The following is a 106288-nucleotide window of genomic DNA, read 5'->3' as shown; positions in this document are numbered from 1 at the left end:
GAATCCTCGCTCTTTGCCAGGTTAGGCACAGTGAGCTAATTGGCTAGCGATAAAAACTTGATTCAGAGAGTTTTTTTCAGATGTCTTCACGTACGTTTTCTGCTTTATTGGGCTTTATTATTTGGTTTAAAACTGTATTTTCTATTCATTGAAGTAAATGACAGTAAAACGAAATGACGTTACGGCACTTTTTATGTGGTAAAGTAAAATGACCTCATCTGGTCGCACTGAGGACGCAATTTAAGGAGAAGTGAAAAATGACATCCAGACATGAAACACATCTTAATGCAAGTTGTAAACAGCCTTAAGCCGGCAGCATTTCAGAGGGAAACCTTTTGTATCTAAACGACGTCTTTTTGACCAAACCAGCAAGTTGTCCAGCAAACTGGCTGCTGAACACCTAAACTCGGTGTCTTTGTTCAGAGACCTCCCTTTGAATGTGATTGGCCCACTGCACAAATTGGGCTTCTAGTGGTGCTGAGACATTCACCCAGTTGATTTAGGTCATACACAGTATATACAAAGGATACTGCCGGCTCTATTGTTTGTACTTCAGTGCTCTGAGCCTGGTGCATATTACAGACACTGGTGAACAAAATATGGAAACACTATTTTTTACCTTATATATTTTTATCTATCTCGTAAAATGTGTGTGATGTTGTTGCTGTATGTTTTAAGCACCTTAAATCAATGAGAAATCTTTAGATTACTCAATGCTGTGTATGAGCCATTTCCTCCAGGCTATTACATCACCATTAGGAGCATTCAAGGAAACATCCCCTTGTACTGAGATGGTGTGTGGTGCTTTTTTTTTGTTTGGTCTTGAGGCATTACCATTGTGTGTATCTTAACTGCTTTCATTTCTAATGTTGTGTGGTGAGATTTTTAAACCATGTATCAAAGCTAACCTATGCAACTCATAAAGCTGTCTGAATGAGCTTGACGATGGTTTCAGGGAACAACTTAATATATTACTGTTGATTTCATATGCTATGGTTATACATTATAGAACGTGATGGGTCCAGTGCACCAGTCAGTGGTTTTGTCTAGACTGAACTGCATGTACTCTGTGTTCTCATGTGTAAATCTCCTTTTATTTTTCTGTATACAGTTATTCATATAATGTATTCAAATAAAGTATTCAAGCAACATCAGAACGTAACGTTTGTGCCTTTATTTCAATTTAAAGCCTCCTAAAAATAATGTAGATGTTGGAACAGAACCTGACAATTTGAAAATGGCAGCTGCTGTTTACATTGTGTCAGAATTTGACAGCAAACTGAAAATCTTGTTGCATTAACATACATTAAAAATGAATAACATTTTTTAATTCTCTTGGAAGATACTTTTTTTTTCACATTTAATTGTGAAAAGCCATCACCACTGTGAACAATTCTGGCCTGTAAGTTTCTCTAGGATGGAGCATTTCACACCAAAAAACACTCTGTGACTTTGCATGTAAAGCAAAAAATTGGAAAAAATGCTGGAGTTCCCCTTTAGTAGTGGCGTCATACGCTGTCCAAGTGTTATATTTCAGCCACATTCGTGGATAACCCTAAACCCAGAGGATAGAAATATTCTACATGAGATGTCCTCTTAATCGCATGTACTTCTCCTGGACATGCAGAAAAACATCAGATCATGTACATTTACTGGCCACTTTATTAGAAACACTTACCTTGTTGGTTCACTGGGTGTCCAGTTAGAAACTGTAGCTCAGTTTGTGTTAGCTCCTTCTAGCCCTTCATTAGTGGTCAGTTCTGACCACATTACCAATTTCACCTCAGCATTGCTGTAGCCCTCCCCTGCATTGGAAAATGCTAATGCTGTAGCTGTTAGCAGTAGCTAGTTAGCTGGTTAGCATGTCCAGCAGACTGAATTACTTTATTAAACCTAGAATAAAGCTTTTATATCTAAATGTGTGTCTGTGTGACTCGAGATGTCTGTTTAACACTATACACCAATCAGGCATAACATCATGACCACCTCCTTGTTTCTACACTCATTGTCCATTTTGTCAGCTCCACTTACTATCTAGGTGCACTTTGTAGTTCTACAGTTACAGATTGTAGTCCATCTGTTTCTTCAGTGGTCAGGACCCCCATGGACCCTCACAGAGCAGGTACTATTTGGGTGGTGGATCATTCTCAGCACTGCAGTAACACTGACGTCGTGGTGGTGTGTTATTGTGTGTTGCGCTGGACTGAGTGGATCAGACACAGCAGTGCTGCTGGAGTTTTTAAACACCTCAGTGTCAATGCTGGACTGAGAATAGTCCACCAACCAAAAATATCCAGCCAACAGCGTCCTGTGGGCAGCATCCTGTGACCACTGATGAAGGACTAGAGGATGACCGACACAAAATGTACAGCAGCAGATGAGCTATCGTCTCTGACTTTACATCTACAAGGTGGATTGACAAGATAGGAGTGTCTAATAGAGTGGACAGTGAGTGGACACAGTGTTTAAAACTCCAGCAGCACTGCTGTGTCTGATCCACTCAGACCAGCACAACACACACTAACACACCACCACGACGTCAGTGTTACTGCAGTGCTGAGAATGATCCACCACCCAAATAGTACCTGCTATATAGTAAGTGGAGCTGATAAAATGGACAATGAGCGTAGAAACAAGGAGGTGGTCAGAATGTTATGCCTGATCGGTGTACATTAACCTGTTGTAAACAGTGTTAGAGCAGGAATCTCTGTTTGCAAAAGACAGCAAAGAAAAAGAGGTCTGACGTGAGTCTAAGAGTGTGCTTTAACTTGCAGAATATCAGTCAGATGCTTCATTGTTCTTTGTTAAGTAACACTAGAACCTAAATAGACTTGAATGGACTACTTATACAGTCTAGCTTGACGTATATCCCCTTTTTGACTTCAGAACAGTTCTCTTTCACAGAAACTCTAAGAATCCACACTCATCTCACTCCAAAGATTCAAACTAATGGGTGGCTTGCCATCTTGGCTGTCTCATGTAGTGGTGCGATAGCTGTGTTCCAAAGCCTTGGCTGCTGCCGAGGTAGCGCGGGTCCTCAGTAGGACTGTCCTATGAAGACTTCTCCTTAGCAGCCTATTGGTCACACAAATGGATCAGTCCTAACGAGGCTGCATGGTGACATCACCAAAGCTCATTCGGTTCATGGTTGCTTGGCAATGACGTCATACTTAAATTATTCATTAAAAAAAGTGTGTGTTTTATGATGTGTTGGTTGCCATTTTGCATCATGCCTAAGAACACCCTTCCCGTGCTTAAATCGCAGTAATGCACGGCCTCTCATGGCTTATTGCTTTATTACATAATTATATGAATGCTTCCTATTGCCAAAGCCTTTTTTACCACCACATTTGACAAAGTTTGCTGGCTTGTATGGGGTACTTTGGTGAGCTTATCAGTGTTTTGATGTCAATTCAGTGGGCAGCAGTGCTAACATGGGTGTAGTAATACTTGCACTTTGACTCCTAATGACCTAGCAATCCAGACGATCCAGCGATTCGGAAGAAAAAGATCTGTATCAGCTTTGGAGTGGTGAACAAGCAGCATTTTTCTAAATCTACATTTTAGTTATTCTCATCAAGAGATCTGCTTCTGATACAGGTATGACAGTGATTTCAAAATCACGACGCAAATTCGGGCGTCTATAAACTGGTAACTGTACGTATTCTGATTAAATGACTGTATAAACAGACCATTTAGTGGTTTTAAATGTTCTGCATCCTGTCAATCCTGCCAAACGCACACTAGCTGCTTATCAGTTTGGTGCGTATGACTGTAGCCTAAGCAAACACATCAATTACACAATAGCCCAGACTTGCACCTGCAAGATGACAGTAAAGGTTATGTGTAGGAGTGTATCTTGATCATGCTGTCACCTGTCCTTAAAGAGCTATTAAAGAAGCTCTTTCACTTCAGTAAAAACAAAGAAAGGCTTGTTTAAGGATGAGCTTCATTCTTATCAACACACCCCCTCAGGCAACAGGGCATTACGGTAGCACAGACTTTGGCGAGGGCAGCTGCTGAGGTGAATCAAAGGGGCATATTGCGGAGGCACTTCCGGAAGAGTTCATATCAGGATATTTTTCAGTATTTGAATATAGGATTATAGATAAAGTTATTCTAATAGGACAAATCAGTTTTACCTCAAAACAACAAATAACTTCCAGGTGGATAATGCAGGTAACGCTCAAGAACAACAAGATTGTACCGCTACTGGCATTTTTTTGTCTGTCATTTGTATTTATTGTAAATCATGCTGTAAATTGAGCTGTTTCCAAGCTTACAGGATGTGAGTCATCAGCCAGCTCAGAGACCTTCACTGATATCGTGTTTCACTCATAAATATGTCACATACAGTAGGAAAGTGCATTATTTCCTGGTCATGTTGACCTTAAGTGATGAGCCTTTCCTGAGTTGACTGGGTGTTTTAGCGTAAAGGAAACAGGTGCAGAACCAGGACTGAGAACCGCTAGAACAGAGCACAACTGTGGCCTGGCAGGCAGACGTGCATTTTAACTGGCCCCTTTTTAAACTATCCGGAAGTTCAGCAGTTTTTCAGAGGTGTTCTAATATTCATATGGCTCTAGGGAAATTTACTATCACCCCTTATGTATTCTATAACTTAGGTTTTATGGTTATATGCTGGCAACATCTTGGAAAAGAGGTAGGCCACTTATAGAGATTTTGGGATAATAGTGTGGTCAAGTTATGTACAGTTTTGGGCGCCCTTGTTCAAATTTCATATGAACTAAAAGCATGTCAAGTCATCCTCTATAGACAACACACTCTGCACATTTTAATAAACGATTACTGTTTATTTACTATATTTAGCAAATTGGGGAACACACTTATATGTATGTATATATGTATGTAAATGTTTTAGATTTTACATTTTTTTTTATAATCGTTATCATCAATAGAAAATCAACAGAAATTGTGCACTAAAATTAGCAGAAAATGCCATATTTAGGGTTGTTCCCTGTAGAGGATAAAATGTGTCATTTGACGGGGGTGTTCAAACTTTTGCATACAACTGCTGATCAAGGGCGAATTGATGAAATACAGAAATTGCTTATTTTCTCAAAATTGTCTTACTATGTCAAAATATAAGCACTTATTCTCTCAAAATATTGAAATTTGTTATCCCAAATTAAATACCCATGTTTTCATTATTTTGACACCTTCACTTAAAATCTTAAAAATTTAAGAAAATGGAGGAGGAGGGGGCGTGGCTGAGCGTCACATGCAGGACGAGAGCCAGTTGGGCTGAACCAGTGGGCTAAGTAGCTGATGATATTCACCTGTGCTTTGTTTCTGTCCCTACTTATAGCCATCTCTTTCCTCAGTAGGTGGCAGAGCCCAGAGAGAAGAAGGCCATCGGAGATGTGAGAGCTGAGCTGAGCTGAGCTGAGCTGAGCTGAGCTGAGCTTTGTGTTACGTGTAAATAAAAGAAAAGCTCTCTCGTCTCCACACCTGCCCCCAGTGTTCTGACTCCTCCTACAACTCAAAAGGGAATTGTTACAACCTGATACACCAAACCTTGGAGAAAATAAATCACTACTTTGAGATGAAAGTGAACTCACAGTGGTTGGGCACCTTCTTTTTTTCTCTTGCTCAGGCTCCCGTGTGTCTGACTGAAGATCTATTCCTTGCACAATATTCTGCCTGCAGACTTGCTATTGTAATACTGACGCCAAGCATTTTATATGTTTACATTTGATACTAAACGTTTTCCATAAGGGTGGAGTGTGTCTAGACCTCTAGACTTTTTAATGATCTAATCAAGCCACTTTCGGTACGTACTAATTCACCAGGAGCGTGACTAGAGGTTCCTGGATGGGGATGGGGATGGGGATGAGGGTGGGGGTGGAAGTGTGTTCTGGGCACATGGTCCTCCAAGTGAATTTTAAAGGTCCTAAAATGTCTGTTCATCAGTGTCTTTTAGAGGAACAACAGCCAGAATATTGATTAAAAAAAAGCTATTTGGACAAATATCTGTCTAATATGACTTTAATACTGTAGCCATCCACTTACAGCAAGCACAGATCAAGCACAGGTACTGTAGTCAAGCAATGCTCCCCTCTTTCTTAGTCAAGCTGCAAGACCCTAAACATATTATTGAAATACACAGATTATGCAGTTCGGTCTCAGTTGGTGCAATCAGAAAACATCTAGCAGCTAGGTGACAGAACTTCATGGTCATTGTGACAAATATTTACTCAGTTAAGTTTCATTAAATTCTGTATTAATTTTAACTGAAAGCTTAACTGAACCCAAAGCCTGCAATTTTGGGGCAAAGTGCATAGATGTCTTCTAGCCTTCGTCACTTTGGATGGTTTATCCTATCACATATCACAGCAATCAGCAGACCCCCCCACTGTCTAGAGTGAGATCATCGAGATGATGATCCGCTCAATAACCTGATACGATCTCTCTGTTTTGACTCTCCATAAATGATGTAGCTCATCTACCTGGAATTCAGAGCATAAGATGTGATTACCTGGCTCTGTTGCTATGGATACCGAGAGGGAAGGGGCTGATCACACCAGAGAGAGCTGTAAAACTCTGATCAGCATCAGTTCAATCAAATCAAAGTGCACTAGACTCATTCTAACAACAATACAACACTTTTAAGTTCAATTGATTGGAAGTGTTATAAAGAGTTGATAGGATTTATTACAACTGATATGTCTGTCGATCTGAATAATAAAAATGTGTGTATATATATATATATATATATATATATATATATATATATATATATATATATATATATATACATACATACATATATATATAAAGTATGTATCATGCCCTGAACAAAATATTGCCTGCCATCAAAGGCCATCAAAAGTTTTAACACTTGATTTAGAAAATCAAGCCTAATTAGCCTAATGCTAATCATTTATTTTTACTCAAAAATAAATAACATTATAAACCATAATCACAAATATTGCAATTTTACTTCACAAACACTCCAGTCTAGCATTTTTCAAAAGAGTTTTAGCTATTTTCAAAGTCTGTATAGGCAAAAATGAAAAACTAGCAGCAGTAAAGAAATTTTTTGTCAAAAAAAAAAATAATTATTAGCACTGATATGTCAAATAATGACATATCTGAGTAGCCAACAACATATGGCATGTGGTATGTGTGACTGTCTCATGTCAATACTTCATAATTGGAATTGTAATTGACTAAAATACCAAAACATTCATACAAAATTAGCCCAGATAAAACTCTGGTAAAACCTCTCCTGATTGGCCTTCGATGGAGCAGCTGCCTGATCATTTCCATCTACGGGTTGAAGATTTGAGGGATATGAAATGAAGCTCTGATCAGATCTACACAAGACCTTTTCACTGACATTAACTTACTGTAAACAACAATATATGACAAATACTGGTGTCATTGCAAATACTGAAGAGAAATATAGAAACAAATAATGTTACAATAACGTTGCTTTTCTCTCTGTTGCTCATTCACATTCTCATGTAAACTCAAAGTTAGCTAGCTGAAAAAACAACCTAATTACAATCCGCAGCCAGATATACTGACCATGATTTGCCACAAATCCATATCATAGTTGGGTTTCTTCACTCTGTAACTACTGACTGTTTCACTATATATATTACAGGTTTTGAACATTGTTTTATGTTTGTTTTACTGAGCCTTTAGCTTAAATTCCTGTCTTCAGCTTCACGTTTGCCATTTCACATTAGACCCCTTGTCTGAAACGATTGGCTTACATATTACAAGATCTGATATGATTGGCCGGTTCTACTTTTCATATTATATTAGTAAATCTCTGGTAGCACAGCAGGGGCAGCGCTGCATTAGTGCAGCGGCAGTGCTTTCAGAATGTCACACCCTGCCATCACAGTGTCTTGTGAATTTGGAGATGCAATGGCACAGTTGAATAACAATGAATGAATGATAAAAAAAACTCTAGTTGACTTGAACTAGTGCATTTTTTGGGTCCCCCTAAAACTGGCCTAGTGACACCCATGTAATTCACTATATGCAGCATTAGTGACTGACTGGTGATATAATTAATGTCATAATTAGTGCTGAACCTCATCTAAAAAGCTAGCTGAATTTCAGGGACCTTCAAAATGGGTTTTTCCAACAAAAAGCCAAAAGTCCAAAAAATGATTTCATAGTTCACCAAAGCAATAAAGAGCTAATGAAGTCTTCCTGCTATGTGGGCCTGTTGAATTTCTGGCAATTGACTGAAAATCTGGCCAAACTATGCAGGGCAGACTACTGCTAGATCACGGGGCCCCTGGATAGAGAACAGTGTCTCAGTGTTAGAAAGACAAGGGCCTCAAACATCCAAGGAAACGGAACTAGAACTACAATGCATTTCTCAACATCATAAATACTCCAACAACAATGTGAAACTGAAATAAAACAAGGCACCAAGAGACAAAACGTCTTTGTAAGCAAGAATGGGGAGCATTGTAACACGGGGTAAGCTGGGACATTCCCAGTTCCACCAACCAGAAATAAACTACAGGGGCCATATCACTATTTTAATGCCCCTCTTGCCCGGACATCACTATCGGAAAATGTATTCATGCTACAAAAAAAGACAATTCGAGGTTAGATAGTAACATTCCAGTTGAACACACAGCACCGTATGACAACATCTCCTATACAGGTTAATGGAACGTTAAAACTACCACACAAGACTTTGTCCAAAAAAAACTCCACTATTTTAACAAAAACACTAAACTATCTCTCTCACATATGATGTGATACCACGTACTCTGCCTTTAAGAAATACCAAAATCTGAGCCAGAATGCCAAAATCTGAGCTAGAATTCCATTCCGTCCTGGCTTTTACTCCTGGAACAGCGTTCTAGTGTGTTCTGTCCAGTTTCCAACCCAATCTGTAATGCAGGCTAGTTTCAGATGTACTTGCTGTAAAAACTTGGCAGTGTCATGAAGCACGGTGCAGGGGTGATGCCACACCACCAAAAGTGGTGTGGAAATATATTGTTTCAAAAATAAAAAAAAAAAAGTGTCTGGCTAAGTTACAAAATGTAATTAGGCCACTGACTGAAATTCCCTTTCATGTCATGCTAATAACCTGTCTTTATAAACCTATTTAGAGGTGGGTAGTAACTAGTTACATTTACTCGAGTACATGTACTTCAGTAAAATACTGATAGATTTTTACTCTCCTTAGTATTTATTACTTTTACTTCTCCTAAAGCGAGTAAAGCAATCTCTGTTACATTTGAGCCATTCATAATTAGATACTAATTCCATTTTTTTGTGTTTAATTTCAATCTTAATTGAAATTTTAATCTTCAGTTCCTGTGCTGATTAATGCTGGATGTACTAAGAAGTTCCACTGCAGGACTCAGTACTTAAGCAGAATTCTGCTGCTTTTGTATTTCTACTCATTGTTTGGGGAAGGTGCTTTACTTGTGTAATTATTTTATGTATCAATACTTTTACCTGAGTTGATTTAGGCTCCTCTACCCACCTCTGATCCTGATCAGGAACCGGTCAGTGTTTGTTTTGATGCTGCTACAGTAGGTGCAGCCTCAGGTGGCAATATGTGTTTGCTGTTTTCATAGCCAGTTCATTTTCTAAAGACCGCACCACAGTATGATTTTGTGATATTTTATCTCTTTCCTTTGGTTCAGATGGTGGACTACAAGAGCAAAAGTGGACTAAATTACACACATGGGTGTTTGTTTATTGATCAGACGGTTTGCAGGGATGCCAGCGCTCTGTTATTCTCATATTCACCACCATGAAAACATGAAAAACAGAAAACAGAGACGCTTTTCATCTTTGTGAATACCAATTTAATTTAACCGATCAGGTCGCTGATGCTTGGCCAAAAACATGCTCCATGATGCATAATCAAACGCATATCATTGTTTTATTGCTTGTCTCTCGTTATTTATTGCAGCTTGCAATACTGGAAGGAAATGAGCGCTTGTAAGGAGTAAAATGTTAAAGTTGTGCAGACAGTACAGAGAAACGGTGCACTGGAAAAAAAGTGCTCCGATGCCGAATTCCCACGTGAATTAGTGCAGTTCAGTTGTTTGGTGCGGACCTGAATACGGGTGGGTTGACCGAACTAAAGCGCTCCAACCATGGCAGGTCTGAAAGCGCCTCCCAGCTGAAACGAAGATTCTGATTGGCTCTGCCCCTCAGTTTTACTCTGCCTGTTCGTGCTGGTCTGCACTTCAAGCAGTTTAGGGAAAGTGTTTTTTTATGTTGTGTTCATGGACTGGAGGTTAGGGAACCAGCCCTGTAACCAGCAGGTCGCCGGTTTGATCCCCTGAGCCAACAGTTTGTGACTAAAGTGCCCTTGAGCAAGGCACCTAACCCCCAACTACTCCCCTGATGCTGTGGATAGGGCTGCCCACCGCTCCGGGCAAGTGTGCTCGCTGCCCCCTAGTGTGTGTGTTCAGTAGTGTGTATGTGGTGTTTCACTGCATGGATGGCTTAAAATGAGGTTGTGAAATTTCTCCATTGTGGGACTAATAATGGTCACTTAACTTTGTATTTAAGAAAAATAAAAACATAAATAGGGAATAAAAAAGTCAGTAAATTATTATTATTTATTAAACATTACTCTGTGGGAATGTTTCTACCCCACCTACATCACCCTAATAATGAGGTGAGTTATAAAAACAAAACTGTGTTTGGCATCAACGCTCTCATTTCTTGAGTAAGTGGTAAATTACAACACTGCTGTTGTTTTTGATAAGTGAGTGTCTTACATCATCTATTGAAAGAGTTATAGGGGCTCAGTCAGAAAGTGTTATGAACCTGAGATGACAGCAGTTAAGTGAGGTGAAACCAAAGCTTTAATCTTTTGGATCATTACATTTCAAAAGCAAAACATCAACACAAACCCTACCAGGATAGTCACTGTTCCCATAGGCTTTCCCTGGACGTGGGTTTTTTAATCAATAGAAGACAGTGTTCTTCCTTTCTGCACTCTCAGAAAAAAAGGTTTGAAACTGTCTCTGGGTCAGTGCCCCTCTTGTCACTGGGGTGGAACCCACAAGGGTACATCTCAGTACCTTTAGTCAGGGAACATAACTGAACCATAATCCACTGAAATGATATGTTCTAAGCTGTACTGACTCCACACACCCCGTCTCGTCTCCAGGCTTTTATTTTACTGTTCTGTTTTGAAAACATTCGGTTATGAAAAAGGTACAAATACAAACTTTTCACCTGGAAAAACTTATTTAAGGTGCACAATCAGACCTTAAACCACTGTTGTACCTTTGAGGGAACATTTACACTGTTTGTACCTTGATGAACGAGAAATGTACCTGAACAGAACCTTTATTTCTAACAGTGTGGTGACTTTTCTTTTTTTCCCATTGAGACTCCCTTTTCTGAGTCACAGGTTTTATGTGCCAAATTTAATTTAGTAGTCATATTATTGATTTTTCTAACCTCTTTTTATCTCTTAGAGTTAAACAGGCTGTTTCTGTTGCTATATCATTTAAGAATGATATATGTTCATGACATATTTTCTGATTGGCTGCCCTGTATTGTGCCTCATTCAGAAAGCAGCCCAGCTGCTACATACACTGACTGGCTACTTCATTAAGTACATCTCTGTGTAACTACATTCATTTTCTATTTTATCAGCTCCACTTACTATATAGGTGCACTTTGTAGTTCTACAATTACAGACTGTAGTCCATCTGTTTCTCTGCATACTTTGTTAGCCCCCTTTTACCCTGTTCTTCAGTAGTCAGGACCCCCATGGTACCACCATAGAGCAGGCATTATTTGGGTGGTGTATCATTCTCAGCACTGCAGTAACACTGACGTGGTGGTGGTGTGTTAGTGTGTGTTGGCATCAATTTTATCATTTCCTGAGTAGGTGGTAGATTTCAACACTACTGTTTGTCTCTTATCTTACATCATCTATTGCTGAATTTACAGACCCTGAGACGAGAAGTGCTACAACCCTCCCTGGCCTGAAACCAAAACTTTGATTGTATGGATCATAACATTTCAAAAGCAAAACATTAACACAGATTCTAGAGTTCCTGGAGGTTTTTACACACCTCAGTGTCACTGTCATCCTGTGGGCAGCGTCCTGTGACCACTGATGAAGGGCTAGAGAATGACCAAGACAAACTGTGCAGCAGCAGATGAGCTATTGTCTCTGACTTTACATCTACAAGGTGGACTGACAAGGTAGGAGTGTCTACTAGAGTGGACAGTGAGTGGACACAGTGTTTAAATCTCCAGCAGCACTGCTGTGTCTGATCCACTCGGACCAGTGCAACACATATTAAAAGGCCACCAAAACATTATTTAAATGTGGGTTGATTCTTTAACCCTTAGGACCCTTAGGTGTGTTTTTTTCCCCTGTTTTTGTCAGTTCCTCTTTCAGTTGTCATAACTCTAGTAATTATATGAGACAGCCACATGTTATATGTTGTTTTATTTTCAGAAGACATGTGGCTTCTCAAATATGTAATCACCTGAGTTGTAAATGCCCACAGAAGTTTGATATTTTTATGAAACTGGACATGTTTTGATAAAAAATTTACCAAGCGCCTGTTTTTTTAACTTATTTTTGACTGTATCTATTCAAAACATCACTGCACTGCTTAGATGTCAATTAGAAAGTTTTAGGATAAAGTGTCTATGAGTTGAAAATATAAGATTTTTGATGATTGTTTATTACATGGCTTATTACTGTGACACAATATATGAGTAGCATCAGGCGGACTTATTTTTCTTGATATTCTCACCTAAAGGAGATTGCTAAAACTGCATGTGACAGGCTGACACAGCAGGTCAAGCCAAGTTTTTTGTTCAGGGCCAATATGGCTAATATTCCAGCTAATACAACACTGTTTTAGTACACTGGGTGTTTATTGTCAGCTGCTTATAACAACAATGACTCCTATAATAAAGAATCCTTCCAGAAATGATCAGATAAATACTGGTTTATTTAGAAAACACACAATAAAGAACTATGTACCATACTACAAACTTGAAATCTATATCAGTGGGCGGTGTTGGACGGACGCCAACAGACTCTGAAGGTGCGCCCGGCTGGATGCGCGTGAAAAATCATAAACACTGGGAAACTTCAGCTTTTGTAAGAACCTCATTTCTCAGTCAAAACACTTCTTGGTGTGATGTGTTTGAATGAATCTTTGTTTATGTATATGTATGTGTATGTATATACACTATATGGACAAAAGTATTGGGACACCTACACATTACACCTACAGGAGCTTTCATGACATCCCAACTAAATCAATAGGCATTAATTGAGTTGGTCCCCCTTTCCAGCTCTAACAGTTTCCTCTCTTCTGGAAGCTTCCTACAAGATTTTGGAGTATGTCTGTGTGTGTGTGTGTGTGTGTGTGGGGGGGGGGTTGCCAATTCTTCCAGACACTGAGGTCAGACACTTGAATGAGAAGGCCTGGCTCACAAAGCAAGGTCCATAAAGGCATGGTTTGTGTGGTGTGGAAGAGCTTGACTGGCTGGAGATCGCGAGCCAGGCCATCCGTTACAGGCTCATCCAGTACAGTATTTGTGAGGTCCGACACTGATTTTGGACGGAGTGTCTGGCTCACAATCTCCGTTCTAGTTCATCCCAAAGGTGTTGTTTGGGAGGTCAGGGCTCTGTGAGGGCCAGTCAAGTTATTCCACACCAAACTCACCCAGTCAGGCCTTTATGGAGCTGCTTTGTGCTCTGGGGCTCAGTCATGCTGGAACAGAAAAGGTTCTCCCCCAAACTGTTCCCACGAAGTGGGAAGCGTAGAATTGTCCAAAATGTGCTGAAGCATTAAGATTTCCCTTCACTGGAACTAAAGGTTCTAGACCAACCCCTGAAAAACAGCCCCATATCATCATCCCTCCTCCACCAAACTTTACAGCTGGCACAGTGCAGTCAGGCAGATAACGTTCTCCTGGCATTCGCCAAACCCAGACTCGTTCATCAGACTGACAGATAGAGAAGCTGATTCATCCACAGAATACGTTCCCACTGATCCAGAGTCCAGTGGTGACAAGCTTATATAAAAAAGCTTAATTAAAAGAAAGAAAGAAAGCAGTACAGGCCTGAAACACTCCTTACAATTTGAGTGGGTGTGGCTAATCTGCTGTAGGTCAATAAATGTAAATGAATTGTGTTTCTGGACATCCTTTCCCTGAATGAGGGGTCATATTAAGAGCCTCTCACTATTGAAAAACCTCTCCCTGCTCAGTGGCTTTTCTTGAATTCTGGTTTTTCCCCATGTTTTTCCCCACTCATGATATTTCTGTGGTTTTATGTACCAAAACCAGTCATTATGTTACTTTTCCCTGACTGTTTCCCAAACTCCATTCTTTCTTTTTTTGTTATTGTGCCTTTAAGACCAGCATATCTAACTGATGACCATTCTGATTGGCTGCCATGTTTTGTGCCTCATTCAGAAAGCAGTACAGGCCTGAATCAGTAAACTGCTGTAGGATTATTAAGTAGTTAAATGCAATTTGTTGGTTTTCATGACATCTGTTTATCTGACTGAGACCGCTTTGGTGGTCTAGCAGGTCTTGCACAGTTGTTATGTCTAATCTTCTCAATTGTATTTCCCAAAAATTTGTGCTGAAGGACAGTTTTGAATAGAATAAAGGTGGTCTCCGTTATTGTAAAGCACAATGCTGCATAAATTTAGATTTCTGGTTAAAGAAAATACTTAGTTTTAATATTTTCATGTGAAGATCGGTTCTCAGAAAGAGATGTCATGATAGAAAGTGGATAGAAAGGGGCTGATACTTCCGTATTGATTTAACCACCCCTATTATCTGGTTTTGGGGGCTTTTTTAGGACAGCATTGCAAGAGGAAACAACTGACCTGGTCATCTAAACACTCTATTGTGTGGAGTGGAGGACTAATGTGTGTTAGTGTTTTTTTTTTTCACCTACTGCTCATGTTTTAATATTTTTTCCAGGTGGGAACATATCCTGTAGGGAAGGAAATGTCTACAGTCTTATGGGTTTGTGGTGGAGAAGAGAAACATTGGCTCTATTAATAAATTCCAATGTGGAGAGAATAAGCAACATCTTTTTACTGAGCCATAAAGTGACTGAGCGACAGTGTTGAGCTTTGGAAACAGTTTCATCGCTCTAAAAAACAAGCTCTCACATTTATTCTACTGTCTTCATTTTTCCCTCCTTATGTAATATTTCTGTGGTTTCATGAACTAAAAATGGTCATAATTAATTGAACATGACTATTTTCCAACCTTAATTTATAGACAGGCTGTTTTTGTCACGTAGTGTTTTTTAAGACTCATGTATGCCAGTGACTTCTGTTTTGATTGGCTGTCCTGTAATTAGCCGTCAGAGCTAAAACAGTACTTGAAACTTCAGTGTGAGTGAGCTGGGCTAAACTGCTGTAAACTCAGTATGCAGATATATGCAAATGATTTGGTTCTAGTGACATTCCATATATGGACTGTATGGACTGGGGAGTGAATAGTATGTGTTGGAACTTTAACAGTGTCCATATATTAATTCACATATTACTCCTTTGTTTCAAAAAAGCAAGGAAAATTTGGTTTTCCACGATTCTGGCTCTTAAATTACAACTCACCCTGTTAATGAGGTAAGTTTTATCCAAACTCTTCTTCTGGATATCAAAAACAGATTTGAAAAAAAATGTAACAGTTTTAAAAGATTCATATCTTGCAGGTTTGTTGCATTTTATATTTTATGTATGTTTTGTGTGGTTTTATGAACCAAAAATCTTTCTTTATCTTTCAGAATGAAGACCTTTAAGACCTGTATATCGCTGTTGTCGGAGAAAAAAAAAATCAATACAACCGATCATCTAATCCAGAGGTGTCCAAAGTCCGGCCCCAGGGCCAAATGCAGATTTTAATTGGCCCCTGGCTTCTGTTTCACAGGCTATTATAAGTGGCCCACCAGCCAGTACGTTGCAGTTCTTCCTTTTACCTGATGGTGGCAGCAGACCAGACCCGCAGCTTCATTTAGTGAATGACATTTAGTCAAGACTACAGACATTAAGCTCAAACTAAACACAGAGAACTGCCGATTTTGGCGAGATGGAAAACTTATCAGAGCAAATTCAGTAGTTCAGTGAATATTAACCCTTTAAGGTCAAACATAAATGCTGCGTTTATTTAATATGTAAAGAATATTACCTAACGAAACCAAACATTTATAGATTTTTGTTTAGTTTGTTTAGTGGTTATCGATCCAAACTGCTCTGAATGAACAATCCAACAACAGAAGAAGCCTCGTGCATCTTTCATACAGTGTTAGGAAACACGGTAGCTCACAGAAAGCTCAGATTCTATGCACTGATATTTTGAAATCTTAATATTTTGAATCATTTGTGAATAATATGTCAGCCCTCAGGTATTTGAACACAGTACAATCTGGCCCTCTTTGAAAAAAGTTTGGACACACCTGATCTAATCCAATGCTGGAGGCTCGATTCCCGCCCCCACCTGCACAAGCATTATGGAATTCAGTTGATTATTGGCACTAATAGGGTATATTACATTGTGATTGGCTCTATATACATTGTGACATGCATTCTGTTATGCTTGGGGTTGGGGGGGGGGGTCATGGAGGGGCGATGATGCATCTTTCTCCTCACTCTCTGGCTTAGCTTAGCTGGGTTAGCTTAGCTCTTTTCCTGAATCTCTTCCCTTTCGCTAACAGCCTTTCGGTCACTACTATACTGCATCCTGAGCTTATCTACACACTTTATGGCCGACCAAAATAACACGACTAGCGCTAATGGCATATTTTTCTTTGGCTGCAGCAACATGTTGGTAGTTCTCTCACTCATTTTCCACTACGAACCCGCTAAGTTAGACTGAGTCACATCATTTGAGTGGTGGGTCATTCTCAGCACTGCAGTGTCACTGATCTGGTAGTGATGTGTGAGTGTGTGTTGCACTGGTACGAGTGGACCAGACACAGACGTGCTGCTGTGTCCACTCACTATAGTATATTAGACACTTCTATCTTGTTGGTCCACCTTGTAGAAGTAAAATTGGAGACAATAGCTCCTCTTTTGCTGCACAATTAGCCTGGTGGTAGGATAGGTGGGTAGGCAACTGGAAGTCTGTGGGTTCAAATATACTTGCTTGTGCCTTTGGGCGAAGCACCTAACACCCCGCTTCCCCAGGTGGCACTGCTCAGCTGGTGGTGGTGTGCTGGAGTGCCATGCCACTAGGGACATTATGGGAGAGAGCACATCCTCTTTTCACGTACATGAGAGGATAGTGAGTAAAAGAGAATGACGCTGTACCTGCTGCATTGCTTGTCGACTGTTTTATACCTCAATACAGCACATTGGTGACTGAGGATGGCTTTACTGGGCATTACGCCACCTCCTCCATTTTTGCATAGTCCAGGTGTGCCTGTCTTGCCTTTCAAAAACATGGATTTGCATGTTTGACAGTCATGTACTGGTGCTGACAGCAGAAGATATCCCAGACAAAAGGAAATGTGCCCTGCTGGTTCACTCCATTGGCGCTGAGACACAGCATTTTCTACAGGCTCCCTGTTGATGCTGAGGATCATGCAAACTGCTGATCGAATAGCACAAAAAAGGTTTTTTTTTTGGTGCCAAAACTCAACGCTGTGGCAGAAAGGAACAGATTTCACCAGCGTGGTCAACGAGCTGGTGAGTTGGTGGGACAATATATAGCTGCACTGCGTGAGCTCAGCATTTCATATGGGTTTGGTGCACTGGTGGACGAAATGCTCAGACATTGCCACACAAATTGAAAATGCTGTAGCAGAAACCAAAGCAATTGCAAAGACTTCTGAGAACATTGCTGGGGCAATTCATGGAACTACTTTGTCCGTTGGATATTGACACTTTAAGAGAAGGAATATATCCTGCGTTCCTCCCAAACCAAGTGATGTGGAGAACACTTCAGCCTGTGGTAAGTAAGCATGCTGTCATTGTGGTTAAGATGGTCACCTTGCTTACTATCCGAAGTGCCCAGCTAAGTCTGCTACAGGGCAAAAGTGGAGTAAGCAGGGACATTTTGTGAAGGTTTGCAGGAATGTTGTACATGTGGCCAGGGGATGCATTTGCCTCTGAAGTACCCACAATGCGAGGGATAAATTAAGAAGTGGAACAGAGTCTTCAAAGACTGTCCCCAAACTGCTGACATAGTAGGACATCCATGGAAGTCCTATGTCATTGACTTTCTTATGACATATAATGCTACTTCACATGCAGCGACAAACGCCTAACCTGCAGAACTGAGGAATATCCAGAGTTTTCCTACAGCATCCAAATGCTATGATGACCTCAGAGAAGAATCAAGAGAAGACAAAGCTCCATACAGTCAAACGCCATGGTGCAGAGTATCCAGCCTGTCCTTTGTCTGCATAAAGAAATCTGGGATTGTACAGAAAGGTAAATCAAAGTTAAGCTGTGCACACCAAGTCACCAAACAAAGAGGACCTGTGTTAGCAATCTAGGGCACAATGGGGTCAATAACATATGATTTGAAACATGAAGTATTGAGAATGAAACAGGAAGGAACAAGGCACAAAAACGGCTTTGCCATTTAATGCACTTTAGGGTGAAGTTACAATAGTGCTAGCGCCTCCATGAGACCACCAAGAATATGATTTTTTTACAGTATTATGTCACGCCTGCCTCTGGCTTGGCTGGAACTACAGCCGACCTCGCTCCTTCGGACTGCAATTCCCAGAGCCCCTCGCTCCCTCACGTCACTCAGGACTCTACCAATGGCACCTATCCCCGTTCTGCCTCTCCTGACTTCTGATCAGTTGCACCTGTTCCTTGTTATTTGGTTTGTTAGCTCAGTATATGAGCCCGGGCTTTAGCACGGGATCTTTGTGACGTATCGCCACCGGTTGTTGTGCATACTGAGTCTTTTCTCTTGTTTGTTATTGCCTTTCGTGATTGACCCGTGCTTCATTTTTTTCACTGTGATTCTTTGCCTTGCCCTTTTGCTGGTTTTTGGACGTTATCTTGTGGTTTTTGACATTGATTTTGGATTGCTCCATTTGTAAATAAAACCTACCAAACTAGCCTCGACTGCACGCTGGTTCCTCAGCGCCTCATGGTTGTAAAAATATGGAGCTTTGAAATCGGATGAATCTTTTTGACTCACCCTCTACTTGCTGCTTAACTGAAAGGGATTGTGGACCTGGACAGCAATCCTCACCTAACAGCAAAACAAAAGCTATCTACTCTGTTATTTTCTATACCAAAAAAATAAAGGCAAAGATTAGTAACCCCCTTGCTTAATGTGTGTATACACTGGGTTATTACCTGTTAAGAAATGTATTAGCGCACCATTCTTGCCCGTCCAGAAACTAGAAAGCATCAGAGAGAGAGAAATAGAGAGTTGCCAAGCAGCGGGCCAGTAAATCTTGTTTGACTTAACAACAGGAGGCATAAAGGCACAAAGCTGACATGGTTAAGACGAATTACAAAACTGACATGACTACAGACCTAGTGCAGATACTAGAATCAGCAATATTCAAAAGCTAGCATGGATAAAAGAATACAAAGTTTATCCATCTGTGTCTATAAACAACACGGCATAGTACAGGGAGATTCGCTCGAAAGAGGCCCCGAATATTCTGTAATAATTCTTGCCAGGACGAAGCAACATGCAATGAGCTCCTCAGTATATGGAGCTTCGAACAAGCCGGGATGCCCCTGCGTCAGAGTGATGAGGTAGGCGCCGGACAGCCGTTGAAGTTTAACCTCCGTTTGCAACTTCCGGGTGCAGACCCCCATACGCGTGTAATGTAATCGATTACTCATACATCAAGGTATGTAGCGTATTTTTTTGGTTCAGATTGCTTCAACCTAACTGGAGTTACAACTGAATATTCGGGGCCTCTTTCGAGTGAATCTCCCTCTAGCACGCTACACAACTATGAGCATAGGGAACTCTGGCCTCCTCAATGAGCTTTGCCAGGTTGCTTTTTAACCTCAGGTCTCTCCTCTCGTGCTAAAACTGAACAATGTTTGGTCAAAGGTAGACATTGAGCCTCTAATGACGATTGACACCTCCACCAACCTATGAAGCAGAAAGGAACCAAAGAGGAGGAGACATACAAGACAAACAGGAGATGAGAGAAAGAGAGCAGGTATAAGACAGAGAGACAGAGAGAGAGAGAGAGAGGGGCAAACACTGGACCAGATACCCCCTATCCTGGACATGTAACAACCTGCAACGTCAGCTGTCTGACGGCAAAATCTGCAGTGCGATGCATTCGGCCCCTGACAAGTCAAACAACACGAGTGAGTCTGATCTGATCTGGCATTAGCAGAAGATATCTGTGAGCCAGACTCCTGTTCCATCTATACCTGCTCCTACTGTAAATTCACTTAAGCGTGAACGCATTCAGGCACCAGTATGGACTGAGGACTGTGTGACATGAAGTGCTAGTGACTAGTAGGTAACACTAGTAGAAAAATAAGGGGCTATAAATTATTCATACATGAACATGTTTGTATTTAAGATGCATTTACAAAGAGTTGTTCAGTATGTTTTATGTTGCTTTTCCAATCAGTTAAGCTTAGAGTTTTGCATCCATAAAATGTCATATTGCACAACTGTTACATTGGTTATCGTTTACAGTACATAGTCACTTGTTCATTCACTGGAGGGGACGTGCACCACTGCACTGTCAACTGCATAGTATTTATGTAATTTACTTCTTATTTTTGTACCACACATAATTTTATTGTTTTTAGTATTATATTATCTATCTATCTATCTATCTATCTATCTATGTTTTGATAAGGGTGTGGCAGGGGGTGGGGGGGTATGTGGTGTATTGGAGTGCCATGCCACTAAGGATTCCTGTGTTCATGTATGTAAGATGAGACTGAGTAAAAGAGAAGGGAGCTATACTTGCTGGATTGCCTGTCCATTGTTTTATACCTCTGTACAACACTGGTGAAGCTGTGCTGCTCCCACACTGAGCACAGTTAAGTAGCAAAATATCAAATCTCCCTAGCAGTACCAATAAGCTACATCATCAATGACATTATTGCCACTTTTGCACGGTGCTGTACTGTATGTAAAAAAAAAAAAGTTTTTTTTGTGACATCACAACAACAGTTATTTCAAAATGGGCTGTTTGTGCAGCTTAGTTTCCATGTGTGGACTGGGGAAAGAACAATTATTAACTGAAAATGTTAAAATATAATAAGTCAAACTGTTTTATTCAAATAGTTTTGTTTTGCTGTGATATGGGCCCTTTAAACTTCCACAGACCTGCTCAGTTGAGTGAAATAGATAATAATAGCTATAGCAGGGCATTAGAGTTGTAGAGAATGAGGCAAAAAGCAGTACAGCTCTCCCTGATCTCCCTATGTTCGAGGTGACAAGAGACAAATAAGGTAACCAGCCTGAATGTACCAGAAAAGTTTGTTTCATTAATTTCCATAAGCTCTTCCAGTGTGGTCACCGTCTTTCTTTGACTGAGAGGGTTTTAAAATATTATTCCCTCTTTCCTTTCACATCTTATCACATATTATTAATCCCACATAACTCTTAAAGCGCACAGCCTGACTTTAAAGGGGAACTTTGTCATTCACCTAACAGCAACCATTCGTCAATGGTTTAAATGTGAACAAAATTATTGATTGATCAATCAGTCGTGGTTTGGTGTTAAGTGCGCCTTTCTAGAGAAATTTATCAGGTCAAAATTGTTCACCATTGTAGCACTAGGAACCATAAGTTATTACACAAAACGGTTACAAATGCGTTGCTTGATACCTGATGCGTTGTTTGTGTTAGTTTTGGTATAAAGTTTTGGCCTAAAACATATATTTTTAGTAAAAAATATTACTCCAGGATTACTTCAGTGTTTCCTGTCAAAACCACTTTCTCAACTGAGATCAATGCGCGCCAGCTAACGTGCTTTTGTAGTTACTTCGACCGGGACGGCAGGGAGAAAGCAGCGAGTGGGGAGGGGGCGCAGCGCAAAGCCCGGGTCGAACGTGAGGTGATAGTGGAGCGGCCTCGCTGCGTAACAGGGGGCGGTAGGCCCAGGCGGCGGAGCTCGGGACTCGCTCCTTGCCCTGGTGCCTCTCGTTGCCGGCACCGTCGTCGTCTTCCTCCTCCTCCCGCCGTCACTCGCGACACTCGGGTTACTCGGAGGAGCTCGGGCTTTGCGCTCCTCCCCACTCGCGGCTCTCTCCCTGCCGTCCTGGCCGAGGTTCGTCGCCGCTGGGTGTTCGGGCCCGCCTTCCTGCCGGCTCTCGCGGCCGTCATCGTCGGGGCCCGGGGGGCGGGCGTATGCCACACTAGCCCATAGATATACATATAATAATAATAATAAATATAATATTACATATATATATATATATATATATATATATATATATATATATATATATATATATATATATATACACACATACATACATACATACATATACACACACATGTATGTATGTGTGTGTGTGTTACAGGCGTTCAACACGGCTAATTCCGGTGTTGTACCTGAATCAGTTCCTCCTCAAATTCACGTTCCCTTTGACTAATCAGGTCCTCGGGCGCTGCATTCATTGAACATGCCAAGCTTAGATATACATTCCTAGATGCCGCGTTGTCTTTTGTTCTCTATTGTAAGCTATACGTCTGCGCATCCGCCATGTTGGAGAGATCAAAATCCGCTTGTGAACAGATTCACTTGTACTGAGAGACGATGAGTCTTGGGATTAAATCAGCCACAACTTCCTTATTACTCAACCGATTTTCACCAAATTTGTTTTGTTATAATCCTCAGACACAGATTAATCCAGGCTGCACGGATCTGCTCTCGGTAGCTTTTATTAATTTAATAACTGATCGTGATAATTAGCCATACAGACCAGCAGGAAAATATTCAGTCTTCGAGTTTAGCGTGAGAAACACAGACACATCAGCAGATCCATCAATGTGGGAATCACTTCTAATCTTAATACATATAAAAATAAAATAAACCCCCAAAACACAGTAAGAAGGACGAGGCTGAAGTTAGTGATCTATTCGCCAGCTTCTTGTTTAAGTTTTCCCGTCCCACCTAAAATGGTTCAGCAGTCACTTTCTGGTGCCTGAAGCTGCACCATTTAAGTTGGAACAGGAAAATCCAAACAAGAAGCTGGCAATTAAGACGCTAACTTCAGGTTCGTGTAAGAAGGTGCTAGCGTTAATCTATTATGAATATCTACACAGATTAAGGAATGCTATAATTTACCTAACTACAAAGCTTTAACTATCATTGTAAATAAATAACTACTAGATATAGTTAAGATCCCCTCAATAGGCTATTAAATAAACCACATCAGGTTCTCTGTGCCTCATTAACCACACGACCATATCTACACATAAACATCACACAAACAATCCGCATCACACAAACATGAGCGTGGATCACTGCGTTCCCTCTGTTATATAATCCTATCCCACTTTCTGAGTGTAATATTCCTGAAACAGTGTAATTTTGGACAGTATCTTTCTTAAACTGCCGCTCTGTAATGGTACTGAATGCAGTCCAGCAGCGGTTTTTACCGCCCTAAAATGGCAGCGCCGTTGACGTGCCTGACTGGACCCAAAGCGGCATCTAGGTATGCATATCTATGATGCCAAGCAACACCCAAACTACGAAAAGCGAAAAGGTTCAAAAAAAGGTGTGTATGGCAGCTGTATTGACCCAATCTTCGATGGGTGAGTTTTTGCGAATTTAAAATAATATTTACCACAGAATCTCAGTTATGCCGTGTTATCTTGGGTGAATCTATAATGGAGATTGGGTAAAAACACAGGGCCGTTTAATGTCCTTTGAACCTTTTCGCTTTCCGTACTTCCACTGTCGCTCGGCGTTGTTCAGTGAATGCGTGCGCCTGAGGTCCCTTGCCAAAGGGAACATGAATTTGAGGGGGAACTGAATCGGATACAACACCGGCATCGAAGCAGAAGAACCCAGAGTGACTAGAAATTGACTGTCAACAACAAACTACTTGCTATTCTGCTCACCAGTTTACGGGGCAGGACAGCGAGGTGTGACTGTGGTCTATCGCAGCTCCTCTAATGAGTAACGTTACTCACATAAGCTCTGAGCGCAGCACTGCCAACCCAAACAACACAAACATGTAGAGCAAGAGGTACATGCAGGGCGTTGTAAGGAAAAAATAGTACTCAAAAATATATATTTTTTTCGAATTTAGCACTATTTTACTATTAAATCATGACTTATAAGACACATAGTTCACTGGTCGTTTTTTAATAGCAGATAAAATGGTGATATTTGTAGTGTAGACACACAGACGTCAGGTTCCTATTACTATAATGGTGAACCATTTTGACTCAAAGGCGCTGTTCACACCAAACCACTCTGAATGATTTTGTTTACATCTAAACGGTTGAATGATTAAGCAATTTCGCGAAATCGGTGGAGTTCCCCTTTAGTTCATTCAAGTCTGCCCTACGTAGCGCTCCGCGACCATAGCAACAGCTTCGGCCAGGGACGCCTTCACTGTTGCTATAGTAACATAACAACAAAGCGCCGTTAGCTCTGAGAGTGTAAAACCTGCCGACTCTTAGAACTTTTATCCTTAAAGTTAGAAGAATTGACTCATCAGGTCGTGTAAACAGGGACTCTCCCACGGTTTGTCACGGTGGGCACTCAGCCTTAAATGGTCACTCACTGAAAGCGTCCAGAAACATGGTAAGTTAAGCCGTTGGAGTTATGTTTATGTTTCGGTCACAAACAGGCTCGAGCCAGTGTTGTAAAAAGGCTCTTTATCTGCTCCGCAACACGCTGCGTGGGCACGAGCCAATAAGATAAGAGAGGAGAATTCACGATAAGGATTTATGGGGTTTTTTTTGTTTGTTTCGGTTTGTTTTATAGCCATGCATTTGTACATATAACAACACTAGAGACATTAGTGAACATACTGAGTTCGGATCCAATCATGTGTCATATAATTCTAAATAAATAAAGAGAGAAACAGGAGAAATAAATACATAAATAAACAAATAGAAGAAAAAAAATAAACTGTTTCAAAATTATTTTTTTATTTTTGGAGAAACTAAGGAGAGGCTACAGATATACAAATAATCAATCAATCAGAAAATAAGAAAATAAAATCATTTACCATAATAAAACAAACTAGTACAGAGAAATATCAGTTAATTCAAAGAGACAAAAATACAGTACAAAATTATAAGAAGGACTATTTGCATAAAATGCCAAAATCAGAGACCAAGTTCCAGGTTTTCACAGCTTTCTCATCACAGGAAGAAGATAAGGTTTTCAGTGTTCAGCATCTTTGATAGTGTGGAAAAAGGGGTGTACTTATTTTCACCTTACATTTGTGAATATAAAACTTTGCCAGCTAAATGAGTAGATTACATTAAAAAAAATCTTTTTTTAAATCATTTTGGTAATTTGTAAACCCAAATAAAACATTTTCGAAATAAATTCATTGATGAATTCAATCGATTCATCAACACATTCAGTATAAATAAACTCACAGTATAGATAAAGCTACGAATGTTTCCCCACAGTCTTCGAGTTTGATCACGAAGCCAAAACAGATGAAAAAAGAGTTTCTTATATCAATGGATACCTTAAATCTCGACCCCAAAAGGGGTTTTGCTGGATGAATTTGGTGAAAAAGGGATTTGTTTGTGTTTGTTGTTCGTAGCCTCGCAGCGCGACGTCATCATCCGCGCGACTCTCCTGTGGCGGGAGCAACAGTAGCAGCGGGGCTCGCTCTCGCCGCTATCGGACGCGCGCGCTGACGTCTCAGGTGGACGAGAGCCTTTTTGGAGCACCCAAACAGGTGGGCACGAGTGTTATAAACATCTGTTATAACTGTACTCAAGCTGTAACCCACTTCTAGGGTTCCTTTATCATGTTTTACGGTCAGAAAAACGTCACTGACCTGACCGGCAGAAGCGCTTCAGTACGAGGACCGTTAAACCCCTCCTGCTGCGGGAGCTCCTCTTAGGCCGCGGTCGGTTTGTCAACATTAGATCCCAAAAAAAGAGACAAATGTCACCTAACAAACTGGTGGGGAAGCTCCTTTTAGGCCGTGTTAAGTTTGTTGGGTGGTGTCAGTCTCTGTTTGGGGTCTAAAGTGAAGTGAGGGGGTGGGAGTGGAAGTTTCACCAAAACAGGCCAGGAGCTGAACCAGCAGAAGTGAGTGAAAAATAAAACTCCAAAAACTGGAATAAAAGAGCTCAAATGACACTGAAGACAAGGCACGTTTCTTTCCTCGCTAGTATATTCGAGTACGAGTGAAATTAGTATCATTTGGAAATACAGGAATGTGCAGATAGCTACGACGGTTGCCAGGTACTTTTGATGCAGAGGAGTTCTTGCCAAGTTGAAAAGCAGCCACAGCAGTGGAAAAACGTGAAATGCAACGCGCACATGACCTTACTTTTTCGTGGTGACCTGCAGAGTACATGCCAAAATGGAAAAACAAGCCCTCTATTACAACTTCATTTCCAAAAAAAGTTGGGACGCTGTGCAAAATGTAAATAAAAGCAAAACGCAATGATGTGCAAATCATTTGAAGCCTATATTTCATTGAAAATGCTTCAGAGACAACAAATCAGATGCTGAAGCTGAGAAATTGTATTGTTCTTTGAAAAATATTTGCCCATTTTGAATTTGATGCCAACAACATGTTCCAAAAAAGTTGGGACGGGGGCAACAAAAGGCTGGTAAAGTTGTGTAATGCTAAAAAAACACCTGGTGGTTAATTGGCAACAGGTCAGTAACATGATTGAGTATAAAAGAGCATCTCAGAGAGTCTTTCAGAAGTAAAGATGAGGAGGGGTTCACCACTCTGTGAAAGACTGCACAATTAAATAGTGCAACAATTCAAGAATAAAGTTTCTCAACATAAAACAGCAAAGAATGTTTGCTTTTCATCATCTACAGTACATAATATCATTAAAAGATTCAGAGAATCTGGAGAAATCTCTGTATGTAAGGGACAAGACCAAAAACCAGTATTTGCTGGCCGTGATCTTTGGGCCCTCAGGCGGCACTGCTTTAAAAACAGACATGATTCTGTAGTGGAAATCACTGCAGGGTCTCAGAAACACTTCTGAAAAACACTGTCTATGAACACAGTTCATCACTGCATCCACAAATACTAATTAAAACTCTAAAACGCAAAGAAGAAATCATATATAAACAGGATCCAGAAATGCTGCCACCTTCTCTGGGCCTGAGCTCATTTAAAATGGACTGAGAGGAAGTGGGAAAGTGTCCTGTGGTCCGACGAATCAACATTTGAAATTCCTTTTGGAAATCGTGGACACTGTGTCCTCTGGGCTAAAGACCACTCAGCTTGTTATCAGAGCACAGTTCAAAATCCAGTATTCATGATGGTGTAGGGGGGTATTAGCGCACATGGTATGGGTGACTTGCACATCTGTGAGGGCACCATTAATGCTGAATGATATATACATGTTTTGGCAACAAATGCTGCCATCCAGACAACGTCTTTTTCAGGGAAGGCCTTGATTATTTCAGCAAGACAATGTAAAACCACATTCTGCATGTATTACAACAGCATTGCTCTGTATTAAAAGAGTCCGGGTGCTAAACTGCCCTGCCTGCGGTCCAGACCTGTCACCACTGAGAATATTTGGAGCATTATGAAGTGAAAAATACAACAAAGGAGACCCCAAACTGATGAGTAGCTGAAATCCTATGTTAATCAAAAATGGAGAAACATTTCACGTTCAAAACTACAGCAGTGTCTCCTCAGTTCCCAAACACTTACAGAGTGTTGTTAAAAGAAGATGTGATGAAACACAGTGGTAACCATGACCCCGTCCCAACTTTTTTGGAACAATAAATAAAAACAATAGAATTTCTCAGTTTTAACATTTTGATATGTTGTCTTTGTAGTATTTTCAATGAAATATAGGCTTTAAAAGATCTGCACATCATTGAATTTTGTTTTTATTTACATACTGCACAGTGCCCCAACTTTTTTGGAAATGGGGTTGTACATTGTTTTTACTTTGCGTGACCTCTTTAGTCAAAAACAGTGTGTGAGGATTTGCATGTAAAACAAATAAACAGTGAATTTGTGTCAGAATTGAATACAATCCACCTTGAAATGTAATGAGACATGACTATTGCTTTCCACTGTGCAGTACTTTAAATAGCTTTGCCTCACTGAAATGCAGTCATAACAGTGAAATACAATAATACTGCAAGGTGGAAAGCAATAGCTATGCCTTTCAAGTTGGCAGTAACTGTCCCATTACATTTTAAGGTGGATTGTGTTCAGTTCTGGCAGGAATTTATCATTTCATTTTTAAAATGCAAATTCTCACATATTGTTTTTCAGTAAACAGGTCAAGCGAGGTGAGAATAATTGAGGTTTTGTTTTTCATGTTGGCAGTAGTGTCATGTATCCATTGCATTTCATTTTTCACTGTAGTGATTGCTTTTTTCGGTTTGGCATGAATTTCTCTCCATACTTTGTGTGTGTTCTTATTTTCATTAACAGTCTGCATTAGAGCTTAAACATGAGGCTAAAGGATCCAGAACTCTGTCCCGCTCTGCTCCGGCTTCCAAAGGGCAGAAAACAGAGACTGTCCGCATCATCACCAAGGACCTTATCAGGGACCTCAGGCAAGTTGACAGGTTTGACTACAATCATAGGTCAATGATACACATCAGTAGGGCTGTTAATTACTGAGTTGGACTCGATTTCAAAATGCCACTGCTAGAGAGGTAACGGTACGCCAAAGTCATCACTTATGGACCGTGGGAGAGACAGCAGGTCCAGCCAAGCAGTTTTTCTGTCGTAGTTTACTGGGAACCCAAAATTTTCCCACACAGCTGATTTGAAACAAGCAGGTTGGGTTTTCTCCTGTGCGTCATTTGCATCTGCCATAGTGTGAGTGATTCAGACAGTTTATTGTTCTTCACATGTATTCTCTGTACGACTGCATGCACTGAACCACAACATGCGTACCATTGACGGTTCAGGACGGATACGTGTACCAGTACACTCTTAGTCATTGCTTAGGAGTTGACTTTGTCTGTGAGAATCACTAATGATTCTATGGTAGTTTGCATGATAACCGTGCATATTTAAATGTGCATATTAAAGATGAAACGATATTAAAATTTCATATCACGATTATCATGACCAAAATTATCACGATTATCGGTATTATTGCGATATTGTTCAAATGTGTTGAAAAGTAAAATTAAAAAAATAAATACTGATACACAAACTGAAACTCGTTTCACCAACTTTTATATTAACACAAATAGAACTGGCACTTTTTGTTTGCATAAACATTAAAAAATAAGGTCAATACATTTTTAGTATTACTTTTGTATTACTTACAATACTTGTAATACTCTGTAAACAAAAGAATTGCAAATGTATTATTACTGTTATTATCACTACTGTTATTATACTTATTCTTCTTATTATTATTACTATTGTAATTATTATTATTATTATTATTATGATGATGATGATTATTATTATTATTATTATTGTTGTTATTATTAATTACAATAACTAGGGATTTCCCTGCATAGAGAATTAAATCTCGACCAACTCTGAGGTGCGTCTTAATGGAAAATTACTACTTCTAAGAAGTGCTGCACTCGGGGGATTTCTTTCCTAACTGCAATTGCAGCATTATTGTGCCGTTGTGGCGCTTTACCCCTAATCAATACAGCGCACCAGGAAAAACAGCCAAAATCACAGAGGAATTGCGTGACCGCGCTGTGAGCTGCAGACAGTGTAGAACTCACACAGTGTGTCTTCACCTGTGGAGCTGCTTCTCTAAAAGCATTTTAAACCTAAAACATAACTAAAAATTAACATGCATCTGAGCTGCGGCAGAAACACTCCTAAAGTTTAATCTCTGAAACTGCTTTTCCTAAAAGCAGCACACAGCGTTTACTCGCGCGAGGTCCCGTCTCAAAGCACACTATCTTCCCTATGTAGTGCACTTCGTGGATCATGAAATAGCAAATCCTTCACCCAAAGAGTGCATGAAATGCTCGACTAAGTCATCTATAATCAACATTAACAACAGGCTACAAAGTCCCTATTTAAAACTCAACTGCTTGGTACTGATGATCGTGTTTGTTAGCGCACTATGTAGGGGACACAGTGATTTGAGACAGCGTTATTCTCTTCTCAGACAGTAAACACTGCAAGCGAGACGAGAAAGGTGAGCTGCGCAGATTGAACTTTTGCAGCGTCTCGTTCCTTGTGTGACTGTTAACTCAGAGCTCATTTTGGAGACTCTACTCCACAGAAATATTTGTTAAAAGCTTTAGTTTCGATTCACAGTTGATTCACCGATTGTTTTCTTTTTTTTGACGCTAAAAGCTTCATTCTATATGATCAACGAACCATAAGCATTGGTTAAACCACACAAACCATGACATTTCTTCTATTTCAAAGTCCCCACAGACTTTTACAGTAAACTTAACCTTGCGTTCTCCAAAAAGTAGCAGGTGGTGGTCGCGAAAATGACTCGTAAGGTTTGATGTGTTGCCCCCTTTCGCCGCTATTTTCTTTCGGCCTGTTCTGCAGACAGCGTGGTCATCTTCAATTAGCTTTCCTTCTGCATTCTTATAAAACCCAAAATATGACCAAACGTCAGACTTGGTCTTCTTACAAGGCTGAAATATCTCTGAATCTCCGAGTTTTTCACACCGTGGTAATCGACCTCGGTTTTAACGTTACTTTAAAGTTCAAACGGTACTACTAACCGTCATTAAATTTTACCGTGGTTTACCGTGAAACCGGTAACCGTTTCATCTCTAGTGCATATGTTCTGGCATTAATTGCCATGGGGGGATGGGGCGTCTTCAGTGACAGCAGAGGAGGGTAAAGTTCAGCTCCTCACTGCTGGGCTTTAGTTACATTTAGGGCATCATATGCCTTCAAAGAGGGGGGCAATTATTTATTATCACCCACCCCTAATTGTTTGGTGATATGAAGCCGAAGTCAGATATTCTCCAGTTTCTTGTTCGAATTTTCCCATTCCGCCTTAAATGGTGCAGCAGTAATTCTGGCGCTTCAGGTGTCAGAACTGCTAGACTATTAAGGGGGAATGGGAAAGTAAGCTAGCTAGATACCGAGATATTAGCATGCTATTAGTGATTTTTTTAATGCTTGTTATGAAGAAAACGACCAAAATACACCGAAATGACATTAAACTAAGATAAAACAATGGTTATCATAATTTTTTAACGGAGAAAATTCTCACATTTGTTTCTTTGGTCTCTTGTTCTCCATCTTGCCGGTTTTTCTCTTTTTTTCCTCATAACTCTCCGTTTGGAGTCTCTGAAAAACCTCTGTTTGGAGGGTCATGTAGCCCGAACACTTCATCCTACCCCTCAATCTCTACAAGAATCGGGACACCCTACCCCTAGACGTGAACGCACAAAACAGAGGGCCCAGGGCTGAGTTGTAGGGGCGAGGGGTGAAATGGTACTGGGCCTAAGTTTGTTGTTTCGAAGGGAGATTTTAAATGTGCCAAAAAATACTAAAATGTATGACTCACCTTGAACTAGAATTCGGAACAGAGACCCATCTGGCCAGTCCATCATCATCTGCACAGAAGAAATTGGACGCATCACAGCTGAGTCTCGTGTTGCCGCTAAAGAAGAAAAAGAAGCAGTGCTGGAGAGTCAGCGCAGAATTCGGGAGGAGGCCATGGTGAGCAGACCTCAAAGTTAAAAAAAAATTCTTGCCCTCTTGATTTGAAAAGGTCGGTATGCTAAAGCCGTACTAATTTATAGTAGAGTCAAAATACCAGACGTAACAGTCCTTTACTGCTTACGCAAGATGCAGCAGCACAGATCCTAACAAAAACAAAAGCTCATATCACCCCCGTTTAGAAAGAACAGCATTGACTAAATGTATCTTCTAGGATAGATTTTAAGGCTCTGTTATTATTGTTTAAGGCTTTGTTCACACGGCAGGTAAAAGTGGCCCAAATCTGATTTTTTTCCCCTCATATGTGACACAGATGTGTGTGTCAGTTTGAACAGATAAACACACTGAATCTGACATTTTCAATTTCGCTTTGAGACATTTTCGTATGTGGTACTGAAATCTGATACGTGTCCGATCCACAGCAATCCGACTCAGTCTGAACAGCCGGATCGAAATTCATGCGACTTTCATGTCAATCCACCTCGACACTCTGCATCATTTCGAGACCTCAAACATTTAGGCTGATGTTTCTGCACCAAAAAATTAGAAGAAACTCATCAGAACCACTCTGTGTTGGAAGAGTTTAGAAAGAAATGGCCGAACGTGGCTGGAGGAGAACAAGGCTGCAACGTCAGAGAACAGTTAAAATTCTGAAAGCAAAGCTTAAAGAATCCGAGGACGCGAACCAAAGAAGTGACTGTGGCCGAATAACCTCCAGCTTTTATAAGACATTATACAACCCTTAGTTCCGGCCACGCAAGCTGATTGGTTGAGAAGTGTTCTAACCGTGCTGTTATTTCACCATAACAGCACATTTTTTTCACAAACACTGTATCACTCTGCTGAGACACCATTGCTAAGCAACGACTTTGACAGCTGTAGGAGACGCTCAAGACAATTGAACGTTTTACTTCTTACTTTGCCACAAACAGAAAATCACATTTGACCGACAGCCAATTTGGTCAGACTCTGAAGATGAGATGACACTAAATTCCCAAACTGTCATCACCACTGAGCAGCTTTTCAGGCAGCTGTGACAGGAGAACAGCTAAACAACCTGGAATCAGCCAGAAATGAACCCAACACCATTCGCCAAACTAAATGGGCTGGAAGATGCTTTACAGACTGGCTGGAACAGAACAACATTAATACTGATCTGGCAAAAATTGACAAAACTGAGCTAAACTTGATATTGCGGCAGTTTTATGGCTCAGTCTGTACTTCAAAAGGCGAGGCTTACAGCAGACTGTGCAGCGAGTGGGCGGAGCTCATTACTCTGACGTAGCAACAAGCTGCTTGTTAAGGAACTATAATTTGGTGAAGGAACTGCGAACATTAAAACATATTAAACGCCGCGTTCACGGCCCAGTTTATTAATTTATTACTTTATTTATTTAACTGTTGTATTAAAGCAATAGAACACTCGAGGAGTGTGTTATCGCCAATAACATCACGGCTGCGATGATCTACGGCGACCAAATCACAGCTGTGATGTTATTTCGCAATAACATACTTCCTCTACTGTTCTACTGCTTAAGTGAAGCACAGTGTATAATAATATTATAATAGTATAAAAAAAGTATAATAATATAATTATAATATAGTATAATATTATTATTATTGTTGTTATTATTATATAAATGTGGTCTTACTAGCCATAGCCCAGTTAGTCACCAAAAATACATGCATCTCCTTTTTTCCCCTATTTTTATATTTCTACATCACATCTACAACACTGAAGCTCTGCTTGACATTGTGTGAAACTTCAAAATGAATGGACTAACAGATTATTGTCCAAAATCACTTAAAATAGAATCTCTTTACATTAGCTTCCATTACAAGTTGATCACTTACAAGTCATATTATTATTTGTGCCACATCTAGTCTCTAAGGTGAATAAACTCTCTTCTTAAATCACCTCAAATTTCACTCAAATAAGACAAATGAATATCCTTTGTAACTGCAGTACCAAACGGGGAATTTCACTGATTTTTCAAAATTTCTACATAATTCAGTCTGTAAGATGTAAGTAAAGCCTTGATAATGGGTTGTTTTGAAACTTGGCATTCTACTGAAACTTAGAGTCAGAATGGTTTACAGTCATGGTGATGAGAATGAAGCGAAGACGTGAGACATGAAGCGTTTAATGCTTCTAAAGCCTACAGCATGCAAAGTTATGACATGGAATGGTTATGGATATGCTGCAAGATACATTGTTTTCAGATAGTTTTGAGATGTTAGGTTTACAGGTCGCTCTGAAAAGTAAATAAAATAGAAATGTGTACACCGATCAGACATAACGTTATGACCACCTCCTTGTTTCTACACTCTTTGTCCATTTTATCAGCTCCACTTACTATATAGGTGCACTTTGTAGTTCTACAGTTACAGACTGTAGTCCATCTGTTTCTCTGCATACTTTGTTAGCCCCCTTTTACCCTGTTCTTCGGTGGTCAGGACCCCCATGGACCCTCACAGAGCAGGTACTATTTGGGTGGTGGATCATTCTCAGCACTGCAGTAACACTGATGTGGTGGTGGTGTGTTAGTGTGTGTTGCGCTGGTGCGAGTGGATCAGACACAGCAGTGCTGCTGGAGTTTTTAAACACTGTGTCCGCTCACTGTCCACTCTATTAAAAGCACATGCATTGTTGGTCCACCTTGTGGATGTACAGTCAGAGACGACAGCTCATCTGCTGCTGCACAGTTTGTGTTGGTCATCCTCTAGTCCTTCATCAGTGGTCACAGGACGCTGCCCACAGGACGCTGTTGGCTGGATATTTTTGGTTGGTGGACTATTCTCAGTCCAGCAGTGACACTGAGCTGTTTAATGTTATGCCTGATCAGTGTATATCTGCGTGACCCCTGGTTCCTATCACCACCATTGTAAAGAAATCTATCCGTTTCTCTGCAGTGCGTCAGTTCATATCAAATCACTCTCCATGACTTTCTTAGCTATTAATTTATGCAGACGTTTTGAAAAATCAGTACAGTTCCCCTTTAAATAACTTTACCTCAAATGTATTTCAGTCGCAGAGCAATTGTTGGGGTTCAAAGTTTGCTTCTTTAGTTTTTCATTGGAATTACCTGGCTAATGTGTATTTTTGCATAGTCTTACAGTTAACATCATGTAATATACTGTCAGAGATCACATGCGCAAGTCTGTTTTAGATTCCTTAGTATAGTTTGTGGGAAGTGGGTGTCTTGCTGTTTACACAGTACTGAGTGGTGTTTATGGTACATTTTCCTCAGAGCTCTAGTGCTGAACTAAAGAAGCAAACATAAGAAATGTGTAAATTTGATTCATTGTCAAAGTATACCTTAAGACTGATAATGGCTTTGTCTTTCTTAACAATGAAAAGACCCATATGTTTAGGGCTTAGCAGAGCTGAGGTGAAGCACATGCAGCATCAGTACTGTTTGTGTTTTTGTGTGTGTGTGTGTGTGTGTGTGTGTGTGTGTGTGTGTGTCAGAATGCCGCAGAGGAAAGGAAATCGCTCATGCACCAGGCAGATTTGTCCCGTCAAAAGAACCAAGGCCTTAGCGACCTGGAGGCTGAAGCTAGAGAGCGCGCTCAGTACCTGCTTGAAAGGGCTAATGCTCTAAGGATGGAGCAAGAAGATGAGGTCAAGAAGCTCAACGAGGTTTGGCTTCATCTCTCTCATTCGTTCTGTTCCAGAGAGGCCAGTTGTGTGTGTGTGTGTGTGGGGGGGGGGTTACAAGCACATACAAACTTTTTTTTCCGGTTACTGACATGCTGCTGGTTTTGCTGGTTACTGATCTTCCTTTTTCTTCATCAATCAGCATTCAACCTGTCAGCTTCATCAGTTATTTACAACCCTATTTCCAAAAAACCTGGGATGCTGTGCAAATGTAAATAAAAATATAATGCAATGATATGCAAATCATATAAACTTATCTTTAAATGAAAATACTACAAAGACAACAAATCAAATGTTGAAACTGAGAAAATGTATTGTTTTTTTGTTTTTTTTTAAATATATACCCATTTTGAATTTGATGTCAACAACATGTTCCAAAAAAGTTGGGACAGGGCCATGTTTACCACTGTGTTTCATCACCTCTTCTTTGAACAACACTGTCATTTGTCGTATTTTTCATTTCAAAACCCTCCAAATGTTGTCAGTGGGTGACAAATCTGGACTGCAGGCAGGACAGTTCAGCACCTCTTACTACAGAGCAATGCTGTTGTAATACATGCAGAATGTGGTTTGACATTGTCTTGCTGAAATAATCAAGGCCTTCCCTGAAAAAGGACGTCGTCTGGATGGCAGCATTTGTTGCCAAAACATGTATATATCGTTCAGCATTAATGGTGCCTTCACAGATGTGCCCTGTCACCCATACCATGTGCGCTAATACCCCCCTACACCATCATGAATACTAGATTTTGAACTGTGCTCTGATTACAAGCTGAGTGGTCTTTAGCCCAGAGAACACAGCGTCCATGATTCCCAAAAAGGAATTTCAAATGTTGATTCGTCGGACCACAGGACACTTTCCCACTTCCTCTCAGTCCATTTTAAATGAGCTCAGGCCCAGAGAAGGTGGCAGTGTTCTTGGATCCTGTTTATATATGATTTCTTCTTTGTGTTGTAGAGTTTTAACTTCCATTTGTGGATGCAGTGACGAACTGTTTACACAGACAGTGGTTTTCAGAAGTGTTCCTGAGCCCATGCAGTGATTTCCACTACAGAATCATGTCTGTTTTTAATGCATTGCCGCCTGAGGGCCCAAAGATCACAGCTAGCCAATACTGGTTTTTGGTCTTGTGCTTTACGTACAGAGATTTCTCCAGATTCTCTGAATCTTTTAATGTTATTATGTACTGTAGATGATGAAAAGCAAAAGTTCTTTGCTGTTTTACGTTGAGAAACTTTATTCTTGAATTGTTGCACTATTTGATCGTGCAGTCTTTCACAGAGTGGTGAACCCCTCCTCATCTTGACTTCTGTAAGACTCAGCCTCTCTGATATGCTTTTTTGGAACGTGTAGTTAACATCAAATTCAAAATGGGCAAATATTTTTCAAAAAACAATAAATTTCTCAGTTTCAACATTTGATATGTTGTCGTTGTACTATTGACAATGAAATATAGGGTTTAAATGATTTGCACATCATTGCATTTTGTTTTTATTTAAACTTTACTCGCGTCCCAACTTTTTTGGAAATGGGGTTGTATGTTTACCTGATATAACAGCTCACTTTTGCCCTTTTATTAAAGTGTCATAACTGTTCATTAATGATTTTAAGGTGATTTATCTAATACATAACATTAATAAACTAATTTTAAACCATTTATTAACCTGTCCACAGTTGATCCTGGGGGCTCAATGCCATGCAGTACGTGAAGCTCAGATCCTGGAGAGGAAACAAATTCTAAAAGAGCTACAGGAGGAGGAGAGGAGGCTGGATGCCATGATGGAAGTGGACCGTCGCCGGGCCCTTGAGGTTCAAGAACAGATTGACCAGCTGCGTAAACAACAGAGGATTCAGTGAGGGCATTTAATGTTTTACATAAACTTTTCAAGTGTCTGCTGGTTGTTTGTGGATGTTTGTCATTCCTGAGCTTGTTCTGTGCATGTTATGTTATGCATTAGAGGAAAGATGTGCATCCTAAAACAGATTGAGGACCGGCTGGAGGAGCGCATGCTAGATGACGAAGTGAAAGAACAGGAGGGGCAGCAGATGCTGGAGAGCCTGGAGAGGATGCAGATGGAGGAGCTGGAGGTAAACACACAGTATCAGAACCCACTTGAACACACAGCTTACCACATAGCTCTGATAGCTAAAGAGGGGATGTGGAGTCTGTGTTTTGTGGAGAAAAGTGAGGTGCACTTTTTTTCCCCTCAATAGTTCACCCCAGAGAATCTAAATCTGTGTTTTCTTTAAGTAGATAAATCTTCCTCGTACGAGAATGCAATATACACTGGAGTCCCAAAGTCCCAAAAGAGATTTTAAATGAAAAAATTCCAGATTTTCAATAAGCTCGGAAATAAACAACAAAATTTTAGAAACTTAAACATTTGACAGTTAAAACAAGGACAAAATATTTAAAATTCTGTGCTAATCCTAGGTCACTGTTTAATTTGAAGCAAAATTTTAAAATTGACCATGTTAAGACCTTCATACAAAAAGGTAAGATTTTTTTTGTCTTATTCCTTCCATTGAGAAACATTTTCAGACGACTCTTAAGTGGATTTAATCTAGTGATCAGAGGCTTTTGCACAAACCTGCAGCGTCAGTGCCAACTTGAGTGCACACTGTCACTGAAACCTAAGGGCTGCCATTCTGTACCAAATACTAAGAAATTCAAATTCTAGAAATTCTTGTAAACGTTCAAAGGTTCTACTTTTAATTCAAATTGGTAGACTGATAATGTCATGTGTAGTGATACTTTGTATTAATTTTTTTGCGGGGTCTTCTAGAATAGATATGCATGCTTCAATCATACTGTGCATCTCTATTCAACCTCTGTTTGAAACGCTCTGCTGGGGCTCCTCTGTCTAAGCCTCGCCTCCCAGTGAGCCCAGCTTGCTCTGATTGGTCAGCCTGGCCACTCTGTTCTGATTGCTCAACCACCAGAGCAGCATCCTGCTACAAGTTCTGTCCCCATGCTGCTGTTTCTATTCTTACAAAGGCGTCAGTTTTGCCATATGCTGTTGTAATACATGCAAAATGTGGTTTGACATGGTCTTGCTGTAATAATCAAGGTCTTCCCTGAAAAAGACGTCATCTGGATGGCAGCATATCTTGCCAAAACATGTATATATTGTTCAGCATTAATCGTGCCATCACGGCCAGCAAATACTGTTTTTTGGTCTTGTCCCTTACGTACAGAGATTTCTCCGGATTCTCTGAATCTTTTAATGTTATTATATACTGTAGATGATGAAAAGCAAACATTCTTTGCTATTTTATGTTGAGAAACTTTATTCTTGAATTGTTGCACTATTTAATTGTGCAGTCTCACACAGAGTGGTGAACCCCTCCTCATCTTTACTTCTGAAAGACTCAGCCTCTCTGAGATGCTCTTTTATACCCAATCATGTTACTGACCTGTTGCCAATTAACCACCAGGTGTTTTTTTAGCATTACACAACTTTACCAGCCTTTTGTTGCCCCCGTCCCAACTTTTTTGGAACGTGTTGTTGGCATCACATTCAAAATGGGCAAATATTTTTCAAAGAACAATACAATTTCTCAGTTTCAACATTTATGTTGTTTTTGTAGTATTTTCCTTAAAAGTATGGTTTACATGATTTGCATATCATTGCATCCTATTTTTATTTACATTCTGCACAGCGTCCCAACTTTTTTGGAAATGGGGTTGTAGTTCTCAAATAGGACTGATAAGCTAAATACTCAATTTTGGTATCGTACAGATATATTTATTTTATATGTTCTCTAAGACTGTAATAAGTTTATTCTATGGAACAGTGTAGGAAAGTTGGCCAATTATGTTGCAGATTCTTTTATGACATTATGCTAAAATGTCACTAAGCAGATTCATAAGTTTTAAATAATTTTCAAGTAGCTGTAATTGTAAAGTTGTCAAAAAAGTAAGATTTTTAGAGGATTTTAGACTGACAGATGTGTAGCAGATGAGAAAGATGTTCTAATAAAATTAAATATTGAATTTGGCAAGAAAGTACTACATGTACATAATTACAGTATACTATTTATCTAATAACTTTTTGTTACCGGAACACTTCTAAACTACTTAACTGCTTCTACATACACCACTTACACATGCACCATGCATGTGTAAGTGGTGTATGTAGAAGCAGTGAATCTGATGGCTGTGCTCTGCTGGAAAGCTTTTTCTTGGACAGGATGCTAGGACAGGAATGAGTCAGCAGTGAGGGTGTAACTTTAGTGGATCAGATCTAAAATTGTGTGTGTGTGACTGTGCACGTACTGCACTGTGCGAAAGTCTCATGATCTTATGAGAGCGCCCTTTATTTATTTAATTTCAAGTCAAGTAGGAGATACTCATTTCTTGGGACCCTCCTTTTGTGTACTGGGTCAAAATCGACCCTTTTCAGGTCTCTAAAAGTGCATTACACTTATTTATATATTTTTTCATGAAACTTGATAACTTCCTTAACAGTGATGATACAAATATGTCATCTTCATTTTTACTAGTTTGATGATTTTATAAAATCTCTACACTATTTGGATACAAAGACACTGCTCAGGGTCAAATTCGACCCTGTAGTTCAGAGTGGCAAACGGGAAAGCTATCGGAGTGGGAAACAGAGTGCAGATCAAGTTTATGACCTTGTTGAAAGCAACTAAATATTTATTGCTGGAAAGTTGAATCCAAAGCTGCCAGAGTAGGAAACAGAATGCAGATTTTACAAGTTTATGACCTGTGAGAAGACACACACAGCAACTAAAGATTTCTTGTGGGAAAGTATAATCCAGACCTATTGGGGGGTGCAGATGAGAGTGCAGAGAAGGTTGTGACAGTAACTTCACACTCATTCAACCTCTCTCTCTCTTGCACAGATGGAGGTTCTCACTCTAGGAAAGCCATTAAACCTTTGATCAAGTAAATGGCCAATGCTTACAATGTTGAAATCAGTTTAGAGCATGACAAATGTACACACACACACACACACACACACACACACACACACACACAAAAAAAAAGGCAACTAAATAATTTATAGCGGGAATGTCCAATCCAAAGCTACCAGAGTGGGAAACAGAATGCAGATCAAGTTTATGACTTGTAAGAAGACACACACAGCAACTAAATATTTCTTGTGGGAAAGTATAATCCAGACCAATGGTGGGACGGTGGGGCAGGGGGGCGATATAGAGTGCAGATGTTAAATCAATCAGTTCAGAGCATGACAAATGTACACATGCGCACACAAAAAAAAAAACAGACACATACAAACAAACATATATACATTATATATATAATATACACACACCTATTTTTATATATATATATATATATATATATATATATATATATATATATATATATATAAATAAAAATAAATAAATTATGTATGTAGACCCCAGGGCCCACAAGATCTTCAGTGAAATTTTGTAACATAAGGGTTAGTTTTGACACTCATCATAAAAGAGTTTTCATAATTTGATGTCAACACAAATCAAATATCTGTGAAGTAATTTCATACTATAAATGTACAATATCCAGCAGAATAAATAGCACCTACGTCCAAAATAGTACATTATTGTTGCAATACACAGTGAGTAAAAATGGTACCCAAGGGCCGAAAAAAAAAAAAAGTTAACACTATTTTTCAAAGAATGTTGAGAAAAGAGGAAAAAATTGAAGGCAAGGCACCTTTATTTATGTAGCACCTTTTAAACACTGCATTCATTCAAATTGCTTTACCAATGGGGATAATAATGCATGTAAAAGGTGTACAATAATTTAAAAGATGTAGCAGAGAAGAAATATAAAAAAATTATTAAAACAATAAAAAAACAATAGTTTTAAAAGTGCTTTTATAAGAGAGAAGTGCCGTAGAGGTAACAGTGTTTCAGACTGAGGTGTGAGCTGGTCAAATAGGAACGTTTTCAGCCCAGATATTTAAGTGTCTAGTGTTGGGTCTATCTAATGCTGTTCTGAAGGTGATAAAATGTTGATTTAGTAACTGCTTTAACGTGACAGCCAAAACTGAGGTTAGAGTTCAGTAGTACACAAAGGTTATGTGCTTGTTCTTAAGATTTTAATGCTCTTGGATCCAGATATGCAGCTAATTTGTGCCTCTCAATGCAATTCCCGAATAAAATAATATCTGTTTTATATTTATTCAACTGCAGAAAGTTTTGCCCTGTCCAGTTAGCGATGTGCTAAAGGCACAAGTGCCAAGTGAATCTGAAGCTGGCTTCTTATTCAGATTTTCCATTCCGGTCTTTTACCCTGTTCTTCAGTGGTGAGGACCCCCAAAGGACCACCACAGAGCAGGTGTCATTTGGGTGGTGGAGGCTTATTAGTGTGTTGCGCTGGTGCGAGTGGATCAGACAGCAGTGCTGCTGGAGTTTTTAAACACTCACTCTCCACTCTAGACACTCCTACCTTGTCAGTCCACCTTGTAGATGTAAAGTCAGAGACGATAGCTCATCTGCTGCTGCACAGTTTGTGTTGGTCATCCTCTAGTCCTTCATCAGTGGTCACAGGACGCTGCCCACAGGACACTGTTGGCTGGATATTTTTGGTTGGTGGACTATTCTCAGTCCAGCAGTGACACTGAGGTGTTTAAAAACTCCAGCAGCACTGCTGTGTCTGATCCACTCAGACCAGCGCAACACAAAACCACCACCACATCAGTGTTAATGTAGTGCTGAGAATGATCCACCACCCAAATAGTACCTACTCTGTGAGGGTCCATGGGGGTCCTGACCACTGAAGAACAGGGTAAAAGGGGGCTAACAAAGTATGCAGAGAAACAGATGGACTACAGTCTGTAACTGTAGAGCTACAAAGTGCACCAATATAGTAAGTGGAACTGATAAAACGGACAATGAGTGTAGAAACAAAGAGGTGCTCGTAAATGTTATCCCTCTTGTCACTCACTGTCCACTCTATTAGACACTCCTACCTTGTTGGTCCACCTTGTAGATGTAAAGTCAGAGACGATAGCTCATCTGGCTTAAACATTCAGTTTAATTCTAAAGTTGGAAAATACTCATGTGAAAATGAATGACTGTTTTTGATACATAAAACCACACAAACTTTTAAGTGGACCCCAGGAGACAAATAAACTGCAATAAACAGTAGGACATGGGCCCTTTAATTGTTCAGCCATAGCCTGTCTGTCTGTCTGTGCAGTTTCTCACTGAGTTGGATCTCATTGTATTAGTAATGATTTATGTTTCCATCAAATTGCAGTGCTGTAATTTGCATTGTTATGTTTGTGGGATTGTGGTCCTAGGCCATGGAGAGAAAGAAAGCCGAGCAGAGAAGGCTCCTGCTAGAGATTCAGAAGATCAATGAGGAGAATCTACTTGCAAAGGAACACAAGAAAGAAGAGGAGAGACTAGCGGACCTTCGTGCTCTGGAGTATACACACAAGAAACTGGTGAGTAAAGGTTGTTTTCCAGTAGCTGCTCTGTGCCATAGGGAAGTTACGTACATCAGCAATGCTCAAAGGTAGTATTTGGACACTTCAACACCATTTATGTGATGTTTATCTCTTACTTTCCAAGCTAAAGTTTCCATTTATTCAACTAGGTTTACTAGAACTCAAAATGAGCCTAGTAATTGACTGAAACATACATGCCTCTGATTTTTCAAACATTTCAAAATTTCTGCATAATTCATTCATTTAGATGTACAGAGTCATTCAGAGTGGTCAGAGAGAGTCCATCTGTGTTAAGCAAAGTTTGAAAACATTCATCCTCACATTGACAGTAGCTGTAATCAGTAGAGAAGAGACTGATCCGATCCTGTCGGTATCGGGTCTGATATTGAAGCCACTCACTCATTGGATATCGGACGGACAGGGTCGATCCACTTACCGATCCAGTCCGCAATTTGCGCTGGACCATGAACACCCCCCGCCCCCCCGTAATGTAACAGACACGTCACCAATCCATATTCCATTCCACATCTTACCGTAAACCTGCGGCAACTTCATTCTGTAACTGAATGAGCAAATAACAGCTAGTAATCTAAATATCTACTATTAGAAATATTAATATTAATATAATATTTAAAATATGATAAAATAATGGCTGTTATATAAGATGAAACACCTTAAACACAATACCAACAATAACATTAATAATATTAACCTTTTCAACTCCTTGAGACCACCAGTGGTTCCAAAACGCACTTCGTCATATTCTTCATAACTTTCATATTTCATAAGCTACATTCTAAAGGTGGGGGTCATAAGAGCTGTAACTGTCTTCTTTCCAGTCAAATAGATGGGTGATGTAATTTTAAACCCTTATAATTAAAGAAGCTGAACTCACAATTTTTTTTCTACTGAAAGTCGACCCATTTTTCCACAAATCTGGGCTATAAACTATAAACAGATGGCGTCTCTTCAGTGATCTGCTCTGTAAAAATTATTTTTATAAAAAAACAAAGAGCGTGTAAGATTTTTGGCTTTCAGCAGTAAATTGTGAGCATATAGCAATATGTGTATCATAAAACACATTTCTTTTAATGTGAGGGGAGCGTTTTAAAAGAATATATATCCTGGTCAATAAGAGGTTAAAGTAAAAAGAGCTTTTGTATCGGAATCTGTATCGGTGTGTTCTCGCATAATGAATACATATAATGAAGTGGTAGCCTACTGGGTCAAAATCTGTACTTTTTTGGTTGCATTTGGCTGCATCTGTTCCTTAAAAATTTGGTTGCATTTTGCTCACATCGTAGATCCCAGTTTTATTTAGGTTAGTATTTTGTTTCATATCCCTTCTTTTGAATGACCGCTCAAAGTGTTCTAGGCATGCAGTGCATGAGTTAGCACAGCTGATACCCAGCCAGGATTGTTGGATGTTCTCTTTTGGCGGTCAGCATGACAATTCATGCCTCTTTCCATTATTTCAGTACATTTTTGACTCTTGATTTTAGTACTTTCAGCATATCTGCAGTCTCTCACATTTGGCCAGCTGCCAGGTAGCTTCCCTAAGGTTCCACCCTGTTGAGATTTGGTTTTATTTAGAGAGAATTACAGGAAACCTCTGAATGTTTATTTTTGTTTTTCCCATTTGACCTTCAGTACGTCTTTTATGGCAATAAACACACTAATTTATTGGTATGTGTGTAATGGAAATTTCACTAAACAAGCTAAGTGTTTTGTTTGAACAATAAAAAGTAAGTTTAAGTTAAAATGGAATCGGAAAAGCGGCTTTCAGGAGACCTTAAACAGATAATAAACTTTTTCAGAGCAGATCAAGGGTATAAAAAGATATCAAAGCAAAAAAGAAATAAATAAGAAAAACTGCCAGAGAAATAGCTGGGCACATTTGTAGGAAACAACAGAAGCAGCAGAAGAGCATGCTGAACAGGTGTGGACTGTTTGGGAGATTAAATTACTGTTGCTAACTTGTATATACAACATGTACAACATAGAGATTTCTCCAGGTTCTCTAAATCTTTTAATGATATTATGTACCGTTGATGATGAAAAGCAAAAGTTCTTTGCTATTTTACGTTGAGAAACTTTATTCTTGAATTGTTGCACTCTTTGATCGTGCAGTCTTTCACAGAGTGGTGAACCCCTCCTCATCTTTACTTCTGAAAGACTCAGACTCTCTGAGATGCTCTTTTATACCCAATTATGTTACTGACCTGTTTTTAGCATAACACAACTTTACCAGCCTTTTGTTGCCCCCGTCCCAAGTCAGTGGAACCAGAATTCTTTCCAAGTCATTTTGGGTCATTTCTTTTAGTCCATTCTTCATGAAATTTACCCACAATGTAAAGGGCAACAGACCTTTTCAAATTATGTCAAAGACTGAAAAATGACAAAAATGAAGATACAATATTTTCTTCCGACAGCAGCGATATCGTAAAATGTTTTGGTGGTTAAAATAATAATAAAATTAAAATAATTCCCAAAATAAGAGGATGCAAATCTTTCCCCTATACTACTGTTATCTTAGATAATAGGTTTTGCACAAACTACATCTTAACCATAATATACGTTCATTTATACAACAGTTACGGCCACACAAGCTGATTGGTTGATAAGCATTCTAACTGTGTTATTTTGCCATAACATCATGGGTTTTTCCACAAACACTGTATCACTCTGCTGAGATGTCGTTGCTAAGCGACAGCTGTAGGAGACGCTGAAGCCATTTGAACATTTTACACCTTTCTTTGCCACAAACAGAAAATGGACACTTTTAAGATCACATTTGACTGACAGCCGATTTGGTCAGACTCTGAAGATGAGACTACACTAAATTTCCAAACTGTCAGTTGGTCTGTGTGGAGCTGGAGAACGAACTGCCGGCTGTGCAGCGAGTGGGCGGAGTTCATTACTCTGACGTAGCAACAAGCTGCTTGTTAAGGAACTATAATTTGGTGAAGGAACTGCGAACATTAAAACATATTAAACGCCGCGTTCACGGCCCAGTTTATTAATTTATTACTTTATTTATTTAACTGTTGTATAAAAGCAATAGAGCACTCGAGGAGTGTGTTATTGCCAATAACATCACAGCTGTGATGTTATTTCACGATAACACATGACCGAGTGTTCTATTGCTTAAATGAAGACTTTTCATTCAACAAAGCTCTGTTCTTATGTTATCTTGCAGTGCAAAGAGAATAGAAAGTGGCCCTATTCCAGTATCTCAAGCAGGCATTTGAAACTGCTGATCTTTTGACTCTGATAAGATACGTATCTTTGTTACAGGAGCGAGAAGCGGAGTACGAGGCTGAGCAGAAACTAATAAAAAGAGAGAAGGAGAAAGAGGTAGCACGACTGAGGGCTCTGCAGGAAAGAGACAGAGACCATAAAGCTGAACAGGTAAAGTATCATCCACTACCCTTCTGTTAGAAATTCATGCTTTGCCACTGCTCATTTCAGTTATGACTATTAAAGAGGCATTCTGACCTAAAACGTGCATGTAATAAGTCATTTTGTCATGATATGTAATATTCTGTAGTGCTACTGTTATGGGATGGCAGGGAGGCGGATCCAAATGCAGAGAGGAAAACCTGTGAGAAAGGGTCTTAAATGAATTAACGAGGTGATCGAGTGTGAATGGAGTGATTCTGCACATTGGGGTTGAGGAGGCTCAGAGCCAGGCTCAAACCACTGATGTATTGAAAAACACCTCAATGAATGGGAATGAAAAAAATGTCGGGAAAGGGCAGACAAAGGGGACGCTGAAAACAGCGTGCTCAAACAAAGGCTGAGATAGAAAAGTAAAATAAAAGATAATCAGAAAACAAAAGACACTTCCTCTGTGATGAGAGGAAGGCCAGTTTCATGTTTCACCTGTTTGCTCTTTGTGGAACAAATATTTTTGTTTGGCTTGGAGCCGTTTATTGCTTAAGCCTTCTTTTTGTCTTTTAAGCAGTTTTGGGACAATTTATTCTTTTTTAGCCCTCTTTTTGTTCTTTCTGTAGCTTTGGGGCCATTTTTTTTTTCCAGCCTTCTTTTCTTTTTCCTTTTTGTTTAAATACCCACCTGGGCTAAGTACCCTACCGGTCACTCCTCTACAAAGGTGTGACAAAGGGCTGCTGTTCGCCACGGCCTTAAGTAGAGGAGTCCACAGGTGTGCCAGGTTGGGCCTAATCAGCCCGAGGGCTTCTGGGAATTGGAGTTCCCTGGATTTGTGGCGCCTCGCCGCCATCGCCCTCTGCTGGCGGCCGGCTGCGCAGGCTGGGCCCTTACAGCTACATTGTATCCCTCAACCTCATTGGTTTGAAAGAATTCAAAGACATTGAAAAAGATAACAAAAAAGCCATAGCCACTGATATGGAGGCTACTAAACGTATTTCGGAATCCTAGTGATACCGGTCGTCCTTCTGCCTTGGACGGCTGGTGGAAGAAATGTTTCAGACAGCCTCTAGTTTCCGCCCCAAAGTGCCTGTAGTTTTTCCAGAGGTCCTCCGTCTTTAAACTAGAAAATCTTGCTATAGAGACTGTTGCAGCACCTCTGTAGGTGGTGAGTAGGCATGCTAACAACAGATATAGTAAAAGTTAAACCTTTTATTTTGGCCGGAGTGTTCCTTTAAACTTTAATCCTTAAGATGAACACTGTTAAACGTGTATATCTTAGAACGAATAATGGAATGACTTCCTGCTTCGATACACAGATGAGAATAATGGTGATAATTAAGATTGATAGTAATTTAGGATGGAATGGTGTGTAAAGTGGCAATGATTTCTCAGTCCTAATCCTAGAACGCCACATCCTTGCGAAGTTTAATATTTCCCCAATATAACAAAACCAGTTTAACTCGGTACGAGTTTGTTCATTTTAACTAATAGATCTTTTTCTCAGTCACCACATCGTCACATCTGGCTGTAAAAGTTTCATTATTGAACTTCCGCCTGCACAGTTTAACAGGCAGGGTCACCAGTTTTTAGCCTCAGAAATCTTCCTTCGGCCTCAGTGCGGTTAATAGGAGAGCAGTTGGCACATCTGGTACTTCCTCCAGTATGGACGGAGAGGCTGGTTTGACTTGACTTGTATGACCCTGTGTGTCTGCCGCTGTGCGGAGCTCAGGGGTGAGCTCGGTAAATGGAGTTTGTTGTGGCATAAACGTTTGTGCCCCGCATCTTTGTGTCAAAGCAGCTGCGTTCAGACATATTCCGGAATGTATTCCCCAAAAAATCTGCGTCTGAAACGTGAGGATGTTTTGCAGAGCAGAGAAGGAGCGAGGCAGATCTTTATATTTAACACCACATCTCTAAACTGATTTGCTGTTATTGTGCTTCATTTTGGAGAAAAGGTCCACCAGGTTTAACTCTTCCTACTCAGCCCATGTAAACATTAGCAACATTAGCAAGTGCCCTGAACACAACCAGCTCAGAGACACAGCATCGTATTTCTACATTACAGTAAACTAATCACCAAGCTGCTGTGGTGTGGAGTCTATTTCTCAGGGTTTTTAAGCAAACTTTTGTGCTGACAATCTCCAGGGGCTGTATTACAGAAACTTCCTCTCTTTTTGTCTTAAGATCTGACAGGTCAAGAAAAGATTTATGCTGGGCATAGTGAACTGTGCTGCCTGACACAGCATAAAACAATGGAAACAGACGATTAAAACTGAAGTTAAGATGCTCTGGCGTTTATCTTAAAGTTAAGACAGTATTTAAGAGGTTTAGTCTAGTTAGGATGTTTGTATAATACTGTTTTTTATCTGGAGTTAATGATGAGATTATGAACTGAAGAACTGTTGCTCTGTAATAGCTTCCGTCCTAAATTCAATCCTAACTAAAGTTGTCATGTGACTAAGCAGATGAGATAAGATTTCAGACTTAAGAAGTTTCTGTAATACAGCCCCAGGACTGTAAATACGCCAGTGAATGAATATTTGTCTTGGAGCTGAGCATGTTTAATTACAAATGTGAGTAAATCTGTCCTACTTACAGCCCACATTCACTCTCAAGTTCAGTTTTAGTTAAGTTGTTCCTTTTTTGATGAGTTACCTCGTTAAAAGAGAGACATGGCACACTGAGCTTTTCAGCTGAACATTTTTAAACTGGCAACTCAGATAAGGCTGTTTAGTTCATTTATTGGTAGCCGTTTAGTGCTACTAGTATTTACTCTCTCACATTAACGGACAGAAAAGTATGAGAAGGTGTATTATATCTAATTAGCAATACATTCAGAGACTTTGCCTTTGTCCCCTTCAGCTTGTTAAAATCTGCCCCAGAGTAGTAAACATTTTATTCTGATATACACCGATCAGGCATAACATTATGACCACCTCCTTGTTTCTATGCTCATTGTCCATTTTATCAGCTCCACTTACTATATAGGTGCACTTTGTAGTTCTACAGTTACAGACTGTAGTCCATCTGTTTCTCTGCATACTTTGTTAGCCCCCTTTTACCCTGTTCTTCAGTGGTCAGGACCCTCTGCTGTGTCTGATCCTCTCAGACCAGCGCAACACACACCAACACACCACCACCACGTCAGTGTTACTGCAGGGCTGAGAATGATCCACCACCCAAATAGTACCTGCTCTGTGAGGGTCCATGGGGGTCCTGACCACTGAAGAACAGGGTAAAAGGGGGCTAACAAAGTATGCAGAGAAACAGATGGACTACAGTCTGTAACTGTAGAACTACGAAGTGCACCTATATAGTAAGTGGAGCTGATAAAATGGACAATGAGCATAGAAACAAGGAGGTGGTCATAATGTTATGCCTGATCAGTGTATAAGTTAGATTAACAAATGACCACTTGACTTACTACTTTAAAATGCTTAACATTTTAAAATCTTAACATTCGATTTGCATCAGGTTACAAACTACTCTATCTCTCACACATGACATCACTGTAACATGACAACAGAACAGTAAATTAAATGCCAAAAATAGTTGTTTTTTGCTTCACGTTAAAGGTTTAATTAGCTGATCAGTTAAATCAGTTAAAATACTAAAACACATTTTAGTAAACACGCAGACAGGACCAGAATTAAGACACACAATACAAGGAACAACAGAATAAAACATCAGTATATTTAATACCTAGGCAAATTTTGTGCATTCCAGGATGAGCTCAGGGCCCGTAGGAACCAGGAGGCTGCAGAGAGGGAATGGAGACGGAAAGAGAAAGAGCAGGCCAGGAAGAAGCTGGAGGAGGACGAGAGGCTGAAGGCTGCTCGTCTAGAGCAGGTCACCCACAAGGAACACATGCTGTCCATTGAAGCGGGCCGAGAGAGGGCAGAGTTTGAGAGGGTCCTGAGGTACACAGCACACACTATGTTGATGTGCCTTTATATTCTTTTTGTTGTTGTACTTCATTTCTCGTAATTTTTAATAATATTATTTAGGCCTGTCATGATCATGAGATTTTAGCTAATAATTAATTGCCATATACACACACACACACACACACACACATTTTCTAAACCGCTTATCCTTCTGAGTCATGGGGGGTGCTGAAGCCTATCCCAGCGGTCATTGGCGGTGGAAGGCAGGATAATTGCCAGTAACCATTTCAATTCATTCTGTTTGATTATTGTATGCAGCTCTTAAAGTGCAAGCCTGAAGTGGCCAAACTGGTTGATTAGCTATTTTGATTCCTACCCATCAAAATTTTGTAGCTCTTGAGCTCAAATAAATAACCATTACTCACCACTGCCATCTAACAAGGTTACAACACAACACATTTTGCTGTTTTTGTAAACCACATGACATCTCAATTAATGTTTTCTCTGCTTTATTTTATTTGCATGAATTTGCCTCAACCCAGCTCATCAAAATGTGTGACTGTGAGCGCTAACAGCTGTGGAAAATACTTGTAATTAGAGCTGGGCAATTTGGCACGAATGTAATGTCACTGTGCTTCAAGAAGTTTTTAAGATACGCAGTATATCACAGTATTTATTGTTTCTGACATTTGGTACTTTGGAACATAACAAGTACCACAATAAAAATACTAGCAAAAATTGAGAATACAGTGATTTGTATTCAACATTTCACATACTAAGCCGCACTAAATCCAGTTAAACAGGAGTAATCATGCTCTGAAACATGCAGTTGCAAAGTGTTCTTTAAGTACTGACAACATCTACACTCAGAAGAGAATATTGTGACATATTGTGACTAGAGCTGGGCGATATTACCAAAAATGTTATCACAATCAAAAAAATTCATAGCAGTTGAAACTATCTATCTCGTTTTAAACTATCTATTTTGGTTAGAACATGACAAACACTCGCCAACCAGTGGAACATTTCACAAATCAGTCATGGGAGAGTGGGAGAAAGTTAGCAGTTTTTACCAGCTGGAAAAGCACATCTGTGATTTTTATATTCATATAATATTCATAATTTAAAAAGAAAACATTGTTTTTAGCTGTCTGGTTACAAGTGCTAAACTGTTTAGTTTCTCAACAACGCCAGCTTAATACGAACAGCCAACATTAGCTGGCTCGGTAGGTCAGTGATGGATCACAGTATTCAACACCAGCTAGCAGACGACTGGGTTTCTCTATTCTATCGTCGTAGTTTGAGGGGTGAACCGCAATATATCTCACGCTCACTGTGTAAAAACATCAACTGCAGTGTGAATCTCCCACCAGACAAACAGAGTCCTCCTTTTAGGTACGTTTAAACTGAAATTGGTGCTTTTGTGTCGTGTTTGATCTACAGTAATATTAATTCTCCATGTTGTGCGAGTGACAGAGCTACTTCAAGTTAGCCAGCTGCTAAAATCAGCTAGCCTGGGAAGCTAACGTTCTACTCAGTTTACCTTTGTTTAAATCAGGGCTGTAACTCACATGAGCCACTTCTTTCTTTCACTTTTGTTGTTTTTGAATGCACTAATACTAAAATATGACTGAGAGCTGTAACAGTGCTGTAGCTGTGAGGAGCAGACGTGATTTATTGCTGCTAAAGCTGGTTAGGATGTTAGGAAAGAGGTGAGTTCGCTGTAGGACAGTACAGTTACACCACTGATCTTGTTACTCACACTTGGTCACAGGAGAACAGATCGCTGATCGCTCCACTCAGACAGGAGCGTCTAACTCCACGTTTCAGGCGTTGCTAATGATCTCAGATCATATTGAAAAACTCAGAAGTGCGCCCTCTCATAGTAGTGTCGCTTTCCTTGCAGTAGAAAACGGCACCAGGGCTGTCGCTAGAACACAGAAGTGTGAGAATGCTCTATTCTATCGAACTTTTTTAATACTACCGAGGAAAGTTATATCGTGATAATTAGCGTTATCGTTTTATCGCCCAGCCCTAATTGTGACATAATTTATCATGATAGCAAAAAATATTGTCATATTTCCCAGCCCTACTTGCCATCAGCTCAAGAAGTATTGTAATAATTGTGACAGGCCTATCATGATTCGTCAGCTGTGGAATTAGAGCTTTCTGTGGGCTCCCCTGTTTTCTATCACTACATAATAGAAGTTCCATGCAGCCTTAATTGTTGGATGCCCTGTGATCATTTTAAGCCAGCGTGCGCACACATTCCGAATGGAATTTCTGATGGATAATTTGGATCGGCTTATTGATTTGTCTCATCAGAGTAAGAGTGAAGTCCTTATCAAGTCTTTAGATGGATATTGAATGGCTAAAATTAACTTGATCCAGTTCAGATCCTTCATTTTGTTTTTGTGTTACTTCAGTGTATTTGATGCACCAACTACGCTAAATGGGAACTATGGGAACAAAAGTTGAACTGTTTTAAAAGGAAGCTTGAACCGTTTAATATCTGTGGCTCCAGTGTTTAAACACTAGTCTCATTTCGTCTAAACATGGACGTATAAAATGCAAGTGCATGGCCAAAGACTGCTTTCTGTGCCAAAACCATGTGATAAATACACTTCCATAGTAAATATCGAAGCCAAATCTTCAGATCAGTCAGTAAATCAAGCTTATTAAACACTGTAAAATGGTCAATATGAAGGAGTAGGTTAAAAAAACAAAACATTGCTCTAGAATGTCACATTGTGCGCATACTAAATGAGCTGATTTTACTGTATTAATTTGCAGAGTAGCGTGATCTAAATTATTCAGCTATATTATTTCTGAAAATACAGATAGCAGATTGGACTCTGTATCAGCTGATGCTCAATATAAAAGGACTTGAAACTGTAAGATGATGCCTAAAGACCGTGTTGAAAACTGACTCACTTTTAATAGTAAACCAGTCCAGAATAGTCCACCAACCAAAGCAAAGCGGTCCTGTGGTCTAAATTGACGGCTGATGACAAACACGCTGAAAGACTGTGGAAGAGTTGGGTAATTTAAAAACATAGAAATGTTGTTTTTCCAACCAATTGATTTGAGTAAAATAGATAATTAATACATTTTATAGTTGAGTGTGTGTGTGTGTGTTGCTATGTGAAGTATTAAAAGGGTATTAAAAAGCATTGAGAATCTGCAGCAACCCTGTAAAAGGTGGCTGAAGTAATGTTTGTTTAATCACTGTATTGAAAATGATCATGTTTGTTGAAAAAATGTGTGTTGTTAAAGTAGAAAAGTAGATTTAAAGGCAGAATAACAGCTTTTAATTGCCTCAGCATTAAAGGATTAACACGTTATTGCCGTACATGCTGATGAACAGCCCTTTTGCTGAAAACAGCCTACACCCTACTTTTCTCATAATGAAAGAATTTGAGGAACGTCTGGGAACTTAAAAACATGCATTCCATAGCCTTGAACATCATAGGACACAGAGGGCGTTTATACAGATGGTCTGGAATGTAGGTGATGTCCAGGAGCTATATAGGTTATTGCTGGGAAAATACAGGGCCAACTTGCAGGCTTTGTGTGCCACATTCCAATAGTAGCAGGTTAGCAAAGGAGTGGTGTGGTACAGTCTGGAAATAAGGGAGGGAGGAATGTTCTAAAACTGTTCCTAGAAAATGTCTGCAAGTGGCAACATGGATTACTCACTAAATTCCAATAATTAGATGTCAATATGTGAAGTATAAACAAGCATGTTTTCAACAGGGGAGGAAAATTCCTACACATTTATTGAGTAACTGAGTTACTTTTCTGTAGATCCTCAGTCATAATCTGCAGTAACACAACATGGTGGTAGTGTGTTAGTGTGTGTGTACCTGCTTTGTGAGGGTCCATGGGGGTCCTGACCACTGAAGAACAGGGTAAAAGGGGGCTAACAAAGTATGCAGAGAAACAGATGGACTACAGTCTGTAACTGTAGAACTACAAAGTGCACCTATATAGTAAGTGGAGCTGATAAAATGGACAATGAGCGTAGAAACAAGGACATAATGTCATAATGTTATGCCTGATCGGGGTATGTATTTGTAGTAATCATACTAATTACTTAATGAATCTGAAATGTATTTTTACTGTATTTGACAGTTAATGTTAACCAGCTAAACAGCCTATCACACAGTTAAAGAAACAAAAACAAAGCCAGAGAGAGGCTGAGAGCAGAGCCCAAAGTCTCTGATGATGTAATATCATCTGTAAGATATGGTAATTTCACTGTTTTTTTCCAGTCAGACAGAACAATGACCTCAGTATTACAGCACAATGCTTTTTAAACTCTGAGTGATGCCCTAGTTTCTCTAATGGTTCCTTGTTCATGTGAGGTAATCTCTGTTTTGTCTGTGTATAGTGTGCGTGTAACAAATGAACTTCCTCCTCCATCGCGGTCTGAGCAGATTACTATTTTTGCCCGTAGGATTGAAAAACAACTGAAAGTGAAAAGCAAGTCTGAGATGTACTGTGCAGTGAGTTTACAGGGAAGTTATATTAGACAAAGTTCCCTGAGTCACAGCCTTATACGGCCGTTTATCTCCAAGATCGCGACCAATCCACGTGGGTGACACCCCTGTTAAGTGAAGTAGGTAGTTGACAGGCACTTGTAATAAAACAGTTTTTAATTTTAGAAAAAGCAACGCCTAAAAAAATAAATATTACATATATAATAAATTTAATAAATAGTTATCTTTTTTTTTAATAAATAGTTATCTTTCCAAAGTTTTATAATTTTATCATGTCGTATAACTTTAACTGGACATTTGTCTAATTGGTTTATGAGCTGATATGCTCATAATTTATAACACATTACAAAAAAAATTAAGTAATAAAGCAAAAGTACTTTATTAAAAATGTACTCAGGTAAAAGTATTATGATTTAATTATGCTCTAAAAAGTACCAGAGAAAAATGTACTCAATTACAGTAATGAGAGTAAATGTAATTCATAACTGTCCACCTCTACAGTAATTGTTCTTTGCCTACAGTAAAATGACAAATTCTAAGGTAACGAATTCCAAATATACTGGCTCTATTTCACTGGATGAGTCATATGGGAAATATGAGGCAGGGTTAAATTAACTTCATACTGGTGCTGAACACAACTGGTAAAATTCAATATCACCACAGTATCAGATGACATTTACATTTGCATTAATAAACAGGATCTGTTTGTTTTTGTGTGGACTGTTCTTTCAAAGCAGTTGGAAGCATGCAGCAAATAACATTTTTTATACTTCAATAAGTTTCTGTCATCTTTTAAAACAGCTAAAACAAACAATATCATTATGTGGCATCAATCCTAGAATAGATTACTTATTGCTCGGGTCATGTAACTATTTCATTTTCTGAGTTTGGGGATTCCCTCTCTCTCACTGCACTGCAGGACACAGAAGGAGCTGACTGCACGAGAGAAGGAGAAGGAGGAGCAACACCGGCAGCAGGTCCTCCGTCACGCTGAGGGCGTACGGCAGCAGATCCGCGAGCGTGAGATGCTGGCCATCGCCCGCCGCAGGGAGCTGTTCCGCGAGGGGGAGAAACTGGACGAGGAGGCACGGAGCTGCAGAGTTCGACTGGACGAGATCAAGGACAAGAAACTGAAGGAGCTAAGGTGAGTCCCAAATGGGTCAATACACTTAAAATAAGTAGAAGTAGAATTACTGTCAGAAATGAGATCCTGAACAAGGGTGATAAACTGAAATTTAATGGGATGTTTTTGGGTGTAACTCCGAGTGGTGGCGCTACATTTCAGGTCTTGCACTCTATTAAGGGTGTTCAAACTCCTCCTTTCTTGTCTCGGTCTAGAATCTGTGCTCAGTATTTTGGATGTGCCATGCTTTATACAGGGAGATTCACTCGAAAGAGGCCCCGAATATTCTGTAAAAACTCTCTCTAGGACGAAGCAATCTAAATGAAACAACGTGCAATGTGCTCCTCAGTTTATGGAGCTTCGTACAAGCCGGGATGCCCCTGCGTCGGAGCGATGAGGTAGGCGCCGGACAGCCGTTGCGAAGTTTAACCTCTGTTTGCAACTCCCGGGTGCAGACCCCCGTACCCCTTCATGTGTCTGGCAGAAAACGGAGATCACTTATAGCATCGCATGTAACGCAATCGTTTACTCATACATCACGGTATGTAGCGTGTTTTTTGGTTCAGATTGCTTCAACCTAACGGGAGTTGCAGCAGAATATTGAGGGCCTCTTTCGAGTGAATCTCCCTGTATATCTGGAGAAAAACGTTATGCCGCTTAAGCAGTTACGTATAATTATTTAAGTTTTATTGAGTCGCTTTAAGTCGCTTGTCTCTATGGAAATATCCCTGAATGAGGACTTGGGTAGTCCAGTAAAAGGCCACCGTAAATGGTGGCTTGCGTTTCAAAAGATGTGAAAATTTTGTAGCTGATACTAATTTTAAAGGACTAAAAATTTCACTAGCTGATAATATCAGCCAATATTTGTTTTAGATTGTAATATTATTCTCTAGTAGTATTATTTAGCAGTGCTTTACTAAAAAATAGGATTGTCCCCATAACCACATAAAATCACAACAACTGCTGTTTGAGATACAGGCAGTGTTTCTGCTCAGGACTCGGAGGCGCAGCATGTTGTTTTGAATGAAGCAGCTCTTTTGTAGACAGAGCCTGTAGGGACTGCGTTTCATGTGCAGCATGAGCACCCATTTCGCGGCATGTCAGTCGGAGTGTTTTTGTACGGTTTGAGTTATGTACATTGCAGATTTTGTTCGTACACGATGACCGATTCAAACACATGGTGTGAGTCACCAAAGAACAAGATTTCTGAAATCGCACAGTATCTGCCTGGCTTTAGAGGGCCTCGGTCCACTTATGTGGTGCGCACCAGAGTTTAGATGGCAGCATTCTGTAATGAACCAACTAACAGAGCAATCGCACTGGAGTTCATTTTAAATTTACAGTTGCATTATGAAATTTGGTTACTGGTTAATGTGTATTGTCCTTAAATAAACAAATAAAGTTAGTCAGAAATATGCTTAAATTATGTGTCCAAGCATTTATTTGTAGAAACAGACAAGTATAGTCTTAACTATAATTCACATGCAGAAAGAAATTGATTGTTAGCTAATATCTTAGAGAGACAGCCCTAGTATCTGTAAACTTAAATATAGCAGGCATGTAAAACCACGTGAGACATTTAAAAAAAAATGACATCAGATGTACTTGCCGACACTTTTGCCACAAAGTATAAATGTATAAACAGAAACATCCTACTATGAAACCTATCTGAATCTGAACTTTTTAGTCACCATAACTTCTTTTAGGACTGTATTTAGAACAGTAGCCATCACAGAATACCAGTTCCTAACTTCAAAAAATATCCTAACGTCAGATAAAACATCCCAACTAGACAACATTTCCTAATTACTGCTCCAGCTTTAGGACAAGGGGCGTACCAACTTCTGTTTTGACCTTTCGTTTCTATTGTTTGACATTCTGTTGAAAATACAATAATATTTTTTTAGGCAGATGTAACGGGCAGCATAACAAGTTCACTATACCTGGCACAATAGCTTTCTATTCATTCTTAGGAAAACAGTGGTTTCACTTCACTATTACCTTGTTGGTCCACCCTGTAGATGTAAAGTCAGAGACAGTAGCTCATATGTCAGCGTAGTTTGTATTGGTCATCCTCTAGTCCTGCATCAGTGGTCACAGGATGCTGCCCACAGGACGCTGTTGGCTGGATATTTTTGGTTGTTGGACTATTCTCAGTCCAGCAGTGACACTGAGGTGTTTAAAAACTCCAGCAGCACTGCTGTGTCTGATCCACTCATACCAGCACAACACACACTAACACACCACCACCACATGCAGTGCTGAGAATGATCCACCACCCAAATAGTACCTGCTCTGTGAGGGTCCATGGGGGTCCTGACCACTGAAGAACAGGGTAAAAGGGGGCTAACAAAGTATGCAGAGAAACAGATGGACTACAGTCTGTAATTGTAGAACTACAAAGTGCACCTATATAGTAAGTGGAGCTGATAAAATGGACAATTAGTGTAGAAACAAGGAGGTGGTCATAATGTTATGCCTGATCGGTGTCTAATACAAGTAGTCATACATAATGAAATCCTTACAGGGCAACCGGTACTATGAAAGAGCCTCAGGGAAAAAATTCTGTGATGCTATTTAGGAGAAAAACATTTACTCCTTCAAAGTGTTGCTCCCATCCTGCCAGTGCCTGCCAGAGTCATGCACTTGTACACGTACCTTTAATAACTCACCTGCCTAAACATGCATTCTATCACTGTCATATGTCTGCAGGCATGATGAAACCACCCCATCAATAATTCCATCCTTAGTATGATGAAAAACAAAAGACGCTGAGTTGAACCTTCTGACCTCCTGACTGCCGAAAGCACTTAACCAGTTCTTTCAGTGATTTCAAAATTCCTATTTGACCGTTTTCAGTGGAAAACAGTACAAAGACAGGAAGTTTAAAGTAATTAACCAAATTCTTTGTATATAAAAGATTAAAACGTTTAATTTGTCAGCTAAAGTATTAGAGAGGACAGCCCTAGTATCTGCAAACTTAATCAATTTAGCAGACATGTGACACCACATGGGACATTTAATGTCTAGGGGTCAACCGATATGTTTTTTTCAGGGCTCGATACCAATTATTAGTAATCAAAGATGCTGATAACTGATATTAGGCAGTTTGCCTTTTCAGGATATGGATGCAAACAGTGGAAACAGCTCGTTTAGCCTAAGCAGATTAGAGGTATCTTTGGAAGAAGTGAGCTTCAGTCATCTGTACTTTTAACGAGTGAAAATAGAAATAAAAATGACTAGAAATTATGTATATAATTTAATATTATTAAATGTAAAACGACACGTTATGATTTTATGATATGTCTGTATAGTTGGCCGTTAAGATCCACTGTAGGCTTACACATCCCTGAAAGCTTTCAAACTCCTACAGCAGCAGTCTGGGTCTGCACAGCGTGTCTTTTCCCACACACAGAAACTACACTCTTACCAGACGGGATGTTTCAGGCAGGGCTTGAGCTGCATGTACGAATCACGTCTGTCTGGCTAGAGGGAGTGAAATTCTATGACTGAGCTTTGCCAGCTAAGTTGTTCACCTCTAAAATGTTTTTACCTTTTTCTCACGCTGTGGGAGCAAAGCAGGCACTGCTTCATTCCCTCCTGCGTCTCTCACAAAACTGGAAAGCACGTTTGATTGGAGTTTCTCGACATGGAGCAGGACATAGAGACAGACTACAGGAGTGCTGGTTGGTTGTACTCCAGGCGTCATCCATATTTCAAGCAATCCAGCAGCCCTGTAGGCGGGACATTGGGCCAGACTACAGAAGTGTGTTTTGCTGATGAGTAGGGGTGGGAATCTCTAGGCATCTCACGATTCGATTACGATTCAGAGGCTGCGATGCGATTATAAAATGATTATCGGTGCATCTTTTTTTCTATACAGGATTTCTATTTTCTCACTGTGTGAGGACTTGGTACTTTTAAAGCAAAGTATTTGTAATGATTTGTATTAATTTTATTAATAAAACAAATGGAAGTGATGTGGCAACTGGAAGGCTCTCATTCACTGCAGTTGGTTTCCTGGTATGTTAAATCTGCAACGAGTGACTGTCAAACACTAAAAAGTTGCAAGATGAAGTCAGCTTCTCTTCCAAATTCTCCTGTTCCACCTTAAAGGATGCCGTATTTACATTCTAGCACCTCAGACAGAATTTAAGATGGAACGGGAAAATTCGAACAAGAAGCTGGTGAATGAGAAGTGACTTCAGCCTCGTAAAACAGCCGAAAGCTGAGAGACATTTTACAATAAACTATTCAACTTTTGAGGAAAGGTTTTCTGGCGGAGATGGAAGAAAAGCGGCTGTAGGCGAAGCTTAAAGCAGAGCAAAGTAAGTCAGCGTTTTCGTGTATATTGTTTAGCCTATACTAGGACATTATCACATACTGAGACAAACTGGACATTAAATGTTGTGGCTCCCAAAGTGGTTTGATTTTTGTTGAAAGGACAAAATGGCTCTTCTTAACATTTGTGTTGTGACTCCTGACCTAACCTAGCTTTTAATGCAGAGGGAGCCGGTCGGATTTCTCGCTCATCCAGCTGTGTTTTTGCTGTGTGCGACCGCAGACTGTCTGGGCGCTGCACTTACCCACTTCCAAGTTCCGTCTTTTGCGTTCCGTCAACATCACGTTAGAAATTAAATATTTAGAAAATCGATTTTTGACATTTGTGAATTGATTCAGAATCGTCCAGGTCTGCATCGCGATGCATCTAAGAATCGATTTTTTCCCGCACCCCTAGAAGATGGTGTTAAATGCAGGTGTATTTATGTACCCTCGACCGTTTTCTAGCTTGTGATTGAGCCGTTTTTCGTTTATTAATGGCCGTAAATTCTATAATTCATGAAATAAAGTATGTAGTGTCTTGTCCATGCATTCAATAAATATCGTAAGAATGAATCATATTAGCCACGTTTACATGCAGCCTAATAATCCGTCAATAATCCGACTAATAGCTCAATCGGAATAGAATACGTCCATCTATACACTTCAATCAGAATAGCTTAGTCCGATTGAGGCCATTTGGAATACAGTTTCTATCCGATTGATCGAGGTGGGTAATCCTGTAAATAATCTGTTAAATAGAAGAATAATATCCGTGTAAACGCCTGAATCTGATTACATTCCCTATCGGAAAGTTTAAGTCCGTTCTGATCATGTGTGTCACGTCATAGTGAAAGTTTATACCGTTCAACATGGCGGAGCAGAAACTGGTCTGCAGAGGAGACGAAGTTTATGCTCTGATCTTTAAAAGACGGCGGTGGGACGGACGTCCAGCTTATGTGTCTCAGAACACGACGTCTTCCTCTCGGCCTTCTTTAATAAGGACATGTGAAGGACGTTTTCCTGAGTCTGACATCATTTTAAAGCAGTTAAAAAAACAAGCGCGTCAACTGAAAACTCATCTAACTCTGACTGGACCTCACGTGATGCTGGTTGTCATGGTAATGTTTACTCCAAGTGGTTCTCCATGCATGCACGTCATTTTGGATCAGATTACTTGTAGTGAGCATGTAAACGAAGATGTTCATCAGATTGTTGAGTAGAGTGAGCGTATCAACACCTCAGTCTTAATCTGTAATCGGAATATATATATATATCGGATTAGCAAAAATCTTTGCATGTAAACACAGTCATTGATGGGGTGGGGTTTCGCTGACGTGTGAGCGAGGAGCAAGTGAGCAGTGGAAAACAGAAACCCCAGAGCAGAGCTGGACCAGAGAGATTCACAGATTGCTTTGAATGAGGTGCGGAAATGTCTGCTGCTCCGCTCACATGCTCTGGTTTAGACTGTTGATGATGCATCATGTCTTTTGGGATGTAAAGATTGACAGCCTGCATCATGCCAGTACTTTGTGAAATGAGGTGTAAAACCATTTATGTTTACAGTTTTGAACCTGCAGCACAGACGATAAAAAGTCAGGGCTCATTAGTCAGGCCTCACCCCCGGTTTTAGTAGCTTGTCATTTTGTAAGTGTACCTTTGTTGGTGGGAAATGGCTAAGTGACTAAAAATAAAAGAAAAGCCATTAAAACTGCTGTAAAAGGCACATAACTCACACCCCCATAATGCTGAAACACAATCTGCAATTAGAGCTTTGGCCATCTGCAATAGCCCCTTTCATGTGGCAGCTGTAATTCTGAAACTTCTTCTACGTCAAACATGTGGAAAAGTGCAGAAGTTTGTCTCTAGTGAAGTGCAGAGCTGCCACTTCAAAGAGCAGTGATTCATAGACCACTGCTGTTCAATTTACACAGCCGAGTCACATCATTATGACCACCTCTTGTCCACAATTCGGCAGCTTTATGGTCTGGGGAATGGTTTTTGTGGCATTTTCTGGGTCCACTTATCCGTGTGGAAGGCATTCTCAACCGTTTTGGCTACAAATCCATCCTTGCAGATCACGAACACCCTTACATGCTGTTTGTCTTCCCTGGGGCAGATGGGCTCTTCCAGCAAGACAATGTGTCCAACATTGGTTGGAAAAGCATGACCAAGACCTTCGAGTACTACCCTGGCCCCCAACATGCTTTGCTGCCCTTGCTGGATCGGTTATGGCTTTATCTCATTACGAACCGCCACAGCACAGCTGAATGCACTTGATGTTGCCTACCAATGTGGTGGCAGTATGACTGTGACATCATCAGAATACTATCGATACATAACAAGCATTTCTGTTTGTGTTTGTTGGGTTGGTGTGGGCATGTTTTGCAGCCATGTGTAATAGACATAACAAACAAGCAAGCACAAAAGCACACAGTATGAGCAGACACAATACACGGGCTAAGAAGTTGAGAAACACCATAGAAACACCAACATGTAAACTGGACAAACATTCATATCACCAGTATCAACTGGCATCAGATTCATTCTTTAGTAAATGAATACTTTAGTACACACAGAAATGTGTACAGTTAACAAAATGAGCAGCACATGTTAATTTGGTTGCACTGTCTTATTCTGGGCTGTCAAACTGAACCTGGTGTTCAGGTGACCCTTCCAGACAATGCATCAATGCATTATGTGGTTAAATGTCCAAACCAACACAATGGATATGTTTTCTAACTGTATTTCTATTGAGAGCATCAAGGAATTTAGATTGTAATGCTGTAAAATTAAGAACAGTTGTGAAATAACTGATTCCTTTCGGATTCTGGTCCATGTTGATGTGATTGCAACATGTAATGCCTGCAGATTTTTCAGGTGCACTTTCATGCTGCGATTCTCCCATTTTAGCACATCCCAAAGGTGCTTTATTGGATTCAGATTCAGTGACTGTGAAGGCCACTAAAGAACATTAAACTTGTTTTCATGTTTGTGAAGTTTGAGACGACTTTCGTTTTGCGTAAGGATGCTTCGATAGAACTTCTTTCAGATCGAGTACATATTTTTAGTACTCGCCGATACAGAGTCCGATACCATACTGAATAACATATTTAGAATTAAGTAGTTGCTAGTGTAAATGTGTAACCTTAACAGTTAAATCATTAAATTTTGCTGATTTTAAATGAACTGCATTAGCTAGCTATGCTATATTATTTAATGCTACCTTGGATTGAGTAGTGCTGCAGTGGAAAAGAGCAGGATTCGTTTCACATCAGAAAAGCACTTCTGTAGCTCGTCTGTATCTTTCAACAACAGTCTCTGTTGCTCAATGACAGCAGAAATCACATCCGAGGTGCTCACGTGTGGAGTGCTGTGTCTTCTCAGAGTCTTGGCTGGTTGGGCTGCAGTTGAATGTCCTGTAAAACTAGACATTACACAGTGTTTTTAGAAATCTTCTTCTTTGGTGAGTCTGTACCACTGAACAGACCATCATGTACGGACACAGCCTACAATTTACACCGATCAGACATAACATTATGACCACCTCCTTGTTTCTAGGCTCATTTTCCATTTTATCAGCTCCACTTACTATATAGGTGCACTTTGTAGTTCTACAGTTACAGACTGTAGTCCATCTGTTTCTCTGCATACTTTGTTAGCCCCCTTTTTACCCTGTTCTTCAGTGGTCAGGACCTCCATGGGCCCATTCAGACGGTTTTGAATGTGTTTAAAACGGGCTAAAATCACCCATTATAGATCTTTTGGTAATCTGCCAAGGCGGAATATTTGAAGTGACCGAAAGCTTTGTGTCCTACTTCCACGGAGTCACTAACACTTCTCTGTGTGAGCAGAGCCTCCTTCACTGTGCTTGTTCATTAGCGTGGCAGTGCTAACATCACACAGCTTATGTCACACAGTGTCATGTGGTATCGGTACGTTGGTATCGGTGCACTTCTAAGAGTAGAAAGAAAATGAGTGCGGTATCTGCCTGATACCCAATACTCGGTTTGTGATATGGTGCATTATCTGTAATAGAAGACGGATAAATTGTGGCCATTAAGAGAAGAACAATACTCAAATAGGCCATGACATTCAAGTAATGATTCATTGGTATTATTTGTGTCAAAGTGTGCCAAGAAATCATTTCCCACACCAGTGCACCACCTCCACCAGCCTGGATTCATGATGTTGGCACCAAATTTTCTTATTTTTCCATTTTGCATGCAGCTGTTATTTTTTTAAAAAAGCGCTGTATTTAAACTTGTTTCAAATGGACATACAGCAGTTTGGGATGAAACCCTTCAAATATTCTACGGTTGTACTTCTGAGGGCAAAAGGACAGGGGCTCAGGCCCCCATAGGGACTGTCTTAATGGAATAAAAAGGGCAGGCATATTAAAAACTGATCCCTGAATTGTCTTTCTTTTTGTGCTTTTTTCTAATCTAATAAAGAACAAAATATATCTAATGCAGGATTAGTAGGAGGGTTATGCCTTTTTAGTTTATGCTTCAATTAAATATGGGATGGGCTGATGTACAAGTGCGGAACATATGAGGTCCAGTTAGGATGATGATGTTTTAGTTTGTGCCTTGAGCAGCAGTGCCCAAACCTGGGCCTGGAGATCTTCTACCCTGCAGTGTTTAGCACCAACACTAATCTAGGTATGTGATCCAGGTAATGAAGGTTTTCAGGATTGTCTAAATATCAGAACCAGGAGTGTTGAATCTGAACTTCTGCTAGATCTCCTTGGACCTTGTACAGTGATTTCTAGATTTGCAAAAATGAACAGACCTTGCAAAGGCACCCTATTCCCCTGCCTCACACTTCGAAAAATCCCCAGGCTCTCATAGGGCCAGTTTCCTGTTTCTCTGCGGAGACAGGCTTGACAAAATGCTGAGAGTAGGCACTGTTGCACAGAAACAAGAAACTGACCCTATAAGACCCTGGAAATTTTTCAAAAGGAGAAAAAAGCTGGAACACATTAAAACCTGGCAGAAGTCACACGAGTTAGGAAAAGGAGGAAACTGATGAAACTTACTGTAAGAACTTATGCACAGTTCAAATAGGGCCTTATTATTTAATCAAAAGCAGAGGGTTGTTACAAATGATGGTGTTTATATGCAGAAATATGAAATTGAGTCTGTTTTCTGACAGTTCTTCCAACATAAATGAGTGTCTGGGACAACATGAGTGGATGGATTATAGGGCACAAGAGGAGGATTCTATGAGTCACTAAGCTGGAGTAGGGAGGGCAAAGCTTATTATTCAGATTTGAATCTCAAAACTTATTATTCAGGGTTATTGTAGTTTTGAAATCTTTAGTAGTTTTTTAGTTCTTTTTTGTTTCGGTTCTTAATTTCTGATTTCATTTAGTTTTGAAAAATTGCATTAAAGATTTTAGCTTTGTTTTTATTAGGGATGTTCATATCAGATTGTATGTGAAGTATGTGGATACCTAACCAACAGATGTTGTCACAAAGCAGCTTCACAGAAAAATTCAAGCCCCCATGAGCGTCAGCAGTGGCAACAGTGGCAAGGAAAAACTCCCTAAGAGCAAGAGGAAGAAACCTTGAGAGGAACCAAGACTCAAAAGGGGAACCCATCCTCCTCTGGTCGACACCAGATAGCAAACAGCATTAGTATAATATATTAGACTACAAAATGGGAAAAACAGGTGAAGCATTGGTTAATTAGATAGTTTGAGTCTGTGCAGCAGCAGCATCAGGAGGGTCAGTTCATGCAGGTGAGGTTTGCACAGTGTTGTACAGCGAGAAGCTCCATGGTGGTCAAACCAGTCCAGAAGGCTGGCGAGCATTGGGCACTTGATCACGGCAGAGGAAGCAACAGTGTCAGACCACACAGGATGGGCAGGTTCAACTCGGCTAAGAGAAAGAAACACACAGAGACTCAATGTGTGGACATTCTATCCCATTCATACTTTTATAACAGCCCCCACTCTTCTGGGGACTTCCCAATAAAAAGAGCATTTGTGACGTCTGGTACTGAAGTTGCATGTGAAGGCCTTCCAAATCATCCCAGAGGTGATCAGTGGCGTTACGGTCACGCCACTGCATTTCCTCTACACCCAACTCAGCAAACCTCATTCTCAATAGTTATGAGAGTGAGGAATTTTACTGTGGTTCCAATTAGAGTAGAATTAGTGATGTCCAGCTTAGTGGAGCAAGGTTTTGAAATAAAAGAAACACAGCTGAAACGTAAACACGTAATCAAGTTAGTTAGTCAGCTAACGTCAGCTACCGTTACTGATGTAAAAAAAGGTCAAATAAAACTAATAAGCGTCGCCACTTGTGATGATGTAAGGTTCCCCCCCTATACACGTCACAATTTAAAGACTGGTTGTAAACACTTACCAGTACTTACCTGAGGGCTGATTATCCTTGCTTTGGGGAGCAAAAAGAGAACTGAATGGATTCACCTGTGATTTACTTACGCGAGTGAGTCCATCCCCTGTAGAAGAGGAGGGAAGGACAAAACTTGCAAGAAGAGTAAATTGGTTAAGAAGTGTACACTGTAGTGTAAATATATATTAATGACGTCTTGAATGTAAAGGTGATCAGTAAGGAAGCACATGAATTATTTACTGTCGCATGTAAATATATATTTAGATATATGAAGCACTTGTTTTTAACCCAGGCCAGTAATGGTATATCCTAGGGCAGGAGCACCCCAAATATAAGCAGCATTACTGGGGGGTACAAAAAGATCCCTTCTTTCAGCTTGGTGGAAGATCGAAGGTAATGTGTGAAGACCTATATGACTTTGCAGTCATTGGTCAGTCTCATAGCTGTAGAGACCATTTTTCATTTTGTCTTCGTATTGTTTTCGTTTATTATGTGTGCACATGTAAATATGTAAATAATCCTGAGTGTTGGTGTGTAAATCAAGGTGACAGGGAGAAGAGCTCTTAAACCAGCTGTATTCATTCCAGTTACTTGGATCACTTGCCCAACGCTACCCATAAGGTGTGTCCCCTGCCACAGCATACTGCCGGGTCGAGGGACGCACTTTATCACACTGCTCTTCAGTTTCAGTCTCCATTTCCAAAACGCCTTAGCCGAGCACGTTTTCAGTGTAGATAAATGTAGCGTTATTGTGCTGGTTATAGTGAGCAGTGCTTCCTCTCACTGCATAAAACAATAAAAAAACACGATTTAAACAGAAGTTAAGACTCTTTGGGTTTATCTTAAAGTTAAGAAAATATTTAGGATATTTTGCCAACTTAGGATGTTTCTGTAAGACTATTTTCTTATCTAGAAATAAGATAAGATTACAGACTTAAGAACTCTTGTTCTGTAATGGCTTCTGTGCGAACTTCAGTCTTAACTGAAGTTCTCGTGACAACAAAGCAGATATGATCTCAGACTTCAGAATCTTCTGTAAAATGGCTCCTGAGCTAAATCATGGCAAAAAGTTGGCTACTTCAAAGAATCTACAATATAAGAATTATAGAACACTTTGAAATAGGAAAGAGAAGGAAAACTCTTCTTGGCGTATCCAGACTTTTGACTGGTATTGTCCGTATCACTTGATTGTAAATATATACGTGATGTACTGTTTAACCCTCTCAGTACTCCAACCTCATGCTTTATAGCAATCCAGGGTCGCATGTAATAAAGACACAAAATAGGTGTTTTCTTTCTTTAGTTTTTTTAATGATTGCTCACGTTTGATTTTGGTTACTAATCTCTGGTTGACAGCGTGTTTCCAATTAATGCACCCCTGTTTAATCTAGTAGAAATTGAGCAGCACAATACATATTTTATGATTTGTGCAGTTTTATTTTGTGGAAAGAAAAAAAATCATTTGTGCAATGTTTGTCATGTGGTGATTGAAATAAACAGATGAAAGATGGAAGCACAGACTTAAATGTGTTGTTGCTTAACACTTTCCCACAAACCTTTTCTTTCTGAGGGCTTGGACCTGGCTCCAAACCAAGCAAAATAGACAAATGCCTATGCAGGCATTCCAGATGTGAGATCTCTCCCTTTTTTAATCTTTTTCCTTTTCAGATTCAATAAACATCTTGAAACGCAGATGGGCTTTTGCATAGCTTGTTGAGGTAATTGCTGACAGTAAAACATTTCTACTGTGTTTCAGGGCGGCTGGACTTCCAGAAAAGTACTGCAATGAAGTGGAGCGGAAAATTCAAGCCCTGCCCACTCTGGTGCGTTGAACAAGACAGTGAAATGAAGATTTTATCCACATTATTCTTCCCATGTCTAAACCAAAGAAGTAACCAAACTCTAAAATGTCTTCTATCACTTCAATATGATTCAATATGAGTAAATAAAACTTTGGAAACAAACTACTCTCTGAATATTTTATTCCTTGACTTTGCCATTAGGTGCAAACAGTGACTGTGAGAGTTACGGCAAAACACTTCTGTGGTAATGCTGATTTCTGCTAGCATCCCTCTGCAGTTCTAGTTGTATGTTAGCACTAAGCTAACTGCGATTCATACGTACATTTTTTTTTTTTGGTCGTTCTTATGGACTTTCGAAGTAAAATACATTCCATGTTTTATTTGAAGCTTGTATTAAACATTATACAACAGTTAGTTCCGGTCACGCAAGCTGATTGGTTGAGAAGCGTTCTAACCGTGATGATATTTCGCCATAACATCGTTTTTTTTCCCACAAACACTGTATCACTCCGCTGAGACGGCGTTGCTAAGCAACGACTTTGACAGCTGTAGGAGACGCTCAAGCCATTTGAACGTTTTTACTTCTTACTTTGCCACAAACAGAAAATGGATATTTTTAAGATCACATTTGACCGACAGCCGATTTGGTCAGACTCTAAAGATGAGACGACACTAAATTCCCAAACTGTCATCACCACTGAGCAGCTTTTCAGTCGGCAGCTGAAACAGAAGAACAGCTGAACAACCTGGAATCAGCCAGAAATGAACCCAACACCATTCGCCAAACTAAATGGGCTGGAAGATGCTTTACATACTGGCTGGAACAAAACAACATTAATATTGATCTGGCAAAAACTGACAACACTGAGCTAAACTTGATATCACGGCAGTTTTATGGCTCAGTCTGATTTGGTCAGACTCTGAAGATCAGACTACACGTTTGGCGAATGGTCTTTGGTTCATTTCTGGCTGATTCCAGGTTGTTTAGCTGTTCTTCTGTCACAGCTGCTGACTGAAAAGCTGCTCAGTGGTGATGACAGTTTGGGAATTTAGTGTAAGGAGCTGGAGAATGAACTGCCGGCTGAGCAGTGAGTGGGCGGAGCTCGTTACTCTGACGTAGCAACAAGCTGCTTGTTAAGGAACTATAATTTGGTGAAGAAACTGCGAACATTAAAACATATTAAACGCCGCGTTCACGGCCCAGATTATTAATTTCTTACTTTATTTATTTAACTGTTGTATAAAAGCAATAGAACACTCGAGGAGTGTGTTATCGCCAATAACATCACAGCTGTATTGATCTACTGTGACGTTATTTCATGGTAACACGCTCCCTCTCGGGTTCTGTTGCTGAATTAACTCATGTTTTACCTTCTAGCAGTTCAGTAAAGAGCACTGGCGTAGAGCTGGCACTGTTTTCTGTTCTAACAACTGACCGAGACGCATTGGTACAGTGCCACTTGGACTCACTGTCAGCGATGTACAGAACTTCCAGACCTTAAGTGGCCTTTTTCTCTCAAATTGGTCACATCCATTGGGAATGCATCAGTCAAAATGTGAGTGACTGATTGCACTGAGTTTCTAAGTATGTTAGTGTTTATACCGACAGTTGTAGCTCCTAATGATTGGCTGGATCTACCTAAATACCATGGATAAAAATCCTGACTGGATAACTTTTGTGGGGCTTTTTTAAGAATGTAACTGCTGTTTCCATCCAAAACCTAAAAATTTTAATTCTAATAGTTTAAAGAGTTTTAATATAATAAACAGATTATTCAGGGCTCTATTTTTGTGCAGATGCAAGTTGTATAGTGTATAGTTGTATAGTGTCAGCCTCTTTGCCATAAACCAGTTGTTCCCCCAGTCGTGCCTAGTTGCTGTTTTGGCGGCAAGAAATAAAAACGCTTGTGCCGAATGGTGCGGCAGGAGGAAATGATATTCAAAGTCTGCCGAGTTTAACCCGACGTGGTGCAAAGTTGCACTTTCTCTGCTGCTTCCTGAGGCCCTTTGTTAGTGCAGGTGAAAGGCCAGAACTCTCATTTTTTACAGGCTAGTTTTGTGGATGGACCAACTATGTTATGGCTATTAAATGTGAACCAGACAGTTGGCACCATTATGCAGGAACATCATAGAGTTAATAGAATTAAAATGAATGTTTAACAACCTAAATACTTGCTATGAATTAAGAATCAGATGGTATGTAAGCTCTGTCTTTAAGTCCTCACACATGAGAGTGAACACCTACAATGGACTTTATTATATGATGTTTTTATGTTCTTTGTTATTAAATATGTAACTACTTTTTAATAATATAGTTAAATCACAGTTATAACTCCAGTCTTCTAAGACTAAAACCATGACTTAGAGTAGCAGTAGTTTTATTTCAGTCTTTTTGTGTGTGTTTAATCCTTTAGGCACTTAAGAGGCTTAATCTGATCTCTATGATAGACTGGCCCAATCCCATTTCTTCTTTTTACCCTACCCCTTGTTTTCGAGTGTCACCCTAACCCCTTGGAACTGAGTTACAGGGTAGTGGTTGAAATCTTGCCCTACGAAATGGGACAAACCCTCAACCCTTCATTAACAGGCTACTAGCGCTGCTCTGTAGGCAACCCAGCCCATCTGCAGTGACAGCAGAGGAGGGTGAAGTTCAGCTCCTCACTGCTGGGCTTTAGTTACATTTAGGGAATCATATGCCTTCAAAGAAGGGAGCAATTATTCATTATTGCCCACCGCTAATTCTTTGGTGATATGAAGCTGAAGTCAGATATTCACCAGATTCTTGTTCGAATTTTCCTGTTCCACCTTAAATGGTGCAGCAGTTACATTCTGGCACTTCAGGTGTCAGAACTGCTGGACTATTTAAGGTGGAACGGGAAAATTAGCTAGCTAGCTACTGAGACATCAGCATGCTATTAGTGATTTTTTATGCTTGTTACAAAGAAAACGACCAAAATACACTGAAACTACATTAAACTAAGATAATATAATGATTATCGTAATTTTTTAATGGAGAAAATTCTCACATTTGGGGGTTTCTTTGGTCTCTTGTGCTCCATCTTGCTCATAACACACTGTTTGGAGTGTCTCTGAAAAACCTCGGTTTGGAGGGTCATGAGGCTCTAACACTTCGCCCTACCCCTCCATCTCAACAAGAATCAGGACACCCTAAACCTAGACGTGAACACACAAAACAGAGGGCTAAGGGCTCAGTGGTGGGGCGAGGGGTGAAATGGGACTGGGCCACTGATGACTGAAAATGAGTAAAGGATGATGTTTGAATCTGTGACATCACGTTTATATTGTGAGTCATTTCTGACTGACCAGTCCAGTTTTGGCACATTCTGACTTTGAAGGAATGCAAAACAATCACCTAAAAAGGCGACTAGTGTACAGCCCAGCTTGATGCGTCATACGCTCACTTTGTTTGGATACTTGTTAGTTATTTTAGAATAATCCGGCGTTATGTGGCTATGTGGTTAAGAGCTGGCCGATTGTTTCAAGCTACAGATGGATGACGATACAGAAACTTGAATAAATGAAAGGAGAAACAAAAACATGGATGATACAGTTAAGCAGTTGACCTTTACTATGCTCTGTGGCATATACAAAAAGACTAAGCAGGCCCAGTTGACCTTTATTTGAGATCAAGAAGACAGAAGGATAAGATCTAAGTGACTTTGAAGAGGGTTCTTGGTTATTGGTGCACAGTTGGCAGAACTTGAGTCACAAAGATTGCTTAGCTGGCCACTGATTCAGTAGGAACAGTGACTTAAGTGACATCTGTATTTGGATTTATGGATCAGCAAACAGGGCTGGAGATTGTGGGTGAAAGTGCTTATTCAATATCCCTGATGTGATTCATGAGGAAAGACAGTGAGAGCAGCTGTTCCTGAGAGCTGAGCATGTTAGTGTAGATTGCTGTGAATGAAAATGTTGTAAATGGTATGATGTGTCCTTCACAGTCACCAGATCTCAATCCAGCTCAAACCAGTGGGAGATTGGGACCCAAATGTCACAGCGCTCTCTCCACCACATCCTAAAAAAACAATTATGGGAATACAGCACTGTGCTGGTGAAAGCGGCCGTTATATACAAAAAAAATCCCCAGAAAACATCTCGAACATAAAGTTAAACAACTAAATATAACTTTATTCAGTATTTAGTCTGTCCTCCCTTCAACTTCATTACAGCTTCCATTCTTTTATGGAGACTCGATGTCAGTTTTTCAAAGAAATCTGCAGGGGTATTTTTTGCTTAGTGGCTGTTTTGCCTGGAAATTGAATGTGTGAATAAAATGTCTGTGCCTTTTATTGAGTGCTATATCTTTTGAAAGAATGGGGTTCTATGCCTCTAGTATAGTTCCAGAGACCGGTAGACCCAATTCCAGGGCTGCTCTGAATCTGTTTACTTGTTGCTGTTCAACACATTACTACAATACTTTATGTTGGTTTTTCCTCTCATTGACCAGGGTATATTTTGGTTTGTCCATTTGAATTTACATGACCACATCATAAGGCAAATTATTCAGTAACTGCATGAAATAAATGTATTTTACTTATTTATTTATTGTAAAAGCTTCCCTCAAATTAACAGAGAATGTGTTATGATCATACACATATTGCTATATGCTTACAATTTACTGCTGAAAGCCAAAAATCTTAGACGCTCTTTGTATTGTTTTATAAAAATAATTTTTACAGAGCAGATCACTGAAGAGACGCCATCTGTTTATAGTTTATAGCCCAGATTTGTGGAAAAATGGGTCTTTTATTATAAGGGTTTAAAATTACCTGTCTATTTGAGTGTAAAGAAGACAGTTACAGCTCTCATACGACCCCCACCTTTAGAATGTAGCTTATAGCACACTGATGACATCACTCAACTTCCTTTTACCTGTTTTCTGAGGATCTATGAAGAAAAGCAGATGGTGAGTCCACTGAGTCTTTCAGTTATCAGAGATTTTCTCATTTAGCTCATGATTTCATATGAAGCTTTTAGCTGAAGTCACTGGTGTGACCGACTTTATTCTGAGGCAACTGTGAAAAAATAGAATACAAATGGATTAAATTCCATATTTTAGTGGATATTCCATGACTGACAACATGTGGTTTGATGCTCTGTAGCAGCCATTTTGTAAAATACACTTCGTTAATAATGTCTCTGGTGTTTCCTTTATTATGTGTAACACCAATGACGATCAGTAACACCAGTGACACTATCGATAAACAGAAAAGTGGACGTTTATGTAGAATGACCCAAATCTGCGCACACATTCAGAATCACAAAGGGCTTGTTTTTCATTTGGTTCTTCAGAGAAAACCCATGAATTCATGCAAAATAATGCTTTATTTGAGTTTGTCTGGTGGTTTGTCAAGTGTGGTGTGCGTCAGCTTCTTAACAGATTAATCATTGTTGTTTGTTCCGAGACCCCCTCTGACTGCGGTAGACCTCAGACATTGAGCTCATATTAGGACGTCCAGGTCTAGGCTGACTTTCTCCTTGAGAAAAATGAATGGAGTTTTGCTGCTGTGGGGAATAGAAGTTTATTAAAGCGGATACATTTTGTCTTGCGCAAGTTTTTCCTCCAAATGTTGTCCTCTAAATTACGATGTTGTTAGAGATCCAAAATACGACAGCTGCCACATATCAGCCTAACACTGCTGCACACTGATTTGGCATCTTTAGATTGGCAACCTCAACTAAAAAACCCACACTAACCACCAAACTTTGTCCACTGGGCTCGTTGCTTTGGCACTAGTAGGCAACAGTTTATGTAGCTAGTATCGTTGCTGAACAGCAGAGCAAGGGATGTTTGTCACATTTTAAATGAAAAAGAAAAACGCAGCACATTCTTAATCACCTCCCACTATGTAGTCTGTTATATCTAAAGTAGTCCACTGTGTTTTCAAGGCAGTGTAAAGGAATAGCCAGTCTTTTTGGGTTAGCCTATGACCTCATAAGTGAGAGGACCCAGTGACACTCACTGGGAGGAAATGTACAACGAACAAAAGGTATCAGCTTTGGAACATTAGTTAATTACCAGGCAGTGATTTTCAAAAGCCATTCATCTTTTTCATAGAGAAAACCAGCTGGGAGTTTCTTATATGGTCATGATCCTAAATATGAAATAATGCACAACCTCAGACGTCTGATGGTCAGTGTTGTTTGTACTGAGGCCTTCCCCCCGACTGCTCTTGGTCCTAATCGCCACATTGAGTTTGTTACATGCACTTAATAATCCGATAACTGCAGAAAATCTGATTTTGTCAGTAATCCGATCAACACGTTTACATGCACTTGAGTAATCGGATAATGGGAAACTCTCGGTCTACATGAGTCAGACAGTAATCAGATTTCTGCTTTACAACGAGCCAATAAACTCACAGAAGACGACGTGACGTAAATATAATGTAAAACTCAAACTTGAACAATCTTCATCTAGAAGATGAAGAATATTTAATTCCTTTATTTCATGTTTAGTTTCAGCATCGCTCCAACAGTGTTTTGCTGCGTCTCGCGACATCCACCGTCTGATCTCGCGCATGCACAGACTGAGAAAAGCGAAAGAAATCAGAGTAAGAGTTTACATGCACTGAGAAATCTGATTATTGAGCTAAAATCCAGTAGGCTGCGGAGTATTTGCATAATTGGGTAACTTCAGAAATTCGATGATGATCAGATTATTGAGTGCATGTTTACGCACTCATTGTTTGTTCAGTGTACGCTGATGTCTTTTTAACTGTACGATCGAGGGTGTGTTCGGCAGAGGTTTGGTTCTGGTTAGTTTGAGGTATACAACCAGATCAACACTAAAAGGCGACTGTATAATAATCATGTTATTAAAGGCAAAAAAAGTACTAAGAAACATTTTTGCCTCGACTTTGAAGCATTAATTGTGCTCACGGTGTGTAAAGAGCAGATAATGATTCTAGGGGAATGTTTATTTTTTACCAGAGCTCTTCTCAGGTGTTCTTAACAGCTGTTGTCCCTTAAAAAGCCTTGCTGCTGACTTATTGTCATGCTCAACACTAAAGTAATTAGAACAAACCTGGCTCTAATGTATGAGCAGGAATTTTCTGTTGGCTAAACGATTTTACTGAGCTGCTTGAGAAATCATTTTGTTAGAAGTAGCTGTCTCTGCTCATATACTTTTCCACCCTGGGCAACTAAGCATTGAATGATGCAAATCCTTTTGATCTGTTTAATAAGACAGATGTTTACTATCATATGCCTTAATGATTTTTTGGGGATTTCTAATGTTTCACTTGGCATGTCTCGACTCAGAGGTTGTGCAGAAACCACCACATTAGAGAAAATGTAAACTTTGAAGTAATAGATGAAGGCCTAGATCAAAGGGCTGGGCCTGACTGAGTGGCAGTGTGGGCCTGCTTCAGTTGCTGCAGCCGAGAGGCTTTCAAGCCCAGCCAGGACGTCAGGGCCATGCAGGACAAAATGATTGTCCTCACATGAGGTGCCCATTGTCTTTTCCAAGTTTCATCAGGGTTAGCTTTAGCCTATTCTGTTCCTTCCTGATGCTGGTAGACGGTACAACCAGCACTGCTCCCAGTAGAACCCCCTCCACCCCTATTAGACCTCACACACCTACAGAATGTAAAATTCATCACCATACCCATGTTCCACCAGTTCCATCCATATGGATGCAAAAAAAGGAAGAGAAGGACTAGAGTCAGGCATGGTGGAAAGCAAAGACACTTAAATCACAGAGCTGACCAGAGTTACATGTTGAAAAGCTTGATTTGCATATTATTATTTGGCATTCTAAAAAGCTATTGGTGCCTGACTAACCCTAGACTCTATAAATGAGTTTTTCGCGCATTGGTTTGCCACAATTTTGAGGGTTGTGGCTCAGAAAGTTCACATACTTGGCAGCAGTGCTGGCTACTCGATATTTACCCTGACTCTTTACTCTGAGAGGTTTAAAGAAGCTCGTTTCTCACAAGCTGTTCGATTCGATCTCCTCAAACACTTTGCTTTTCAGTTCAGTTCAGTTTTACTGCACAGTACAAGATTAAGGCCAAGACCAACAGTGGCTCTGCATACAAGAGACCAACCATGACTCAGAGCTGATGACTGCTGGGATTGTAAACGGGAGGGCACTGTTACAAGTGTGAACAGTCAGCCAAAGGTCAGCAAGACTGACTGCTGCACAGCATTTAGAGGTGAGCACATGTCTGGTGTAAAAGTTCATGAAACAGGTTAGAAGTTCACGGGGTGTCTGAGAGTTCATGGAGAAGTTTAGAGGTAATGAGGGTTAAGAGTTCATGAGGGTTTGTTTATGTTGCTTGGGGCATAAACAGAAGCAAGAAGAGGAGGAGGATGTTTAAAAGGCCATGCAATGAAGGCCAAAAAGTCAATGTGTAGGCCTGAAAAATCAACAGTATTATTGTAATTCTCAGTACATGAAGTGGGAGGGAAATCAAGCCAATGTCTTTCATTAGAATGTCTCATAAAGAATACAGCAGATCTCAATGCTGTCTTGATGAGGAAACACTGGTTTCTGAATCCATTGGAGAAAAGAGGAGATTGAGATCAGAATTTCAAGGATGTATCTGATGCATCTGAAGATACAGAATGGAGCTGAATAGAAAATGAGATTTTAAATTTTTAAGGAAATATTATCCAATCAAAACGTCTCATGCCTAAGACATATAGGGTATGGAAGTTCAGAGAAGCCATAAGCTGTCGCTATAATGTTCTGGATAGTTATCTTGAGATCACAAAATAAGTAGCTTGTTATCTCAAGATAACAACTTTGTTATCTTGAGATAATATAATATTTAACTTGTTATCTTTAGATAACCACTGTTGTATCTTGAGATAACAAGTAAATTACTTTGTTATCTCAAGATAACAATCTAGAAAATTATAATTACCTTATGGCCTCTCTGGACTTCCATACTAGGGACATCCCTGAGAAACTGAGCTAAATGTGGGTGGACTTATTAGGGTGGGAACAAATTGAGAGTGCAATTCACTGGATGTTTGACTTTCTCTCCTCAACTTCTCATGAAATAGGTGTCCAAAAATGATCAAACTGACATTTTTCCCACTCATGAAAGGCAAAGAACAAACTACAATCAAATGTCTTTTAAAATGTTAATTGTTATATTTCGCTGAACGTTTGATGAACGTTAATAGACGCTTGAGAAAGGCGGATTAGCCGTGCTTCTCTTATTCTCCAGGGTGTATTTTGGCTTGTCCATCTGAATTTACATGACCAAATTGTAAGGCAAATTATTCAGTAACTGCAAGAAATAAATGTAAACTATTATTTTATTTATTTATTTATTTATTTTTTGGTAAAAGCTCCCCTCAAATTAACAGAAATGTGTTTTATGATCACACATGTTGCTATATGCTTACAATTTACTGCTTAAAGTCAAAAATCTTAGACGCTCTTTGCATTATTTTATAAAAATAATTTTTACAGAGCAGATCACTGAAGAGACGCCATCTGTTTATAGTTTATAGCCCAGATTTGTGGAAAATGAGTCGACTTTCAGTAGACAAAAAAAACTGAAAGTTCAGCTTCTTTTATTATAAGGGTTTAAAATTACATCACCCATCTATTTGACTGGAAAGAAGACAGTTACAGCTCTCATATGACCCCCACCTTTAGAATGTAGCTTAGGAAATATGAAAGTTATGAAGAATATGAGTGTGTTTTGGAACCACCGGTGGTCTCAAGGAGTTGAAAAGGTTAAGAGACTGTCTAAGTGGCGCAAAACATGTCCCCCGCATATTTAGCTAATAGAAAGGCACATCAAATGGCTTCACAACAAGCCAGGGTGTTTCTTGCCTTCCGCCCAGTGAGCGCTGGGATAGGTTCCAGTTCCCCCCGCGACCCAGAAGGATAAGTGGTTAAGTGTGTGTGTATTTATTTATTTAATTTTCCTCCTTTCATTTTTCTTTTTCCTTTCACTATTATTGTCACAACTCACCGTTTATCAATATTCATACAGATATAAGCTGATATGGTACCACAACCACCCAACCCCCTCCACCCAGTCACTCACTCTCCCACCACAGCCCCTCTGCCCACCCGTCCCACCCTTTTAAGTGAGACTGACAAACAAGAACATTTAACAAAACACTAAACAGGGTAATTATACTCCCTTTCCTGTCACGCTTCCCGGTCCTCATTTAGAATCTCATTCTGTTGCGGACCCTACTTCCCAGAATCCCTCAGTTTGTCACGTGACTCCACCGACCAATCACAAGCCAACCAGCAGACCTTAGTCACCTGAATATTGGTTATCATCACCTTAGCCTTTAGGTATACCTAAAAGGGAACTCCACCAATTTTTTTTCCAAATTTGAGAATATTTAATTCCTTGAGATGTACAGAGTGGTTTGATGTGAGGTGGTTCATTGATTCACAGAAACTTTCAGATTCAGATGTCTTTACAGTGGTGGTGATAGGAACCAGGGGTCGCCATGACTACAACACAAATATAGATATTTTATTTTCTATCCAAAACCACCAGTGAACCCATATGTGTCTGAGTGTTTATATGTAATGTTGATGATGGTAAAATAGTCATAAATCTAACAAAATACATTTTCGTTGCGGACTATTTTGCCCCTCCACCATGAATGGATTCAAATCAGTGGATTCAAGTACATTTTAAGCCAAACTTTTGTAATGTCTGCTTTTAACATGTGCTTTATTTTCCTCCCAATTATCTTATGTTTTGTTTCTGTTTGTTGTGTTTTTGTGGTGTTATCTGTCCTCTTTTATGCCTGTGTATAAAACCTTCTTATCTCATTTGCACTGCCCTTCATGACCAGGACTTCCTGGAAGAAGAGATATTGTATCTGAATGTGACCTTCCTGGCTGGAATGGAATTAATAAATTACTCTGGTCTTCCTGTTTTTTTGTTGTTTCAGCCAGGTTTGAGGAATGGAATTTGGAAGCGGAGGCAGCTGGACGTGGACTGGGGCTGAAAAATGATGCAAAACCAGCCAAAAATGTCACTGAAGTGTTGAGTGGGAGATTATGGTTACAGGCTCTAAGTTCATGACTTAGACAAGAAGAGAAAACATGAGGTAGGAGTTGCTTGTGTTTAATAAATAATCATATTACATATACTAACATCATACTTTACATCATGAAGCATTGTGTAGGAGTATAATCACCCCTCTGCTTTTAGTGTTATGAGATGAATGAGAATCTCCCATTTATAATCGAGTATAAACGATTCATCCAGACGGTTTAATTTGGTTAAGTCAACATTACATAATGAACCCTTAATACTGGCTAATGTCTGTTTCCCCAATGTTTTTGATATCAGCTTTTTCATGAAGGTATGTACAAAGTTAAAACCCTTAGAATCCCAGGCTTATGACACACTAAGACTTATTATTCACATATTATAACCACAGGGCTGAGCTGTACTTTAGTTATAGTATAACTAAACTAGTTATAGTTAAAGTATGTTGTAAAATTTTGGGCCCACCGCTGCCAGTCATGTAAGGGGTCAAGGGACTTGCCTTGTAGGAAGGTCATATAGGGTGGGGACTTAAACAAAGTATGGGTGAATGTGTTTGGCAAATCTTGACCTCTTTGGTCCAATAAATGAACTGGTCTTGCAGAAATATGTTGTGAATTTGGTGTGACAGGCTTTATAATGCTAAGGGGGAAAAAATTACATATTTCTCCTCTGTGTACCAAACTTTTTCAAGAATTGATTATTTCCTCATCAACAGTAGCATGGTAGATAATAATACTAATTATTCTAGTGGCCATATTGTAATCTCTGATCGTGCCTCAGTGTATTTAGTGTATAACCCTACCAATTGAACCTCAGTCGCGATCTTGGCGATTTCCCACTTACTATGTAGAATTTGGGGATTTGGAGACCTCTCTGGTGGAAATATGTAACTGCACATAATGTGCTGAAGAGCACTTTGTAATGTGGGTTGTGCTTTGAACCCCTACTAGCAGATGAGTCTGACTTTTGCGAGAGCACTGAAATCGTGTTCGGAGAGAACTCAGTCAGAACTTGGTGAAGGACGTGTCTTCCGAGGATGTGAGTGAATTATCTACTATTGCCATCATATCTTCATCAGTATAGTGTTGATTTTGCATTTGAGCCCTAAACAGAGTCAGACCTTCTTTTTGAGTTTTGTCTGTGTGATGTTAATATGTAAAGATGTATGACGTGGTCCAAAAACTCCCACCAAATCTGTCCAGATCTGGTACCTCTGACTTTTAAATGATTATGTCGGCCATACCATATTTAAGCGTGTTTACTTTTGTCAATTTTAACAAAATCACTTGGATTACACGTGAACTAAACATATTTCTGTTTATTAACAATGCAGATTCCACAGGTCCTTCTCTGATATGGGAAACTTTAAAGGCATATGCTAAAGCAGTGGTTGCCAACCAGTCGGTCGCGATCAACAGGTCAGTCTCCAAGACTATGCAAGTCGATCAAGGTAAATCAATTAGCTGCTTCAGTTATCACGCTTAAGTTACTGTAGCTGTGTTATTCTGCATCTGCAGTGGTTCGCTAGCTAGTTAAGCAGGCACTTGTAATGCTGTAACTGTTACGGGACAGCAAGGAGGCGGACCCAGGTGCAGAGCGGAAAACCAGTGAGAAAGGGTCTTAAAAGAATTTATAGAGATGATGGAGTGTAAATTGGGTGATTGTGCACATTGGGGTTGAGGAGGCTCAGAGCCAGACTCGAACCACCGATGTACTGAATAGCGGTCCGAGAAGTTACCGCTGGAAAAACAGTAACACCTCAATGAATGGGAAATAAAAAACAGAGGGAAAAAGACGAACAAAGGGGACGCTGAAAGCAGCGAGATAGAAAAGTGAAATAAAAGATAATCAGAAAACAAACAACACTTCCTCTGTGATGAGAGGAAGGTCAGCTTTATGTTTCACCTGTTTGCTCTTTGTGGAACAAACACTTTTTGTATGACTTGGAGCCGTTTCTTGTTCAAGCCTTCTTTTTGGCTTTTAAGTAGTTTTGGGGCAATTTCTCTCTTTCGTTTTTCCATCCCTCTTTTCTTTTCTTTTCTCTTCTTTTCTTTTTCCTTTCCTTTCTGTCTAAATACCCACCTGGGCTAAGTACCATACCGGTCACCCCTCTACAAAGGTGTGTCATAGGGCTGCTGTTTGCCACAGCCTTATGTAGTCCACAGGTGTGCCAGGTTGGGCCTAATCAGCCCAAGAGCTTCTGGGAATTGGGGTCCCCCGAACTTGTAGCGCCTCGCCGCCGTCACCCTCTGCTGGCAGCCGGCGGTGCAGGCTGGTTCCGTACAGTAACTCAGAGAGTAACGTTGGGTGAAGAATGGCCGTCGAAGAAGAAAGCAAAGATGTACAATTTTCACCAGGAGTGGAAGAATGACTTTTTGTTCATCACAGTTAAGGACAAAGCAATTTGCCTGATATGTCTACAGAGTGTAGCTTTGCCCAAAAGAGGCAACTTGGAGTGCCAGTTCTCCACAATGCACACTGCATCTGAAGTTATGGACAATGAGAAGTTCAGTTCGCTCAAAAAAGTTGAAGAGATGAAAGCTCTTTTGTTGTTTTTTACCAGACCGTTGGAAAAGGGGAAAGCCAACACCGAGGCTTCTTCTCGCTTTAGCTGCCAGATGGAGAGTCGTTCAAAGAAGCGAAGACGATCGCTGCTAATGCATTATTCAGAAACTTTAACTGTAGCAAGAGTGAAGTCATTGTCAGAAGACAAGTCCAAACAGACACTGAGAGATTTATCTCTTCGTGAATTCTTTTCTCTGCAATTTGATGAATCTGAGGATATAACTGACATGGCCCAGCTTGTTGTGTTTATTTGCGTGGTGTTTAATGATCAGTATCAAGGAAGTCTTTCTCACCCTTTTGCGTTTGAGTGAGAGTAGAAGAGGTGAGGATCTAGAAAGTGCTTTCAAAATGTATGCAACTGAGAAAACCTTCCACTTCGGAAATTTGTGTCAGTAACAACAGATGGAGCACCGGCAAGTAGTACTAGCCAGCAAAGTGGTCAAGTTCTCACGCAGACCCAGGAATCTCACTGAGTGCCATGATGGCCAGCACTCAGCTGTACATTAATAATATGAGTAAAGAGTTTTGTTTTATGTTATTGGAGGCTATGGGGACATGTACAGCTGGCCTAGGCCTGGCATTCATGCCAGTAGATCTTTCAAAAGGTGATCTTATACCTAAAAAGGTTGGTGACCACTGTGCAAGAGAGGTAATAATCTCTTCTGTTGTCTCTCAAAAAAAGAGAAGAGATAATCTGGCCCAGATCAACCTGGAAAAGGAAATAATTTATTTAGAGAATAAATTAATTGAGGCTACAGGGGAAACTACAGCAAAAAAACATGCATCTCTTGATGCTTTATTAACACAGAAAGCTGGCACAGAGAAATATCTTGCTAGGTTTATCTCAAGGAGGAAAGAGTCCACTTTTATAGTGGCAATTAAGGATGAAAACTAGGACATCAGTGGGGTCTTTAAGCAGTACTATTGGAACCTATGTAAACCACAGTGAGTGCATTTACATGCACTTAATAATCCAATAACTGCAGAAAATCAGATTTTGTTAGTAATCTGATCAACACGTTTACATGCACTTGGGTAATCAGATAATAGGGAAACTTCAGGTCTACATGAGTCAGACAGTAATCAGATTTCTGCTTTGCAACCAGCCAATAAACTCACAGAAGACGACTCGATGTAAATGAAATGTAAATCTCAAACTTCATGCCACAGATTTTATAAAACATCGCGCCGCTTTACCTGAAAATATGGATATACATCATCTAGAAGATGAAGAATATTTAACTCCTTCATTTCCGCAAGCGTGTATTTGGTTTTAGCGCCGCTCCAAAAAGGTTTTGCTGCGTCTCGTGGCTGCTCACTTATTTCCGGTATAGCTTTCTGTTCTGCGCATGCTCAGACTGAAATATGCAGTGAGAAATCTGATTACTGAGCTAAAGTCCAGCCTCTTTATCAGATTTCTTAATCAGATTTCTAGACCTTACTCCGATCTAAGAAATCAGAGTGTGCTGTTTACATGACCATTTCAGTAATCAGGTAACTGCAGAAATCCAAATATGATCAGATTATTGAGTGCATGTAAACGCATTGAGTGTTAGCTCTGATTCCTTAATGTCTTCTTTCTTAGACAGACTTTCACTCACCTTAAGACGTATCCAACAAGGTGAGAAATCAATCCTGATCCACTTACAGAGAGCGAGCTAACAGAAGCAATTATGGGTTCAGCAAAGAGTTTTATAAATCATTTTTAGATTGTTGTTAAAACCCCAATACTTTGTATGTATAAAGACACAGTTAACAAAGAAATCTTCCCACCATTGCTAAGATCTTCTAATATAACCCTCATCCTGAAAAAGCCATCCAAAAAAAAGATCCAGCTTCATACAGATCTGTCACCCTAAAGCATGAAGATGCCAAAATCTCAGTAAAAATCCTAACTCGCCAATTTGGAGTGCGGCCGAGTGTCATCCACCCACACCAAACAGGGTTTATCAAGGGACGACATTCATTCAGCAATGTTATATCACTGCTGTCGGAACAAAACCTCATATCTCCATTTTTGTCATTTTTCAGTTTTTGACATAATTTGAAAGAACCCCCTGCCTTATACATTGTGTGTAAATTTCAAGATGAATGGATCAAAAGAAATGACCCAAAATGACTTGGAAAGAAGTCTGGTTCCATTGACTTACAGTAAAAGTGAAGTATGTTTTTTTTCCTTCTCCTGCAAAGTTTCCATTTTGGCGAGGTTTTGTTCGGACAATAGCGATATGCATACTTAACATTATACAACAAGCCCAAATCGTTAAAGATAAGTTATTATTTTACTTGGGCTCGATGCAGAAAAGGCCTTTGACAGGGTGGAATGAGGATACATGCTTAATCTAAGTCGTTTTGGGTTTGGGAAATACTTTAATAAATGTATCCAGATGTTGTATAAGAATCCTGCTGCTCACATTATTAACAATGGCCAGTGTTCACACCCAATCAGGATTATTAGAGGCACCAAGCAAGGTTGCCTGCTGGCACCTCTAATCTTCAGCAACGTTAAACAAAAAAGGAAGGTCACTGAAGTGTCCAGTGGGTAATTCTGGTTACAGTCTGTGGGTTTATGACATGATGAGATGGAGAGAATGAGTTCTGTGCTCTGTATCCAGTCATTTCAATCTGCTATTGTTTTGGTTTCGCTGTTGTTTAATATGTAATCAGATTACATACATTATGTAAGGTTAAAAATGAACGGTCTTTATTTAGCTAGTTAACAGCTCACCTTACATCAAGAAGTATTATGTAGCATATCTGATTTGGTCTGGTCTGAATGTCACCGTGATCAGCATGCAATTATGCAGCATCTCATGCTGGTGACCGGCATTCCAGCATACCAGTGTTCAAAACACAACATGTGTGGTTGGCATAGTGAAGTGGGTAACACCTGTGATCAAATTGTAAGCCGATCTAGTGCCTCCCAAAAGCTGTAACTGTAAAAGATGCTGGCAGCAAAATTATGTTCATAACACAAAAAGTGCTGCAGGGTATTTCACAAAGCAGGATTTCTCAGTTTAGCCAAACCACTTAAGCCCAAAGTCAAGCCTACCCAAAAGCAAACTAGCTCAAGGACCTTCCTATTGGACAATTCTAGTATTTGGGCTTAAGTCAGAACTGGTTTATGAGGAGCCTGGCCACTTCCTATTTCCCCTGTTATATCAAAAACAGGACCGCTAAACAGCAGAGGGCTCCAACAAGGGAGTCCTCAATGAATAGGAGTGACTAGAACTAAAAGTTAAAATAGTCTCTAATCACTCGTCCAGAACTTTCCTTTAATTTTAGAAAGTAGAAGGATGAGTTTCACTACAAAAGCAAAGAAATCTCACCTGTATGTTTCCTTTTTTCTACAGCAAACAGGTTTTGGGCATTACTGCTAGTGAGTGCTGATTGGTTGGCGAGCGGAGCAGCTCATTGGCTGTTTGCGCTCACAGACGTCATGAACATACATGAGGCGCCGTTTTAAACTCCTATAGCTCGAGTTTAAAAGCTCTTAAAATATAACAGCAGTGTTAAAATGTTTTATGCTATTCAGTGTTCAGGAAATTATTGTATTCTTTTACATTAAAAATATTTCAGCATTTACAAACTATGATTTTGCTCAAAGGCTCCCTATCAACCCATTCATTTTGGACTCGCTCGAGAGCGCCCTCTAGCGTTTGAGAAACCGGAAGACATTACAGAGTGGTAATTCTCCTCTCTACAAGCTCTCTGGCTTAAGTTATCTGGATTACTGAGGAATCCTGCTTTGTGAAATAAGCACCAGACCACCAGAAAAAAACAGCAAACCATGCTCAACAAATGCTGGACACCAGCAAGACCAACATCATACTCCTCTGTTGTGTGTTGCAGCACAAATGGTCATATGATCACACTCCACTCGCATGAAAAGTTGATGATATTGTGCGTATAAATCAAAACTTTGATGATATTGTGCAGTTCTGTGTGAATATAAAGTGCTTTATATACATATAATTGCTTTATAATCGGTGTTTAATCAGCCTGCGTGACCTTCGCTTCTCTGATAGACACAAAGCAGAGATGATGTAGATGAAGTTCTACCCCAGTGGTCACCAACCCTGGTGCTGGAGATCTACCTTCATGCAGTGTCTATTTTCAACCACAATCAGCCACACCTGCTCCAGCTAATTAACATCTTGACAAATCTTTGATTGGCTGGTAGTGTTAGATAAGCATGTCTGATGCAAGTTGAAGCTAAACTCTGCAGGAAGGTAGATCTTCAGGAGGACGGTTGCTGACCACTGCTGTAAATGGTTAAAAGACCAAAGCATCCAACATTTTGCAATTTAGAAAATGTTTAATTTGTATATGTACACTAGAAGAGTAAATACGGCGAGCTGTCAAAATACCACTTCTTCCAATGTGTTTCCAATTTATCAGATGGTCGCCGAGATTGGTGGGAAACAGTAGGAAACACACAGACTTGGCTAATGTGGATGTAAAATTCAAACAAAGGACCTTCTATAAAAGAGGAAATTACCCCAGGACCTGTAATAGCCACCTTTATAGAGCTAAAGATGAAAGCATGAAGGACTGTTTATCCAACAGGAGCAGGAAGTTTATCTGATGACGGCTTGCAACTTGTCTTTTCACTTCTTTTTCACTGACTTTCCTCTTCCTTACCTTCCTTACCTCCTTATCTACTCTTCTCAGAAACGCCACTTCCTTGTTTCTACACTAATTGTCCATTTTATCAGCTCCACTTACTATATAGGTGCACTTTGTAGTTCTACAGTTACAGACTGTAGTCCATCCGTTTCTCTGCATACTTTGTTAGCCCCCTTTTACCCTGTTCTTCAGTGGTTAGGACCTCCACAAGACCACCACAGGGCAGGCGTTATGTGGGTGGTGAATCATTCTCAGCACTGCAGTAACACTGATGTGGAGGTGGTGTGTTAGTGTGTGTGGTACGAGTGGATCAGACATTTCCCTGCTCTCTGCTGCTTGAATCATAAACAGGATGCCGGAAGGATCTAAATGGTGTATATAGTGGGTTCTTTTTGGGAAATGTTACTATATATATATATTACACAACTATTTGGGGATCTTTGTTTTAATGTCTTTGGCAGTGTTTGTTGCCTTGTGCCTAAAAATAAGGCGAGTAAAAGCATAATAGAACTTGAAATGTTGCCAAGAATGAAAATGCTCCTGACTGCTGCTGTTTTACAGTTTTATTAGGAGTGCAAAGGCACCCAAAGTAGCGAATCACATGCCAACCTGCTTGTCACACAAAAATAGTTTGTCGGTTAAACTAAGAAAACATTATTTTAGTCAAGTGGTCTTTCCTGCCATTCTTCAATTTAACTTGTACATGTTGGCAATAGATGAGGAGAGATGGGGACTGAATCTGAATCTCATGCTTAATCATATTTTTATTTTATCCATCTGCACATATGGACACCTTACTGTACATATTGCACTTCTGCACACCTTATCGCGCATCTTGCACATCTGGACACTCCACACCTGGACACTTTATTTCAATATCTGCACATATTTATTCAGTATTGTCATTATATGCCGTTGCTGTGCCTCCTTGTACAGTCATTATTGTACTGCCTTTTTCATCTCAGGTTGTAGATCTTATTGCAGATTTTTGTATATTTCTATTTGTATAAATGCCTGTAGATGTTTTTTTTTGTATATATTCTTCTCTTTATATTGTTTCACCCTTATTATTATAACTGTCCTGGGATGTGTGACTGATACTGGCTGCTAAATTTCCTTCAGGATCAATAAAGTATCTATCTATCTATCTATCTATCTGTCTGTCTGTCTGTCTGTCTGTCTGTCTACTTACCTACCTACCCACCTATTAAATGTCGTTCTTCGGGTCCTGTGGTGCATCACACAACAGCAACTCATTACACAAGAACACACAGAGTGCAGATACACGACAGTGTGAAAGGAGTGTAGAATATACAATAAATACACCAGACAATAACTATACAGAACAATAAATACTAAAATCAGGCACATACTCATGCAATCTATATATAGACAAACACTGGCAGCGGAATGGGTCGTACTAAGTTCAGTGACTTTAAACCTGCTCCTTTCACCAACAGTCAGTTCTGCCTCTGTCAACTGTGGGTGCAGTTATTGTGAAATAAAAACAACAGCTCAGTCACAAGCTACAGACCATGCAAAAGCACAGAGATGGGCTGCTATGTGGTGAATAGTGCATAAAAATGCCTCTGGAAGCAACATAAAATGGGTTTCCATGGCTGAGTAGCTGCACACAAGCCTAAGATCACTATGTGCAATGCCAAGCGCTGCATTTCCAGGAGTAAATGTGCATCAGAAATGGCTAAAGACACTCAGTTTACAGGCCATTACACCCATGTTAACCAGGTCTCACGGCTTCGGTACGCTGCCAGGTTAGCCTGGAAAAAAACATTTTTACACGGAAATAAACAGACAGCCGGACACTCCTACTCATCTTCTTCAGAAACTACTGAATATACCCACACACGCCGTCAACTGCGCATGCGCCGACAGCGCCACATGGCAATCACGAGCGCTCATTCTCTAAGATTCTTTCATTTAAAAACATTGTTTATATACAATCAAAATACTAGTTCTTGTTGACCTCTATAAAAAAGCTATAATTAACGATAATAATGTCTACAGTAATAATAGCTACAACTGTTAATGTATTATCTAGTTGCATTTTATGTTTCTGTAATTAAAGTGAACAATAAACTAGCACATTTATGTAGTCAGTGAGCTAATAATAATAATCTAAAATACTGTTTTTAATTAAATTATCCCTTGCCCCCAAAACAATTTCATTAAGTTAATTTAAAACTGAAATGAAGCCAACAAATAGTATTTTCTAAAGAACACACTTTAATTGAATTGCTTGAGATGACAAACATTATAAAAAATGTATTCAAATAGAAATATGATTCATTGTTAATTTATTGTATAATTACAAATAATATTGTAATGTCCATCAACAAATCATATAAACCTTCAATATAAACAACCAGGTTGTAATAGTGCAATTTCACTTGAGACACTCCCTAAATATGTCATCCTTTAAACTGTCCCCAAAAATAAATAAATTCCTTCTCAACCAGTCTTTCTTACCATGCCTTTTAAAAGGTCCTTGTGGTTTTCAACAGCAGCTCTTTATGCAGCTGAAAACCACTGCACAGCTGTGTGATCTCACTACTACAAAATGCAAGTGCTTTCACAACATGCCCGGAAACCCACCCACATAAGCAGAATCCCTCATTAGGTTAACCACGTGGAACCGGTTATTTACAAACTCTAAAGAAAATGTCAAATATGACTGTATAAACAAACTATGCACTATTTACAGCATTTAAACCTCAGTTACAGCGTCACTGTTACTGATTTATACACTTTTTGTTGTATGTGTTGTGTATGTTGCCTGTTCCTTCAACTTACACTCACTGGCCATTTTATCAGCCACACCAACATGTAAGTACACCTTCAAGGTCTACAATTACTAACTGTAGCCCATGTGATGCTGCACAATTTATCAGTCACACTCTACCTCTTCCAGATATGGAAAGGGACCACCAGACTAAACTATATTAGCATTTTTAATTACACCTCCCAAAATACCCCAAAACTGACCACTGATGAAAGACAGCATAGCTAACTGCACTGCACAGCAATGGAGGATCTGTGCTCTGGACTGTACACCAGTAGAGTGTTTCTAGAGGTCAGTTAATGTACTTCACTAGTAACATGCACAATGGCCTTTATTAGAGAGAGTAGCACAAAACAAGTCCTCAGTCAGCACTCAGTAGCAAAAAGGTCAGCCAATCAGCACTCAGTAGCAATAAGGCCAGCCAATCAGCACTCAGTCTCAGTAATGCCAGTCAGTCAGCTCTCATTAGCAGTAATGCCAGTCAATCAGCACTCAGTAGCAGTAACACCAGCCAAGCAGCATTCAGTAGCAATAGCAAATGGGTTTTGGGCAGCATTCTACTGGAGCGTTCTACAGGAAATATACAGGTAAGTTTTGTTTACTTGTTATGGTGAAGTACATTCTTCTACTTTACAAAATTAAAGGAAGATCCTGGACACATGCTTAGAAAATATTTTAGCTTTCCCTTTTTAGCTGTTTAGCTCCTTTCACCCCATTCAGTTAGGCCTTGCTCATGGTCTGGCATTTTGCAATCATGGTTTTGAAATAATGGGAGAAATAAGAAGTGGCCAGGCTCCCCTTAAACTGACTCTGGTGTTTACTGGCTAACTTAGCAACTTCTGGACAGTAGTCGCTTTTTTGGGGAGTCCTTACATTGATATGACATTACATTGATAATCCACAGCCATTACCCAAAAAATTAAAAGAGAAACAGAACTTTTCCAAAAGATCTATTATTATTATTTTGAATTATTTCCATCATTTTTTTATTGAAAACAATACATTTCCGGGAGCGTTTGGACCTGCCCAAACAAGATTAGAAACTTCCTGTACATTACAGATTTCAGGGAATTGTGTAGGTCATTAAATTACCAGAAACATTACTTTTCTTTCAGCACTGAATCATGGTTCACTGTCTGGCAGTCTGATAGGTGAACCTGGGTTTGGTGGATGCCAGGAGAACGCTACTTTCCGGAATGCATAGTGCCAACAGGAAACTTTGGTGGAGGAGGAATAATGGGCTGGGCTGTTTTTCAGGATTTGGGCCCCTTGGTTATAATTATATGCTTCCAACTGTGTGGTAGCAATTAGTGGAAGGCCTTTCCTGTTCCAGCATGACTGAGGCTCTGTGCACAAAGCTGCTCCATAAAGACATGTTTTGATCAGTTTGATGTGGAGGAGCTCCAGTAGCCTACACAGAGCCCTGACCTCCACATAACTGAATGCCTTTGGGATGAATTGGAATGTTGATTGAGAGTCAGACCTTCTCTTCCAAATGCTGACCTCACAAATGCTATTTTGACTGAATTGTTTTTGTTATTGCAACATCTTACGGAAAGCTTCCCAGAAGAACGGAGGCTGTTATGGCTTCAAAGAGGGTTCAACCCATGCCCATAGTTTTAGAATGGGATGGCATCAGTGCACTGAGTAATCACGCCGCCTCGGTGAAGAAGCTGTTGAACAGATGCTGTGGAAACTTCTGCCAGATGGAGAGGGGGGGGGAGGGTCTTCCCCAGTGTTGGTGGGCTTGCGGATGCAGCGCTTGCATCAGGAGGTGTCGATGATGGTTATATCAACTCAATGAATTCAATTCAATGAGTAAATACATTCAGTGAAAGAATGCAAAGCAACCTTTTCATGTACACTCTAAAAAAAGATGGTTCTTTAAGGGTTCTTTAGTAAAGATAGTGGTTCTATATAGAACCATGAACACTCAAAGAACCATTTGTGTGCTGAAATGATTCTTTGCATAGTGAAATGGTCCAAATTGATGAGAATGGGTTATATGTTTGTATATAGAACCTTTTCGAAAAGGGTTCTGTACAGCCCCAAAAGAAGTTCTTTTATTGTTCTGATGTCAAGCTCAACCCTTTTTGTGCTATATAGAACCATACACAATACATTCTCCATCAATCTGAAGAACCATTTCACCATGCAGAGAACCCTTCAAGCATGCAAATGGTTCTTTTATGAGTTCATGGTTCTATAGAACCATTGTCTTTAATTAAGAACCCTTGAAGAACCATCTTTTTAATAATGAAGATTAATTCAAACCTAAAAAAATCTTCAGATCTGCTTTTCATAGCATTGTTTACATGATCAAATCATAATAAACTAATTTCAATTTGAAATAAAACTACAGAGCAAATAATTACAACTTCATAGATTTACACAAATTAGTGGATCAAGCTTAATGCCAACACTTGTTACTGCTGTAGTTGAATGTTTTGTCATTGACATTAATCTTAAAATATAATAATGTTGAAAATGAGTAAAAATTAACAATATAAACATAATTTCCTTTCATTTCCATAAATTAATCAGCAACTACAGGTAACAATATATGGGTATTTACAGATTACCAATAGCTGAGAATGAGATACTAAAGCGTAGGACCCCAAATGGTACTTAGAGGACATTTGTATGCTCAAAGCGTTCTTTGCATGGTGAAATCGTTCTTGAGATTGATGGAGAATGTGTTGTATATGGTTCTATATAGAACCTTTTTGAAAAGGGTTCTATGCAGCTCCAAAAATAGTTCTTCTATTGTTATGATGTCAAACCCGACCCTCTTTTTGGTGCTATATAGAACACTTTTCACAAAGGTTCCTTGAGAACATTGAGAACTTGCTGGTTGCACATTTAAACCCGGCAGTCATGACCTCGCTACATTTCCTTCACACAATGCAGGTGTTTTAAGGTGTATAATCAGTTCATCTTAACTCATCACATAGTCCTTCACCCAAATCTGTACCCTCTCTTGAACGAGTGAGGGACGTGCAGCATTCCGCCTCTTCTTCTACAGATTCTGCTTGGCAGATATGATCTTATGCGGACATGGTCTCTACGTTTGAATGGCAGAATGCTGGTCCTATTTTCTGCAATAGACAGAACTTTCATTGTTCATATCATATCAGACACGTTTCAGACATTGGGCAGAGTCAAGTGGCTCTTTGTTCTCATGGACTTTATAACCTCACTTCCATCTAGAGCTCATTTCTTTTCTGTTGCTGCCAGGCAGTCTTAATGAATTTTATTGTACGCCCAGCCACTTCCAGCTCCTGAACCTATTTTGGTCTGCCTTCGGGCCTAATGATGTTTCGGACTGGTGTCTGTTAATGTATTCGTGGGACAGCAATCGTGTCTGTGGAAGTAATAAAGATGAAATGGATGTTCCCTTTTGTGTTGACTCAATTAATAAGGAAAGTCAAAGGACTGTAAGTGAAAAAAAACAAACAAACTGACCTGTGTTACAACCAACACATTTTGTGCTGAACTGGACACATCACTGTGTTCAGGTTCAACACAGAAAGTGTGAAAATGATTCTGTGCCTAGTTGATAACACATTCTGTGTTATTGTTAAAGCAGATAACGCAGGTGGGTGTGCTGTAATTTATCACACCACTTTCAAAGCCACTGCAGCCCTATCTGGATTAAGCAGTTAAAGATGATGATGATGAGCATTGAGCTGAAAAAATGATTCATCCGTACGAGATCTGCTAGACCACCAAAACAGTCAGCATCAGATAAGCAGTACTTAAAGCTTTCATCTTTGAGAGATGATGATCTCCACTCTGGCCTCAGATCTAAAAAGGTCTTCCGGTCCACTGTGAGAAGACAGCTCGACGCTAAGCGTCTGAAAGGACGTGCAGCTGTCAGGAAGCTCTTACCAAGAAAAATAAACATAAAAACAAGAATGTGTGCAGCTCTAACAAGGACTGCTTTTCTTTGTGAGAAGCAGCAAATACAACTTCTAAGGCTGAACTTTGGGGTGAGGAGAAACGTCCCAGCAGATTTCTTTCAATTCCACTTTACAAGACGTCACTTGGCTCCACCACTGTTGGCCCTGGATAACAACTGGAGCAAAATCTGAAATAAAACTGTTGGGTAAATTACCATAGCATGATTGAAATAAAGATGTAGAAATGGATGAAAAACACCCATTCAGAATTTCTGTAATGTGATATAACCCAACAAATAAGGATAAGATTACATTGAAATAGTAAAACAGATCATAAAATTTAACGAGAAAATTGTTTTTCAGGATTACAGGTTATGCAAAAAAATGAATCACCATTAAAAGAATGGAGAAAAATAGTCTCAACGGTTCAGCATGATCACACAAACACACGCAACCTCTGGATTAACTAAAGAAAGAAATCAGCTGGCAAACACTCTAAAAGGTGATCAAGAGGGAGAGAGAAATAAAGTGGTGGGGGTGAGAGCAGCTGTAAGTGTCTTCCCAATCCCATTTCATATTTTTACCCTGCCCCTTGTTTTTGAGTGTCACCCTAACCTCTTGGAACTGAGTTACAGGGTAGTGGTTGAAATCTTCCCCTACGAAATAAAAAAGAGCATTACTTCATTAACAGCTACTAGCGCTGCTCTGTAGGCAACCCTGCCCGTCTGCAGTGACAGCAGAGGAGGGTAAAGTTCAGCTCCTCACTGCTGGGCTTTAGTTACATTTAGGGCATCATATGATTTCAAAGAGGGGGGCAATTATTTATTATCACCCACCCCTAATTCTTTAGTGATATTTGCCAGCTTCTTGTTCGATTTTCCCCGTTCCACCTTAAATAGTGTAGCAGTTCTGATGCCTGAGGTGCCAGAATGTAACTGCTGCATCATTTAAGGTGGAATGGGAAATTTAGCTAGCTCCCAAGACATGAGCACACTACTAGCGATTTTTATGTTTGTTATGAAGAAAAGGACCATTAAAACGACATTAAACTAACATAACATAAAAAACGTAATTTTAGCGGACAAAATACTTAAATTTGTGGGTTTCTTTGGTTGCTTGTGCAGCCATCTTGCCATTTTCTCTTTTTTTCTCATAACTCTCTGTTTGGAGTCTCTGAAAAACCTCCGTTTGGAGGGTCATGTAGCCCCAACACTTCGCCCTACTCCTCTATCTCAACAAGAATCGGGACACCCTACCCCAAGACGTGAAATTGCAAAAAGGGCTAAGTGGTAGGGGTGAGGGGGGAAATGGGATTGGGCAAAGCAGATATAGCTTTATGCCAATTATATGTAAAATAGACAATCTAAACATACAATGGCTGATTCATCCTTACAGATCAAAACTATTGTAATGCAGATTAGGGTTGGTTCAGAGATAAAACTGAACTAAGTGTCATTGGTAAGATTCACTACACTACAAACATAGTGTCCTTCATGCACACCCTAAAGGCATCAGCAAGAGTCACTCTCAGTCCTTCTGAAGGCCTTCAAGATTCCCAAATGGTCACCTTTCACCCAGTTTTACAACGATGGAAATACCCAGTTCCATCCCCTAAACCACAGGCCAACACTATGTCTAGTAGGAGACATGGAGGATTAGAAATGGACAGCGTTCTTTTTAAGGAGCATACCAAGCCTCACCGAGACACAAAGGCCAAAGAACAATTATACCTAGGTGTAAGAAATATATTCTTAAGCAAAATGTTCTATATTAAAAATTCAGATTTGATTATGACACATAATCTACATCGTTTCCAAACCCTATTTATGTAATGATTGGATTGACTAGGGAATCACTTCAACTCTAAGCCCCTTATCCTTCGCGGGGGGTGCTGGAAACTATCCCAGTGGTCACTTGGCGGAAGACTGTAGAATCAGTTAAACCAAACGAAATATCTAAGGAAATCACTGAGGAGTTGAGATTTGGCTATACTCCAATGAGCACACCATCTGATATCTTTTTCAGTGGGGAACTCCCAGCACTTTCTAGGCCTTCAGAATGTTTTGTGGGAACTACAAGCTGAAGGTCTGTGTTGTATTTGTGAAAAATGAAACATGAGAAATGAGAAAAACAGCTGTGAGTGATTTAACTTTCATTTTCTCTCACAATTTTCTCTGTTACTAGACTCATTGTTGGCCACCAAGTAAACACCAAATAAACCGTGCTCTTTCTGCTTGGTCACATTGTTTTACTTCGCTACGCAGAGACGGTCATTACATTTGATTGACAGGATTCATTCACCTTGATCAGACATTTACACAAGAGTCCCATCATGTGACTCTGTCTCCTTGGAAACAGTTACAGTGTTTACCTTTTTTTACCTTGTGGATGGTGGAGCTGTGGGATGCCTACCATAGTTTCATTTGCTGGGTTAACTGAACTTGTCAATCATCAAGTCAAAGCTTTGGGCACATTTGAAATGAATCATACACCCTATGACCAAAAGTATGCAGACACTTGTACAGTGTTGGACGAAGTACACAAATCATGTACTTGAGTTAAAGTAAAGATACCCAAGGTAAAATATTACTGCAGTAAAAGTAGAAGTTCCTCCCTTCAGACCTCCACTTGAGTAAAAGTACAAAAGTATTTATGTCCTATTATCATTTTTGTAACTAGACTCTCTTCATTAACTCATTTTAGGTGAAAATACTCCAGTGTCACTCTTGGTAAACCAGTCTTTTAATAGAATGTCATTAATTAGTGACGCTGATGTCTATTAAAATTATCATAAGCACAAAACACTGAAGGCAAACAATTTCCATTAGGTAGAACCTAACTTTGCAACTTAGTTACAAGTTTAAGTTGAATAAAAACTTTAAACTCAGGTTCACAAATGAGTTTCCTTTACTAAACTGCATCTGTAGGTCTCTGTTCATAAACATAAACTAGCCAAAACAAATTCACTATAAAATGAAAGTGTTTGTATAAATTCAGAAAAAAGACGCATCAGTCACAACTGCATATGTGTACATATTTCTATATTGTGCTCTATTTACACAAAGTTAGGTTAGTTCCATCATTTATGCTGAATAGACACTCCCTAAATTTTACACTGCTGCACTGACGTTGAACCGTGTGCTGCACTAGGTCGGTATGTCCAACAGGTCAAAACAAGCTCAAAACAAAGTGCGCTGGGCCCTGATTGGTGTTATTCCTTCACACTTCTTTCGTTTTGACATGTTACATTTTTATACACACATAAACCAAAAGGAACGACAGATTTCTCATAATGTGGTGGAGTAAAAAGTGAGATATTTGACTCTGAAATGTAGTGGAGTGAAAGTAAAAAGTCACCAAAAATGGAAATACTTCAGTAAAGTACAGATACATGAAAAACTACTTAAGTACAGTAATGAATTACATTTACTTTGTTACTGTCCACCACTGCACCTGTATGAGCTTGTTGGACATCCCATTCCAAACCTTGGGCACTAATATGGAGTTGTGCCACCGCAACCCCCCCACCCGCCAACCCTGTAAATACCCACAAGACTGTACCGTGTTCTTGATCTGAAAGCAGAGACAACAAAACTGTAACATCTGTAAATTTTGTGATATGGCGATTTTCATTAATACTCTGTATACAGGATGAATAGAAAGATATAACAGCTATAACAATATAATATACCATATAACACTATAATTATAACACTATAACAGCCTCCACTCTTCTGGGAAGACTTTCCACAAGAGTATGGGGTGTGTCTGTGTGAATTTGAGGCTCATTCAGTCGAAAGGACATTAGTGAGGTCAGGCACTGTTGTTGGATAAGAAGGCGTGGCTTGCAGATGATGTTCTAATTCATCCCAAAGGTGTTCAGCGGGGTTGAGCTTGCTTTGTACACAGGGGCACAGGAAAGTTTTCCTACTGGAAAGGGAAAGGACTTCCCCAAACTGTTGCCAGTGTTGACACTGAAACCCAGATTCATCCACCAGGCTGCCAGACAGTGAAGCGTGACTTATTACTCCAGAGAAGTTTCCACTGCTCCAGAGTCCAGTGGAGTTGTGCTTTTCAACACTCCAGCAACACATGGCATTGAGCCTAGTGATGTTTGGCTTGTGCGCAGCTGCTCCAAGGATAGGCGATTTTTATGTTTCAACACTTGACAGCTGCACTTTAGTGTATTTGCCTGTTTACCGCTTTGTGGCTCAGCTGCTGTTGCTCCTAAATATTTCCATTTCAGCTCTGTGGTGAGGAGCAGGTTCTTCCAGCTCAGAAACATTGCAAAGCTTAAGCCTTTTTTCTGGAGAGAGTTATTCATGCATTCATCTCCTTCAGTATTGACTACTGTATTTCTTTGTATATTGGGATTAACCAATCGCTATTGCAACTGCTGTCCCTGGTGGTCTAGTGGCTTCGGTGCTATCACTGCCGCGGCCCAGTTTCAATTCCCAGTCAGGGAAGTCCTCTGTTTCTGGGGCAGTCGTGGGCTGCAGGCCTTGTGACCGGAAGGTCGCCAGTTCGATCCCCTGAGCCGACAGTACATGACTGAATTGCCCTTGAGCAAGACACCTAACCCCCAACTACTCCCCGGGCGCTGTGGATAGGGCTGCCCACCGCTCCGGGCAAGTGTGCTCACTGCCCCCTAGTGTGTGTGTTCACTTGTGTGTATGTGGTGTTTCACTGCACGGATGGGTTTAAATGCGGGGTGAAATTTCCCTGTTGTGGGACTAATAAGGGTCACTTAATCTTAATCTACAGTTAGTCCAAAATGCAGCACCTAGGTTACTGACTAGTACCAAGAACAGAGACTATATAATTCCAGTCCTCGCTTCACTTCATTGGCTACCTGTCCAGTTCAGGATACAGTTCAAAGTGCTTTTATTTGTTTTTAAAGCACTTGATGGTCAGAACCCCTCGTATGTTGGCAGTATGCTCAGTCCCTCTACCACACAGCGAGCTTTGAGATCATCCTTGTGGAACTTGCTGGCTGTTCCTATATGGGTTTGTTTTAAGCTTAAAGGTGATCATGCGTTTGCAGTCTATGCTCCGAGACTATGGAACATCCTACCTACTGCTATTCACCAAAGTACCTTCAATCGCTGTTTTTAAATCAAGATTAAAAACATACTTATACAAACTCGCATTTGAATAATAATAATAATATTAGTAATAACAATATTATTATTATAATAATAATAATAATAATAATACTTTTTATTTATATAGCACTTTTCCTGCCGGTGGCAGCTCAGAGGGCCTTACAGACAAGTGATTGAAAACACAAGAAATTATAAGTATGAATGTAGAATCATAAGAGGGGCTGTGGTAATTACACTTGTTTACGTCTGTGTTTTATATCATTTTTAGCCATTTTATCTGTGTTGTATCTTGTTTTTATTCTTTTTACCTTTTATTCATCTTTTTTTCTTCCCTATTTTATGTAACTCTTTTTATTATTTTTAATGTTTTGATTTCTGGTTTGTTGTTTATGTGTCTTAAAAAATCTTTAAAAAGCTTGCGTTGACCAAAGTGCCGTTCATCAAATCAGCCCTTTGGTCAACACAAGCTTTTTAAAGATTGATTTATAAATAAAACTTTCTTAATTACTAATGATAGCACTCACAGTTGACCAGGGCAGATCTAGCCATTCAGAGATTTCATGAACAAGGCAAAGGTAGCAGCCTATGATAGTGCCCAGTTTAAAGCCACAGAGCTCTTGCTTGATTTTGAACACCTGTTAGCAATGAGTGTGGCTGAAATGGCTGAACTTAATAATTAGGAAGGTTGTCCACATACTTTTGGCCATATGTGCAGTTTCTCATGCACTTACAGTTGCCCTGTGTTACCAAATCATATACGCGGTAAACAGTCGTGCTGGCTGTGTTGTAAATGCTATTTCCTCCATGGTGGTGTGTGAGCCTTGTGCACGTGTAGGGGGGTCTTTTTTAGAGTGCATCTTTGTGTGTGTTTTTGGTTTCTTCTGTTTTTTTTTTGATCATGTAAGCTAGTTTATTGAGGAAGGAAATAGTTTGTTTATTTTGTTTATCATCTCTGATGGCATAAGCTTCCTAACACTAAAATAGAGTTTTTTAGAGGCTGGGATTTCGTGCCTTGGTGTAATTAGTCTGACTCATTGGAGGTGGGAAGGTTGGGGAGACCTCTTAACATTGACAGCTGTACAGCCCTCTACTGTTAAAAAAATGTATTTTAGTTTAGGCTAAATTTTTGTGGTTTGAAAAAAAAGACAAAGTTTCTTAATACTAAATGGAAAGATGACCAGTTTCTGTAGCTGAAAGTTGCTGGTCAATGTGCACTAATTAGCTCATTTTTGTATATGGACCAGTTTAAACTACAGTCCTACAGTAAAATAAATAAATAAATTGAAGTATTCAGAAATATTCATGTAATTATCTATTTAAACATAAACTGAGATAATATTAATGAGATAAATCATAATATATTGGCTACTTTGTATTAGAAGGTGGCTGCCCCAAACCCTAACCCCTAAATTTCAACCTACGATACTTTAATACTTTACTTCTTTTGGTCTTTTAAATCTTTTAAATTGTTTTGGACTTTAGAGTGACGTTGAAAGCTTTAGATTTATCATGAGTTTATTTTTTTATAAATGAAAAATCACTACCAGAGCACAAAGAGTTTTAGTCCATAGGCGGAGCCTTATTTTAGCCACACCCTTGTATTTTAGAGCAGGAAGTGAGACTGTATTCCTGTCCCTCATGGCCACATGGAGAGCACCTAGATCCCATTGTTTTGAAGTAAATGTTTCCCAAAGTCTGAAAATCAGTGGGCAACATTAAGAATTGTCACAACAGGGACACATATGTGCCCTGTGGGCCGCGTTGACAGCCACGAGAGCCGGCAGGAAGGTGGGGCCTGAATGCCGGACACCACAGAGGGACACGAGTGATGGTAGGAGGAGGACGTCAGCTGCCAGAGACATATTTTCTGCAATTAATTCAACTTTAATTCAAATTTTAATGAAAAATATGATGTGTGTACAGCTGTTCAAAGCTGTGTTTGTCAGTCATCTACTGGCTGCGTTTTTGAGTTCTGCTCAAAATTAGCTGAAATCATCACTACCGAGACAGTCACTACTGAAACAGTCACTACCGAAACATTCACTAACGAAACAGTCACTAACGAAACAGTCACTACCGAGACATTCACTACCGAGACAGTCACTAACGAGACAGTCACTAACGAGACATTCACTACCGAGACAGTCACTAACGAGACATTCACTACCGAGACAGTCACTACCAAAACAGTCACTAACGAGACAGTCACTACCGAGACAGTCACTACCGAGACATTCACTACCGAGACAGTCACTACCGAGACAGTCACTAACGAGACATTCACTACCGAAACAGTCACTACCGAGACAGTCATTAACGAGACAGTCACTACCAAAACAGTCACTAACGAGACAGTCACTAGCGAGACAGTCACTAACGAGACATTCACTACCGAAACAGTCACTACCGAGACAGTCACTAACGAGACAGTCACTAACGAGACATTCACTACCGAAACAGTCACTACCGAGACAGTCATTAACGAGACAGTCACTAACGAGACAGTCACTAAAGAGACAGTCACTACCAAGACAGTCACTACCGAAACAGTCACTACCGAGACGTCACTAACGAGACAGTCACTACCGAAACAGTCACTACCGAAACAGTCACTACCGAAACACTTGGTAAAGTTTCAGTAGTGTTATGATTGTTGTGGTAGCAGCAAAATGGAAAGTTCAATCATTTGTTTTAGGCAAAGGGTCACTCAAAACAAAAGGACTTTAGTCTAAAGTCCAAGTCGGTTTAAGGTCTGAAATGTGGGTCTGACTTTAAACCAATTTGGTTATTTTACCTGCACCCCACCCCAAAGCTCCCCCCCAGCCACATGAAAACATGTGAAATTAGCACTGCGGTTACACTTTAGATCTGAATATCAATCTATCTAATCATAAAAAGCCATGACAAGAGAAGCTTTGGAAGCACATTTTTGAATAAATTTAAGATCAAATCTTCAGAAAAAAAGTTAATAAGGAAATGCTTAAGGAAAAAGTGAATCAGTGATGTCAATGTTAGTTTCATTTATCAATGAGGGTCATAAAATTAAACATAAACCAGCTGCTATTGTCCCTGATTTGTGAGTAATAGAGGCTTTTCTGCTCCATGTCTTGAGGCCTCACTACAACAGAAGAGAGTACAGTTACTTTCTCTGTACAATCCTCTCTGAGTCCTCTGTGGTTTAACTTTCAAAACAAAACAGGCGCTAGAATGTCACATTATCTTTCCTTCCAAAACAAAGACTAATGCAACATTTTAGTGTTTCGGTGTGTTCTGGATAAGCTTAAGCTTCTAAGAACAGGCCTTGCAAATGGACAGTTTTTTTTTATTGTGGTTTAATTCTAAAAGTTTGAGTAAACTGCTGTCTCAGATACACACACACACACACACACACATACACACACACACACACACACACACACACACATATACACATCCCATTCTAAATCCGTAAGCATTAATATGGAGTTGGTCCCCCCTTTGTAGATACAACAGCCTCCACTCTTCTAGGAAGCTTTTCTACAAGATGTCTGATTTTTATCCAGAAGAGCTTTTGTGACGTCAAATGCTGATGTTGGACGAGAGGCCCTGGCTCACAATTTCCGTTCTAGTTCATCCCAAAGGTGTTGGATGGGGTTGAGGTCAGGGCTCTGTGCAGGCCAGTCAAGTTCTTCCATACCAAACCCACCCAGCTTGACTTTATGGACCTTGCTTTGTGCACTGTGGCTTATTCATGCTGGAACAGAAAAGGTTCTTCCCCAAACTGTTCCCACAAAGTTGGGAGCATACAGCTGTTAAAAATGTCTTGTTCTGCTGAAGCATTAAGATTTCCCTTCACTGGGACTAACAGGCTGAGACCAACCCCTGAAAAACAACCCCACAGCCTTGCTTTGCTCTCTAAACAACTTAAATTCTATGTGGCATGGATTCCACATAATGTTGGAAACATTCTTCAGAGATTCTGGTCCATGTGGACATGATTGCATCCACTCTATGGATTCATGCAGTTGGAGCCAAATTCTGACCCTGCCATTCGTGTGCCTTCGCAGAAACTGAGATTAATCAGACCAGGCCATATTTTTCCAGTCTTAAACCGTCCAGTTTTGGTGAGTCTGTGCCCACTGCAGCCTCAGCTTCTCAGTTCTCAGCTAACAGAAGTGGAACCCAACAAGGTCTTCTGCTGTTGTAGCCCATCCACCTCAAGGTTCGATGTGTTGTGCATTCTGAGATGTTTTTCTGCCCACCACAGTTGCACTGAATGTTCCATCTGCAGAACTGCTACTACTTGTTTTTTTATTTAATTTAATTTGCTAATTTATTTTATTTTAATTTTTGGCCCCCTTCTGAGAAATCAGTAGTTATAGAAATCTTCAAACCAGCTTCTCCGGCCCCAGTAATCACGCTACAGTCAAAATGACTGTGATCATATTTTTCCCTGTTCTAATGGTTCATGTAAATATTAGATGAAGCTGCTGACCTGTATCTACATGATTTTACTCACTGCTGCCACAAGGTTGGCTGATTAGATAATTGCATGCATGACTAGGTGTACAGGTGTTCCTAATTTATATATATATATATATCCATTTTCGATGTTTTTCAGTTCTTCACATAATTTGAAAATGCCTGTTGGCCTTTATATTGTGTGTAAATTTTATGATGAATGAACTAAAAGAAATGACTCAAAATGACTTGGGAAAAAGTCTGGTTCCATTGACTTACATTAAAAGTTAAGTAGGTTTTTTCCTTCTCTTGTAAAATTACCATTTTGGAGATATACAAGGTTTTCTTTTATCAGCCCCACTTAGCTCCATGTACAGATTACAGTCCATTTGTAGTCCATCTGTTTCTGCATGCTTTGTTACCCCCCTTTCACCCTCTTCTTCACAGGACGGTGATTATTTGGGTGGTGGATCATTCTCAGCACTGCAGAGACTCTGACGTGGGGGTGGCATGTTAGTGTGTGTTGTGCTGGTATGAGTGGATCAGACACAGCAGTGCTGCTGGAGTTTTTGAGAACTGTGTCCACTCACTGTCCACTACAAAGTGCACTTTTATGGTAAGTGGAGCTGATGAAATGAACAATGAGTGTAGAAGGAAAAGAGGTGGTTTTAATAGTACAGTGTTCCTAATGAAGTTCTTGGTGAGTGTGTATATATAGGTAAAAGTTTAGACACCCTTCCATTTGTACAGAATCAGGACGTAATGCACTTAGTTAACTCATTGGGCCTTAATTGACTGGTTAGGCAGGTCAGGAATAGTCAACTGATAACAAATCCAGAGCGTAATAAATTCTCTGACTCCTCAATCCTTGGGCTAATACTCATCAACCCTGATCTCTTCCCATCAGCTGCCCAGCTGGCCAGAAAGGTAAAGTTCCCTTGGATTTTTTTGCTGTTTGCTTCTGTTTTATTTCTCTGTTCAAGCTCACTGTTTAGTCTCTGTTAAAATTGTTTGTTTTCTTCTTTTTGCTTTAGGTTTGTTCCTGTTCATGGATGACCTGCTGGACCTCTCACTGCCACCCCTTTCAACCCAGCTGTTAACCTGGACTGTAATCATTTAAACTCCTACCTTTGCATCTGCTTCATTGTTACAGGATCAAACATGTTATTTCACTTGGGCCACTGTGCATTCTTTTCATCTGCAGTCATGTCATCCACTCCCAGGGTGGATCACATAACTACAAGGAAAGTCAGGAGAATTGTCTGTGGGCTGGTTTAAGTTGCTTGCTGTGGGCTGACATCATTGCATTTTATATGGAGGAATTTTGGCCTGCCCACTTCATAAACATTAAACCGCATTATTATCATCATCATCATCATTATTGATGTGATTTATATTGTGCCTTTTCGTGGTCAAGGATGCTTCACAATGGGACGGAGTTCCCCCAGCTGGCAGTGGGATTCCCCAGACTATGGTGTAGAGTCACTTAGCTAGTCAGAGAGAGTCCTTAGCCATAGGGGGGAGATCTCACTCTGCCTGGGAGCCCTGAAAGCTGTTCATTGTTATAGGACAAGAAGTAAAAAAATCATGAAATGACCGCAGTGTACAGCTATGGGTGACCAAACATTCTCCTCCTCATTGAGCGGTCCGTGGTTGCTTGGCAACTATACCATACTCTAAAGGAACTACATTTCTTGGCGGAATACTTGTTTCTGTCGATTATTTTTAACAGTAACTCAAATTATTTTCGGAACAATTGTGAATTTTATCATATCTCATGTTGGCCAGCGTTTTATAAAAGCAATAAATAAATTGCTTTAATAATTTGCTGCTGTCGAAACAAAACATTTTTCAGTTTTTGACATGATCTTAATTCCATGATGATTGGAAAAGAAGAAATGGCCCAAAATGTCTTGGAAAAAAGTCTGGTTCCATTGATTTACATTGAAAATAAAGTAGGTTTCTTCCTTCTCCTGTGAAGATTTACGCACCCCTGCCTAAGGGTTTTATGTCCCTCGAGCCATTAGGCTCTTCAACTCTTCCCAGTGGGACCAGAAGAGAAGAGAGAAGAGGGAAGAGGAGAGATGAGGACTGAATCTCTCATGCTTATAGATAAAATAAAAATATTTTATCTATAAGCATGATTCAGTACCAATATCTGCACATATTTATTCAGTATTGTCATTATATGCCGTTACTGCGCCTCCTTGTACAGTCATTATTGCACTGCCTCTTTATCTCAGGATAGATCTTATTGCAGATTTTTGTATATTTCTATTTGTATAACTGTCCTATGATGTGTGACTGATACTGGCTGCAAAATGTCCTTCGGGTTCAATAAAGTATCTATCTGTCTGTCTGTCTGTCTGTCTGTCCGTCCATCCGTCCGTCCGTCCGTCCATCTATTTATCTATCTATCTATCCGTCCGTCCGTCTATCCATCCATCTATCCATTTATCTGTCCATCCATCTATCCATCCATCCATCCGTCCATCCGTCCGTCTATCCATCCATCCATCGTCATCTATCCATCCATCCGTCCGTCCGTCTATCCATCCATCCATCTATCTATCCATCCGTCCGTCCGTCTATCCATCCATCCATCCATCTATCTGTCCGTCCGCCTGTCCGTCTATCCATCCATCCATCCATCTATCTGTCCGTCCATCCGTCCGTCCGTCCATCCATCCATCCAGTCTATCCGTCCGTCCATCTGTCTGTCCATCCGTCCGTCCCTCCATCTATCCATCCATCCATCGATCTATCTGTCCGTCCATCCGTCTGTCCCTCCATCCCTCCATCCATCCATCTATCTGTCTGTCCATCCGCCTGTCTGTGCATCCATCCGTCCATCCATCCATCTATCTATCCGTCCATCTGTCGGTTCATCCATCTGTCCATGCATCTATCTGTCCATCTGTCCGTCCATGCGTCCCTCCGTCCGTCTATCCATCCATCCATCCATCCGTGCATCCGTCCGTCCGTCCGTCCATCCATCCATCCAGCCAACCATTTGTCCACCTGTTTGTCCATTGCTCCACCTGTTTTTCCCGTTTTGTATTCTAATATTTTATTCTAATGCTGTTTACTATCCAGTGTCGACCAGAGGAGGATGGGTTCCCCTTCTGAGTCTTGGTTCCTCTCAGTGTTTCTTCCTTTTGCTCTTAGGTAGTTTTTCCTTGCCACTGTCGCCACTGGTGACGCTCATGAGGGCTCAGACCCGGATTTTTCTGTAAAGCTGCTTTGTGACAGCACCTGTAGTAAAAAGCGCTGTATAAATAAACTGACTTGACTTGACTTAAACATTTAACATTCGATGCTAGAGGGTGGAGTGGCAGGCCTTGAAAGCATCAACTCCTTTGACACCTAAAAATAACAAACAAATCATGTTTATCTTGTCATTCCAGCCCCACTTCCTCATCACCTGTGTTTGTGTTTCTTGTCTGTTCAGCTTTTGGCCTCTGTGTGTGTGTGTGTGTGTATGTGTGTGTGTGTGTGTGTGTGTGTGTGTGTGTGTGTGTGTTCCTGTGTGTCTCTCTTTGCTTCTGTTATTGTTCTGTTGGCTTCTTTCTGTTTCTTAATGTTTGTATTATTGGATGAGCCAGACTCAGTTTAATC

General features: G+C 39.9%; 1 protein-coding gene across 3 annotated transcripts; it reads left to right on the top strand.

Annotated features, from left to right (window-relative positions):
- The first annotated feature begins 24558 nt into the window (after positions 1–24558).
- On the top strand, positions 24559–79542 carry cfap45 (cilia and flagella associated protein 45). 3 transcript variants are annotated; one of them, XM_036584839.1, is made up of 13 exons: positions 24559–24709; positions 25692–25829; positions 28530–28654; positions 31580–31724; positions 35197–35367; positions 37061–37239; positions 37345–37474; positions 42670–42816; positions 46117–46230; positions 49939–50132; positions 55521–55745; positions 68166–68232; positions 79126–79542. In XM_036584839.1, exons 1-13 carry the CDS (start codon positions 24707–24709, stop codon positions 79180–79182), a joined length of 1695 nt encoding a protein of 564 aa, XP_036440732.1. In that variant the 5' UTR covers positions 24559–24706; the 3' UTR covers positions 79183–79542. The 3 variants fall into 3 exon arrangements, with proteins under 3 accessions (XP_036440732.1, XP_036440734.1, XP_036440733.1); XM_036584841.1 differs by lacking the exons at positions 24559–24709; positions 28530–28654 and having other exon boundaries at positions 25737–25829; positions 79126–79197; XM_036584840.1 differs by lacking the exons at positions 24559–24709; positions 25692–25829; positions 28530–28654 and adding an exon at positions 31279–31496 and having other exon boundaries at positions 79126–79197.
- Positions 79543–106288: the final 26746 nt, after the last annotated feature.

This window comes from Colossoma macropomum, unplaced genomic scaffold (assembly GCF_904425465.1).
Source record: "Colossoma macropomum unplaced genomic scaffold, Colossoma_macropomum, whole genome shotgun sequence".
Taxonomy (NCBI): Eukaryota; Metazoa; Chordata; class Actinopteri; order Characiformes; family Serrasalmidae; genus Colossoma; species Colossoma macropomum.
This window is presented reverse-complemented; position numbering and strand designations above follow the sequence as displayed.

Bases quoted from the DNA above. Each gene is read 5' to 3' on its own strand.
- cfap45 (XM_036584839.1), top strand. The intron at 31,725-35,196 runs GTGAGCAGACCT...TGTGTGTGTCAG, and splicing joins GAATTCGGGAGGAGGCCATG to AATGCCGCAGAGGAAAGGAA. The intron at 50,133-55,520 runs GTACACAGCACA...ACTGCACTGCAG, and splicing joins GAGTTTGAGAGGGTCCTGAG to GACACAGAAGGAGCTGACTG.